The following is a 106,405-nucleotide window of genomic DNA, read 5'->3' on the forward strand; positions in this document are numbered from 1 at the left end:
AAGGTTTAGTTCAATGTTCTTGTTTTAGAACAATTACACTTCTAAGCTTAATGTCAAAATTTAATTAGTTCCCGCGCTTGAGATTTTCAAATTTTATGGGTAACTGTTGATTGAGCTCACTACTTCTAAACAGTGCAAGAAATATACCCAAACATGCCACAATTTCTGAATGAGGATCTATGACATTTCTTAAAACATGTTGTTATTGAAGATCTCCTTGTGTAACTCTTTCACAAATTAAGTGATAGTCGATCTCGATGGGTTTGGACTTGGCATGAAACACATGATTGGTTGATAGAGTTATGGCTGAGATGTTATCACAGTGATTCATTGGTGCTTGATAAAGGGGAATGTGTAAATCACAAAATAACTATCTTATCCAGGCTATTTAAGCAGCTGTGATAGCAAGAGCTCAATACTCAACTTCTATAGATGAGCTCGATACTCAGCTTCTGTGACAATTCTTCGATACACAATGTGCTTGATACTCAGCTTTTGTCTTATCACCGAAATTAAAAACAGGTTCGTCGTAGTTGGATGCGACACATGTGCTTTTTTTATCGGTCACCGTGTGAACAAAAGTACACAACCGGGTGCATGTCCATATGTGACAATCTTGACAACGCTATCGATCAGCTAGACACTTGCTCTGGCGTTGGATGTAGCCAAACTAAAATCCCTAGTGGGCTGAAAAATCAGACTCTAAATTTGAGAACCTTTAACAATCATACGGATATGTGGGACTTCAACCCATGCAGCTACGCCTTACTTGTGCAAGAAGGCGAGTTCAACTTCAACAGTACAAGTTTTCAAGAACTAAACGACACAACCCGGCTTTCGGCGATTCTTGATTAGGAAATTGGGGATGAGTAATGTGATATAGCAGCTAATAACGAGAGCACTTTTGCATGCAAGGCAAATACTCCTGCCATGATCGGTCTTCAGGTTACACATGCTGGTGCCTGCCAGGTTTCGAAGGGAACCCATACCTCCTAGGTGGTTGCGAAGGTAAATAAATCTAGACACCATTTGATTATTATCGTGTGCACTTTTGCATGCAAGGCGAATAAATCTAGACACCATTTGACCATTTGATTATTATGATGAACAATTTTGTGTTTATCAAAACATAGTAGGGTAAATCTTCAAAATGGTCCCTGAGATTTGCATAACTCATCACTTTGGTCCCTGAGATTCCAAATCAATAAAAGTGGTCCCTGAGATTGTCCACCATCCATCATTTTGGTCCTTCTATTAAAAACTTCGTTAAGTGTCCCAGAGTTCTTGGCCGAAAGTTTTGGCAATTTTCAAAGCTTCGTAACTCAATCGTTTCTTAAACAAATTCGACCCATAATATATCAAAATGAAGATAGGATAGTTTAGAATAAGATTATACCTCTTTCGAAGCCCAATGGTTGCCGGTGATTGCCAGAAAATAGCCTCAAAGTTGACTAGTCCGAGTGAAAACTTGAAAACTCGCCAAAAACTGGGTAAACTTTAAACGTTCATAACGTCTTCAATACTCAATGCAATTAAGTGATTCAAAAACAAATATCATACTTCTCGATGAGAAAAAGAGAATGGTACCTTTTTTTATGGCTAAAGCGCCGTGTTTTGGCCGGAAAACGGCTCAAAAGTGGCGAACTCAGCCACTTTTGAGCCTTTTTCGGCCAAACCACAACGATTTAGCTGTCAAAAAAGTACCACTCTCTTTGTCTCGTCGAGAAGTATGATTTTAGTTTTTAAATCACTTGATTTCGTTGAGTATTGAAGAAGTTATGAACGTTTAAAGTTTACCCAGTTTCCGGCGAGTTTTCAAGTTTTCACTTTGACCAGTCAACTTTAAGGCTATTTTCTGGCAATCTCTGGAAACCATTGGGCTTCGAAATAGGTATAATATTATTCTACACTTTTCTATCTTCATTTTGATATATTATGGGTCGAATTTGGTTAAGAAACGATTGAGTTCCGAAGCTTTGAAATTTGCCCAAACTTCCGGCCAAGAGCTCCGGGACACTTAACGGAGTTTTTAATGGAATGACCAAAATGATGGATGGTGGACAATCTCATGGACCACTTTTATCGATTTGGAATCTCAGGGACCAAAGTGATGAGTTATGCAAATCTCAGGGACCATTTTGGCGATTTACCCAACATAGTATACATGTGTGTTTGTAAATGTATGTATGTATGTATGTTTTGTCGGAAAATATTAGTATTTTGGTTTATTTGAATGTTTGGTTTTCTGGGCTTAGCCCGTTAGAATTAGGTTTTGTTAGAAATTAAGGTTAGGTTATTATAAATAGGATGCTTTGTTATTCATTAGAAATCAAGCTAGTCACAATGTAGTTTCTTAGGGTTTTGTAGCCGTTCCGGCATTCTCATTAGTTTAATAATATTCCTATTATTTTGTTAATCTCGTTCGTTGCGCACTCTGATATTCAACTTGGTATCAGAGCAGGTTAAATCCTTCGGGAATTAATCTATTTTGGGGGGGTTGATATCGATCTGTTTGTTCAGTATCAAACTATCAGTTTTGTTTTAGTTCGGGTTTTGTTGTTTGAAAACAAAGAAAAAAATTGAATCTGTTTGTTTGGGACTTGGGACGCACACCGCGCTGAACCCAGAACCCCAAACTCATTATGCCGTTCGTTATCTACCAGAACCCAAACCTGCACCGAAGCTGTCATTGGCATCCACTCCACTCCGTCATTGAGCCGCAAACCCGCCATCACACCCACCAAAATAACATCGCTACTTACTGCCTAACTAACCCTCTACCCTGTAGCCGCTTAATCCTCGTACCGAACCATCACCATCTCGCTGCCGCCTGGAACCACCTGCCTGCTGAACATATAAACTCGTCCGCTGACCCGCATGCTCGTTCTCACTCTCACCCAAACCCGTGAACCCAATCTGCACCATGCCGCTGCAACTAGAAACCTAGCACATCTGTCGTTCGTCTCCAACACCAGTCGCATCACCACTTCGTTCCCTGAACTGCTGCTGCGTCTAGACCCGCACCACCTCGCCACCCTACACCCAATCTAAAACACTCGATGACCCACACTTGAAGTTGTTGCCTGCGCGCCGCGTCGGATCGGATCTGATGAACCTCCCGCCGCCTTGGACCCAACTCTATCATGCTACTAAACCTGCATCTGCTGTGCTTGTTTTGCAGGTATGAAGAAAACCAAATCTTTGGAAAGGGAAGTAAGAAAAAAAAAGGAAAAAGAAAGAAAGGAAAATTGAAGCAAAAGGAAGTGAAGAAAAGAAAAAAGAAAAAATTGTTGCTATTTATTTTAGGCCCTCACGGGCAAGGTAAAAAAAAACATGGTTAAGTTTGTGTTTGGGCCACACAAGTGATAGTATTTGTGTTTGTTCGTTCATTCGTTGCTACAATTGGGATATGAAAATCTCGTTCGTTTAGTGACGGTTTATTTCCATACTCTCAACACTAGCCAGTTTGAATCAGATTTAGTTTGCCAGCAAGAATCAAGAATCAGTTAGCCAGTTCGCCAACCTGCCTGTCTATCTGTCCGCGCTGCGAAGCCTATCTGTCTGTCTGTCCGCACTGTGAAGCCTGCCTATCTATCTGTCCGCGCTGCGGAGCCTGCCTGCTTGCTTGTCTGTCCACGTTGCGGAGCCTGCCTATCTGTCCGCCTAACAGAGCCAGTCCGCATCTGCTTGTTTGCAAACCCATGTCGTATATCGTCATAAGTTTGACAGGGGGTGTTGGAAAATATTAGTATTTTGGTTTATTTGAATTTTTGGTTTTCTGGGCTTAGCTCGTTAGAATTAGGTTTTGTTAGAGATTAGGGTTAGGTTATTATAAATAGGATACTTTGTTATTCATTAGAAATCAAGCTAGTCACAATGTAGTTTCTTAGGGTTTTGTAGCCGTTCCGGCATTCTCGTTAGTTTAATAATATTCATATTATTTTGTTAATCTCGTTCGTTGCACACTCTGATATTCAACTGCCTACTTATTTGATTATGGTTAAATCACATTATTGGTAGCCTATTGTGAGGCTTAGCTCCTCACCCCCTTAGTGTAGATAATATCGTTTGTTCAAAAAAAAAAACAAATAAATTTTCAATTTGCTCGACTTTCTTGGTATATATGATTGTATTGTTAGGCTCATTGGAGTTGCGTTGAGGGATTCAGCATACATTGGATCCCTTTATATCTTATCATCTGTTGCGAAGTACTAGCAGAAAAAAACAGCAGTAGTAAGCAAATAATTGCCACTTTGGTTGGGGTGCGAATTGCTGTTAGCTAGAGACAAGAAAATTGGGTGATGACTACATTAGTAAAGCATGCACTATGCAGTAATAAGCTAAAGAACATTTCCTTCATTTTGTATATATTGATATAATGTGAGAATAATTATACCAATTAGCCACAAATGCTGTGGTTTTGTATATATTGATATATAGTACATGAACTGTGGCCTTTGGCATTTTTTAGCAGTGAGTTGTTGACAGAATGGCTCAAATTTGAGATTTTACCTTATATTGGATTTTAATTCATTCTTTTTCTTTTCAGATATTGATGTGCTAAGCTTCAAACTCCTGCAGTATTGGAACCTGCATAAATTCAGTGGGAAATTATTCTTGTGAATGTCCGAAAGGGTACAAAAATGACGACAAGGATGAAAAAAGTTGCATCAAGGACAATGGTCGAGCAAAGCTCAGCCTCCTGCTTATTATTTCACTAGGTATGCATATGTTAGTTTTATTTTACGTTTTTTGTGATTTTTTTGGGTAGTGCTATCCACATACTCGTTTTTACTTCTCACATATCCCTTTTAATTTCCAGGTGTCGGATCGAATGATTTGAAAAAGATCAATGAACAAAATTTAACAAGGGTACGTGAGAAGTAAAAATAGGTCTGTGAATAGCAATTCCCTTTTTTATACAAGGGATATTGGGGGAGGGAGGTCAAAGTTGGGCATTAATAAAGAATAACGGTGAATACTCTTAACCAATTAAACTACAAACCTCTTATTTTTCTTTAGGCATGCTTGTTTATTTACATATGTCGTAGCCTAAAATCATAAACCTATTATTTTCTTTTGAACAATTGACCTCAAATTTTATTTGCTCGACCCACTTATATTAGAATTCCTCTCTGCAACACGAATTTTTCAATAGATATTGTCGATAATGTATAGATCGTTATGTACATTTTCTTATTGAGATGATATCAAAATTGATTTCACGCCTTGTCATATACCATATGGACGGTTTGTCTTGCCCAGAGGATGACTAATATCTATGACTTAGAAAAGATCCATGTACAAAATGAATAAATAGTCTTCATTGTAGCTAGTATTATACGCACGTATGTCATTTTTTGTCCCAATATATCACCTTACTGTCGTAAACAAAACAACAAAACACTAGCCAGACAACAAAAACAAGATTAATACATTGATGATACGCTCTATATAATTTGTTTTTTAGCAATATATGTTATCTTTAACATCCTAATATTATATTTTTATAGACATGCATAAACAAACTATAAATAAGATTTTCTTGTTATTTTGCAATCTTTTTGCAGGTGCCACTGGAGGCTTCTTGCTTTTACTAGGTCGATTTTCATGGATATATTGGGGGATGCAGAGAAGAAAGTTCATCAAACTCAAAGAAAATGGTGTGGCTTATTGTTACAGCAACAAATCGCTAGTCAAGGAGCCTCCATAGAGACAACCTTAACAATCATACGTAGTTCTTTCAATTACTCATGAATTACCCATTCATATTTTGAAGGTTAGGTTTTCCTAATATATATTCTACTTGGAACCTCCAACATAGAACGTATATCTAACATACAACCCGTCCGGACGTTCGGATCAAATATGAACATGAAAGACTCATTAAGTTTCATGAACCATGCAACCCTTAAAACGTGGTGTTCATCTTAAGTGAAATTACAATTATTAATCACAAGAAGCCAGCGCCAATTCCAGGGAACGTAATATTCAAAATAAGCATGGGTAATTCATAAGTAATTGGAATAACTAAATAGGATTGTTAAGGTAACGGCGGAACCCTAATGTCTCTTTAAATTGGTTTCTAGTTGATTTATTCAATTATTTTTAATTTAAATTCATTTTTATTATTTTAAATCTCAAAATTAACATTTTCCAAACTTTGTTTTAAATAATTAATTAAGAGTTGGTTTTAAATATACAAATTATTCATTCAATTCTTGTGAAAAATGACCTTGCTTAATTGAGTCGTTTATATTACAACTACCTTGTTCTCTTGTAAGTATTTTTAAGTTTTTTATCCCTATTTGTGCAAGCGGTAAAAATCCTATCAGTGAGGTTATTGGGTTATTGTTTAGAGTCAGAAGTTCCTCTACTAGTTTACGGGTTTGTCACTCATGGCACTCTCTTTCAGCACATTCATGGTAAAAAGAGCAAAGAATCATCATTTTCATTGGAATTATGACTGAAGATAACAGCTGGAGCACTAGCATACTTACACTCCTCCGCTCTCATGCAAATTATGCATCGAGATGTGAAAGCGACAAATATACTATTAGATGTAAATTACACTACAAAAGTGTCAGACTTTGGAGCTTCACAATTGATTCCTCTAGACCAAGCTCAACTTGCAACTTTAGTGCAAGGAACATTCGGATACTTAGACCCTGAATACTTCCTCACGAATCAACTAACAGAAAAGAGTGATGTCTATAGCTTTGGAGTTGTCCTGATGGAGCTACTAACAAGCAAAGTGGCACTCGCTTTTGACGGGCCTGAGGAAGAGAGAAACCTAGCAAGCTTTTTTGTTTGTTAAAAGGAGGAGGATCGCTTGAATCAAATTCTCGATGATGATATGGTCAATGAGAGAAACATCGAGACACTAAAAACAGTGGCCAATCTCGCGAGAAGATGTGTAAGGTTAAAAGGGGAGGACAGGCCTAAGATGAAAGAAGTTGCCATGGAGCTGGAAGGAATGAGAATTACAGAAATGCATGCATGGGGAAAAGCTGAATTTATTCCAGAGGAGACTGAGTACTTACTTGGGGCAGCTAACTCAGATGTGTATCATGTGGATGTTAGGGCTGATTGTGGTCCTAGTACTGGTACAGCTAGTGAGTATGACAGCATGCAGATCCAAATGTTAATTTCATATGATGATGGACGATTGCTTGAAATAATCAACTCAACATTGTTTATCATTCTAGCCATAGTGAAGAACCTACAAACATCAAGTAGATGTCATTGTTAGTTGGTGTAGTCACATTGGCTAGAGCGGATGTGCTCTCTCTATGCACTCAAGTTTGAATTTTCCTAGATACAATTTAAATTTAGTAAAAAGTAAATATGGCCTGTATAAAAGATAACATTCTTCTTCATTCATTTTGAAAGTTTTTAGTTAGGGTGTGTAATGTGTATCAGAGCACTAGGTGGTGAAGATCCTTAAAAAAATTAAAAAAAATTAAAAAAAACCTTACAAAAAGGGATCTCAAACAAGCCTTGCATGTAAGAAGTGGCCCAACATCAAAAACTAATTTCTTCTTCAAAAGGATTTGCATGGAATTTAGGGTGTGTATCAGAGCATTTGGTGGGGGATGTATACCAATTGTTTGACTGGTTAAATGTTGTGTATTGGCATTTAATGTTTGGACGTTAGACTTTGATACTTTCTGAAGCTAAATAAAAAATGAGTTTGGAAGATCCTGAGTTGGTAAGGAATGTAAAATACAGTAGAACATTGATAATTAATATTTGTTAAATTAATAATTTTGGTCGATCCCAATTGGAAATAAATGTTAGATTAAGAAGTTGATGGGGTTTGAACCCACCTTGTGGTGCAACAGCAACAGCAACGCTTCTCTCTATTACTGTGGTACAAGGTCACTTGCAATTCTCTCTCATCTTTCACCCTTTCCAACTTCTCTCTCTATGGCCTCGTTTGGCAGCTCGGACTGTACTGACTATTTCTATCGGATAGGATAAATAGTCACCGGATAGTACTGACTAAATTAGTCGGGCATTTGGTGCAGTATCGGACTAATGACCGTATTATTTATATTGTGTTTGGTACTATACCGGATAGAAGGAATTTAAAGTATTATTATTTTAAGATAAACTGTAGAGATTAGTTTTAACCATAAAGTATTATCATGTCTCCCTGGGTGGTCCATTCTTAGCGGCCATAGCAGATGCTTTCTCTGCTTCTATGTCAACAACAATGGCATCAATTTCAGCTTCTTCAAGTTGCTTCAGACCATGATCCTTTGTCATCACAGCAACTTCTATGTGTTTTCCTCCACTCTCGACAACCTCAAGCAAAGCCCAGATTGCAAGCTTTACAGTTTCTTTCCCAGATCTCTTTGCCGCACCCCCCAAACTCCCTCCCTCTCTCTCCTTTCTTCTTCTTCCCCGACTGTTTGCAAGATCCAGTTGTAGAAGAAGCCCAGAGCCTTCGACGCGCAACGGCCAAACCTCGGGGATCTTGTAGCAGAGGAAGACATGGAGGCCGTAGGCGTTGACAGTGCCAGCAAGAATGACGACGGGGAGAACGACGTTAGAAAGAGGGACGACGGCGAGAGGAGATGTCGTGGAAACGAAGTGCGAGAGAGAGGGAAGTGAGCCAGACTAATAATCCATTCATTTTGGAAGGGTTTATTAAGCAGGTGTATACCCGACTAAATAGGCAGACTGACTAAATTAATCTGGCGGCTATTTTATACGGGAGGGCACCAAACAACCGGCTCCGTATAATTAGTCATATCCGATTCTTTATACGGTGTGCCAAACAACCGGGAGGGCACCAAACAACCGGCTCCGTATAATTAATATATATATATATATTTATTTATTTTTTTTAATTATTTTTCATGAAATTTTATTCATGAAAAACACTTAATTGTTTGTTCATTTTTTTTTAAAGTACAGTTTTGTAAATTATTTTGCAGAAATAGTGTCTTTTTCTAGAATAGTGTCACCGTTTTAAAAAAAGGTGTCACTGTTTATGAAAATAGTGATCACTATTTTTTAAAATTAATTCATTTTTAAGAAACAGTATTTCCTACTAATAAATTTTTATTAAACATTAAAAATTTATTAATAATAATTTTGTTCAATTTTTTTACGCGATTAATAATTCATATTATTATGTCTTAAAATATGACTAATTGTTAATTTTTATGCATTACCAAAAAAAGGAGGGGAGGAAGGAGTGATGTGAGAAAGAGAAAGAGAAGAGAGAGAAAAGAAAGAAAGAAATGTTGAGAGAAGAGAGAGATATGATGGTGAAGTCGGTGAAATAATAGCAGTGTTCTAAAACGCGGCCTAGGCGGCGCCTAGGCACTGGGCGGTGGTTCGCCGCTGCGATTAAACCAAAATCATCGAAGAAATCGGGAAGGGTATTAGGCGACGCTGGAGGGGGCTAGGCGGCCTCGGCGACCGCTAGGCGGCTTTGATGGTAAGTCGATTATAACGTCGTTCTTCCGCTGTGGTAATGAGGTTGGACGATTGGGCGACCATCCCAACGGGTTTCGATCTGTAATTGCAGAGAAAGAAAGAAGAGGGACAGGACGGGTTTCGATCTACAATTGCAGAGAAAGAAAGAAGAGGGACAAGACGGGTTTCTATAGGGACAGCTTGGCTGGGGAGGGAGGGAGGGAGGGATATGCAATTGCAGAGAAATGGGGCGGCTGCTTAGGTAATTAGAGTTAGGGTTTGGTAAAGAAGAAAGAAGAGGGACGGCTTGGCTTGGTGAAGAGAGAGAGAGAGAGAGAGAGAGGTAGATGTATCTGTAGAGAAATGGGGCGGTTGTGCTTTAGAAAATTAGAGCTAGGGTTTTTTTGGCTAGGAATTGCATTCCTTTAAAACATGGCCGAATTTGTTTTTAATGAAAAACAAAGGCCCAGTTCATTTTCAATGAAAAACAAAGGCCCAACAAATGATTAAAATAAATGGGATGACTAAATGTTACAAAATTAATATAAAAAGTTCTAAAATTTTACACATGTACTTAAATCCGTCTTGACCGCCTAGGCGCTAGGCGCTAGCTGGCCGCCCGACTAGCGCCTAGCGTTTTTTAGAATCTTGAATAATAGGCAAGTGCAAGCTGCGCAATAACAGTTTGATACCAAAAAAAATATTCTTCAAATGTCTTTTTAAGTGTTTTTACACTATGAAATGAAGTTCCGAGATGTTTGTAAAGAGTTTTTTATCCAAAAATTTTACAAAGCTCAGATATAGCAATGGAGAGTTGGATGTACCCAAGAATTTAACTGTCAATAATCCAATGGCGAAGATTCCAAGTAGAAATAAAAACTCCTTTTCCCCGTCTGTTTGGTTTCTTCATTTTTAACTCTCTTATATAAATGAAACCTACTGATTATTGGTCTATTATTTGTCTCGACTTTGTCACATAATTATTTGTCATCATTCTTTTGGTTTATAATCAGAGGACTATATGGTCCTCATCTGTCATCACCTTGCTTGGAATGTAAACCTGCAGATAAGAATTAGAGCCGGCTAAGACAACTTCAACCCGGACTGGAATATTAGAGCGTACAAATTAGTCCCGAGAAGGGAGATGTTGGCATGATTGCCATGGTACCTGGGATTCTTATCCAACTGGTCTCCTTCGTGGGATTGTTTGTATTTTTAGCTGCGGCAGCAGCAGCGCAAGCTTTGCCTGGCTGCCCAAACAAATGCGGGAATTTGTCAATCCCATACCCTTTTGGGATATCCGATGGCTGCCAGCTCAGTGATGAATTCCTCATCGTTTGCAACGAAACCTCACAACCCCCCACAGCATTTTTGACAGGAACTGCAATCCCGGTCTCCAACATATCCCTTGACGGCGAGCTACAAATAATGCAGTTTGTAGCAAGCGATTGTTACGTCGAGGGGGTTTATCAGATACCAAAAAAAGCAACACCCCAAGGCTAAAGCTCTTCCCTCCTTACACGATTTCCGGCACGAAAAACAAGTTCATTGCTGTTGGTTGTGACACTTACGCGATCTTTGAAGGAGTGCGTGGGAGCGAAAAGTACGTAACCGGTTGCATGACCTTCTGCGAGAGCTTAGGGAGCATTAGTGAGTCTTGCTCCGGCATTGGGTGCTGCCAGACTTCAATCCCAAGTGGGCTTCAAGTTCGTACCGTGATGATGAGTAGCTACTCCAATCATACGCTTATATGGGACTTTAATCCATGTAGCTATTCCTTCATTGTGGAAGAAGGCCAGTTCACATTTTCTAATAGAAGTTTCCAAGAGCTCGAAAACACAAGCCGGCTTCCGATGGTTCTCAATTGGGCAATTGGGGATGAAGAATGTGATGCAGCTCAAAAGAGGGAGGACTATGCATGCAAGGGAAATAGCACTTGTGTCAGCCCCGTCAATCTGTCCGGCTACTTTTGTCAGTGCTTGCCAGGTTACGAAGGAAATCCGTACCCCCCAGAGGGTTGTCATGGTACTGATCATCTTTTAGATACACCTAATTTATAACTATGTGCCTTAATTATGTGTTAGTGAGTAATCTGTACTCTTTTCAGATATCGACGAGTGTGAGATTTCAAACCGTTGCAGCGCAGGAGCGTGTATAAATTTACCTGGAAATTATTCTTGTGTCTGTCCAAAAGGGTTCAAAGGCGACGGAATGAAAACTGGAACTGGAACTGGTTGCAGCAAAGACAATGGAAGCAATCTTTCCAAAAGCATTCGCTTGCTTATTATTTCATTGGGTAAGTATTTGCATTGGTAGACTATGTAACGGGCGTCGATCAAACTGTGTCACTATGTCAGCAATAAAATGTCGATTCCATTACCGTAGGCAACACAATATGGATGTGTATTGATTCTTTAATCTATAAACGGATGTCCTGCACAAAAAAATTCGGATTAAATGCATGCTATTGCTATATTATCATGTAGATCGTAATAAATTGAAGTCTAATTTGGTGGTGAATTGCAGCTGTGACAGTAGCCTCCTTGATTTTCCTGGTGGGAGGTTCATGGACCTACTGGGGAATGAAGAAAAACAACTACATCAAACTCAGAGAAAAGTATTTCAAAGAGAATGGTGGCATGTTGTTACAACAACGACCCGCGAGTCGCCAAGGAGGATTGGTGGAGACAACAAAAATCTTTACAGCAGAAGAACTTGACAAGGCTACAGGCTACTACGATGACAGTAGAGTCCTCGGCGAAGGAGGCTACGGTACAGTTTACAAAGGAATACTACCAGATAATGAAGTGGTTGCCATAAAAAAGTCGAAAATCGGAGCTTCAATCCAAAGTGAGCAGTTTATAAACGAAGTTATTGTTCTTTCTCAAGTCAACCACAGAAATGTGGTGAAGCTACTGGGTTGCTGTTTGGAGACACAAGTGCCTTTACTAGTTTACGAGTTCATCACCAGGGGAACTCTTTTTTATCATCTTCATAACGTAAAGAGCAAAGAATCGTCGCTTTCGTGGGAGTTACGACTGAAGATCGCAGCTGAAACTGCCGGAGCACTAGCGTACTTGCACTCCTCCACTTCCATGCCAATCATACACCGAGATGTGAAAACAACAAATATATTATTAGACGAAAATTACACAGCAAAAGTGTCGGACTTCGGAGCTTCGCGATTGATTCCTCTAGATCAAGCTCAAATCACAACTCTAGTGCAAGGGACGCTAGGGTACTTGGACCCTGAATACTTCCATTCAAACCAGCTGACAGAAAAGAGTGACGTCTACAGTTTCGGAGTTGTTCTTGTGGAGCTGCTAACAAGAAAAGTGGCACTGTCATTTACTAGGCCTGAAGAAGAGAGAAACCCGGCAAACTTCTTCGTTTGTTCCGTGGAACAGGGTCGCTTGACTCAAATTCTCGATGACGACATAGTCACCGACAGAAATCTTGAGACACTGAAAAGAGTGGCTAATCTTGCAAGTAGATGCTTGAGGGTGAAAAGGGAGGAAAGGCCTAGCATGAAAAAGGTAGCAATGGAGCTAGAAGGATACAGACTCTGGCGAAGCATCCACGGAGAACTGCTGATTTCAGTCCAGAGGACACTGAATACTTGCTCGGGCCGCCTTCAATGGCTTATGCTAGAGGTGATAGTTGTTCCAGTACTAGCATAACCATTGGTGCAACTAGTGTGTACGAAGGCATGCAAATCGAAATGTTAATGCGCCAGGGTGATGGCCGATAATCCATCGTTTCTCAATAGTGTACATCTTCGAATACAATTAACAGAACGCTACTCAGGCACACAAGAAATGAAATACATTTCAAGCACTAACATATTCAAAATCCCCGGCAGATTGACATATCTCCGGTGGAATTCACAAACGAGTTCTAACACGAAAATGGTGTCTACAATATATGGAATTTCAAAGCTACAAATCTCAGGAAAAGCAAGTAATTTTGACAACTCAATCTAATTTGTTTATTCTCGGAAGTCACAAGAATCACCTAGACCAAAATGCTCAACCTGTTCATTACAGCGAAAATCATGATCACGAACCTTGCAATAAAATTTGAAATAGAAATACAAGAGAAGCACAACCTAATCAAATTGCGTTCTTTAAAATATAAACCCTGCTCAAGGAGACAAGAAAACTAACATAACCGTTGTCGTAGGTGAATGTTGAAACTGGAGATCATCTTATCTGGGTAGGAGAGCAGAGCAAACCAGATGCATCTGATCCAACCACTGCAAGATCACAAACAGAACAGATCTTCCCTTCATGGTCAGGAACAAACCGAGAGCTGCAGTACGGGCATGACACATCCTTCTGTCCACGGTAAATAGGCACGTATGTTCCCCCACAAACCACAAATGGGTTTCTGAAATCATAGTTTAGCTGGGTTGCATCAGTCATGTTCTTTTCGGCAGCTTGCAGGATTTGTCTTGCAGTCTTTGCATGGTTTTCAACGCTGGGATTGGTCTCCAAAAGTCGCCTGGCAAAGTTAGCTGCCGTGTTGAGATTACCAGCCTTATAGCAAACACTCATGGCATTTAGTAATGCTAGCCTCAAGTGAGGGATCTGAAGGTTGCAGTGGGTGAAGTAAGCTGCTAGCTCCTGTTGGCGAACCGGATCGCCTTTAAGTTCCTTCCTCTTAATCTCCATCTTCAAACCCAGAACATACTCCTTTACAATGATTATTAATTCTTTTACTTCATCAACCTCTCTCCTTGAATCAACTACAATCAGAGGAATAGTATGCAGAATACCAAGGAAAATACGTAAAGCATCAGCAAATTTCCCTTGGGTTGTGGCCTTGTAACCCACCTTAAGCTTCTCTTCTAGCTCAGAGAATTTAAATACAAGAGCAGGAGGACCCCTAACATTAGGAGTAGCTGATTCACTCCATCCCCTCTCAATGGCCACGGTAAGCACAGGAGCTGTCGAGAAGGCACGTAGATACGTATGACTGCCCATGTGTAAATCGAGAAATAATTGTCTTAAGGGATCAAAGTTCTTTATACCCAGCTGCCTGCTCAACAAACGCATTGCAATATCGAAATTCCCAGCTGCAGCATGTTCGGCAGCCAGAGATGATTTCTGGGACCAGATTTGACTTACAGGCATACCTGGAGTTGGGGCAACAAACACAGAAGAACGGGCATTGCTGGCAGTTTTTGGAGTATCAATCTCAGGTGGAAGTTCAAGATCTTCAAGATCCCATCCTTCCTCCTCATTTTCCTCGTGTGCTTCCTCATCATCCAGCACTGCACTGATGTCTCCATTTGGAATCTTGTCCACATCAACAATATCCAAATCCTCTCCCCAATCAGCATCTGTAGCCTCTTCATACTCTTCCTCAACATTCTTGCCCACATTATCAAGACCACCCTCAAATATTCCTCTCATGACCCTCAACAAGGGCCAATCTCCACCGCAGATGATTGGCGTAGGAGGTATCAAAAGAGAGGGAGATTTCCCCTTGGGTAAAACAGGAACATTATCTCCCAGTTCAGCTGCCAAACGTTCAGCAATATCATGGAGCCCATGGATTACAGCTGTGCTATAAGCAAGAGGTAAATGACCTGCATTCTCCAAGATCTTAACACGTTCTCTGATATCACCCAAATACAAAGCATTGTGGAACTGACCCATCACATCATTCTTGACTTCAGCAATTTTCAGCATTTTAGACAATTTATCCAAGTTTCCAGTCACAAGATATAGGAATGATAGCCTCTCAAAATTCTTTGTCCTCTGATACGCATATTCTACAATGCCTGCATTACCCTGACGTAGGGCCTCCACTCCCAATCGATACCAGTGATCTTTCTCATCAATTTCCTTGGCAGAAGCAACAGCAATCTGGATGTTCCCACTCCCTAGTGCCAAGTTGAAGCGAGTCCTCTCATCCTTCACAAAATGAAGAGCAACTTCAGGGAAACCTTTCTGCTGTAGATATGCAATCATGGCCTGGCCACAGAGCTCAGAACTCCTAATCATGCTCATAACCTGGTCATACCTTTTCTTCAGTAAGGATAACTTGAAAACATATTCTGTTGCATCAACAACAATGGCACAGTTCTTCCCATCTCGATCCAAGCAATGTATGGTGTTTCCATACACTTTTGTTATGTACACTGGAATGTCAAGGGTCCTGATGATTCCACTATCCCCATTAGGAAGGCAGTATTTGATGTGGTTCAAGGTTGTATATATGAAGACGCCATTGTCATCCCAAGCTCCACTCTTTACACGAATTGTCTCATGGAGAGTGCACTGATGCACAAGCTTCTTATTGGCTATCACAATTGAATGTTTGCTAAGTAAAGCAACGCTCTCCATGTCATTTGACCAAACAATATACCTTACAAAAGGAGTTTGAAGCTCTCCAACAATAATTCTCTGCTGCAGGTCAAAAATAATGACTCTGTCCTCTGCCCTGCAGAGCAAGTTTCCAGTTCCAGCATAAAATATTGCATCAGCAACAATAGGTAGGGCACTCTTCTTGACAATCTCATTTTTCAGATTTTTAACTATAACTTGGTTGGTGCTCTTTTCAAGCACTGCAAACCTATTGCGAGCCACGAACACAGCTGGGCCTCCGATTCCTCTTTTTGCCTCCTGCATAGTATCACCCCGACCAAAGCTATCTTTGGGTATAATGTATAGTTCATAAGAACCCCCTTCCGTATCTGAACCTATCAAAACAGCATTTTCGGTAGGGCTGTAAGATAGTGTTTTTGCCCCTTGATTCAAGTTGGAAGAACCAGGCCTTCGAATTGGGATAACCTGACTGTCTCTCTGGGTGGAGAACTCATAGAAGCGGAGAAAACGATCTTTAACATAGTACATTGAATCACCGCTAACAGAAAAAGCAGGACGCTCCCTCTCCAATTTAAAGACAATCATGCCACTATCATGCCCAGCAGCCAAGAGGTTCATTTCAGGATGTGCTGAAAGAATCCAGAACCTATCATGCTCCCTACGAAATGTCTGAAGACCAGTTCGTTTTGTTGCATCCCAGACTCGGATACTTCTATCCTCTGAATTGGACACAATAATATCCTGCCTTGAATGGAATAGAACACAGGATACATTGTTCATGTGCCCCCTTAGAGTGTCCACTTCCCAAGCCTTTGTATCTGAAATTGAAAAGATTTAACAGGTGACCATTTGCCAGTTCAACCAAACAGGATTTCATAACTCTATTTTTAGATTTCTAATGTGCACACACTACAAGAGTATTTACAAAAATTTGAATATATGCATACTATTTAGCAAGGAATATATAAGTACATATCCAAAAGCAATTGTGTGGCTTTTTTCAGTGCTAATGATATTACTTGTGACACAGTGACACTTGCCATGAATTAACTTTACGAAAGTTAGAATACCTAGTTTCTAGATGCTAATGAGGTGAAATGACACCCTATAAAGATTCCAGTTTCTTCCCTTTTTTTCTTTGGGTGAGGAAGGGGGAGAGATATGTTTTTTTCCCTCATGATAGGAAACAAGACTTAAATTAAAAAATCATGCACAGTACCAACGGATGTCTGGTATTTGACAGAATAATAATAGAAAAAAATTAAATGATAATTCAGGCTAACAAACTAATTCATTGCCCTCTCTTTAACAACGTGAAACAATTTACCCCTATGGCTTACCAAAGGAATGACAAAAGAACAAAAAAATGTTCAAAAAATTTTAGGTTACTATATCATGTGCTCGGTTGCTACAGAAAGGCAGATATTGAGAACGATGATGAAAGACTAAAAGATTGGTCTTTAAGATATATTCCTAACACATGTTGTGTTTGACATAATGAGAACTTGATCTATTATCTAAAGAGAAATAGAATTAAATGAATAATTCGATTTATATATTCCCAACTATTTAAATTTACAGAATTAAAGTTTAAACCAAATGTCATTCAAGGATTTTTCACCTGACTGTGGTACATGAAAGCAAGAAGTAGATGCATAAATATTTTTGTTTCTTGTTAAAACCAATTTAAGAGAGGTGCGTAGTAAAAAAAATTGTTTATTTCACAGGAAACCTGAAATAAAAGAAAAAAGACATACCATTCATCCGCCAAAGTTTCACTTGTCGATCGTCTGCTCCAGAGACGATCAGAGGGAGTGTAGGATGAAATGATGCCCAATTCACACCCCGATCATGACCTTCCAAAACATACTTCACAACAGCATCAACTCCACCAAAGAAATCTGCATTCATCTGACTCAAGCGCATGATGTCATCTGCTGGGGCAACCGTCTTTTTCCTGAGGGCACCAATATCCCAAACACGAACAGTTTGATCCAATGATGCTGAGACAACAAGATCCTCCTTTGGATGGAATAAGGCACACATGACGTAATGGTTGTGTCCAGTGAGCACAGAAATACAAGTTCGGGACTGCCAATTCCATATTCTAATTGTCTGGTCATCACTCGCACTAACAATCCACGGATACTCATGATGGAATTGAACAGTTCGGATGTAATCAAGGTGTCCAAGAAGTGTAAACAAACACCTATGCAACTTGTAATTCCATACCTTGATCTTGTAATCATCCCCTGCCATTTAAGCATAAACAATCAATTACCTCTCTCAAGACTCTTCCAAATCGGCAGCCGTCATAATAAAATAAGACTTTACAGACAAGTAAATGGTTGACAGATCCAGAAAAACACAGGTAACCCAATTTCAGATTAAGAATATAAGAGTGAATAGTTCAGATCTGATTGATTCTACAGGGCATCAAGAAGAAGCTAATGAACTACACTACCAATTATAACGGATGCATAGGGCGAGGTACAGCAAGATGACCACACATTACACAATGTGACCGAACTACCACGGCAGTATAACTTACATTATATCCATTTCATATCGAATCTATAACGTCAAGTGCCTGAAATTTGCAGATTTATACACAGAGCGAACGAACCGACAAAAATAAGATTGAATTGTGGCGTTATACCTCCGGAGACGAAAAGCGGCTGAGAGGAGTGGAAATGGACGCCACGTACAGGGCCATCGTGCTCGTCAAAACGGTCGATGAGAGTGCCCATTCGGTAATCCCAGAGCTGGATCACACCGCTGTGGAGACTGGCCAAGATCCATGGCCGCTTGGGGTGAAAGCTCAGCCCTTTCACCCGATTACTCTTGGTCTCGAATTTCGTCAGCATCTCAAATCCCAATTGAAACCCCCCCTAACTGAAATCAAAGATCAAACAACCAAGAACAATTCAATTGACTAAACTCAATTCAATAATACAAATCACCCCTCAAAGTCTCCCAATTGGCAATGCTTTCGATCTAATTATCCATTTTTTTCCTAATCAATTTCTCAGCAACCAATCAGGATGTGAATTCGCGATTAAAATCAGAAGTAGAGAGAGAGACATGTACCTCAGATCTGGGAATGCGGATTCTTGATTAGCAGTGTGGAAATACGAGACCACGGATTGGTTCGGCAAATCGTCTAATGATCAAATTTCTCGGCTTTTCTCGGAAACCAATCAGCAGGCGAAAGAAAATCGGCAAGAGAGAGAGAGAGATTCAGATCTGGGAATTCAGAGGTGAAATCATTTGAAGGCTGAACACATCCAAATGCAATGCACAGAGAGAGAGAGAGAGAGAGAGGAGAGAGAGAGGGAGGGTTCAGTACCAGCAGGCAGTGACCTTGTTGCAGATCTGCTTTTCGTTTCGGGATTCAAGCAGGAAGCTTTTTTATTTCTTTCTTTCTTTCTTTTCGTTCTCGGTTGTTTCCTGTTTACGTTTTAATTTTTTTTCCTTTTTATTTTTATTTTGTTTTTTGTTTTTTGGACAAGGTGTGACCTGTGGTCGCGTTTAATTCCTTTCGATACTGATTTTTAGGGTTTTTTTTTTTTCCTGTATGGGGGGAAATTATCTACAAAAATTGGAATTTCTCTCTCTCAAAAAAAAAAGCTTAAATTGGATCTTCTTTTAACTATTGGAGTAACCACAATAACCTGTAACTCAAGTTGTTTTATCCATATAATCAAGATCATGTAGTCAACTTCTCGCACCCTCAATCCTTCAATCGTTTGGATAAAAACAAAAAATGTTGAAGAAAGACGTCATTTCCTTGTTATTTGTGTCGTCTTATTCTTCGTCTTGTTTACCCAAAATCTTTCTAGAGTTAGAAGAGAAACCAACACGATTAATTGGAAATGATATGGAAAAAATTTTGTTGGCATTTTGTTGATACATGTTGTTTTAAAATATGGAATGTGATTTCTTTCAAAATAAAAATGTGCTTACTTCGTTTTTTTCTTGGTCAATTAATGTGCTTACTTCGTTTTCATCTACGGACATGTATGCATCAATAGATATTTTAATGATTGACAATGACTTTGAATCATGACTAAAATAGGTTAAGGGTTCGATTTACTCTAATGTAAGGGAAACAAAATTGAACGGCTTGCATTGCATCACATCAACAGCAACAAGCCTTGTAATACATCATTGCATTTATCAAAAGCTTTAGAGCTTATTTGAAAGTATTTTTAAAATGACTAAAAACGTTTTAGATAAAAAAGGTTTTGAGTTTCCAAAAACACTCAAACGTGCTTCTTGTAAGAAGCCCTTAAAGTGCTTTTTTAGAATTCACTTGCATTTTCATAAAGATTAGTTTCAAAAACACTTCCAAACGAACCCCAACGTTTATTGAAATTTGGGGAAAAAGAAGGAAAAAGGAATGCTTCAAAAGAAAGAAAACATTACCAACCTACAACAAAGTTTAATGGTATTCCACCCACCAGTTTTGCTCTATAGTACAACGATCAAAATTCACCCACCGCAGATTTTTCAATAGTAGCTGGTACATCCCCAAAAACGGCAATTTGCCCCAACGGGGAGAACAAATTTGGCAAATGCTCTTGCTGCGAAAATCACCTTATGTTAGGACCTGCCGGGCTTCGATATCCTTAAGTCTAAGGGTTACAGCTCTCTTGTGCGCCTCTAGTCCCTCAACTTCGGCCATGGTAGCCACATATGGGCCGAGCTTTTGCAAACCTTCCTCTGTCAAAGACTGCACTGTCATGTACTTGAGAAATGAGTCCAAAGACACGCCACCATACATCCTCGCATAACCATACGTTGGAAGGACGTGGTTCGTCCCACTTGCATAGTCTCCCACACTCTCTGGTGTCCACTGCCCTAAAAATACAGAACCTGCGCGCAAAAGATAACGAAATTTAGATATCTAATTATTTTATCTCAGCTGGAAACAAAATCCTAAGGCTGAAGCTAGTGAGTTTCATCTGTACAACTATAAGTCCAAATGAGAGATCACTAATCATGGCATGACAATCACGTAGACCAACGTTTGGAACCACCGGCAAAATGGAAGCAAAGATCAACATAGTGATACACAAATGAAAGACAAAAGGGAGGAAAACTATTGTTAAAAGAAAAATTAAAGGAATAAAAAGGACAAAACTGTCAAGTTGCAGGATAAGAGAAGTATACCTGCATTTTCAATGAAACTCTCCCACTTTTCTGCATCCTGGACATTGATGATCAGATGCTCGGGTGCATACAAGTTTGAAAAAGACACTGCCTGAAACAGCCATCATCATGTCTAATTTCGGGATCACACAGAACGTCTCAAACGACATACAGGTAAGCAAAGATGATGCATGTAGCCCAGAAGTTAACATAGTTATCATAAAAATACTAAAAAGAAACACTTTTTATCAAACGCACCAATTGAGATAATAAAAATTTGGACAAAAATAATGAGGATCTTTAATGTTGAGAGCCAAATGAACTGAACCAAGAGACAGCAACAATGCAATTAAAATTTTCCATGCAAGGGGAATGCTGAGACAAAAATTTCACTTTTGGACACAAATCACATAAAATTCAGCTCGAATAAGTAACTAATATAATGAGGCAACTTAAGGACGTAACCCTAGGCTGTAATCTCTCCTTTTAGGACCAACACTAAAACTCTTAAAGTGAGACTGTTCTAATCTTATATATAACAACCCAATATTACCTTCTTGCCACATTACTATCTCCTTACTAGTTCAAGACTTTAGAGTAGAAATCTATGATTATTTCATTTAACGGAACTTTGCTAGACTCTGCAACCTCTCCAAAGGTAATTTAACATTGGATGAGATGAAATGCATGCTACAAATACCCCTTCACTACTCACCATCCTTGACCGATTTCACAAGTGATTCCAGTGAAGTAAATACAGGGACTTCCTAAATTTACTGACAGTCATATCATATCAAGATGCAAGGACAAACCTCAACCATATCCCTAGCAAACACTGTGAAACTGTGGCTCAGTGCTTTTGAAGCAAACGCTCCCCTTGGTAGGCTTTGGCACTGCTTGCTGATTTCCTCTTCTATACCTTTAAGATCCACGCCATCCCCAGCAATTACAAGAACAACTTGACTATCAGGGCCGTGCTCAGCCTGAAATTGTATTAGTTACTCAGGTTGCCCACAAGCATCCCAAAATACTATATCAATCATTTAGATTTCATATAATGCAGTAAAAGATCTGTAACAAATAACAATGTGCTAGACATCTTATTATAAGAGGATTGAGAAATACAGCGGTCCTGCTTTAGCCACTTCAGTAGACTAAAGTTGAAACAAAGCCTAAATCTTTAAAACTGTAAGGGTGCAAATTGTATTGAGTTAAACATCCAGTATCTCTTATAAATGTTAAATTACAAAAGTGATCACCCACAAACTTAAAAAAAGCATTGCAGAACAAGGAAGCACCTGAGAAAGTAAATCAGCAGCTATATGAACAGGACTGGCATGTTTGTCAGCAATGACCAAAACTTCTGAAGGGCCCGCAGGCATGTCAATTGAAACCATGGCTTCGCTGTTCTGGTAAACACAATAATCTAACTTAACTCCCATGTTTCAGCTTCACTAAACGTTAAGCAAAGAACTTGGAATTGTAAGTATATGTACCTGGAGAATCATTTTTGCAGCAGTGACATATTGATTTCCAGGGCCAAAAATTTTTTCAACCTGAAAATTATTTGAATCAAATAATTAGATAAATAAGAGCAAAAGATTACATTTTCTTTAGATTGATCGCAAATGAATTTCAAAGAAAATTACAACATAATAGCTAAGCTAATTTTTGTCCTCTGCTTTTCTTATACGACTGATCCTCTATTTTATCAAAAGAAATCATGCTCAGAACATGAGCTAATAATTGGGTAACAAATACAAGGCATAGTGCAAATATATGGACAAGTTATGAACAACACAATAACAATATAAAAGGGAAAGTAACACCTTTGGGCAAGATTCCGTACCCCAAGCCATAGCAGAGATTGCCTGTAAAGCAAAAAGAATTATCAGATTACTGTATGTGATAAAACATAAATGTTGTATATTTGGTGTTTACAGACCTGTGCGCCACCAGCTTTAAGGATGTGAGTTACACCAGCCTTCTTAGCACAATATAGTACTTCCTGAGGAGCAAAACAAAAAATGATCAACTCTAAATTTGAATCCCCTCATAACACATTCCATCCAAAGTAAAGAATCACCTTGCATATGGTGCCATCCTGACTTGGGGGAGTGGCGAGAACAACAGTTTTACACCCAGCAATCTGTGCAGGCTGGTAAACATGATAAAAGCATTTGTCCATCAATCTTTATGATTTAAAATTTGAGAACCATGATAAAGATCAAAAGGATGACATGACCAAAAGCAAGTTTTACAACAAAAATCATCAACTTACAACAGAAAGCATCAGAGCTGTTGAAGGTAAAACTGCAGTTCCTCCTGGAACATAAACACCCACAGAACCAATGCTTCTTGCCACCCGTTTACATTTGACACCCTGAAAGGTTAAAGATGCTTAAAGACTCTGGGTATATACTATATAGAAAAAAGCAAGCTGCAATATAGGTTTACCTTCATGTTCTCGACAGTTTTCTCAGCTGATTTCTGAGCAAAATGAAATGCATATATATTGTCATATGCCACGTCAAATGCTTCTTTAATAACTGCATCGAGCTGCATAAGAAAAATATCAGAATTCAATATCATAAATGGGGCTAGCCTTACCCCCATTTATGGAGAGGCTGCTCCCAAGAAAAATATCAGAATTCAATACATAAAATTAATATCTTGTATCCAGAAAACACGTCTACATAGAGATACCTCAGGATCTGGAAGCTCGGATACTTCTACAACTATATTATCCAGTTCAACTTTGTCAAACTTTGCAGTATACCTGTGTGAGAGAAAAATAAATAAAGCATATTAAAACAACAAATTCTTTAGGGATTAAAGGTGTGCTAATAAATAAAAAGTAATAACAAATCAATAAAATGATAAAAAGGAATTAAAGAAGTACATACTCCTTAACCGCAGCATCGCCTCTTTTACGAACCTCATCAACTATAGGGTTGACCTGACCAAGTATAGCTACTTTATTGTATGAGTTACTTCATTATGAATATAAATACGAACAAAAAAGTTGCCCAAGTTCTTAAAGAACAGTCAGGATTTGAGAACAAAAGAAAGGCTCACAGTGCTGAAAATTGAAGAAAAATCAATTCGAGGACGAGCTTTCAAGCTTTCAACCTCAGGTGGGGCTAGTTCAGATAACCTATAAGACTTCATTGAGCAAGTTATCCCCTTACCAGCAAACCCTGAGCAAACAATCAACTTTAGTAAATCAAGAAATGAAATATTAATAAAGAAAAGCATTAAATTTACGGGTGAACACGTAACATCTACCACATTACTTCCATATATGATTATATGGTCACACAAACAGCATTTATACATAAATTCACCTCTTAACTATATAAATGTCTTACATTTCGTAAACTTTATTTGCATGTATGCACTCATAAACGGTTCAAATGAAACAAATTTAAACTCTTTAGTTTTTATACAACTGATTAACTTTTAATAGGATTCGTATTTTTCAATCTAACCTTCAAATATCCTCTAATCATGCAGGCAATTTTACCAAATTTCGAGTAAACTCAATATCAACAAGCACTATGCTAACACGAAATTCGTCACGCAAGGTGAAAATAACTACAGAGTTACATTCAATGTGAGTTAAAAAATCACTCCTTCAATTGACCATTACAGTTTGACTCCAAAATCAAAGGCATGAACTGCAATTCAGTGAAAGAAACCGAAGAAATGATGGATTCATACCTCGCCGGAGAAAAAGATTTCGGGCTTTCGGGGCGGCAATGAGCGAATGAAACTGTCGTTGGATAAAGCAGCTACTGATGCTGCGATTAAAACACAGAACCTGACTGGCCATCATCACCGCCTTCAATCAGACCAGCTAAATTAATACATCAATGTAAAGGGACAAGAAAATTTTCTCTTAATTTTCTGTTTGGCTGGCGAGAAAATGTCGGGAAAGAAAAAAAGAATTGACCTTTTTGCATTTACGCACGAAAATGGCAGAGGGGAGGAGGAATTTAAGATTTACCTGCAAAGTGGAAAGTAAGCGTGACGCGGTGACTGATGACTGTGAGCGTACGGGCAGCCACTAGACGGAGCCAACCCAAGTTGATGAAGGAGAAGATGACATGGACTTCGGAGAGAGTCGCCGGAAACGGGAGAAACGGAGATGAGGTCGTCGGAAACGGGAGATGAAGTCGCCGCCAAGATGAGAGAAAGATGAAGTCGCGAGAAAAAGATGAGGACTTTACTATCGGGGAAACTGGATTTGGATCGGATCCAAATTAGGATTCCTCACCGTCATTCGTTCATGGTGAAATTATTTGATTTTTTTATTTAAATTTATATATTACTTGACGAAAACCATGTTATACAAAATGAATTCAAAAAGAATCCTCTTTGAGAAAACTGAAGAAAACAAACAGTTGACTAGGAAGAGAATGAAATATACAATATTAATAATAACAATAAAATATATAATTATATACATAAATTAATAAGTACATATATAACATTAATAATATCAGTCTGGTACAGTATATTTTGGTACCGTACCTAATATGTATGATCGGTGTAAATATCATACTATTACCAATTGGTACAAATAAGTGACAAATTTGGTACAGGATGATTAGTAATTCTATTGATACGATAATTTGAAAAAAAAAAGCTCACCCCTAGTTATACTAGCCAATGCGAAGTTGGAGTGGCCAGGGTTGCAAATAGGGTTTGGATTCAAACTTTCCTCACTTGAGATTGGGTTAGGAGTTCAACCCAAACCAAACCAGAACCAAACTAAAATTAAGGAGAACGAGATATGTTATTTTATTGGACCGTCAATTTAATTCAAGGCGTCCCACATTAATATTCGGACAACATAACAGGAGAAAATAAGGGATGATTCGAGTAGAGGGAGGGAAAAGAGAGAGATTGAGGCGAACGTATAAAGCAAAGCTAAAAAGTTCGCCTTCAATTTTCAATTCTTGAATTTCATTTTGTGTATACATTTATACAGCATATCTCTCACATTGTTTCCAAGAAAAAATTGTAAACTAAAAACAAAAAACGAAATAATTATCTGTAGTTTTTCAATAGGGAAAAAGTTGATAACTCCAAAGTAATTGAAGAAGCAACAAGTTATTGATTCCTTCCTTCCTTAAGCTTTTTACCCATTGGAGGCTTGGAGCATCCAATAAGCAAAAAATAGTTGTAAACTTTGTATCAAAAAAACCCTTTTACGTATACAAATCTTGAAGTAAAAATGTCACACTGAGACGAAAACAAGAGAATAAAATCATACAGAAATTCTCCAACTACTGCAAATATAAGACTGATACTGATTCCTCATGGACTATCTTGACATTCAGTTATATCCTGGAAACTCTGCAACCTTTTTCTTCTGCCCACCTTCGGAACTGGGGATGATGAACTGATGTAATCCACTGATTCTCGCTCCTGCTGCTGATCAAAGCGCAAAGAACGGCGCACTGCAGAGTTCCTTGGTGAGCCAGCATTTCCGGATATAACATTTTTGTCTTTGAGATCAACTGATTCAAGCTTGGAGCCCAGACTTTTCACTTGAGTTTGCAGACAAGGACTTTCAGGGGGTATGTTACTATTCAGGTTTTCGTTGTTTTCAAAGTATTCAGAGCTAAGCAACTGTTGTTCTTCTTCTTCGACCATATCTGCCCAACTTTTCTTACCACAACTGTACATTGAAGAACTGACCACCGTGGCTTTGTCTTTCAGTTGGAAACAGTCATCATTCATCCGAGAGGTATGCTTCCAATTTCCACTTGCTATAGGTTGCAGAATGGATCGTACTGCTGCATCTCCTTGGGGCCTCCTCAAATCTCTGCTAATTGGTGAAGACAAACTAGAGACCGAGTTGTGAAGTGCGACTTCTGACTTTCCAACAGTTGAAGCTAGCAAACCTTCATTGAGACTTCGAGCAGCAGGAGCTCGCACATTTTCTGTTCTTGGACATCGGTCAAATGAGAGTTCTTCATTTGAACTTCCAACATTACATCCCCATATTTCCCTCCTGGGGTGTCCACCATTAAGTCCCCACGGAGATCTTCTTGGTTGAGAAAATTGAATTTCTGGATCCCATATAGCAGGAGCTGGAGAAAACAATGTCTTCACATTTGGAGTTGTTTCTGCTCCCGGTATACCACCCAGATTTTCCTTCATTATGCTGGAAAAACTAGACCTGCTCTCACACGGGTTTTTCAAATAACGATCTTTCTTCCATTGATCAACAGATACAGTCTCCTCTTCGCGACCATCTGCCTGCCTTCTGGAGAACATGTGAGATCTTCCATCCTGTTCAACTGGTCTTAAAACTGATTGTGCCTTTAGTTCGGTCAGCATTTGATAAGCACGCTCAAAAGACTTGGCATAAGATTCATCCATTGGTTTATTTCCAGATGAATCTCTTACAACTTGCAGCAGAGATTTTGCTTCTGTAAATCTGTTCATATGCATCAAGCAGATTGCTAAATTGCATTGCTTGTTCTTATCCGGCTCCAATGACAGAGCTTTCCTGAGATTTTTTTAAAGAACAAATCATATACAATTAGAAAAATATATCATTTCACATGTGGGTATATAAAGCAGGATGAACAGAAACTTACAAGTAGTATTCTTCGGCAGTTTTGTAATCACCTTTCAGCAAGTAAGCCCAGGCCAAGTTTCCTAGTATTCTGCATTGATAGATTACCCAAGTCATCTAATTATGCAGAACTTTGCAGTCGAATTAGTAAGAAGAATGAGAAAAGCAGTGAAATTCACCTTGCTCTCTCTTGTTCAACAGTAATTTGAACCTTCCTCCCCTGAGATCTTGCAGTCTTTGTCCTCCTTCCACAAAAAGCTACACCTTCGTCAATGTGTTTCAATTTGGACTGAAGCATTTCAATCTCTTCTTCAATCCTTCCCGACCGCTGCAAAACAGATAAATGTAAAGCAAAGTGAGCAACACATAAACATACATAGACACCGACAAAGAGAAGGATATGCAATTGCAATAACCTTACTGCAACATGTTGATATACCTTGAAATTATGATAGGAATATTCAGCAGTACCGTGTAGAAATAGATGTTAAGGAATACAAGCATTCGAGTAATAGATATTCAGAAACAATACCTTGTCGATAAACTCCCATAAATATATTCTACTGATGCATAACGAGAGAGAAATAAAAAAAAAAGGAAGGAAATAAAAGGCCACAGGAGAGGAACTCCTGATTTTTAATTTACACTGCAAGTCTGCCCAGAAAAGTTACAACAAGGCCTACTTTTAGCGGCTTAGTTGCCTCAACATATTACAACAAAGCCTTATCCCACTAAGTCGCCTCAACATAGGAAGAAAATATTGTGACCTAGTTCTAGACTTCTAGCAGTTCCTACCTTCGACTCACATTTGAGCACCAAACCTTCTTAAAGTCCTGAATATCATGTGTAGAATATTTTACAGCTCCTACCATGATGGAGTTAGAACCGGGTATTCAAACAAGAAGATAACAAAATAAAAGTAATTTGTCGTAGAAATGAAGGTGCTTTACCTTGTACAGTTCAACTAAAACATTGTTAAGAGATTCCTGAGAATCATGCGGGCAGAGATGACGAAAAGACTTGATAGCTTCAATAGCCTCCTCCGCTCGATCCAATTGTTTCATCACAATTGCCATGTCTTTCAAGGCACTATCAACTCGATCCCCAGCATTTATAGCAGCCCAGAAGAGGGATATGGCTTTGCCTGGATCCTTTTCTATCAACTGCATTTGAAGAACGCAAATCAATCAAACAATATAGCAGTGGAAACCAATTGCAAGAAAGATATCCCAGTGTCAATTCCATTAACTAAGGGAACAAAATTGGTCTCTAAATTCTTACCTTCCAGGAAAAAAAAATCATTAGGGGAAACCAATTAACAAGAAAGAAAAACAGTAGCTAATTTTGAAAAATAAGAACCGAAAGAAAGAAAAATCAGATAACCCATAAGAAAATTTATACCAAATTACGCATAAAAATTCAATCTTTCATACCTGCACCTGTTTGGCTCTGACGTAGGGAGACTCGCCGGCAGGCACTTTATGCACAATGTGAAAATGATCCTCTCTGTCAGAAGGCGACACTCTCTTCCTCTCTGACATCGGCACCACCGGAGGAGTTGGCGGCGCCGTCTTCCATGTCGCAGGCGGCGTCGAGAAGCCTCTTGTGCCAAAGTTCTTGTCTCGGGTCCACATTGGGCTATTACCACGAGAGAAAAATCTATGAAATTACCCAGGAAAAATGTCACTTTCTCAGGAAAATCTTGAGACCCTTTTGGTGAATCTCTCCAAGAAAGGGATTTTGGTTGCCGGAAGGACGCGTCACTTTCTAAGGAAAGTTTTCAGAAGCGTTTCTTGATAGAGCGAGAAAGCGTTGCAGAGAGAGAGGGAAGGAAAACAAGTTCGTTTGCCTTGCCGTGAATTGTTTATATAGTTATGGGTTTCTGGGGATCGATGGGAAAGTGAGAGAAGATCACATAGAAAGTGAAAGAAACATGCAGAAAGGTGAGCGAAGTCGAATTGAGAATTGAGAGAAAGTGAAAGAAAATTAGCCGTTTATTCGTTTCAAAAGAGAATAAAAAGAAAAATTAGCCGTTTAATTATAATAACTAGCCGTTGGGATTAGGGACGCTTCACACACGCAAAAAAAGTTGAACAATAGCGGTTTACATCGGATTAAATTTATATTTTCCATCTATTTGATCTATGTGTAGCAAATGTGTGATGTTTTTAAGCTTCATAGAAACTAAATTGTATGATTGGTTGTCGTTTTAAAATATGAAATATTGATTGTGGAGAAAATGAAGCATGATGACGATCATTTTTTACGCAAAGTGATTTTAACGTAAATTAAAAAAATACATAATACACTTGTTGTATCATCAATTTAACGAAAAAAATTTAACATAAGGCATAAAGATAAAATTTCAAATCCTGAAAGACCAAAATGAGAAATGTAAGTAATACTGAAATATACGTTGTGATAGTAAAATTACACGACATAAAAGAATAATTTAATAAAAATTGATATCCTCCAAATTGTTACATAATCACTTTTGGACATTATTTAGACCCAAATAATTGCATGCCTCTTGTTGGTCAAATATATTAGCTTTTATGACCTCAATCTCAGCCACCACCCCAAACACTTTAACGCCGGCAACCTCAGCTGCCTCCGCCACTTTCATCACGTACTTCTCTATCGCCGGCAACACACGCTCGCGCACCTGCGCATTGATGTCCAATATCGCAAACGCATTGCGGATGCAACGCTGGCAGAGTGCAGGCGAGGCTATAACGTGGGGAGGCATAACGTCGGATAGGGTTGGTGGTCAGCACCGGAGAGACCACGTCTTTGAGCACGGTGCGCGATGCGAGGTCGTTGTTGTAAGTTAGGAGCTGGAATTGGAGTCTTTGTCTGGTGCGAATTTCAAGCGTGGCGCAAGCAGTTTGTTGTGATGAGTTTTCGTTCTTGAACTCGGACATGTGCATACGGTAGGCCAACTTGAACCCCATTGCATTGGTGATCAATTTGTTTACCACAAAAAATCGTAGCCACAACCACGAGCAAGCCAATAGATTAATTAGATTGAGATCATGCCACTATTAGACCACAAATTTAGTTTTGAGTAATAATCAAAATTCCTTAATGTTGTGTAGAATTCCTTAATGATCGTGTCGTGTCAAACTTGTTAACTTAATGTATTTTAAACTTCAATCTCAAATCCAGCTTATTTTACTCATTAAGGACAATATATTACTTCAATAAATAATAAAAAAAACTCATATAAATTTATAAATTTCTTTTGATTCAACAATGCAACTATAATTATCTTGTTACGAACCACATCTACGTGCCCCATAAATTGAGAGAGGTACTAAGAGAGATAGGGATTTATTTTAATTAATTAACGAGTTGAAACGGGGAGAAGACCTTATTGAACCCGTTATTTAAAGAGTTGACCGATAAATAACCAAATCTCGACTCAAACTTTTTTTTTTTGTCAAATTAACTTGTCGTGCATAAAATTTCCAGGTCTCAATTCTAAATCCCTTAAAACCAAGAACATTGTAGATACCCTTTAAATTCTAGACAACATATTTTTCAATGGATTTGATTATTCATCCTATTGTGTATTCCTAAAAGAGAAATCAAGTTACATTAAATAATAAAAAACATTGAAAAACATTGGCACATATATACTTAATTTGTTAAAATTTACTATCTTGATCCTAATAGATGCAGAGTGAAGCCGGCAACTCGCACCAACTATCGCTAACAGTAACACGCCTCGTTGAGAAATAATCGTGGTATAATTGCTTGATAATGAGATTAAGAAATTAATGAAGTGCTTAATTTAATCACCCCTAACGAACTGCGCGCCTTGTGTTGATCGAAAATGTCAGCTTTTCTGCTTCAATCTCAGCCACCACCCCAAACCCTCCGAAACCGTAAACCTCAGCGGCTTCCACCATATACCTTTCTATCTGGGGCGCCTCACGCTCGCGCACAGTCCTATTAATTTCCAAACTCGAAAGTGCGTTGCGGATGCAGTACTGGCGCAGTTCCGGCAGTGCCACTTCGCGGGGAGGCACCGCGATGGGGTTGGTGGTCAGGTCCGGGGAGACCACGTCGTTGAGGACGCACGTAGCGAGTGATGGGACGTCAAGGCCGTTGGAAGTTAGGACTCGGAGCTGGAGCCGCTGTCTCTTGCGGATTTCTAAAGTTGGTGACGTAATTTGCTGGCAATGCGGTGGTGGGTTTTCGTATTTGATGGCGTGCATGTGAAGAACGTAGGTGATCAAGTCGAACTCCACTGATGGAAGAAAGAAGGCCGCAAGATTATTGCCGGTTCATATGAATAGGTAAGTCTGACAGGGGAAAGCTTGGGGAATAAGTAACTTGGTACGAAATTAGGAAAATTAATCCTATTTCAATTAGGAAACCCGCCCATGCATGGTTTAACTTGGGTACCAAGTAAATATCAAAATTTAGGAATTCTGGGAAAACGTTGACCAATAATATTTGATCGTTAGATTGGCCTGAGAATTCCTCCTTGCATTAGGATAAAGAGTGAGTAATTTTCGTAAAACAAATTTACAACTGTGGTCAGCCAATTAACGCAGTAACTATTTCCTTTCCTCTAGGCATCAAGACTCCTACTCAAAGAAGGTTTCCTAATTGAGCACTGTTGATCCGACTACCAAGGGCTATATATAAGTAGCACAAGTAAGCACTAAGGAACCAGAAGGATAAGCGTTTCTAAGAGTGCGATTCAGAATTCAGGAGAGAAATTTGTTGGGAGAAGTAAATTAAATGGGGAAGAGAAAGTCTACGGCAACAAAACCAGCAGCCAGGAAGCGATTTGCCGAGAAGCTTGCTACTGTTTTCTGTTGCCCCTTCTGCAACCATTCCAGCAGTGTTGAGTGCCGAATCGACATGAAGAACATGATTGGTGAGGCTATCTGTTGCGTTTGCCTAGAGAGTTTCAGCACAACTGTCACAGCTTTGACTGAACCGATCGACATTTACAGTGAATGGATTGATGAATGCGAGAAGGTCAACAGAACCCTTAACGATGAATGACGATGATGGTTTCCTGAAACCAGCTGATAGGATGTTTTTAAGTTCATCTTCTTGTTTTTGTTTTTCCTTGATAGTTCAGTCGTTTTAATGGAAACTTTTGTGCCCTAGAATACAATATAGTATTTCCGAACCTTATTCATGTGGTGGTTAAACGTACGTAGTTTTTAACCTACGAAGGGAATACTGTCATATATTTGTCTTATATATATATATAACAAACAAAAAGACTAGGATTGAGGAGTAGACCTATCTATTCTAATTCTTGCTAAGTGAAAGAGGCATTTTTGGTACTCTTATGTGAATTCTGTAGGCTGTACATCTTATGCATGAAAATCTCAAGGAAACTGGCACGGTGACTTCTCAATTTCACCTCACAAACATAATTATTTATGGAATACGGGATGTGCTGCATAAACAATGTAGATATACGAGGTCCACAACGGACACTACCAATGAATTCCATGTTCGATTCCAAGGAGATTTTAATACACACTTCTAACAAATCTAACTCATAAATTGCAAATCACAAGTGTAACTGGAGCTGTAATAATAACACAGAAATTTCAGAAACTAGTTTCCATGGAAAACATCTAAAATTTAGCTTGAATGCTACTAATTACTGATTTGTCAACCTGGAAAGATTTAGCCAGAACATCTTCTGAAATTGCGGGATTGGATCCAAACACAGCATTAGCAATGGTGTTGACTCCCGGGTTTTGGCTACTCAGAGAAGAGAGTGAAATGGCAATTCCATTCCCCACATTTTGCTGATAGTGAACTAGTCCAACAGGGAACACAAACACATCACCCTTGTTAAGGACCTTTGAAATGAGCTTGTTGTTGGGGTTTGATGTCACAAAGCCAACATTGAGGCTGCCTTCTAAGACGGTTAAAATCTCAGTGGCACGGGGATGAGTGTGGGGTGGGATAACACCCCATGGTGCGTAGTCGATGCGAGCGAGTGAGATGCCGAGGGTGTTGAGACCTGGAATTTGACCCACATTGACAGGGGTGACTTTTCCACCAACAGGGTTTGAGGTGTTGCCGGGGATGTGAAGTCCGCTGAAGAAGAAATGCTCAGCTGTTGCTAGCTTGGAGTCCAAGCAAGGAAACCCATTTACTATCGTTGCTGTGATATGTGCACACATACAATTCACAAAGAAAAAGTTAAAGTCAGCGGAGGACTAAGAGGATTAAGAAGTGTACACATTTTTAAATGCAAACTTAAAGCTTATCCTAGCACAAATAAAACTGAAAAAAACTTCGATATGAACCTGAGCTAGTTGTGTCAGCAACACAGAAATCTTGCAGTGGACTAGGCTCAAAAGCAATGACCAATGCACATGTCATAGCAAGGAAAGTAATCAATAGCAAAATTTGGTTTCCCATCTCAATTAATCTTTCACCTTCTTCTTTGAGATATTTAAGTTATTGCAATTGATAGATTGAAAGAACTGAGAGAGAGGTGGGGAATTGAAGTATGAAATTGGTTATTTATAGAAAAGGGTATGAATGAATTAAGAACAAGCAATTAAACGAAAAGAAAACGCTGCCGACCGCCGGCCGGCGCATCTTGCATTTAGACACTGGATAAGTCTTGAACGTTTCACTTAAGCTAAATTTTAACATAGGCACACCCGTTAAATCCAAAATCAGTTCAAATACCAAGTCCTTTACTAATTTTTTATACCTTCTGATGTGAGTAAAATATTGATCATGCATATTTTAAACGTATCAAGCCAATGCATTACGCTAAATTATGGGGGTCCAATCTTATGTATTGGATCCAAATAAACAAAGGAAGGTTCAGATATAGGCATTATATGTTTGTCCAAATGCAAACTCTGGGCAGATCCTCCCCAAGACGACCAAGTCAGTGAAAGAAGGGTGACTGTTAAGGAATGGAAATTTTGTCTTCTATATGATGAATTGAAAGCAAATTCAAGCCTCTTTTTTTTTTCTTTTGAAAATATAATATTCTAAACTAATAATCTATGTGGAGGGTGATATGAATTTGGTTGCAAAGGGGCTGACACATTGCCTTTACCAACTAGCACTTAAGCGATGTCTTCAAATTGAAACTAGAAACCACATTTCAATAGCTACTATTTTGGAAGATGGTAGAATAGGCAACTATTTCATATCCAAATCCTAATGGAAGTGGCTTGTATTTCAATTGATTAAGTGTATTTGTCCTTACACTCGAGGTCCCGTATTCGATCTCCCTCCTGTAGTTTAATGTAAATTATCTTATTGTTTGTCAAAAAATATATATATAGAAATTCTGATCCATTAATCCATTACAATTACTATACAAGTAACAAACTCATTTTTCATTCCATACATTTGTGATCGAGTCACAAAGGCCCGCATTATTTGCTACTCATGTGATTTTGATTTTGTATTTCTGATAATTTTGCACATCTGTCTGCTGCTAAATAAAAGACAAATAAAACGGTTACTTTTCTATGGCACAAAAATTTAGTTGGTACAACATATGTTTGTTTGGTTCATTTTTCCTATGTATTGGATAGTAAGGAAGGATATCTGTGATATACGACCATAGGAATGACCTGCAATATGTTTAGGGTTTTGTGCGATCAGTTTTGCTGCCCAAATATTTTATTCAAAAAATGGAATTTGGTCTGTAAATGGTAATTAAATTCACACCCAAAGCCAGTTTTTCAGGTGTATTGCATTGCCTTTTTTCTTTGTCCATTTGCAGACACTGGCCAGATTCTCCCCAACACTAAGGTTTCGTTTAAAAGCGTTTCTAAAATTGACCAAAATTATTTTCAATCATTTTAAAAATACTTTCAAACGAATTCTATGTCACTAAAAAGAAGGATATGAAAATTAACATACATTATTGTGTCGTAGACTTGAAAAAAAATCTCATTTGATAGAACAGATGTACTCTCCTCCGTAAGTTTGACCCTCTTCGTTGGATATAACAGATGTCTATAACATACAAATAAAGCCGAATAATGATTAATGACTAACCCAATATGGTGATCCATAATACAAACATATATATATATATATATGCTAATGTAAATCCATGTTCCTAACAAAATCCTATTCAGTCAATAGAATTTCCTGTCGGGTCTTAAAAGCCTTGCATTTTTTTTTGCTACTCATGTGATTTTGATATCCTGTTTCTGATTATTTTGCACCAATCTACTGCCACAAAAAATATAAAATATAAAATATAAAAAGAAAAAAACCTTTCTATAATGGACAAAAATTTAGTTAATAAAACTAAACAAATCAACAATTTTTTAATGCAGCGATATATTTACATTTAAGGTTGTCTTGTGACGTGCAAATAATGATGGTGGATGTAGCATGCATGATATTGATATAGCATGCCACTTTTATGGTCAAGAGACATCATATATTTTTTATGATAAAAAAAAAGATATTATATTTTGTTAATGATCAAAGAGATTGAATGTCTATTCCAATCCTAATCTGCGTAAAGAATGAGAGATTTCATATAAGGAACCGAAAGAAAGTTTTCAATTATCGTATGTTCTGAGGGAATGTTTCAAGGGATTGCATGCTTTTTTGACAATTGGATCATACGAGAGGTTGGAGAAATACCAAAAGTTACAGCTTTCTTTTCATTCTTGCATATCTTCGTACGTATCAGTTGAGAGTAGTTTGTAGCTAGGATTCTTAAAAGAAATCACAGACTGATCCAAAAAATTAAACACTTGCAAGTTACAAGCAGTTTTCCTTATCTCAGTTTTAATCCAGTCTTTCACTTTAGAATTAAGCATTTTGATACTGATTTTCATTTTGGATGAGAAAGAGTCCAAAACGTGATCTCAAAATGCAATATCTTAAAAACAATAGTCTATACTTTTGAGGCGTTGTTTCAATATTATTCTGGATATCCCAGTTAAGACTGAAGAAGCTAATTAACCGATACCGCCACATAGGGCTAACACATCAGCTATTTCTAAAGTCGGTTTAAGTGTCAGAGTCTATATAGGTTACTTCCTATGCTGTGGTATAAATAATATTTTGTCATTCATCTGTATAAACTGAAAAATCAGTTCATTTCATTTCTCCATGTTCAGCACTTTTCTTCCGTTCTTGTTAAGATGGTAAGTGTGGTATTGGAAAAGAACAACACCAATTGGGCCTAAAACAATCAAACATATAAACCAGCACCTATTTGCAGATGTATGCAGGCTAATTAAAATAGTTTTGAAAAAAAATTAACCGTACTATTTGTTTTTAGTGAAGCAATTTTCCAATCTATAAGTTCTGAAGCAGAATGACACAGGCTAATTAAAATATTTTAGAAAAATAATTAACCATATTATTTGGTTTAGTTAAGCTTCACTAAAAACAAATGAGATTTTCAAGTTTTATCCAAAATGTATTGTTTATTTCTTGGTAATATTAACATACAAAGGCTTAATTTTGTACAATATTTTGTTCTAACAAATTCTTTGGCCATCTCAAAATAACGCTAGTGTCACCATCTTACACTCTATGATGTGCTGCTTAATTAACATTTTAGTTTTTAGAATTAGCATACGAAAACATTCCTTTTCTTACTAAACATATAATGATAAAAAGTGGTGTAAATAAATTCAAGTATTTGATGGATTTGGGGCCCCATCTTTCCTTGATTCCGAGTTGGTAGACCCGGCAAGGCCTTTTCAGAGGTCACTCTCTTTTATTCTGCTATACTCTTGTCATGGTTCCTTATTCTTAATAATAGCATATCTTTTATTAAAAAAAAAAAGTTAACAATAATGATAAAAATTAAATAAAGCATGTATTTTCAATGTTCTTGTGTTGTCATAAGGGCACTCAGATATGAATCAAGATTGATATCAAAGAATTTCATACAAAACCCTAAAAGTATGTGTAAACTGGGGATGAATGATGATATTAAATAACAAGAACTAATTTAATTCGATGCATGGAAAACATCTAAAATTTGGCTTGAAGATCGCTAATTACGGATTTGTCCACCTGAAAAGACTTGGCTAGAACATCCTCAGAAATAGCAGGATTGGATCCAAACACAACGTTAGCAATGGTGTTGACTCCAGGGTTTTGGCTGCTCAAAGAAGATAGAGAGATGGCAGTTCCAGAACCCAGGTTTTGCTGATAGTGAACTAGTCCAACAGGGAACACAAACACATCACCCTTCTTAAGGACCTTCGAGAAGAGCTTGTTCTCGGGGTTTGAGGTCACAAACCCAACATTGAGCTTGCCTTTCAAGACCGTCAGAATCTCGGTGGCGCGGGGATGGGTGTGGGGAGGGATAACACCCATTGGCGCGTAGTCGATGCGAGCTAGCGAGATGCCGAGGGTGTTGAGTCCCGGAAGTTGAGCCACACTGACAGGGGTGACTTTTCCACCAACAGGGTTTGAGGTGTTGCCTGGGATGTGAAGTCCACTGAAGAAGAAATGGTCAGCTGTTGCAAGCTTCGAGTCCAAGCAAGGCAGACCATTTACTCTTGCAACTGTGATATATGAACAAATCCAATTCACAAACCAAAAGTTATAAGTCAGTACCAAATGCAAATTATAGTTTATGATTTTAACCTAATTAACCTATATCGACACAAACCTGTGCTAGTAGCGTCAGCAACACAAAAATCTTGCAATGGACTAGGCTCAAAAGCAACGACTAGAGAACATGTGACGGCTAGGAAAGTAGTTAATACCAAAAGTTGGGTTGCCATCTTAATTTTTCACCTTCTTCTATAAGATTATATGTGAAACTATTGCAAACGAGAAATTTAAAAGATTGAGAGAGAGAGAGAGGGGTGAAGGAATTGTTGGATGGACTTGGATATTTATAGAGAAGGTAGAACTAGTGATGGCTTTCAATGAAGAACAACGACACAGAAGAAAGCGCGGCCGACCGGCCGGCCTTGCATTCTGGACACCGGAAAAGTCTTAAAGCGTTCAGTTAAAGCCAAATGTAAACAGGTGCATCCACTGAATCCAAAATTTGTTCAAAGGATTGTAGTCATTTCTTAATTTTCTATTCCTCCTGAGTGTGATGTGCATTTAGAATTCTTCATGCATGCGTTAAACATATCAAGCCAACGTCTTGAGTTTTTTGTTTGGGCACCCGGCTGGGGCTGATATGGTCGGAGCATCAGTTATATATTGCTTCATGTCTTTGTCGACGTACTAATTTTGGTCTTTTTTTTTTCCCAATACCAAGTCTTAGGGGGAGGAGAATGATTGTAAACTATATTTATCGAATTTTTTTTTTTCTGTTGGCCCGACGGACAAGAGGAAATTGTGTAAAGATGCAGAAAGGGCTGTCTCACGGAGTTCGGCAAGCATAGCCGGAGGAAGGGGGATCGGAGCTGTTCAGTGAATTACTTGAAAGACAATTTGCGATGAAAATAAGCAATGCATTCTGCACCTGAACAGCCATAATATATGATTATATAAGAATCTCATACAATTCTGAAACTTTTAAGGCCACAGACAGAAGAAAATAAACCAGTGTGCCATGATGCTGCATATCATTAATTTTTCGGAGGATATCTTTTGACCTATTGAGGAAAATAGATTTTGCCCACCGCTGGTGGTGAGCATCACCACCACAGAATAAAAATCAAAATCATCAAATGGCACATATTATGGTGGTAATCTATTCTCCTAATGCTAGTTGACACCAATCCATTCCCATACAACTTTTTGTAGACGTTCTAAATCTGCAATAGGAAGATCATCTCCCGGAGGTAGGGATCCCCACCGTCTGAAACCTGGTTTTCTGTCACTAGATACCCCGAATCCAGTTCTAAGTCAAAATAAAAGCTCTGTTTCATGGGTTTGGAAAATCCTGCACGAATATCTCAGTTCATCAGAGAGCAGATCTTGGCCTATCGCTGCTATTCCATTCCCATATAACTTTGAAAGGTTGTTCCAGATCTGAAACCTCTGGAAAAGCAACTTCCTTTGTTACGTGTTCCTGTCTGAAGACAGCAATCTGGGAAGCAAAACCTGGTTCTGTATCACCGGAACCCCCAACTCCACTGAACTCAACACTGTAGTTGTGCTTTGCAGCCAATTCAGTCGCCCAGCAATTGAACTGCTCTCTCGTCCACTCGAACTTGTGGTCATGGTTACGAAATTTACATTGTGCTTGACTTTTGTCCTCCGGGTCATCTTCTTGGCTTGACAAATTGGATTTCTGGAGTATCACATTGTATTCGTAGTTTGGAGTGGAGACAATAAGAACCCTTGGACGAAATAAACTTAGCACCACGTTGCCAAACTCGGATGCTTGATCTTCCTCCATATGCTCTATTACCTATGATTTCCAATCAGAGTAAGCAACATTATAAACGAATTACAGTACAACGGGGACATCACGCTTGATATCTGTGAAAACAGGAATATTTACAGATTTTATGTGGCAGAACTTTCTAAGATGTGTTTAAAAGAAAAATAAGAGATTACCTCTAAGCAAGTGCCAATATCAAATCCACTCAACCGGGAATCAAAATTTGTAATTGAACCATCGTAAAGAATTGCTGAATTCATGGCTGACGTAATGGCATCTGAAGTTGAGTTTAATTTGGAATGAAGTATCTGCAATATTAACAGAAAACTAAGGTTCATGGCTAAGGCAAGTGTTTAACTAAATGAACTTTATGGAAAATCAAACAAAGAACAAATATCTAAAATCAGCACACTAATACAAATGGAGGAAACAATTCTATTTCATTTCTTGTACCCACCATGACCAAGCAAACACACGGATAAGGTCCATCCTAACAAGGGATCCTTTAAAATTAAGTAAAACCAGTATTAATTCTCTAAACCATAAATTAGAAAAGTCTAAACAAAGTGTATCACAGGTCTACGGCAAGGCAAGATGTCACCCATTCCCTAATAAATGTTTTGGCTCTCTAGTGACAAAATCACCAGCAACTATCTATATATGTAGGACCCAGCATATCTGTCACATTATTTATTCCCGTAAATGTTTAAATTAAAAGATAATAGCGGAAAAAAATAGAATAACCAGATATATACTCTAAATGCAAAAATCAGTGGTTAAATTATGATTCAGACCTTTGCCGCACGAGCAAGACTCTTTTGTGAAATGTCAACACCAGCAATTTTTTCCAGAGAAGTTGGATAGTTTAATAAAGAATCCAACAAACTACCAGAGCCACATCCAAAGTCAACCTGCAACAATTACAAAGGACATGAAACTTAATGTCATATAAACAGTGTAATAAAAATTTCAGCTTGATAAACGGTGTAAAGCCAAAAGATGATAAAAACTCATTTACCAAAGTAGTTGCACAAGATTCTTTGATGCTTTGCACTGCATATTCCACACGCTGTTTTGAAAGTGGAGGGCTGAAAAAAGCCTGCTCCATTCTATCCTCTAGTGGTTCGGTTACCCCCAACAAAGTTATAGTGTACTCCAAATAGCAGGTTTCTGAAGACAATAAGGAACGCATCCTAGCAGAATCGCCAGCTGCGGCTAAAACCAACTCTTGAGATGGCAAATCCATACTGAAAAAAGCCGACTGACCAACAGTCATTTGTGTAATAACTGACTCGAGATGTGGGATCACTGCTCCAGATGCTATCTCAAACTCAAAGTCATCACTACTTTCCAAAAGTTCTTTCGTATGTTTGCCTTCAGTCACCAAAGAAGTAGAATAGCTTACACATGCTAAGGACCCAATAGATGGACAAACACCAGAATCCGGTCCTTCTATACTTAAGGAACGAATTTCAATTCCAGGGAGAGCAAACAGTTCATTCACAGAGTTGGAAAATGATAATTTTCCTTCTTCAGTCTCTTTATGCCCAACAGTATGAATATGATGGCACAGCATAAATGTTTTAATAAAGTTTTGGGAATCAAATCTAATGTTGTGGCCATCAGCAGAAGCATTTAGTCTCTCTAAAGGCATAGTTGGATCCCCAAAATATGCATTCAACCATAACAGAACTTTCAAAGAAACATTCTGAATGGCATCACTCTGCTTCTTAAAAGTCTCTTTTGGTGAGCACTCTAAAATAAAATCCTGAAACTTCGAAATTATTTTTACTTCACATCTAAAGCTACCTCCGGATTCAACTATCTCCTTTACACCAGCATCAACAACACAGCCATTTGCATATTGTGTCTCTTTCCCAGCCAAGTCTGTCACCTTTAACTTCTTGTGTGATATTGGTGACTCGGATGATTCTTCTAGAGTGTTTCGAGGAGAAAAGATGGGCTCAAGCCGGTGCTGGCGGCAGAATGTACACAGTATCTCCCTTGGAATCGAACCCTTCCATTTTGCCTTGGCAGTAAATGCTAAAGGTAACTCAGCTGCAAGTATTGCTTCTCTGGACAACTTGTAAATTCCACTTGGTGTCTTGCCAATGACCATCCTGTAAAGTGTAGACTTAGATTTTAGGTATGATTGAATTATGCAATGTTGTACACTTTTATTACTGAATGATGCAGCAAAGAAACAGGTGGAGCGTTCCTCTTTTCTATATACTTTTCAAATTTGGATTTTGGAAAACAGTAAGTACCGTGCGGTTTTGAAGGATATGTCCTAGTGGTCTAGGTTAAACAGTATTCGGGTCTTTAGTATGAGAGTTGGAAGCATTTTCTTCCTAGCAGGGATTAATATTTCATCATTTTCCAACCAAATGTATTATATTTTTATAACTAATAAAGCCAGAAATTTCTAAGAGTTTTATGAGTCCTATTCCTTCTCATTTATTTGAGAGGGATGATGCTACAGAACCAAAGTATTTTTCCAACTATCACACATACAGTGGGTCCAACAATATGCATATGAAGGTTGGGAGAAGAGTTTGGTTATGAAGCACTTTTTCCATTGGCACAAAAGCAAGGTAAAAGAAGAAAAATGTTTTTAAAAGGTGAACAGTACAGCAAAGTCAGAAAAAACCTGTGATATGATTGCAGGGATACATCTTCGTAGAAAAGGTCTTTGGACCTCCATGTGTATCCAATGGATGCCAAAACAGCGTCACCATATATATCTTGGCCCGACAAGTAACTTGCTCTTGCATTGAAAGATCCTTCAGAGTTACAAGCTCCTTTGGCATTTAGAAGATCTGAAGAGATATCCAACAGAGATTTCTTAGGAGCAGCAAAGTACAGTCTTGTCTCAGAGGAAGCTTTACCTATAGGCCTGTCAAAGAATTTGTATCGCAAGTTAAGCACAGATGGTTACAGAGTCAACAAACTGTCCTCCCAGTTTTTCCACATTATCCTTTTAACATACCTTGAGATCAGAATGTCAGCAGCGTTCAATAACCCAAGTTGTTTTGCTATAACATCCAGGAAATATTCAGAAGATGAGAGATTAAGGATTACTCTTTCAACACTCTTCTCTAATGAACATGGTACATTTATGGCTTCAATCGGAAATATTTCTTTGGAGTCCGATTGCTCAACAGATGATGACTCTATTAATTCAGGAGTGTATGGATTCTTCCTCCTAATCCAGAGCTCTTCCTCAGAAGTAGCAAGAAGTCCAGATAATTTACCAGCAGCCCTCATAACATACAATATAGCCAAGAAAGGATTTGACTCCACCTTGGGATCAATGGATTTACACATATTAAAAAGGGTTGCATCAAAGACGGCAATGACTGCAGCAGGAATTTGACCAGAAAGATCACCTTCTCTTTGCAATGCTGCTCTGAAGTGACCACTCAGAGGATGAAGAGCTGGAAGAAACTATAACAGTGAAACATAAGAGAAAATGTCAAAATAATAACTCAAATCAGTGCTTCAAGAATATCTCAGAAACTTATTTCCTAAAGCAATCCAGGTCAAGAAATATCAGACAATTCACTTCCATCTCCAAATAGTCAAAGCAAACTGAGTCCTTGAAAAAGATTTACAAGTTGAGAAGAAAGTGAAAGATAGAGAGGTAAAGAGTACTTGACAGAATAAGCAAAAGAATTTATCGATTTAAGCATGTGTTATTACGGATAGGTTTTGGAACAAACTTAGGAACAAAGTTTCAACAGACATATATGTTTATGCATACAATAGGAGCACGACCGTGATATAAATAAGCAGTAAGCGCTTCCAAAGCTCTCAAATTCAAAGACATAACAGGGATGCTAGGTCAAAGAAAAAGTTAATACTCTTGTCCAATTAAAAGCAATTAGGTAATCAATACATAAATTAAGAAAGGTGATCATCATATGCTTTTGTAAAAACTAATGTAGACATTTAGAACATGTATTAACTGTTTACCAACCTCGTCTGAAAATAAAAAATTGACACGGGAGACTAACTCATCCCATGCTTCCTGCAGAGTAGGGACTTTTGTTGAGGGATTAATGCCTAGCTGCAGGAAACAGAAACAACATTTACTAACCATAATCATAAAATAAGAAAGAAAAACAATCTTGCAAAGTTTTTAAAGAGGCAGTAAGCTAATATAACCTTCGCAAGTGTAACAGCACACAACTACTAAAGTAAATATTCTTAGAAGAAAAAAAACTACATAAAAAATTATACATACAAAGAATAATTCTATAAAAATGAGCAAACACGTATATCAACATTTTTTATACTGTAGGGCAAGAAAATAATTTGCTTCCTAATTCCAACCATTTAGGTCCACTATCCCTCGTCCAGGTGTCTAGATGAGAAAATTTCTTTCCACCGACACCAGATCCCCTTGGCTCATACACCCACACAATGGAAGAAAGGTTTTACGGTAGCAAAAACACAAATACTTTTAAGTAAGAAATTTATCTTCCATATCTAGCTGTCCAAAACAGGACAATTGCTCATGCTCCTCATTATTCATTAAAGCATCAATATGTAACTGATCAAACGTCCAGATTGAGATGGGTGATGTCCAAACAACAACCATAAGAGGATCAGACAAATCAATGTGGGAATCTCAATTCTAATTATAATTGTTGAACACTGAGAAGAATTTCCATTAACTTTATTGGGGTAGTTAAACAAATAATAGATTACAAAAAGGAGAACAATCCAACCTTTTCTAAGGCCAATTCAGCAGCAGACTGCTCTGCATCCTTCTTCTTTTTAAAGGTTCCAGATACGACAGTAACTTCTGGAAGTTGCAAGGTACAGCGATAAAGGCAAGGGCCCTTCTGCATAATGGCCAACCCTGGACATCCATTTTGAGGAGACTCGTGCACTTCCTCCACTTCATAGCAGGCTGTGCTACCGAACTTTTTGTGTATAATAGCCTTAGGTGTAAAGGTAGTGTTTCGCACTGCAACAGTTGCGGCTCCTTCAGTTTCCATCTGTACCCAAGAGGTCTTCAACTATAAGTTTTTATATACATTAGATAGGATGTCCTTTATGTAATTAAAAGTTACGGTTATAATCCAATAATGAAATCAGATGAAAAAACTTTTCTATCCAGCTACCAAACGACTACTACTTATGTGATTACATTGCAAGATAGCTAAACGGACAAATCTCAAGGAACAAAAACCAATGGCACATTCCATACATTGGAGTAAACAATAGGCCATAATACCCAAAAACACGACACCAGTACGAAAATAAAACATAGGCCGCAAGACAATGTCCGTATAACCACAACTTAAGATTCAATGTCTCTCGTTCGACAGTTTCTAAACAATCATCCTGAATAAATGCTTTAGATTAACCGAAAAAGAGAAGGAAAAAACCCTGTGGATATCCTCAACCCAAGTGACCAGTAGCCAAAAACAACTGGAGAAATTAAACACAAATTATACATTTGAGTAAGCATAAAAATGATAATGTCGTCATTTCGAATGACTATCATATCAAAACCAACAGATTGACAATGAAAAACAGAATGCATTATATAAAGACAATATTTGTATTAAATGGTAAAGAAAGCAAACATATTTCATCCCAAGAACATATATCAAATGAAAATAAAAATAAGAACCCAAAATTCCTAATTCTTTTCGTCAGTAAAGTCTCGAAACAACAAGACAATAAACCAACTTTTGATCCCCCAAAAGTCCATTTAATTATGATAACATTTAGTCGCTGGGTGATCATAAACGAAAGATCATAAATTCAAGATAAAAATACAAAATAAATTTAAAAAACTAAACTTTTAGCTAATAACACAGCAATGCGCTAAGTAATCGTAACAAAGGTGGCTGAAAATTACTGGGTTCCTTAGAAATTGACAAACGGAGCTAATTGAACAGAAAATTTGCACAGAAAAGTTAGGGGAATACTGGAATTTGTTGGAAAATTGGAGATAGAAAAGCAAACCCAGTTCAAAAAATCAACGGAATATTTGCAAAAAGGCATCAAAAGGTGGTGAAGATATAAAGCAATGGCAGGCAAGAGAGGGTATACGATCAAAGAAAAGAGCAAAGGCCGTACCTTTTTGCATTCACAACCGCAATGGCCGAGCCTGAGAGAGGAGGGAGAGAGGCACAGAGCAGAGAGAGAGAGTGAATAACGTGTGCGTTGGTGGGGTTTTAGTGGGCAGCAGAAACGATATAGAGAGAGAGAGAGAGGAGGGAGAGGTTTTGGAGGAAGGAAAGCAAAGAATATCAACATGAAACTTGTACATATGCTTAAACTTGGAAAAAGGATAGTCATCTCCTATGATCGTAACTGTTTATCGTATATCGTACGGTTAAAAATTATTTTAAATTTTAAAATTTAAAATTAAACATAAATAGTACCTAATAAAAATTGACTGTATAATGTATGATGAACGATCATAATCACAGAATCCTTAAAATCATCGAGAAAAAATCCAACGAGAATCCTTTCCCTTAAACTTGTACATGCGGTTGGGGTTGGGGGGACCCCGGCACTCGGTCTTCTTTTTAGTCCTTGCCTTGCTTGCTAAGGAGTAAGCCCCCTCCTTTTCCTTTCCCAAATTAAAATTTTCTTTTACACAAATTGAAATGAAACTATGAAAGCGTCTAATAAAAATTGAAATGAAACTATTGAAAATTTAAAATTAAATATAAATAGTACCTAATAAAAATTAACTATTGAAAATTTAAAATTAAATATAAATAGTACCTAATAAAAATTAACTGTATGATGTATGATGAACGATCACGATCACAGAATCCTTAAGATAATCGAGAAAAAATCCAGCGAATCATTTCCGTTAAACTTGTACTTGGGGTTGGGGGGACCCCGGCACTCGGTCTTCTTTTTAGTCCTTGCCTTGCTTACTAAGGAGTAAGCCCCCTCCTTTTCCTTTCCCAAATTAAAATTTTCTTTTACACAAATTGAAATGAAACTATGAAAGCGTCTATGAAGATATTTTTACGGTGAAGCGTCAATTTATGTTTAACAATTCCTTGTAGCTAACAAGTTAGGCCATCACCAATCGAGAGCTGGTCAAATGGTTTGTTTTAGTTCTCTGATCCTCCAAGATATTAATATTTTAATCAACAGTACAGGGTTATATTTGCCTTCGTCTCCAACCGAAGGCCAAAGGGTCATAGGGCTCGTTTTAGCTCTGTCACAAAAATCCGTCTCCAACCAAGAGCCAAACATAATTTATTATTTAAAAACTACCACTTAAATTCAAATCTAACGACCAAGTGACGTCAGCATGACGTCAACTAGCCGTTGGTAGCTGACGTTAGCTAGTCATTGAATTTGATTTTTTTTTTTTTTTTGCTATAAATAGGGTGGATTTTGGGCTATAATTCAACTTTGAATTCAATCTATTTCAATTCAATCTCTTTCAATTCAAGTTTGCAATGAATTCCAACTTTGGATCATCTTTGGATTCCAACTAGGGGTCCTCATCCAATTCCAAATTGGAAGAAAAATGGGTGCAAATGAGACGAGAATATGAGGACTCTGATGAAACAAATTTTGTAAAATAGAAGTTATAGGAAGTTATAAAAAAAAATAGAAGTTATAAAAAAAAATTTGTAAAAAATAAATAAATAAATAAAACTGTAAAAAAATTCAGAAATAACGGCTAGTTGACGTCAGCTAGCTGTTGGATTCAATTTTTTCTTTAAGCAATCTTGTCGGTTATAACCGACGGGAATATATTTATATTAAATATATTAAATATAATTTTTTCGGTTATAACCGACATGATTGCTATGAATTTCTGGCCAGCCCTGGCTAGCTGCTTGTGGTTAGCCCTTTGGCCCTTTCAGATTCCGTGAGGCCCACGAGTCCTCTGGGATAGCTCTCGGTTGGAGACGATTTTTTGACTATTTTTGACATTCTGATCCTCTGAACCCTTCTGTTGAAGATGACCTTAATCAAACTTATTACAAAGATAAAAGTCGAGTTAAAATCTACTTTAACCAAGTAAAGATCGGAAATCACGATGCCAACTGGTCATGTAGCCAACTCACATTTATTATCATTGTATTTTAAATTTTAATCAATTTCCATTGAACATTGTGCCATTCCAAGTTTAATTGCTTTCCTTTATTTAGGAATTGACTTCAAAATCTTTTCAAATTTGCATTTTTCTTCTTCTTTTGTTTGAAATTGTCTTGTGTCTAAATGGTAAAACTTCAAAGCACATATTTTTGTACTTAATGTCATGCGTTCGATTTTTTACTTCCTGAAAATCGTTTGTAGTTTGATTGGCCGACGTAGATACCCAAACACAAAAGGCCCCCTTCCCTCAACCTACAAATAAAGACGCCACTTCTCCATTCTCTTGGGTACTGTTTGGCACGTGGAATGGGACGAGGCATTCCGTCCCATGTTTGATGCGTTTAAAACAGGTGGAACATATTGTTCCACGGGACGAGTTTTTGGTGAATTTTCGTTCCACCTCACCTCTCTGGAACGACTCGTTCCACATCCGTAGAACACAAAATTATAACATCTCCGTCTCCTTCTTCTTCCTCCTTTTTTTCATCCGAAGATATCTTTGCTCCCTTTCCGTTCCGTCCCGTCTGCATACCAAACGATACCTTAAGATTGTCTCGCTTTCCAACATGATATTTCAGTTCGTCATTTCTTCATCTGAATAACACTATTCGTACCACCTTTCAATTCTTCAAATTGAAAGTTTACTAACCACCTCTAACTTAAGTGGACCACACTTGTGTACATGAGACTCACTTGAATTAGAGAATCAGCAATAAAGGCGGTTCAAATAATAGTACTTTTTCTATCGATGGAATATACTCTCCCTTTCTCTCTGGCCTAAATATAAAGAGGAACACATAAGCATCATAAAAAGGGAGGCAGATTCTCTGCCCTCCCACTTTTCGTGCCCTCTTGTTTGTGTGATCACGGTTAAACCACGTCAACATTTTATATATATATAATGTTGACACAGCTTAAGCGAGACCACACAAAACAGAAGAGCATGGGACAGCACGGGAAGTGGAAGGGCAGAGAATCTGCCTCCCATAAAAAGCTGGGGGTAGATTTACAAAGAAACAAAACGCTATCAACATATAGACAAGATAAATTGTATTCGTTTAAGGCCATGAAGTTGCAACTTTGTATAGAAATTGAGTGCCACAAAATGCTTTTTCAGGTTTCCAATATTTGGACCTGCTATTATCACTACTCAGTGATGAAGTCAAACTAACTCTCGTTCTTGCCGGAGTAATAATGCTGGAAAACACAGGAGAAGTCCTCGGTTTCGTGACCATTCTCGCAGAGCTCTGTGTATCTGCACAACAAAACAGTGCATCAGCTTAAGGTGACCGAAAATAGTATATGCAGCGGAGATTGTTGTGCTTTACTAGTTATCAATTTCAGAATTTGAATTGGATGTTGACGCAAAGCTTAAATCAAGTTTCGGTTAAACTTCAAAGTAACCCAACATTAAGCATTGACAGCTTAAATCAAGTTTCGATATATGCACACAGAGATCGATGCATATGTGTTTTGTACTTCCTCGACTGTCTTCTGTTATGGTCAGCATGTCACCTTACTTCTATTATCGAGTTTAGATGGATGCTTGTTACTTCTAGACCGCTAACAGAAGGAGTGCAAGTAGTTTTCGGAGTGGGACTAGCATCGCTAACAGAAGGAGTGCAAGTAGTTTTCGGAAGAGTGGGACTAGCATTACCCTACCTTATTCATCTATGATATAATTAGATATGAAAAATATGCGAGGACACCGACGTAGGCTCAAAAAAGGCAAAGGGATTTACATCTTTTGTGCTTGGGATGTCAACGGGCATCTAACACCAACCTCTTCGGCTGATGTTGCACCAAGGTTTAGATCCTTAGCCTGCCATTTACCAAATACAATCATCAGTATCCGAACAACATATTAACATTACAGGACTCAAGATTGACCGTTAGGAAAGCATCAGCAATATGTTAAGGCCCGCAGAGACCGAAGATACTAGATGACCAAAATTTGTTGAACAGTTTATGCCTAATATTTGTTGAACAATATCAAAAATAAATTTCAGACGAACAGGATTAAACTAACTTACCATAAGTTTGGATGCAAACCCGCCATCATAGTTCCTTGAAGAGGGCACTCCTTCCATCACTCCAGGAACCGGATTATAACTATCACTGTCATGCATTCCATGTCCTAGGTGTTAAGTACTAACAAACCATTTGGAAACACATAATCTACTCAAATATAAGCCCAAACCTGAAGATATTCCCCATAAGTGTGTGCAGGTATGTGTAGTGTAGGGGCAAGATCCAATCGGCAGCGAAGCAAAAATTGCCTTAAGCTACAATGTAGAAGGTATTCCTATATTACCTACTCCAACAGCGACCACTTGAAGAGTTGAGTACTCTTGTCAGAATACTGGCGGAAAGTCCGAGAGCCTGGCCAAGAGCAAGGGATTCAGAGACACCAATCATACTAATAGACATTGCCAAATTATTGCAGATCTTTGCTGCCTACATACAAAACCATTTTAGATGTCAAACAATCTGCAACAAGTTCAGGTAGTGGCATGAAAATTCTCAAAAAGCGGAAGGAGTTGTATTTTTGGCTCGTGAAGATGTAAGAACTTACTGAACCATTTCCTGATCCACCACAATAAATCATGTTCTTGCCCATCGCAAGGAATAAGGACTTTGCTGCCAGATAAGATTCCTCAGAGCCACCCACCTGCAGACATGCTATCTTTTGATCATGACTCAGAAATTAGATATCACCAACCTAGGTACAATCCTCACCCTCTAAAATCATATATCCCGTCTTGTGCATATACTAACTAGGATGACAAGAACAACACCTAGGACATATACTAAACAGTTAATTAGAGTATCTGGGAGAATGGAAACTGAAAATCTAGATCGTAAAATCAGCTTGTTTACTTCCATAATCTGAAATTCTTCATCAACTGATATTATGATCAAAATGTCAGTCCGCATTTCCGGCCATATATCAAATCAAAGTCATACAATGAAGTACAAGTGGTATATAGTACATGAGAAATAATACTGAAGAACAACCGCCCCTTAGGAATGCATATTCTTCTCTCTTCAATATAACTCCAGCATTCAGACTTAAATTACTGACTTCGGATGCCAAAACCAGAACTATACCATGAAAGTAAGAGTCCCCGCTTCTGCAGCAAGAACACCTCCAGATACAGGGGCATCCAACATGGCAGGCTTCTTCGGATAATCTACACAATATGCAACACATTAGTCAGTAAAAAGGCAAAGTTAAATGTCCCCCATCAGCCATCTTACAAAATAAAGTCAGTAAAAAGACAAATGAAGGAAGAAACTGCATTTTTTCACAACCTCAGCCATTTGATATTTTAAATCAATATAATGGATGATTGAGCAAGCACTGACGCACAAACAAATTAAATCAGTCTGCTATTGTACCTTTTTTCTCCTTTAAAGTACAGTCAGATACAGCAATAGAAAGCTTTCTCGACGTTTGTGGATCAATAGTGGATGAATCTATTAATAACCATGGTCGTAATTCCCCTCCACGAAGTAAACCATTAGGTCCAGTATAAACATCATATACCTGCATTTGAAATAAAAAAACAGTGTCACATTTTGCTGTTCTTGTGGAACTTGAACACCTCAAATTTGCAAATTAATGAATTTTAAGCAACACTTGAAATGTAACTTCCCATAAGTAGAGTTTAACGAATGAATGAGTTAAGGCACTCACGTGAGATGAGGAAGGCAGCATTGTGATTACAACATCACTAGCTTCAGCAACTTTTAAAGGTGTTTCTTTGGTTGCAGCTCCCATGTCAGAGAACTTCGTCACAGCATTGCTGTTTCTGAACAATAAAAACAATAACACATAGACATTATAAACCGCCATAGAACACATGGTGATCCCGCCTTATCCTAAGTATGACGGGGATAGTTAAACCTTGAGATTAATCAGTACAAAACGTAGCTGACTGAATGTGATCCAAACAAACAGTTTGTAGAAAAGATATAAATACATTACATGTCATGAACAGCGACTCGGTATCCAGCCCTAATTAGATTATTTGCCATCCTTGATCCCATATTTCCCAGCCCTATAAACCCAACACTCTGCAATCCATTCAGATAATGTTACAAATATACAGCACCCAAAAAATCTACTTAAACAGTAGCATTCTCCATATAATTACTCTGTTCTCAAAGAACTGATATATAAATATTTCATAAAACAATCTTATGCTTGGAGTCTGTTTCAGTAAAAGCGCTGCTGTCAGTCAAAATCACTTCCCAAAGAAGCACCTGCCAGATGTTTCTTCAAGAAGTGCTTTTCCAGGAAGCACTTGAATTTTCAATAAAAACCTCAACGTGTTCATAGTCAAAAGACTTCTAACAAAAGCACTTTCGAACATAAGTGCAATCCCAAACGAGCAAATCAATTTTCCCACATACCCAGATGAGAATTAGCATGAAATAACTCAGAGCAACCAGAATTAGCATCAAAATCAGAGCTTTACCTCAAAACCGGACGAGACTTGCTCTGAATAAAATCTGCGTGTTGAAGATGGCAGAAGAGAAAGTGGGTCGATTGAGGAAATGCATTTGGAAAGATGATTCAGTGATCTCACCCTACAGAAAATTGCCATGCTCTCTCTCTCTCTCTCTCTAGAGGCAAAGTTCAAATAATGGCAGTGCTAATTTACAGAAGAAAAACAGGAAATCATTGTCTCCAATCTATCATTTGGTTGTCTTATCTTAAAGTCCACGTCATTGTATTTGTATTTCATGTTACATCTTTATCTATTTGGCTTTTTTGTCCAACAAATTATTCCCTCACTTGGAATTAAAAGATGAGCACTTTGTTGCGGGATAGTTGGTTATAATAGCGTTTTCCGTGAGGGGTTTTATATAGAGCTGAAAAAGTGATGGATATAGTCTATTTTAGTGCTCTGAAGAATTGTTGGTGCTTTATAAAAGAATCTCTCATAATGAGATGCAGGCTCTATATGGAGCTATATATATTTATTTATGTAGTAATTTGATTAAGCGATGATTTTTTTTTTTTTTGTGTTTAGCTTTTCTTAATTTGGGGTGTGATATCCACATACTTCATTTTACTTCTCACATATTTTTTTAATTTTCGGCCGTCGGATCGGATGAATTGAAGAAGATCAACAGATAAAAATTATCAAGGGGTGTGTAAGAAGTAAAATGGGATGTGTGGATAGCACACCCCTAATTTTATTTTTGGACGTGCTGTCTTATTATATTTTTTTATGAACCCTTCAACCTAAAAAGTTCAAATTGTAACAAAGTTAGATTTCATCACTTAAGAATCGTTCGTTGGTTTAGATTCTTTTATCTCAAACTCATCCATTGAAAGAAACAAACACACACTTCGCCTTTTGAAATAATTTGATTTTTACGTATAACACAACAATTTACCTAGTACCAATTGGTAAATTAGTGGCATACAATTTTGAAAAAATTATTTGAAAATTTCATCCATCAATGCCCATGAACGTTAAATCAATTTGAAATTTTAATTCTTATGGAATATAAAAAAAATCATTGATTAGCCAAATTGTAAGAAAAATAAGAAAAGAAGTTGCTAACCCCAATGGTATATCTAACCCTATTTTCCGGCTCATTGGAGATGAAATTTCTCGCTAAGGCTGAAAATGTGATAGCCTCATGAAGGATAAAGCTCCCTTTGGGGATGCTCTTAGGACCGTATGATCTTTATTTTAAACAGTTTTTCGTGATTTAGAATAGAACATCGCTCAGAATTGTTACAATTTTTCAGAAATACGAGCTGCCCCTTCAAATAGGTTAGTTGGCAGTAAAGCGTTCCACCTCTTGCACCGAAATTTAAATTCCTCTCCAATTCGATTTGAGTAGTTTAGAATATCGTATTCTTAATAAACGATGTTAATAACATAGGGCAAGGTACGTAAACTTGGAAACGGCCGGCGCGGATCGTCATGAAACGACACAAAGCTAAACAAAAAACATTGCATCCCTTGAAATCTAGTCCATTTCCAATTCTCCACAATGGTTAATTCAATCAGCTGATCACACTAGAAAAACCAAACCAGATACAAAAAGGGAGCCCAATGAGATATTAAAACTTCCCTCCTACAGAAAAGGAATAACTTAAAACTATATGGAGGAGAGATCCTCATATATGTTCTTAATACCTGGCCTCTCCCCAACACTTCTTAGACATCGTAACGCTATTCCAAGGACCTCCTTCGTTCCCTTCTCCGCTGCTGGCATTCCCATTTCCGGCACCAATGCAGCGTCAAAACATTCAGAGCCGCGCCCTTCTGCCACCCTCAGCCGAACCCAATCTGTCAAATCAACCCCACTTCCTTCACCTGAAATCACATCGCCCGCGCACCTTCCAGTTAGGAGTTCCAGCATTATCACTCCAAAGGCGTAAATATCTGACTTGAAGGAGGGAAGAGGCTTCTTGGAAGCAGCCAACTCTGGTGCACGGTAACCCAACACACCAGCATCAAGAATCTGTTCGATGGTGCCAGCTTGTGTCATGAGGCGGTGTAGGCAGTAATCAGCAACACGGGCATTCAGGTCTGGCCCGTCCAACAAAATATTTGATGCTTTGAGGTTACCGTGTGGAACAGCACGGTCAAAATGGAGATAGTTCAGGCCACGTGCGACGTCAACTGCAATTTTGAGCCTTTGGGCCCAGGTCAATGGTGGACCTTTTCTTCCTGGCCGATCTGAAATAATTTAGGCTCATCAGAAATGCCAATGGAAGGTTACCTAAATACAAATACGCGCACAGATAGGATACATATATGCACACGCACACATGTACATGCAGAGAGAAAGAGATCGGTGAAGTAGCAAGAACAATTTTTCTTCAAAAATCAAGAGAGAAGTGGGCTAAAGATACAAGTCATGCATTCTATAGCAAAAGAAACTGTTTGATCAACGCAAGATAAATAGGTCGAAGAGGCTAACAAAAAACAGCTTACCATAAAGGAAGCTTGCAAGACTTCCCGGTGAGATATAATCGGAGAGAATGAGCTTCTCATGCTGTGTGGGACCCCAATAGTACCCTCTCAAACCTACAACATTTGGATGCCTCATGTTCGCGAACTTTTTAGCCTCCTTGGCAAACTCCTTTTTCTGTTTCGCCACCCCTTCTCTCAACCACTTAACCGTCAAGAACAACCCATTATCAAGTGTTGCCCTGTAAGAAGTCCCATGGCTACTTCTTCCTAGAACTTCAGCAGGAGCCCTTGACAGCTCCTCCGGGGTTAATGCAATTGTATCATCAAGAAAATGCAGCTCCCCAAACAATTTATCCGGTGACCTCACGTCCAGTCTTGCAAGGTTTTCAGTAGTGACCGACTCTCCAGAGTCTGGCGACCAAGAGAAATGGTTGTGCTTTGAAGGGGAGAAACCAGCTACAGCTGCAACCTTTTTATCGGGGCTGACAGTTTCGGATGATGATCCTTTTTGTGAAGCCATGAGATCCTCAGCTGAAACAACCAAAGCACCACCCGTGCCTGTTCCACGATCACCAGATTGGTTTGGTTGAGTGCGCCTGTGGATGTCTTTTTTGCTTGTGGTATGCTCTGATGGGATTCTTCTTGACATACGGATGTAGTGTACGAAGATAGCAAGCAGAAGAAGAATGAAGACAGCAACCACACATGAAACTATAATGATTACTTTGACCATTGCACTGATTGGTCTCCTCTTTGAATTTTCATTTCCAGAACTGTTTGATCCCGGAGGACCATTTGGAAAAAGCAAACGTGCATTCCCTGGATAGAAGGAAGATTTTGGAAACTTTCTCAGATTTTCTGGGACATCCCCGGAAAGATCATTGTATGAAGCATTAAAGCTTTCAAGACTAGTAGGCAAGTTGTTTGGCAAAGGACCTGTAAAATGATTCTGGGATATGTCTAAAGAGCTTAAAGTGCTGATGTTGGTGAAGGAAGTTGGAAGAGAGCCAGAAAAATTATTTCTAGCAATATTGAACATTTTAAGCCCCTTCAATGAACCAAAATGATCAGGAAAATAGCCACTAAGATGGTTCTGGGAAAGATCAACAACTTGAAGATTTGACTCACTGGGCAAAGGAGATGAGATGTTAATCGAGCCGGTGAGTAAATTATCACGAAGGTGCAGTTCTTGCAAAGTGGGCATTGTTAGCAATTCAGCTAGAACCGTTCCATTGAGCTGATTGGAACTGAGATCAAAGACGCTAATCTTTGGATATTGTGTTATAACACTTGCTATAGAACTACTAAGAGTGTTATGGGAGAGGTTAAGATAATTTAAACGCAAAAACTGTGGGGTTACATCAGGGATGGGTCCTGCCAAATGATTTTGACTCAGATCGAGATATTCGATGTTCCCCCATTTCACCATCCTGGTTAAGTTTCCTTCGAATTTGTTATTCGATAGATCAAGCACGGCACAACTTCCGGTCAGCAATGGTAACTCACCAGTAAGCCCATTTGAGGACAGATTGAGGAAGCACAGATTGGTCGATGTGATCATATCTATTGGTCCTGAGAGATGAACTTCAATGTGAGAGGCATGCTAAAACACACTAAGCATAAATGAGTAAAGTAGAACAACACAAAAGGACGCATTTGCAAGTGAATGTAAACGAAGGCAAAAGGAAGTACATATTAGTACCTGTGAGATTGTTGCCACTCAAATCTAGTTCAGTTACGACAAGAGAATCTCCTTTTAACAGACCATTAGGAATATCTCCGGTAAATCTGTTGTTGCTGAGTTTGAGGACTTGGAGATCATAGGCAAAATTAAAGCCAGGCAATTCCCCTGACAGCTGGTTGTAGCTGAGATCCAACACCTTCAGGTTTTCAAACATCTGTAGCTCACCACCGCTTACCAGTGACCCAGTGAGCTGGTTGTGGCTAAGATTCAAGTACTTAATAGTCTCAGAAAGGCGGGGTAGAAACTTCTGCTGTTGTGAACTGGAACTCACAAACATATTGCCACTCAAATCAACATGAGTGACCTCAGATAGCATCAAAAATTCCGGATCGATATGCCCATCGAGCATGTTCCCATGCAAGTCAAGCACATCGAGACTTGAAATTAACTCAAACCCCTTGGGTATTTTCTTGGTAAAGCCATTTAAAGACAAATTTAGATGTACCAGTTTAGGCAGCTCTGTCAATGATGCCGGCAGGGGCCCGGACAAGGAGTTTCGACTCAAGTCCAATAACTGGACTGAGGAAAGCCCTGAAATTGAATCTGGAATAGAACCGGAGAAGTTGTTGCCACCTAGTGAGAGATTCCTTAAGCTCCCTAACCTACCAATCCCAGGTAGTAAAGGTGAAGAAAATAAATTGTTGGACAGGTCAAGGAACTCAAGGCTTTTGAAGTCAGCTATGTTGTCGGGAAACTTCCCCATTATCGAGTTGTTGGCCATGGAAAGTCTCACAAGCTTCGTTAGATTCGCAAACACACTCAAGTCCACATCCGCAGAGAGACTCAAGTTATCAAGGACAACCCCAGCAACATTTCCGCCATTACACACAACACCGTTCCAAGAAGATGGGCAGCCATCAAAGTCAATGGACTCATCATTCCAAGAATTAAGGACATAGCCAGTGGGGTCATGCTTGACACCCTTCTTGAACTCGAGCAGCGCCAAAATATCCTGCGAAGGGAGCTGCCCCATGGCAGAAATAAACAGAAGGGACACCACAAAAAGCCGACGGAGCATACTTGCCCTATATTAATGGCTTCACCCAGTTGAAATAAAAGCTCAATGTTAGAACAAGCAGTAAACTTTACGCCTCTACAACCAACAAATTCAAGCAGGAAGACCAAACCAATATTCCAACACCAACTACAGCACAACACAGGACCCTCACTTTCGATTTCGAATATAACGAGAAATAGCTATCAATGTTGGGAAGAAGTGGAGGGCTTTTGAGCTCTCAAATCCACAGAGTGATAGAAACTCAACTAATATTCGGACTTGTTCCAACCACAGTTGGAATCAAACATGCATCCAGAACCCCCCTTTTTTCCCTAACAAAAAGGCCAAACCTTTGAACTTTGAAGAACTTCAAAGGACCAGATTCTCCTCCTCAAAGGACAACACAAGTCATTTTACCAACTTCATACTACACAGCTCAAAGCAGTAAATCACACAAATAAGCAGCAAAAACTGTCACTATTAGAGACCTAACAAATTTTACTACCAAAAGATTCCATTTTTAGCAACAATGTGGCTCTGTAAAAACTATCCCAATACAAAGATTCAATCTTTGAAGCAAAACCCAGAATTTGAAACTGCTGAAAAATTACAAATGGGACTGTAAAGGCATTACCTTTTCCACATTGCTTCTTCACAAAGCTCACAGAACAACCAGCTACAGAAAACCCATGAACAAAAACTAGAAGTGGGTCTTCAAATTTACAAGCCAAACTGATCAAGGGACCCAGAAGAAATTTAACCAGAAACAAAAAACCCCTAAAAGAAAAGTACTTTCGGGCCTTTCTCTAGTTATTAACAGTCCAAAAACCTTTGCTCTTTCTTTAATGAAAGTAAATACAAAAAATCTCAGAAAGGCAGTGTCTTTAAGAGGGGCATGTGGAGGCACCAAAGAAAAAGCCAAAGGGGTTCTGTGGCATTAGGGTATTAAACAAAAACCCTAACAACCCTAGCTTTTGTGCCTTTGGGGGATTAACGTCTTTTAATGGTGGAATTGGGAAAGTAAGCGGGAAAATGTGGGGTTTTTTGGGAGTAATATTTAGGGGATTACCCGCCAAAAGAGGGGACAGAATCTCTTTCACTTTCCTTGTGGACGTCAAAGAATTTATTAAATCCAGTTTAAAATTTTGGGGTTTCACTTTTTGGGGGACTTAAAAGATAATTGCATGGAGGATTGTGAGGTCAGTGCCAAGTAGGACTGATGTGGGCTCCACCCCCACCACCGCCCCTTTAACCAGGTGCTTTCACTCCTTTGAAGGGAAAATGATCATCGCCGATTTTTTTTCTAAGAATTTCATGATTTTACTTATTTATCATGGTTAAAAATTATTTTAAAATTTAAAATTAAATATAAATAATATTTAATAAAAACTAACAGTACAATATACGATGAACGGATAAAATCACGTATCTATAATCCGCCGGATCCTTTTCCCCTTTCAAGTTCCAATAGGGCCAAAGAGGTGGAGTAGGTGTATACATAATGATATGGTGTGACAGTAAGACCCACAAGCAAACCAGCAGGACCATTGTGATAATGACACGTGGGAAAGTACACTCAAACATGAGAGATCTTCCTATTCGACGGCCGAGATATATTTACAGACCACGGCGGTATTCCAATTTTTAATCAACCACACAAAGCTATGCACCACATGACCTGCCTGATAGACGTGGAATATTGACATCCTTAACGTCTCGGCTGTACGTAACTCTTTCCTGACAATCATGCTACAATGCAATCTTACTAAACGTATATTATAACACGTGTATGCATATATTGGTATTATATGCTAAGTTAGAATCCAATTATATATTGTAAATTTATCTTATAACACGTAGATTAAAAACAATGCAAGACGACACACCAAAGCATTTGTCCACTTTGACCAAAGTAAGAATAAATAAAAATAAAAGATTTGTCGAGGGATATAAATTGACATTACGTGAAATCCAGAGTCCCCATCTTGTGAGTCCCAAATCGAGAAGAGATTTTTTAGTGTGACCGGCATACGAGATGGTACATCATGTGTCATTACATAAATAGTAGGATATGTGTGTTACAAATTAATAACTTAAAAAATAAAAATTTCGACCACTTAGATAAAAACACGTAATGTACCAGTCATGTTTCCGTCACAATTAGAGAGGTTACATGACTTGTTGGTTTTGAGATCTGGAGGACCACAGATAATTGCAACTACAAAACAGCGGATGGAATGGATGGGGACAAAGGTGGTCCAAGCCTGAGGATTGCATTTATACATTGTCCTCTGTCCTCTGTCCTCTATCTTCTGTCCTCTCTGGTTGGGTGTTTTGGATAAAAGTATAAAACCAACTAATGTTAGTAGAATAGTAGGATTTACAAATGAAACTTATTGTGTTTTCTTCACTCTTGATATCAAATTATATGAAAAGTAAATAATAATCGTCTTTCAATTAATCTAACTTCCTCTGTTCCGTTGGACCAACAAGGAAGTAATACATGGATGTTCACATGTTATCTCCATTGACTACGCCTTTCGACCTGATCTTAGGTCTTGACTCACCATTCGTAAGTGAACATTGCATTCATTAGTCAGCTGATGACCAAGATTTCAAATCCCTTACTAAGTAAAACTCTTAGGTCATGTTTGGTGACATAGGACTAGATTGGATAAGGGAGCATAATTAGGTTGCATTGGATTACATTTATTTAGTTTTTTATTTTATGTTTTTGTTTGATGGGTTGCATTGGATGGCATTGGAGGGGAGAATGGAGAGGGTAACATTAACTATCCCGGGTTTTGGGTCTTGGGTCTTGGGTCATGGGGTCGGAGTGGGTACGAGGGATCAGGTCGTATCCAATTCAAATTCACATGCGACTTAGTACTACGGAATAATGGTATTTTTCTTCACTTATAAGTGATAGGTCTTATGTTCAATTCATATCAAAGGCGAATTTGAACCACATTATTGCTAGTCCATTGTGAGGCTCTAAGTCCATCCCTTCACCTTAGTGTAGATAATCACTTGTTAAAAAAAAAAAACAAAAAATTCAAATTCAGATTTTTCTATAATATTTTTACTATAAGGAGAGAGGAGAATTCGAAATTGTTATAATAATTTACGAGAGGGAGCGGGAGTTTGGAACCCAAAGCGCACGAGTAAACACCTAATACTATATCTATTAGAATATTGAATCATATCCGGATTCAAATTTACATTTGATCACCAAAGATAGGATTAGATTAAGCCAATACAATTAACTACTAATTCGAACGAGACCTTAGATTAACACGAATGGCCAAAGAAGAACCCTTTACCAAAAGGGCGAATAAGGAGCAGAAGAAGCCCAAATGGGATAGTATTGTGAGGAGCCACAAAAATCCACTGGCTAAAGTGTTTGGAAAGCTCAGTGCTCAACTAAAAACCTTACTTTTTTATGTTGGAGTTGGAGACTCGGGAGTGGTAAGTTAGGAACCATCACCTCCTTTCTATGGTAGCAACTTTAACATTTTGAATTTAATTATTTTATTACTTTAGTCTAAAGAAGGCTTTTCAATTGCACTGTACAAATGAATAGTCTTTGGAATCGAATTTCACTTTATTTACGAGGCTGCCATTGAGTCTCTCTGCCGCTCATTTTCATGCCGGTGTTGATGATCGTGGAAAGGCAGGGGTGCGATGGTCATTGTAGTCTGTAGGGTTTCGAACGGGTTGGGTGGGTTAAGAGACTTTCATTTCCTTTCTTTGTGAGCTGCAGTGGTGCCGTCGGGAGAGAGAGCGAGCGAGCAGAGAGAGAATAGAGACAGGGAGGGAGAGAGAGAGATTTGGTGAGAGGAAGGCATGCGGCTTGCAGGCAGACAGAGTCACAGGGGGTGTACGATTGGAGGGAGAGAAAGGGGTTGGTTTCGAAAGCTCTACCTAGGGTTGTTCCTGCAAGATTTCAACAGCGTTTTCCCTCTTCTCCACTATTTTCCTTCATTCCCTTTTCTCTGAACCAGAAACCTAGATTCCTCTTCTCGAGTCCCTCCCAGTGTGGAACCCCCGCCACCACCAGGTGCCACAGCTGCGTCAAAGGTTTGCGTGTTGAATTTCACATCAACGGCATCTCCCTATAACCTAGGAGCTTGGTTCCGATCGGGCGATTCCGGAGGACCTGCCATCGAGGTTAGTCTGAAGCGATTCCTATCTTATTGGCTTATTGCATGTCAAAATCTGCTTCAAATTTGTGATTTAATATAACTGGGCTTTAGAAATTTTTTTTATGATTTTGTCTAATCCAATTGAATGATTAGAAAAATTTTCATTAAATTTCTGGGTTCCTGGGGGGTTCTGAATCGTGATGTTGAGAGAGCTTGGTTGCTTTAATTGCTAATGAAATTAGCTTCTAAACGTTCATAATTTGCCTTTTTATGTTCATTCTATATTTTCTTTGAGTTCAGATATATTTGTGTTTTTTTTTTTGGTGATATATTGCCGATGCCAAAATATCATATTTACAAGGACGAAGATAGCAAGGTTCTAAATCAAAATTTTATCCTGGTTCTGCTGCTGGGTTCACTATTAGTAAAAGGCACATGAAATATGGTATTGATTTCAGAGCCTTTGATTTCTCAGAATGTCATCTGAATTTAGTTGTAGTTAATTTGTCAAAGTTTGTTGTTGTTTAGCTTTTTCAAATGGCAGCCTTAGTATTTGCCCAGTATTTTTTGTGAATTCCAAACTTTGCTTATAATTGTAGGTATGCAAAAGCTGCCAATTGGATTTGTTCCCCGGATGATAATGGCATACTAATGTAATGGTTGTTCTTTTGCTTTGATGTACGAGTAAGAAGATTGTTTTGCCCCTTATGTATCCTGCTTCTTTCTGTTCCACGAAGTTGCCAAGAAAAAAAGTACTTTGTGATCGTTTTATGGTGATGTGTAGATACAATTTGTCTTTTTTTTCTTTGTATTAGCAACCTATTACCCCTTCATGAGCACGTTCAGTTAAGAAACTTTTGATTTTTCTTCTGTTTAATTCTCATCTGATAGGTTCAATATTAATAGAGTCCAATTAACATCCATATTGGAATGACAATCGAGAAATACAATGACATACTTCTAATTCCATCCTCATTAAGTGTCTTGGTAACAATCAAGAATTGAATGACATGTTTCTCATTGTTTGTTTCTGTTACAGATCTATAGAGGATGATGAAAGCTTTTCGTCATTGATCTTTGGAGAAACAGAGGCATGCATATAAAAGATGTAATTACCTAGAACCTTTGTTTCAGTTGAAGCATGTCATCAAAGAGAGTGGTCAATTAACAGTTGCCAATTGTTATTAGGTCTTAAATATAATTTTAGCTTTCATTTTTTTTTTATAAATTAAAATTTTTTACGGAGTTTTATTTTTATGTAGATGGGTGAATATATATATATATATATATATATATTGTAATATTACTTTGATTTGCAGATATGCCATTGCAGCAATAGTACATATATTTTCAATTTAAACAACATCCTATATATTTTCATACTGCATGTCGTCTGGGTAACCTCAAACAGATATGTCAAACATTTTTTTTCTAATTTGTTGTAGTGTTTCCATTTTTTGGTGCAGAGCTCCACGATTGGCTAACATGAATCTTGGTATCTTCATATGCATGCAATGTTCAGGGATCCACAGTAGTCTTGGGGTACATATATCAAAGGTATAATTTTCGGTTATGCAAAAACTTCAAATTCCTTTTTTTATTTGTATGGTACTCAATTCCATATTTTATGCGTTATGCTAATGAGTTTCGGTTCTATTTTTCCCTGCATTATTCTGATGATTTGGATGCTTTTGTAGGTGAGATCTGCCACTTTGGATACATGGCTCCCAGAGCAGGTTGCATATATCCAATGTAAGTACCAATGCTGTTTTACCGGCTTCTTTCCATTTTGGTAGTAAGGTCATATCTCTGTCAAGCAAGGTTGCACTGAGAGTGAGAACACCGAGGGCACACTCTCTTGCCCTCACTGACCCACATTAAAAAAGAGGCACATTATGTTTGCACCCTATTTTTGCATATCTCTGTAAATTTAGCTATTTTTTATCCGGTTTTTTTGTTTGTTTGTTTGTTAAGCTTTCATCTTGCTGTTAATTTAGGCGTTTTCTATCTGTGTTGGTCCATCTGCTTATACCTTTCAAATGTTGGTTCATCCTATGTTACTTATGAAATGATATGGATTTCCTTATCAATTATCGGGTTTAGACTTCTGAATCTATGGATTTCCTTATCAATTATCGTTTCAAAGGGTGAAAACGAGTGAGGAATGACATGGGAAGAGGGGAGAAAGAGGACAAAAGAATGGTTTCTGCTACTTTCAATGCTTTGGGTTAAAAAAATAAAAAGGTTGATTTCACTCACTTTGATTGAACTTTTTGTTTCTTAAGTTTCTCTTGCTATATCTATAGTGTGTATATTTCTTATTTATGTGTTTCTGATTCTGAGATTGTCTCTTTTACAGAGTATGCGGTGTGGAAGCACACCAGCGAGGCCTTACTTACGATGTCGAACTCAAATGTGGCTGTAATCTAACCCCTCAAATTCCAACATAGCATGTAGGAATGCTAACGTTTCCTGTGTGATCTTCATACAAAGGTACAAAGAACTATGTTTAGTTTAATGGCTTTTTATAAATTTTAGCCAAGTCCCCACATGAGGTTGATGTTATAAATTTTTGGACTCCATTCTTAGAAAATTTTGGCATTTTCATCAAATGAGGTTCTTTCTGTTTTGGACTGTGTGGGTTAGAAGTATTAAGACACTAACGCTTGAGTGTTTGAAAATTAGGTGCAAGACATATGAGCTTTTAATCAAGAAGGACATGATACGACTACTGTATTATTTTACTTATTGTATAGTGCTTCAGAGAGAAGAGTAGAGACAATTAGTTCTCATTAGAGTAAGACTCTGTCACCGATTCAATGGATCATGTACAATTCTTTCAGTCTGTTTAACTATTCATATTCTTTTTCCTTTTGATTACACAATTATAGATTCAATATGATGTCATGTACTAAATTTATAAGACCTATGACTTATCATTTCCAGAATAATGTGATTTCACTCAATTAGACCAAATTGATTTGTTGTTTCCCAATTTGAAGTTGAGGAGTCAGATTGGTGGGAAGCAAATAAGAGGCACGTCGTCCTCTAATTGGGTTGTTGTCTTCTTTCTCCACTTCTGAATTTTTCGGGTCGAAGGAGTCATCTACTTCTTCTGGGATTTTCAGGGCCATATTTTTTTTTATTTATTTTTCTTAAGTTTGTGATGGATTTTTCTTATGTCCAACTACAGGTAATCTAGCGCACTCAATTTTTCATGTGCCTTCAATTTCAGTTTTTCCTGAGTCTGAAATTATTGTCCTAAACTTTCTAAGCTTCTCCTCTTTTTGAGTTCCCGTATTGGGAAGATCGTCTCTGTACAAATCCCACGTGAATGTATTGTTACGTATTCGTCGAACATAACTCAACATTCTCCCTTTTTTAATTTTTTTTTAAATATTTGCTTTAGCTTTATTTGAGAAATCATTGTTGTGTACTATAGTTGATGGAATTGATCTGTCTGGTTCTGTGCAGGTTCTCATTTGTAGATCGATTGGTAGGCCTTTGTATCCAACTATTTTTAGCGGCTTCTACCATGAAACTCAGATACTCTCTTGGGTACGTTCCATATGAGTTTCAACGGCATATATGTATGTGGCTTTAGATTTGTTAGTTCAATAAATTGTAAGCCTTCATTTTAAAATCACTTTAGTCTAAAAAGAGTGAGAAATGAAGTTGGTCATATAGTATGTGTCGTAGTGTCATAAAAATCTGCCACAATAGTGATACTGAGTAAATATTATATTTATGAAACAATGCGGGATTTGTTGGATTTCTTTTCTTTTTTGTTTAGTGTGGATTCTCTTAGTCTTCTTTTGTAATTTTTGGTGCTTTGACAGACCATATGTGAACTGCATGCCGCTTATGTTTCTTATATGCAAACAGACTATTTTTTTGAGATTACAACTTTTGTGAATAAAAACTTTTAAGTTCATCCTTTTGATTGTAAAGCGGCTCATGATGTCAGATGAATTGAATATAAGTGAAAATCAAACTTCTTTGATTCGTTCACCCATCTCTTGGTTATTTAAATTCTTTATAGATGCCTATATTGATTTGTGATTTTATTGGATTTACTCTGGTGAAATGTGTGTTATCTGCATTGTATTGATTAGCATTTGTTTTCTTATAATTTGGAGTGTGAACTATGAGTTACTTTACAGTGGTCTGTCTCATTGAGTTGCAGTTTCTTCCTTATGCACACGAGGTAATTCCACGAGGTTATTCTGAGCAGAGAGTACTCAAGGAGGGCATGTTTGAGGACCTGAGCTTGGCCAACAAGCAGCTCCGGTTTGTTTTGAGATTTTTAATGGTGTGCTTTCTCTTGAATCGGCGAGAGATGGTCTGGCAGCTGCTCAATCAGCTCAGAGTCTTGGTTGATGAGTGCAAGAGGACCTTCCAGGTTTGTGATTTTCCATTGTTTTGTTATTAGGGTGCTTTGATTTGTTAGAAAACATAAGTTCAGTGTTCACGTTCTTGCTTTGTGTATTTTTAATCTTTTCTGACTACTATGTTCTGATTCATTATCATGTTAGTTAACTCTATGTACTTTTGTGCAGCCATGGGTAATGAAAAGGGAAACAGTTATTGGAAAAAAGAATTGCCACCAAATTTTGACAGAAGTGGGACAGAGGAATTTATTCGTGCCAAGTAAGTTATTTTCTAAAATTAATTATGAGCTTTATGTAGAACATGGAGAATGTTCAGTTATTATTTCCTTCCGCTCTTTTAACTCTCTTGGGAACTTTCAGATATGAGGGAAAACTGTGGGTTGCGAAGAATGCAAAGCAACCAGTTCCTCTCTTAATTCTGATTTGTGAAGGAGCCCGTGCTTTTCCTCAAATCGACGTTGTCTTACTTGATAAACGGCGGCACGATCGAAGTCCCTCACCCTCTGTTATCGTTGGACCATGAGGTGGCGGTGATCATCTCTCAGAAAGCTCGCAATGTTCCGCAATCCACCGCCATGGATTACGTTGCGGGTAAATTTGTAATTTTTGTTACTGTTATTTGTTAATTAATCACTTTTTATTTTATTTTTTGAAGGTCAGTTAATTAATCGGTTAATAGTGTTGCTGTTAATGATTTAGTTTTATTAATCAGTTAATAATGCTGCTGCTAATTATTTAGTTTTAATATAATGATGCTGTTAATGATTTGGTTTTAAGTTTAAATCTGATTAGCGAAAATCGGATGGTGTAAGGTTATGCACTTGCTTTGGATATGACTGCCAGAGAAATTCAAGCTTCTGCTAAGGTAATTATCGATAATCGGATTGTTTTGATGCGATCAAACACGGTAGTGAAATGTTCAATTTTATGGCTACAAATTTCTAATTAGAATGCTAATGCTGCAGTTCATGATAATCATATGTTCTGATTTAAACAGTTACTGCAAATGTATTGTTGCTTTGTGATGAATGAGTTATCGTTTGCATATAAGAATCTTCGTTTCTCGATACTAAGTCTAAAATAGAGATTTCAGAGCAAAACATTCATCCAGTATAAGTGAGTTGTGATTTTGCAGTTTATTTATGTTTCCAGATAAAATCTACAGAGATTAGAAAGAGAAAAAGGGCAAAGGAAAGCTACGGTGACTCTCGGAAGATGGTTCAAGTCTCTGTTGGAGGTACATTGGATTTATGTTTATTATGTGTTTAGTACATTGTTTGGACTAAAGATTTGGATTGAACTCAATGTTGTCCGTGTATATAAATATACGTGCGTAAATATATTTTTGTGTGAATATATGTGTGCATATAGATTTATACGTTGTTAGGGCTAATAATGTTTGTGCTGTTGGGATTTTCGATTGGGATTGGGAGCTAACAAGGACTAGGGATGTTGGATAGCATCTTAATTTACATGGGAGTTTATCTTTTCTTCTCTGTGAATCAGGATTGACAATTTCATTTTGCACAGGCCATACCGATTAAAGATGCCATGGTGTTGTCAAAGATAAACCTGACATATAAAGTTGGATATTTCAAAGTTGCATGTTTTCTGTTTAGCCATTTTGTTTTTCCTACTTCTTCAGTTTCAATTCTTACTTTCGACTACTACTTTTAAGATGTTTTGGCTAGACTTTTGGATGAGGCCACAGTCCTGCAAATATATAATTTTCTCTTCTTTTAAGTAAGATATTGATTTTTTTTGTCATTCATCGCTTTGAAGAATGCATTTGATCTGCTTGAGCATAATATTCTGATCTCAAACCACTTTCACAAAGCTGATTTATTATCTACACGTGTGCTATTTTCATTTCAAATTGTGACTGCTATTTTGCTTTTCCCATTCTCATATTCCTAACAAGTGACCTCTGAAATTTATTGCCTGTATCTTTTCAAAGCGCTTCAGGTATAAATTCACCTCACACTTCCTTGACAGGGGAGAATCAGACCATTGAGTGGGCTATACAACTAACAGTTGCTCTGAACATTGCCAAAGCATTAGATCACTGCAGCAGCGAATGCCGCCCATTGTACCATGACTTAAATGCATACATGGATCACTTTGATAAGGTGTTGTCTCAAATTTCCTTTCCCAAATGATAATTAATAAAATAGAACACCAATTAAGTCTTTGAAAAACAAATTTCTTTGTCTATGTTGCTCAGTATTTGGAGCTTGCAACTTTCATTGGTTATTATATTTGATTGAGTTAAAGTTGGATTTCTGGATTTTGACTTTTCCATTTGTTTCTCTGTTACAGAGTTGGCTTCATTTCAGTCCAGTAACTCTCTAAATAGGTCCAATAACTCACTAAATAGGCAAGTCGAGAAGAATTCAGCGTTGCACGCCTTTTTTGGTATGCTGTTTAAATCTGTCTGTCATTTTATTCATTCTTCATGTTTAACTTTGTTCTGCAGGCTTCCTATGGCTAACTTAAGCATTTAAGTTATTCATTTGTTAAAGATGTTAGCTATTTTGGAACAGTTTGAAAGTTAATGCATGACTCGATGATGACTTTTAGCTTGCCCCACTTATCTTTCACGCTCTCACTTCATTCATGTGCTGAGTCATGGTTTAACTGTCTAAATTCAAGAACTAAAAATGACCAGCAGGCTAAAAAGTGATTAGATTTTGAGATGCATATTTTGGTTTCTCATTATTTCTTTGTTTTGTAATTTTCATTTATTAATGTTCTTTTGGCAGCTTATTTGATTGTATTTGTGGTTTCCTGGGGACGAACAAATCCTCTCCTTAAACGTTGATTCTCAGACGAATCACATTTCTGATGACCTCTGGGAGAGAATGATTAGTTGGAGGTTTAAGCTTTTGATAAGATACAAATTGAAACATTAATTTGTGTTTGTGTGTTTATCTCTATATATATACATATGTGTAATCATTTGCTGCTCTACTTAATCATCATATTTTTTATTTGGGTTTCTGAAGTTCCGGGACGAGTTCACCGCGACCAAAATTGATGCCTTACTTCGATTCCAAACTCTCCAAAGCCGCCTTCTTTATAGATCATCAAAGCAGTGCTGAAATTCTGAGAAGGTATATTTAGAAACAACTAGAAAATAAGCCCGCGCGTTGCGGCGGGAACCACTGTTTCAACGTAACTACATGAATAAAACACATTAAACTTGAATAAATTCAACACAATCATAAATGAACAAAGGGGCACATAAGTGAATGAGGTTGATAAGATAAGCAACTTGACTTTTATATACATTCAACTAAGCTAACATGTAAAGACATTGCACAATTAGTAGGAAGAAACTGAGTTAAGACTTGCTAATCCATCACCTTGTCTTACAGAAACCCACTTAATACTCTCATAACCAGTTTGCTTGTACACCGCAAAGTCCATCAGTTGTTCGCATAAAGAGGTATGCAGAGGAGAAATACAATAACTATTGATGCCACTTTAGTGGGAAAAAGAAAAGCATGATGCAAAAACATATATGCTTCCAATGATTCATCCTCAAAGACAAAAATATGAACAAAGAGAAAGAAAAGGTAATAATAATGAGATACGTAACAGTAACACCAATAATAGCAGTAATACTTTGTAGTATAGAACTATGCTTTTTTCTTAATTATTAATGTTGGATTGCTTTCTTTTCTCATGGAAAAGTCAGGATTATGGAACTTTCATTTTGTTGAAGTTCATTCTCTGGACAAACTCTTGATAGAGCATTTCATTTTCTTTCTTTGAGATTTCACAATGAACTTCATCCAAATCTCCGGTGGTACCGTCCCAACCCTCTGCCATAACCTTGAAATCAGGTTTGTAGGTAAGGGATACCACGTGGAATTCGCGGTCATGAGAATTAAAAAATCTGAAAAAGGAAAGGAGTTATGCACTATGAGAAATAAAATCTGGCTATTAGATCAGCCAAGCACCACTAAGCTTATAAATTTGCGACTACAATTAACGCAGCAGGAAACCTTTACCATCAGTATGAAGTATGCACAGAATATTGATATCATTACAAAATTATTAGAACTACAGGACCCATTGTATATAATAGAAGTAATGCTTGTGAATTGATATCTTACTCTGAGCAGGTGTCAAGCAGGAGCTCAACAGAATCATCTAAAGGATGACCAAGCTTTTTCCCCTCTTCCTCCTCAAGCTCTTTAAGCCAAAGAATAGCATGCACTCTCTGCCTCATAATCCTATAATCCTTAGCCAGCCTCTCAACAGTATAAACCTCAGGGATTTCCTTGTGCTTCTTATACTTCTCAGCCTTCTCTGAGTCTTTGAGATAAGACCCTCTCGCACCAGGCTCACTTCCAGTTCTCTTATCCTATCCTCAATTTCTTGCAAACCAGATACCACTGATGATTGAGATAAAGAAACATAGATTATGAGATTAAAACAAAACTGACCAAAAAGGATACAGAGCCGACGACTTAAAATGTAACTATTTACTGTGTTATGAAATACGAATTTAAAATGTAACTATTTACTCTGTTATCAAGCAACCAAGTTATGAAATACGAATTTAAAATGTACTATTTACTATGTCTGTAATGAATCTGTGAAATCAAATAGTTAAACCCTAAAAAGCACCACTGCAAATAGCATAAGAAAATTGAATTAACCCTAAAGAAATTGGGAGAGAAGAATATGAAAAGGAAATACCTTTCGGCCCTTGTTATTGGAAAAAAACCCAACAGAGCAAAAGCCTCCAACTCCAAACACTGTTGTGGGATTTTGAAGAGAGCAAGAGAGAGAATATATCGGAAGAAATAAAGCAAGAGAGGGGGAACCAAAAGGGGGAAGAAGAAGAAGCAGCAAAAGCGAAGTAGAGGAAGAGGAAATAAGGGAAAAAAAGGACAACTGAAATTAAGTACGCAACCATATACTTAAAATAACAACTAATCAAATAGAACTAAAAAAATATGGGGGAATCATATCAGTCACACTTACCAAGTATTGAAAGATGTGTTCTCATGCTAAGCCCGAGCCAGCAAGCCCTCGGCAGCCATCCAAGATGACTTTTTCAACGCCAAAACCTTCCATCTCCTCCTTAATTCCTTCTGAGTCGCCTCTGCATTTCATTAAAGAAACCAATTTTGATAAGGATTAAAATATATATATATATATATATATATATATATATATATACACACATACACATAACTGATTCAAATTAGCATAAACAAAAATGGGAAGAAAGGGATTCTAACCAATGTCCCAATTGCTATCAATGAGAACAGCCTTAACGTCTTTGGTTGGCTCACTGGTTCTCTACATTAATATGATTCATCACATGAAAATGAGAAGAAAACTGGAACTTTACACACAAAAATTAAAAGAGCCATGTTCAAAAGAGTTTTCTAGTTATCTAGAGGAGAGGTCACCCAACATGACCAAAAGTAATATTTCTTTTACTACAGCTGTTAAACGTCAATTTCCATCTGATAACAAAGCTTAAATTACATGGATAATATTTATGGTTATAAACTGAAAACACAACTTTACGTGATCCATTCGTTGATAATGCACCATTTTTAAGAAAGTTGAACCCAGAAATATCTAAAAAATTATTCCAGTTTCCCGGACACCTAAATGATTAGCTATAGTTCGAATTAAAAGTTAAACGAACAGACCTTGTGAACATGATCAGCTCTTTGGGAGGTTTCCCAATCCTTTAGATGCTTAATAGTAGCATGTGAATTTGAATCAATATGAACCAAGAAGAATGGCACGTCTGAATCAGACAAATTAGGTTAGAAGAAACATTCAAAATTTACATCCGAGCGTATGTAACATAAGGAGAAGTTTCTGCAGACAGTTGACAAAATAGAAAATGAAACATATGTATACCTGCTGTTAGGCTTGAGTTATGCCACTCGTTAAATGCTGCTGAAACAGATTCTGCCATGTCAGGTTCGTAATTTCATATTTTAAACGCTTGTTCTCTGTGTCATGACAGTGGCACCCAAAGGCTACAACGTACGTAACCTATTCCAAATATAACTTATGTTTTCACAGTTTCTAATGAAATCAAATCAAAATTAAATTCTTTGTTTGATTTGCAGGGAAGGTCACCTGCCTTGCCGGCAAGTAGTCGATCTTCCTGATCTTGATCTTCTCCCTCATCATTTTCTCCAATTCTTCCTACCCATTTCATAAACAATAATTCAAGTAAAATAAAATAAACAAACCAAGCAAACAATTAGCATCTAAACAAAAATATTTGCAAAGTTGAAGGGAAAGAAGCATACCAGAAGATGAAGAGGAAGAAGAAGAGCATGTTACAGAAACCTTTCTCATTTTTCAGAAACCCAACTCTGGGTCGACTTGAGCTTCTCCGCCGTCGTTCTCACCGGCTCTGATTTACATGTCAGTCTGAGCAGCCGACCCGTCAAAATCTCCATCTTTATCTTCGATCCTAGCTGATTTCGACATTCTCTTTCGAATTTTGCTCTCCCATTCTCTGAAACAAATTCTGATCATAATTCATTCCTTAAGTAGAACTAATAGATTTAAACGAAGAAGAAAAATAAAATAAAAAATAAAAAAGAAGCTGGGTTTTTACCTCTAAACAATCTCCCAGCAACAAAAGGCTTCAATCACTACCTTTGCACATTCGATTGGTCAGTAAAATATACAGAATAAGAGTTACATCACATAGCAATAAAGTAGAGAGAATTGGAAGACAAAAGGAGATTTAAAATGTGTAAACCTCACTAACGTCACAAACCCTAGAATTCTTGCTGACCAAAATCACAATTTCAAATCTGAAGCTGCATGATATGAATAGAGTTTGTAAACCTAATCCTAAAGCACAAAAGATTTGAAAACAACTCCTCACCTTTTCAATCAGCTGAGGCTGTCATGGGCTTCAAATCTCAGTCATTCTGTGCAACCATGGCCTTTGTCCTCAATCTCAGGCCTTCCTGCCTGAGGAGTGCAGGTAGTGAGAGTGATGCAACCACTCAATCTCCTCTCTCTCTCTCTTGAATCGTACACCCCTATGACTTTGTCTACCTGCAAGCCGTATGCCTTCCCCTCACCAAATCCATATCGCTCTCTCTACCTTCCTCCCCCTTTCTCCTCTCTGCAAGCCGCATGCCTTCCCCTCACCAAATCCCTATCCCTATCTCTATCCCTCCCGCTCTCTCTCCAGACGGCATGCTCTCACCAAGTCCCTCTGCAGTTCATAGAAAGAAAGGAAATGAAAGTCTTCCTAACCCACCCAATCCGTTCGAAACCCTACAGACTAAAACGACCATCGCACCCCTACCTTTCCATGATTATTAACACGCGGCATCAACAATTAATGAAATAAGTTTAACCATATATTCAAACAACAATGATATAAACAACAAAGAAATAAAATTGCAAAAAAATCTAAGGTTTAGATGAGAGAAGAATTAAAAGCATCCATTCAATTCAGGTGCTTGAAATTCATATGTTTACAATTCATCTACTGAATGGAGCGTGTAGAAATTGACTAAATTCATACATATGTTTAGGATTCATCCTTCTTCCTCATAAAAATTGCTCCGAACTGCAATTTTCAATACAATTTGAGCCAAAATTTAATTTAGTATCTGTCATCATCAAAATCTTCTTTCGAGTCAAAACTCATGATTGGGGGAGTTCAATAAGCAACAGATAATTACCTAAAGGTTTCATCCACCAACAACAATCCCTTCCTCAACAGCCGAATGAAAAAAAAAAAAAGTTTAAATTTTGATGGTGCTTTCTGTGCCAAAGATAAGATGAAAGAAAACTTAACATGTGTACCTGTTCAGGTAGAGTGAACAAAGATTTTATACGAAACAGAAAAATTAGCAATTTGTGAATTTATTTTGTCATGCCATAAAGTTTTTAAGAATCGAGTAACATATATTTTTCGACATACTGGTTCTTTGCACGAATAAACTGAAGGTGTAACCCCGCCTTCTTCTGTGGAATGCTTCTCTAACTGCAATAGCAGACAAACTGATGATGATGGGGACTATTAAATTCCTGAAAAAAGCATGAAATTTTGAAGCTTTACAAAGTGTAACAATAAAACTGCACCCCGTGGAGAAACCACATAATTCACTAACCTTGATAAAGTCAGAAGTATCCGCATCCTGTCTGAATTCCTGAAAAAAGCATGAAATTTTGAAGCATTACAAAGTGTGCTTTTTAAAACTTGGACACAGGGCCTTCTTCTTCTTCCGGAAATGATCAAAACTAATCAAATTGTGGAATTCCAATCGTTAAAATGACATACCAGACTGAAGAAATATTGTCGTATGCCTCTCACTCTTTCAATGGAGCTATAGCTCCTTATACCAAGAACTGCAACAATTCAATCAAAAGTGAGACCAAGTTTACGCAAAGTAAATACATACACAATAACATTATATTTGACAATATAAGACATTGAAGTCCCCCCATTCAGAAGCTGCATATAAAAGGTACCTTCTTTAATTCCTCTGGAAGACAACCATTAATAAGACCAATTGTCTTTATGGCCATTTTGTGTCAAATTATCAATTCAAACAGAGCATTTCCTGCATATCAAAGTGTTCTATTAGCTTCTATCTTATTGAATTCCAGCATGCTAATCTTATGTTCTTAATTGCAATTGTCTAATCATATCAAAGTCGACGAATTCAGAATATTAACCATCACAACTGATGGCATTAGAAAAAATTGTTGAGCAAGAAAAATAAACACACCCAAGAATCAAACAGTAAAATTCAATGAGAAAAAAAGCTCAAAGCTGCAATCTTTAATAATAATATCTAACTGAAATGCTCTATAAACTTCAGCAGTTAGAAGATCACACCAGCAAATGCATCAAAAGAACAAAAAACTATATGAAAATTACAGAACCTAGATGAAAGGAAAACAAAAAAGCATCAATAAAATGAGAAAAAGAAGAACTCACCTAAGAATTAGAGTCCCAAGAATGCTGCAGGTTGATTTGATATGCCAAACTGCACTGCCTTTATATATCAATGTTTGAAACAATCTTTCAAATTTCTAAAAAAAAATTAATAATACTTTGAAATAATGAACAGAATCTCCCTTTTGGTCCAAAAGAGAAACAAATAATAAAAGAATAGAACCCAGAACCCTTTAAAGCCAATTATATGTGGGGGTGGGGTTGTGGGATCACAAAAAGTCCAAAATTTTTTTGCACCGCCCATGAAAATTAAACATTGACATTGATTCACAGAGAAGAATATGGGCAATGACAAAGATGGGATGCGGGAGGGGAGGATGAGAATAGAGGGAATAGACACAGACCAAAAATATAAACTTAAAACAAAATCATACGAAGATATTGTTTAATAACTAATGGCATATATATATCAAGGACACAAATAGTTGCAGAGGCGTGGATTATACCTTTTCATCTTGGATTTGAGAACTTCGTGGCCTCCGCCTTATTTTTGAACACCAGATTTGAGCTCTGTGTGCTCAAATTAAATGAGTTCATCCAGGCATGGGCTTCAGATCTCACTAACTCTCTGCAAGCATGGGCTTCCTCCTCAATTTCCGTCATATTCTCTCTGCGCTCTATCCCTCCTCCCTCACTCAATCAGGTCAGAGAGCAGACAAATCTGATGTGGACTTCAATGTATACGAATCCATAGTTGAACTCATTTCGTGACAAACTGAGTGAAAGAAATGAATCATCAAATTAAGATCCACATAATTAGTTGCATTTGTCACTCTTAGATATCTACAAATTAAGATCCACATAATTAGTTGCATTTGACACCAAAATACCAATCATTCCAAAACACCATTGAAGCACTGACAAATCACAAATTTCACCAAATTCAAAAGCACCCAACACCCACCAATAAAATTTGGAAAAAGTCCGATTAAAAGGATGAGATTGCTTGAAACAAAACCCCCAAAATCACAAAAATGAAATTTTAACAGAAAACCCATTTCTAAGCCCAAACTTAACACTTCTAACACATAATTTTCAAACCACAAAATTACCCACCCTAAAAAGTGAACCTGTTCGTAATGGTAGAGAAGGGTTGAGTAGTGAAACCCATATGATCAAACTCACCGAATACTGAAGAAAAAAAATTAATAATTACCTCAACAACTAACAGAGCCAAACCCAAACCCCAGAGCTTCGAATGGCAGAAATGATAACAGAAACATGAATGGTCCTTCTTCCTTCCCCACTACTGCTGCCACTTTCTCTCTCTAAATGAGTTACCATTACACCAAACCATTAGCATGCAAGTTTTTAACTACAATGTTTAGTGCTTTGCAACTGAGTCATGATACTGAATCAAAAGAATAAAAAATCATATATTCTTGGACATTTTATAATGAGATCAATGTTTAGTGCTTTGCAACTGAGTTATGATACTGAATCAAAAGAATAAAAAATCATATATTCTTGGACATTTTATCATGAGATCATACCACCACAATGCTCAAAATCCTAAATTAGTATACATTTGCTTACGCAAAATCTATGCTCGTCAATTCAGACCAACCCTCATACATTTGCAGCTCAAATCAGCACAGGAAAAAAGTGCTAGGCATGTTCCCCCAAAAGTGAATTTATCAGTCTTTGAGATGGGCAATAAAAACCCATCAACATTGTGCTTTCAAGAATCATTTTTCTTTAAAAATAAATAAATAAATAAATATAATAAAAAATCAGCTTTTTCGATAATGAATCCAATTAAACAGTTCAGAACTCAACAGAGCAAAAAACAAAAATCAAGTCACTTTTTATATACATTTTAAATCAATTAGATCAATGAGATAACAGATAGAAGATGGAATTCCACAAAAACTGTAACAAAAGTCAGCTCATTTAGGTACAATTACTACGAAGATTGAAGTTGAAAACATAAAAGGAAGTAAATTTAAATCATTTTGCCCACACTTTCCCAGCAGCCAAGAAGAGAATTAAGAAATTGAAAGCAAATGAACTGATTGGCGCAATCAATTTAACCAAAGAAATCCGATTTTACTACGATGGGGGTAAATATGAAGAAAAGGGTGAGAAATTACTTACAGAGAGAGCTTCGACAACTTGGCCCAGAAAGCCAGAGAGGAGATCCTTTCTTATGAGAGAATCAAATCAGTGTTATGAACCTCATGAAATTCGCATTACAGAAACCCATCTGAAACATTTTCATTCAGAAGAATCATTAGTTTCTCTCGTTCTAAATTGAGAATATGTTGAAGAACTGACCAACTGCATACCGCATAATAAAACCTAAAACTAAAGCCAACCCAGTTCAACAAATGAACATACTATTAGCTAAAGGGATACAAATTTTGTGATTGAATCAGATAACACATATCTACTTGCAAATTGCAATCATATGAGAAATTGGTATCTCTATAACAATGTAATATTTGAACTCCAATTATCGAAATCCAATTAACAAATACACTAATATCTGTACACAAATATAATAACCCAATAATTTAGCAAGAATGAAAAGGAAATAATATGAACAGAGAGATATGTATAATGACCTGGAGGTATACCTTACAGACAGAGTGATTCGTTCGCTTCTTCCCTCTTGACGCTGCACATAATTTCATACCAACAGTAAGAACAATGCAGATTATATACACTTTCAAATTGCAAGAGAAGTTAATAAAACAGGATATATTTTCAGTACCTAACCTCTTGGCATCCTAATTCAAGAACCGTATTCAAGTTGTGATCATAAATGAAGAATGCATGTTGGTAAATTAGTTAACTACATTGTTACTTTTTCAGTATCCCATATCCATTATATTTACCCCTATGAAGGGTATGACCGTTAAACCTCAAAGCTCGCCCAAAAATAGGATGGTTCATGTCACATGCCAGAATTACACACCCTACATCTAACATTCAAGAATAAATCCAAATTTCATGATTGGGCAACAACAAAAGAAATGTTGAAAGATGATAAACCCAACCATGATAACTTCTTAGTTTAGTATGTGTTGTGTGTATTAGCTTTGCATTCTTGTCTGTTCTCTGTTTCTGGTTGAGGTACTCATGCTTCTTCTGAGAGAAAAAAAAGAGAGAAAAGGTCAATAAGATAAATGAAATCAAAAGTTTCAAGAGATATTAACCACTGAAAGCTTAAGCATTAGCCTTCATCTCCGATAAACCTCCGTCATCAGAATCAATTACAATATAATGGTCTCATAATAACATCTGATGTGGTCTAATAAACTAAGGTGAAAGGACCACTTAAACTGAAGCGAGATGGCAAATGATAACCGTAAAATAAAAAAGAACATACAAACTGAAGTAGGGCATGGCGCACCAATTAAATGAGAAATGTAAAACATTTTGAATAAAAGAAATAGAAGAACGATCACAGTAAGAGCTCCAAGAGGACATTTTAGAAACGAAATGAGCTCAAAAGTTCAGAACACGCAGGTCAAATACTTTAGTAAAATGCAATGATTTACCAATCTCACTACCACAATGGAACATACAACACAATCTGAGAATTAGGAACTTCTGGATTGAATCCAAAATCACCTGGTCAATGAATTTAATAAGCTTAATGATTAGGTTGCTGAAAGATAATTGAAATGATAAAGAAACGAAAAAGGGGTAAAATTATACACATGGAAAGACAGTGAACCCCAAACCCTTATTTTCAAACTCAATATATTAGCCATTTTTATCATGCGAACACATGAAAAGCCAAAGTTGCTGATAATGTTTACAACAACGTACACATCACAACTTGGTGTTCTAACGCAAAACACATGCAAAAGTCAATACATTTGGTTGTTTTTATTAAAGAACCAGGCTCAACTTAAGACATAATGATTGCACATTCCACCATAACAACCGCAAATAAATATACCTCAAAAGCCAAAGGGCCAAGTTCTCTGTCCAATGATCCAAGTTCCTGACAGCAAAGCCATTAACACTAACTCACAGAACAGCAACGAAAATAACAGCTAAGAAATAACAATGAAAATCTATTTGCGCCAATCAAACACCGCTGGAACAGGGATCATAGCAAAGGCACAACAATTAAACGATTAAAAACCACTAACTCAACCATTTTCTATTGCAAACAAAATTGTCATCTGCATCCACTTTAAAACCATGCTTGTTCAACGATATAATCATACCAAACAGAAAGACTCAATCCATTGTTAACATCACCAACCATAATTCCCCACCAAAAAGAACACAGCTCCATACATTTGTTAGGAAATGATCACAGTCGCTGCGAACCACAGAAAGGGGAAACAAATAATAGGGTAATGAACAAAAAGGGGCAAATTGGATACAGTTTGATTTCTGCAGAGAAGCTATAACACTGAAAGACCAACACAACAGGAAGAATAAGAGAAATGAAGAGGAAGTGGTATTATCAGACAGTGAAGAAAGCAGCACAAAATATCTGTTTTTCTGTCCCAATTTAATAATTTAAAAACATATCTTGCACTCCCAACTAAAAGTTGAATAACCGAACCAGAACCAAACAGAAAAAAAAAAGCAGGAAAAAAAAAACAGGTTCCTAAGCAGGTTCAAACCAAAAGCAGTGAAATAAGGGAAAATTCAGTTCAAAAGGGACACCTAGCTTTGAAAGGAATTGAAGCTGCCAGCTGGGAGAAATCCTCATCAATGCTTGCAGAGATAGCTTCCAGCTGGAACCAAATCTCTGAAACCAACCCTCGGTTTAGGCGTCCCTTCATGCCTCACCGCTTCTCTAAGCATACCTCATCGAGAAAAAACAAAACCCAAATTCCGGGCAGCCCTACCTATTGCATTGCTCATCCTACCCCTCCCTCTCTCTTCCAATTTTTCCTTCCAAGAGTCCTGCTCTCTCTTCTCTCTGGCATCGCACGACCCCTCTCTCTTCTCTACCATCGGACGACTCCTCCTCTCTCTCTTCTCTCTTGCATCACACGACACCTCCCATCTCTTCTCGCTGGCATCGTTGCAGGCTAGGCCTGCCCGTGTCGCCATCCATCCGAAAAACCCAACCACAAACAAAACCCACCAACCCAGTCACAGCCCAAACCCGCAAAAGCCCATACAACTAAATCTGAAAAGAAAAAAGCCCAGCCGAAATCCTTAGTGAATGGTAAGTCCGTAAATAGAGTGAAACCAGAAAAACAAAATATTATCAAATAAGTAATAATTGGAAAAACATAAACAACTTACAGCCTCCAGCTGTATGAAAATGCTTGTTTAATTTTCTTATGCTGCTTTTAGGAGATGGAAATGGAGGCTTATTCTTGTCCTGTGCTCAATGGTATCAATTTCAGCTTGCTCCCAAACGTACTGCAAAAGCTAAAAGAAAGTTACAGACTTTGCAAGTAAATAATAGCCGGTAATTTTTCTCCAAAATTTTCAGATACCTCATTCCCAACCATACACACAAATAAAATAAAAGTAAAAACTCCACAGTACCAATACACAACCAAAATTTGAACCTGAAAATCCATCTTCAAAGTTCTATCAAATGCGAGCATTTACTCAATTTTAAGAAGTTGTATTGTTAAAACTTAAATCCCATGATGAACCCACCTTCCTTAATCTTTTCTAAAGAAGCAATAATTCACATAATGTATCCAAATTAGAAAATAACATATGATTCATGATATCTTATACTTTCATATCCAAGTTATGTTTATGCAAATCATGAGAGGCACACATTTAAATCTCATCCCACACGCCCTAAGTAAAAAAGAAACCAGCTCCTCCATCATTCAATGTCCAAGCAGATTTAGCATGTGGAGTAATAGAATATCAAAACGCAAGTTACAATTTTTAATGTACTTTAATAATTATTTCTTCAACATTACCTCCAAGTAGTTCTTCCGATGGAAATAATTGATTTCAAGTGCCTAACCAGTGAGGCACCCTTTCTTTCCCACACTCTGCTTAACAATCCATGAACCTGAAGAGAGAAGAATCAGTTATAAGTTAATTGATCTTTAGTTGGTTCCATAACTTGCTAATACGAAAAGAGAACAAAACAAAAAAAGTTAATCAAAGGATTTTACAAAAGCTACAAAAATTAACTAAATCTCACATCATAAGAACCCCGAAATTTAATGAAGAATTCTCCAAAACCCACAAATTAAAACGTAAAATTCTACAAAATCATGAAAAAATTAATACAATCTAATTATATTAATCACCAAATTGAATTAGATCTTCACATCCAATAAGTAACAGAGTTTGAAAACATTATACCCCAAGAAACCCCAAATTTACAGAAATTGGGAGCAAAGATCGAAGAGATCTCACGAAGCCGACATCGAAATCGTCAATCGAAGAAGCAGCAGCACTGCAGATATATCAACATACATTCATCGTTAGGTGCAACCATAGAAGCTTTGCACTCCAAAACACTACTCATAGAATAATCATTGACCTTCTGTATGAAGCAAAGTTGATAAAGACATCAGCAATAGGATGTGCGGCGTATGATGCTTCAATGCTGCACCAATGAACAGTGTTTTGCACCACATTTCAGTTATCAACCTAAAGGTTAGACAATCTCGAAACAACAGATCACAAATAGTAATCTGACTAATAACATGATTTGAATATATTGGATATGGAAAATTAAGATTAACCAAGCATACATGCATATAGATAACTATACAAAACTTGGCTTGCAGCCACGAAAGACGAAATCTAGGAAGAGGATGAGATTCGGCGACTTACTTTGAGTGCACCGGTATGGCGATTTCCTCGACGGAAAAATAGCTTTTGAAATCCCTCAGAACCGGGGTTAATGAATCCAGCAACTGATGGTGTCCGCACACGCACAACACCCTACCTAGAGAAGGGAGACGGCGGCGACTGGAGGATAGGATGGAGGCGAGACCGTCGTTCTCACAGGGTCTGCGATACCGTCGTTCTCGCAGGGTCTGCGAGACGGAAGAGGCAATGAGGGTTTGAGAAGGAAATGGAAAAGGCCAGCTTTACCATCGTTCTACCCTTCCCATGATTATCAACACGTTTGCATCAAGATTAGCGGCAGAGAGAGCTTGGCAGAGCACCTACCTAAATATCTCTCTCACTCAGTCCAAACCCGTAGCTCCCATCTCTCTCCAATCTGTCAGGCTCTGTGTCTCCCTCCTCTGTAGTCGCTCTATCCCCCTATCTCCGCTCGCCAGAGGCACACCCAGCTGTCTCCGAGTCAAAAATGGGAGCGATTGTCTCTCTCCAATTTGTCAGGCGTGATGTTCCCCTCCCCTCTCTCTCGCCGAGTCAAACGTGAAATGCAGCCAACGGCTGAAAATAGGTTTTTAAGCCTGAGTGGCAATTTTGTAAATTAAATGAAAGGTGGTTAATAGCATCCGAGTGGTAATCTTGTAAATAAACTGAAATGTGGTGCAAAACACTGTTCATTGGTACAGTGCAATTGAAAAGCCTTCTTTAGACTAAAGTAATTATTGAGTTTTACCAAAAATTTTGCTCATGTTTTTTTTCTTCATTTTCTTATGAATTTAGGTTTTTGAGTAGTGGGTTAGGAATTAATTCTTAATCAATAATAGGTATTGTAGTTGAGTTGCAAATAGTGTTGAAAGTATTAGATGATCTTAGTTGCGTGAGATTACAGTGTTTCTAATCCACCAAATTCATTTCAAATATAGTGGCGATTCTTGGTGTACCTGAATAAGCCATACTAAGTTAAATGTATATAAAAGCCAAGCTGCTTATCTTATCTACGTCATTCATTCACGTGTCCCTATGTTCATACATGACAGTTGGTTCCCGCCGCAACGCGCGGGCTTATTATCTAGTACTATCTATCTTCAACTTCTTTTAATAAAGAAAGGAAAGGAATAGATTCCACATTCTAGGTTAAATCTTATTCTAAAACGAAACAGAAAACAAAAAAAAAAAGGTAAATAAGAAGCGTAACCCATAATATACCATACTTATTCTTTCCTGCCCATAATCAACTATCCCCTATTTCTCGATCTTATGATCGAAAAAGAGGGGGTACGAGACAAAAAAGTTAGGTTGGGGGTGTTGGGCACTACCCTCAATAACAATAGTTTTACCCTCCCCAATGATACGATTTACTCAACAATATACAACTCTTGTGATATTTCGATTTACCTCCACAGGATTTTCTACGGTGTCCAGAGTATGGGATACTCTGTGTTTTAACGGTTGGATTTTTGTTTAAAAATATAAAAATTAGAATATAACGGTTAAAACATCCAGAGTATCCTAAAATTTTTGAATGGCGAGTTAAAAAGAAATCCAATTTAGAATCCGGATACATAGGAGATTTCAGATACATCTTGTATTATCTATTTGCTCTTCACAAGTCTACAATCAACTTCCAACATATATCAAAGCAGTGGCAACTGAACTAGCAGAACAAAAATCTAGCCCGAAGATACAGAACACGCGACCAGTTGTTTATCATTTTTAACGATGCAGGTATACAATCATATGAATGACATCGAAATGCACTCACTGAATCAGCATATTAAGATAGACGCTGTGCTGGAGTGGAGATGCTGCTCACTTCTTCCCGCCCCCAGAAACATTAAACTTGAAGAATATGACATCTGCATCTTGGACCACGTATGTCTTCCCCTCCTGTCTGTACTTACCAGCAGCCTGAAACAACGAAGACATGTGAAATTAATTAGCAAGTTAAAACATATGATAATTCCTCGCGTAGCACAACACATAGGTGTGCCGAAACAGCAGAGGATCCTCTTTGTAAACCAGTATTAATTCCTTCTATAATTCAAAGCTATGGACGCTAAAAGCCTTTGGGTGAGTGCTGACAACCGACTGGATGGCAGCTTTGGGCTATCTAGGGACTGTAAATCATGGGAACACGATCCTACTATTTATATGTCACGAAAGCAATGATATGATCGAGAATTAGATTTAAAGCCCACAAGACATTGTTCAGAACGTATCTCATACCTTAACAGCTGGCTCACTTCCGAGTTCCTTCAGATCATCAAATTTCATGACCTGTAAATGAAGAAAGAAACCCAGTCAATGAACTTGATAGATCTAGTACATCCTCTAATCCAAACAGGCAGGGGCACTTTGGTGATGATAGCAGAGAAGCAGTAATATAACGGTGACAGCAGACAGTAATATAGCGTTTTTTCTTCAATTTCTTTTTCTTGCATAAGTTTGAACAGAAAAGACATTTTTACTGAACATGGAGTGGGCCAAGCAATCTCTTGTATTCGTATATCGTATATTGGAACTAGAGCTGGTAAAAATATTATTAAAGAATTATTGCCAGATAAGATTTAATATATGCAAGAAATAACCTCAGCACAAATGAACCCTCTCTCGAAATCAGTATGGATGGCCCCTGCAGCTTGAGGAGCTTTCGTCTGCCGCCTAATTTGCCAGCACTTCACCTGCCAAATGTGATAGTAGTTGATAGACTCAGATCAAGTACAAGCAAAAAAACAGTAACCCTAGACAAGTGGCATTAAGTTTAACTTCAAAAGAATGGTAAAGAGAGCAAGTGTTAATATTTTACCTCATCAGGTCCAGCGGTGAAAAAGTATATCAGATTAATCGCTGAAAATCCAGTTTTTATGATCTTGGTAAGGGCACTGTAGAAGATTTGATCCAGTCAGCATACAAATTACATACTAAATATCCACTCTGTTCCTCCACTGCAAGACCCCGTGAACATATTGCCAATAGAGAGATACTAAGGGACTCTAATGACAAATAATCATACTGATATCCGAAAATTACTCAGGGAGGTTACTCAGGAATCAGAGTAGAAGTAGCCAAACTATGACTTGACTTAACCCAAGATAAAAGATTGTAAAGGTCCTTCGAACACGGACGGTATACATAAAATTGCAAAACAAGATCAATTAAGGATGGCACAAATAAGAAAAGGTAGCAGCGTGTGCCAGTGTTTCTTTTCTTCCAAGAAATAAAACAAATTAGCTACTAGTGAAAGATATAAACCATATGCCAGCATTCATAAACTCCATTAACTCAACACAACAAGGGTTGAACTAACCTTTGCACGTTGTTCTGCTCACAATACTTTGCTGCTTCTTCAGGTGGCAAATCAGCGAGATTCCTTTCTAATGCACAGCTGAATGGAATAATTGGTTCAGCTCCATGTTCCTGCACCCTATAACATGGAAAATGGCAGTTTTACTGTTATCTTCACCACATGATTTGTTTCAAGATGTAACATATTTAGGAACATTCTGCAGGAAAATGGTAGAATAAAGCCTAAGAAAGCTAATGCATGCAAACACTTTAAATCAATCTATGAAGCATAACTACGTGTTTTAAGCTTTTCATGGCAAAAAACCTGTTTAGGTAACCAACAGTATGAATCCTATAGTAAAATGTGTGAAAGCTATAAAGAGAACTGAAACGCACAAAAAAGTTGCCATATGTGAACACAACTACTTGCATACACAGATAGACTCAGACATGCACAATGATAAAAAAAAAAATGCAAGCAGAAGCATGCAAACACACAGAGCAAGAGAGAGTGGATAGAGAATAAATATCAGAAGGTTTGGCCATACCACGCATGGATCTTTGGCAAGAACTTGTTCTTTTTCCTCTGGTAATCTTTCTCATTCATGTTAACCTGTGGAAATAATATAGTTACAGATATGACAAATCCTCATATGCACATAGCTAAAAGTGAGATCCTAAGGCTTTGAAGGCCAGCTAAACAAACATAAGTGGCCAAAAAGGCTTGTAGCAAAACAATTTGTACAACTTGACAAACAATTACATTTTAGAAGAAAAAAATGTAGGAAATTAGAATGGTCCTTTGCACATTTTATACATGTTTCAGAAAATTTTCTTTCGAGGGGTATAAACAAGAAAAATACAACAAAACTCTTTTGTCTAAGTATTTTTTATAAATGTCCCACTAAAGACTCTTCATATGATTCCTTTCGAATACATTTTTTAAAGAAAACATGATATGCTCATAAAAAGAACAAAAAATAAAAGATTTCCATAGATTTGTCGAGGAGGTCAACATGCGAAAGATATACCAACACTTCCATTTGTTTACAAGAAAAAAAAATTATCGTTTACATATGCTGATTTTAGGAAAAACTATGAAGTAGAAGATACCAAACATAGAAGATAGATATAGTGTGCAACATGTACAGAAAAATTACGAAGTCGCCATGGTAAGGAAAAGTTACCAAGTAAACAACAGGCTTGGCTGTTAGCAATTGAAAGGGATTCAGGATCTCAACTTCAGCAGCTTTCCACTCCCCTAGACGGACATCTTTCCCATCCTCAAGCCATGCCTTGATCTTTAGATCCACAATCAATGTTCAAAATCAGTAGGTAATTGTAAATAGATATAAATTAGTAAAATGCACGCTAGATCATTTAGAGATGAAAGCATCAGAAAAATGCAAGCATCATGAAAAGACAATAAATACAGATGGGAAAACATGCTATGAAACCAAGGAAGATGGGAAAACATTCCAGTTGTGAAATGTAACATAGGAAACAACCTCTTTTTTCACATGATTTATTTCCCATCCCCCTTGTACATTGTTGTGACTATCTTTTCTTAATACATTATGTCATCCCAGCCATCATACCCATGCAAAATAAAGGGGTAGAAATTAGACGTATCACTTTGAACACCAATATGGTTAATGCTTTTAGTTAAGTGTCTAGCTTGTCATATCAGTTCAAACACTAATACAGTATTTTCCCAGGCATTCAGAGGAAATTCTAAATTCTAAAACCACAAGTATGAAAAACCTCCAATACTAGATAAACCATGAGTAACAAACATTCTCTATTACTTACAATAATACAGGTACATTATTGGCAAAAGTTAAGTGATTGAAATTGGAATCTCAATAGATTCAATACAAGACTATGATATACATAAAGAAAGGTTGCACATGAAAATAAAAAATATTAGACACTATCTCATGGATCAAACCTTTTGGCACAACTCATGCTCAATCTTTAATGCCTTCTCATTGCTCCTCTTCATGCTCTTTTCAAGATCTTCTGTCCTCCTCTCAATGAATTCAATGTCCTGCAAAACATAACATATAACTCTCTTAAAATTCAATATGGATGGATAAGTTTAACTGCAAAAAGAAAAAAGAAAAACGCTAAATGAGATCATAAGCAAATCACAAATTATAGTTTTAATTATAGATCGTAAGCAGAAATCAAGAATCAGTCATAGTTAGAGAATCATTGACTATCAAGTGCACCTTTAGGCGCAATTCTGCACTGATAATCTCCAAATCCCTCACAGGATCCACAGTATCATCAACATGGATGATATCCGGATCTTCAAATGCACCTGTATACATGGTTAAAGAGAACAGTAAATTTCATAGTGGCATTACACTCATATAAGACCATTTAAAAAATGAAAAACAACATGAGAAGAAAGAGAAGAAAAAAAAGGAAGCAAGAGGGCGAAAGAGACCTCTCCAGATAATTACCAATGAAATTGCAACACTCAATAACGTAAATCAGGGTTTATGTATTGGTTGTAAGATAGAGGGAAATTTCTTGTTCCTAAGAACTAAAAGCGAAGATGGGCAACTTATGGGAAAAATATGTGATTTTGGATGTTACAGAAGTACTATAACCTCTAAGATAACAGTATTCAAGAATGAAGTGCAGCAAAGTTATGAACATCTTACGCAGAACGTGAAAAATGCCATCAACTGCACGGATATGGGATAAGAAACTGTTGCCCAACCCTTGTCCTTCATGGGCACCCCGAACAAGTCCGGCAATATCATGGATTTCCAGAAAAGCTGAGACCTGCATGTCAAGAAAAAGTTCAAGAAAACATAAGAACCTTAGATGCATGAATAATAAGCTCAGAAAGCCAATGGCCTTGCGGAAAATAATATCACAATTCATATTTCCGAACGGTAGATCAAGTGAGAGGACAAACCTCGCTTTTCGGCTTGTATAACTGGCAAAGCCAGTCAAATCGCTCATCGGGAACATTAACACGGGCTTCATTGGGTTCAATTGTGCAGAAAGGGAAGTTCTCGGCAGGTATGGACAACTTTGTGAGAGTGTTAAACAGAGTAGATTTTCCAACATTCGGCAATCCAACCTAACCAGAAACAATAAACAAATAAATTCATAAAATTGGATTAATTTCAAGTCTTAAACTTCCATGGAAAGCAAATTAACTACGACTCAACCCAAAAATAAATACATGGAGTCGGAAAATGACCAAATTCGATGAAAGATTGCTTACAAATGCACCGAAATTACTAATAATCCCAGAGCACATGGATTCACTCCGACTTTGTTCAATCTTTTTCCAGCCCAGTTCCTAATTTTCTCGGGAAACAAACAGAAAATAACAAAGTGGAGAATCAGAGATTGTGAGCTTACAATGCCAATCTTGAGGTGAGAAGAGAATCGGCCGAGGATGGGTCGCTCGGCAGGTGCTTCCTTGGATTTTGCAGATTTCGGAGGCATTTTTGGATTCCGAGAGAAAGACGCAGACGACGGAGTGAGGGTTCTGAGAGCTTCTGGGGTTTTTGTACGGAGGGAGTGGGAGGATGAGGAGGAGGGGAGTGAGAAAGGTTTCAGCTACTAGCTCTCTGTGCTTCTTTATACCCAACGGTTCGAACCCTAGTCCGGGCAGTTGACACGCACTCGCGACACCCAAACGCACTGAAATATTCTAATTATAACAATTAGGGTACGTTTGTTGCACCGGACTATCTCGGACTGGACTAGCTTCAGGGACTAAGCTGGACTGGCTTAGATTAGACTAAGCTGGACTAATTTAGTGAAGCGTTTGGTGCAGTGTCGGATTAAAAAGCAGGACTAATATATTTTATTATTAAATTTATATTTACATTATTTTATCATTAATTTAATCTATATATATTAATATTTTATTATTAAATTATCATTTTCCTTTTATCTTCTTTTGTCCGCCAGCCCTCCCCTCTCCTTTTCTCTGCCATTTCATCTCCTTCCCAGAACATCTTCCTCTCTCTCTTTTTTTCCGCTCGTTGCATCCCTCCCCTCTCCTCTTTCTCTACCATTTCATCTTCCTCTCTCTTTTTTTTGTCCACCCAAATCTGCCTTGCCGCACCAGCAACTCCACCTGCTGCTGGCAGAGAATTCAGCGACTTGAGGTTCTGGAGCTTCTCGGATGGCTCGTCCATAGCGATTGTGGCAGCAGGAAATATGGGATTGGGGATTTTTTGTGGGTGATGGTTGGTGGTGGGAAATATGAGATGGGGGATTTTTTGTGGTTGATGTTGGTGGTGGAAGAACCCTTGCAGGGAGGAGGAAGAAGCCCAGAACTCACAGAAGGGCTCGCAGGGAGGTGAATCAAGCAGGACGAAGAGAGATGTCGTCGAAATCGAGGTCGATGAGGTGAATCAAGCAGAACGAAGCGAAGTTCCTAGCTAATCCCGTGGTTTTTGGGGGGACTGGTGAAGACCGGCTAGCACGCCTCGCAGGGACTCGTAGTCGAGGCGAGTCCCATTTATTTTAGTCCCACAACCTACCAAACGTAGGATTATAGTCCTACTTAAGGTAGTCCAAGCCAATCCCTCCTAAGGAGGTGTAACAAACGTGCCCTTAATGTACCGAATCATATTTGTACTGAAAAATTTCTCCTCTTCTTTCACTTCTACATATTTTTTTACTTGTTATTGTTTTTTTAACAGGAAGTACGATATTCGTTGATAGTAGTTGAAAAACGTACAAAAGTGAAGAATGGCGCATAACATGGGAAAATGATCTTCTTTGGATCCATCAATCACGGCCGTTCATTGTGCGGTCAGAAATCATTTAAAATTTAAAAGTGAATATAAATAGTATCTAATGAAAACTAACCGCACGATCTATGATGAACGGTCATGATTGATCTATCCCCGGATCCCCACAAAGAGAATCCAAAGAGGATCATTTTCCCATAACATGGGCCTCGATAAAAATATTGCCAGGATCAAACCGGTCTAAAGAAAAAAAGAGCATCCCACACCACCATAAACATAAATTAAATTTTATCTTCAAGTTTTCGGTACAATTTTATGCGAATGTTACAGATAACATTCAGAGGATCATCAAACCAAACAAAATCCGACTCATGAATTAAAGTTAACCTGGCTGATCTGTGTGCCTCGACATTTGCACTACGTCGAGCATGTAAAATACATAAATAAATAAGTTGTTAACAAAAAAAAATTAGCCTTAGTTGCGCAATAGTCCTGAACTTTACTATGAAATTATATATAGACTTATTAATAAAATTGATGTTGTCAATCAGTACTGTGATTTAATAGTATTTTTCTTTACTTGAAAGTGAGAGATTTTAAGCTTAAATCTCGTAAATGACGAATTTAATACCAAATTAGATTATCTATTATCCAAGATCAAGCGTATGGACGTTGTCAGATAAATGGAATATGCGTTGTCATATCCGTTTTGGGGCCGATGGCCCCCTCTCTCTACCCAAAAAACCATAAAATCGATCGGACCGAATATCCAAAATTAAAAAATAAGAGAAAATTTTCATTATGATTGAAACACGAAGATTACACCGCATATTTTTATATAAATACTAAAAAAAATTATTTTTCAAAGTTATTAACATTTTAAAGACACATATTTCACTATTTGTATAATAACATATACTGTACTATTCTGTGTACCGACCAGATTGAAAAACCTCTCTCTAAAAACAGTACGTAATATCTTTAACATGAACGGCTGAGATCGGTCAAAAGACTCAGAACCATAACTCACGTGTTGACTCCCATTCGTCAAAATAGCAGCCGGTAGATTTCGAACTTTATGCTATTCATACTAGGTGGCACAGAGATGGAAATCACAAGACGTGACGAGATAGAAGAACACAGAGAGAGAAAAATATCAAACGAAGAAACAGAGTTAGATACAGATTTTTCCGATCGCGATTCTCGACAGTCTCGACCAATTTCAAGACTCGGAATCGCTGGTCCGGCGAGGGCTGGCTTCGTGGATGCAATCACGGCTCTAATCAAAGCAATCATTAGGATTAAGATTTCGAGAGGCAGCAGAGAATGCATGAGAGCCTTCCCTAATTCGCTGCTTGCATGCCCTTCGTTTCACGGCGGTCGCGGCGCCCTACCCTCGGCCGGTGGGCATCCCTCCGATCTCACCTTCCTTGCCGGCGGTGGTTGCTGCTGAAAACGACGACCGCCTGTGTTTCCCCTTCTGGGTTTTTCGTCATTTTTCAGAATACTTCGTTTTTTATTAAGCAGTAGGAAATGGTTACGGTTAAGCAGCTTCAAGATGGTGACTTTTTATCACAATGCTCTCCATTTTCTGTGCAAGGTTTGTGATTTTTCTTGCTTTTGATTTGATGGGTTTGAATATTTCTGGTTGAATTTTATTGAGTAGTATCTGTTTTTTTATTTATTTTCTTGTTATATTTGTATTGATCGTGTTGTTTTCGATCGATTTATACTATCAGAAGGACTTCAAATTTTGTTGCTTTTATCGTTCCCATGGATTTTTTTCGTGTATTAATGAAGGAATGTTTACAGGTATAAAAATCCCCTTGTACCGCTTCGGTAGCAATTCGATATTGGATGATGGTTGTGCTGGACGCATTTCGTGCGTGCTAGAAGGAGAAGAAGAAGAGAGTGTATTAGATTCTATTGTTCTTGCTCAGGTATTGAGCATTGTGAATTATAATGTTGCTACTTGTAGATTCATATAGCCGACCCCACTTAGTGGGAAAAGGTTTTGTTGTTGTTGTTGTTGTATGCAGTGGGAAGATCGAATGTGGAAAGGTCTATTCAGATACGATGTGACAGCATCTGAAATTAAGGTCTTTGTTATCCTATAGCCTGATTTTTCTTTTAACATTGATGATTTAAATAAAGGCACTTATAGTTGGAGATGGTTTGTGGCTTGTGCAGGTCGTTCGTGGCAGGAAGAAGTTCATTGCTCAGTTTAACGAAGGATGGAGTAGGGATTTTATGCCAAGGATGGGCAAGAACATAAGTTTCTGCCAAGAAGATATGTTCAAGTTTAGTTGGATGGAACGGCAGGAGGAGTTACTCTTTTCTGTTGCAAGTGGTGAAAAGTCGAACGCTGAGCTTGTTCTTTCAGCTGCTGTGCCTGATTGTGCCTTACTTATTGCTATCAATGTAAGGCACTGCTTATCTATTTATAGTACCATGAATAGTCATAGAATCAATAATTGTCTGTATGAAATTGTCATGAATATTGTCATGTAAGGCACTGCTTATCTATTTATAGTACCATGAATAGTCATATAATCAAACTCGTGATAGCCCGACCAAATAATCATGCAAAGTGGAGATGTATATGCATATTTTTGCTGATTTTCTTGACAAGTTGCCACAGAGGCTTTATAGGTTCATAGTATTTGAATAAATTGTTTTGAGGACTTGAGTCTTGTAGATATCCTGATAACATGTATTGAGGTAAGAACCAATCAATTCATTGCTTATTTTTCAGGCATCCCCTGTGGAATATGGTCATGTCTTCTTGGTACCACATGGCTCTAAAATTATTCACCAGTTCCTGGATAAAAGATCATTGGAACTTATACTGCACGTTGCTGTTGAAATAAATAATTGCTCTTTTCGCCTATTCTATGACTATTCACCTAGTGCTCCTCGTATGTATTTCCAGGTATAGGATGGCTTATATTCGTTGCTTTTCTTTTTCTTTATGAAATTCAGATCAAAACTTTATTTCTGTTCATGCAATAATTAAAAAATACATTTGCATGCAGGCCTGCTACCTTCAAATCCCTTTACCTGTCGAGTTCATGCGTTTTGATACAATTTTTGGTGCTGGGAAAGAGGGAATGTCTATCTCTTCTGTTGCAGATTACCCCATTAAGACCCTTGTATTAGAGAGCAACCACTTCAAGACAATGATGGAGGTTCTTGCTGAGATCTGTTTGTGTTTACAGGAAAAGCTCATTCCATATAATCTGCTGATATCTGACCATGGCAAAAGGATATTCTTATTTTTTCAGGTAAATGGCATATGGTTTTGTTTTCATCCGTAAACTCCATCCATGCTATATATGTGTGAAGGTGCTTTTACGTCTATATTATTTTATTAGCTTGCTTGATAAAATATGTCCAATTTCCAACTGTATGCCCACCATTCTAAATTTGATGACTGATTTTCTTGTGACTCCTCTTCTGGCTACGCTTTTGATTTGCGTACTTATTAGGAATTTATTTTATGCAGCTACAAACATCAACGAACTCTATCCTTTCTGCTTGGGAGTGTGGGGGATACTTCTTGTTTAAATCAAGATCTGAATTTGATCAAGCTACTGAGGAAGCTCTGCTAAAACAGCTAGGTACAGTCTCCCCTGACGACGAAGGTTTCCAAGCAGTGAAGCTGCTCTGTTGCAGCATTGCGAGCAAGTTTGCTTCTTGAATTTGGGAGCTGTGATGTGATTTGGCGTACCAATAGTCAGTACAAAAGAGTATAGTTCTTTACCCTTTAAACCGCTTACCTTGGTTACGAAATAAAGATAAAACAGACCCAATGAAGTTATATTCGGATGAATGTGTGTGAATCTGTAACCTAGATGAAAGTGTATATTCTTGTTATTGAAGTAAAATCAATTGATGGAGCCGAAAAATAATTTATTTGCTTCGGAACCTATCTCTCTCTCTCTCTCTCTCTCTCTCTCACTGGTTTTCCTTTTCATTTTTGGGAAAAGGTAGGTCTTTCGGAGATGGAACAGAAAATGGCATTCCATTGGACGACTGCAACGGTCAACGGTGTCCTGAATGTGAGTTAGGTTAGTTAGTTGGGTCAATATGCCTACCTTCTTACGTCCAAGTTTGAAGGCCCATCTCCGTAGACAACCAAAACCTCATAAAGCAATTACATGATTGGTTTTTATGTATATATGATCTACAAATATATTACAACAGAACAAACCAAAAGTTGATGTAGAAATAAATACAATTATGAAGGAATTATAGTGCAATAATATAATGAACACAATCACTTCCTCAGTTGTCATGCCTCTCATCTCCTTCTGCAGATTCAGTGGATTTTCTAGCGGTCGACTTTCCGCTGCAACCTGTCTCTTCGTCTAAACTCGGAGGTCCTTCGCCCTCTTCTGCTTCTCCCCCAAAAGCCTGACTACTTGTAAAAGAATTGTGTCCAGCATTGCTACTCATCCAAGCTTCGTGGAGTTGCAAGATATACTCCAAGTGCCACAGAACTTCCCCCATTGTTGGCCGGCTCTTCCCCTCGTCAGCGAGACATTTCTCCGCTATCTCCCCAAACTTCTTCAGTGCCTCGGGACAATAGTTTCCTTCAAGACGACGGTCAATGATGGACTCGAGTGATCTCTTTCGTTGCCACTTCATTGCCCATTCTGCGAGATTGATCTGATCTTTTGGCAAGGTTGGGTTTATGACTGGCCTAGCACAAACAGCTTCAAACAGCACCACGCCAAACGAGTAGACATCAGATTTCTCTGTCAACTGCTGTCGTCGATAATATTCAGGGTCCAGATATCCGAAGCTTCCTTTAACTGCAGTACTAACATGGGTGTGGTCCAAAGCTGGGCCAGTTTTAGACAATCCAAAGTCGGACATTTTCGCAACAAAATTTTCATCTAGCAGTATGTTGGTTGTCTTGACATCCCTGTGGATTATCCCCCTATCTGCTCCAGTATGAAGGTAATGGAGTCCTCGAGCAGCACCAATGCACCCTTCTACTCGTTGCTTAAAAGTTAGCGGTGGGAGATCACTCCCAAAGAGATGGCTTCTAAGGGTCCCATTTCCCATGTATTCGTAAACCAAGATCATCTCATTTTTTTCTTCACAGAATCCAATCAATGACACCAAGTGTCTATGCCTGAGCTTGGAGAGCATCTCAATCTCCGTCTCAAACTCAGCCAGTCCTTGCTGAGATTGGGGGTTGGCTCGCTTGATTGCTACGAAAGTGCCAACATCAGTCTCCCCTTTGTACACCTTACCAAAGCCTCCAAGTCCAATTACTAAACTTTCATCAAAATTATTCGTTGCTGCACGAATCTCTGGTAGCATGAACCGCTTGCCAGCTCTGATAGAGGCCACAGAACCATATGGATTCTGGCTTCCTGCTCCCTTGGCATTGACACTGCTGTTTAAAATGGAGCCATTAAGGAATAACGGCCTCCACCCAGCGGGGGTGTTTTTCGTGTCACGTGATTTTCCTCTCCGTCTATTGCAGAAACAGAAAAGGACAATGGCAAGAATGGCAACAGAAGCTATACCTGCTCCAACTCCCACCCAAAGAATTCGAGTTTTTGAACCCCGTGGTGAAGTAACACCTGAATCATACTTCTCAACATAACCGAGATTCCCATTTCTACTGAGCTTGAAAATCTCCAAGCCATTCAAGAGAGCATCAGTTCCTGCTGCCCCAGCTGCTGTGTCAGGACCCAATTGAATCCATAGTGTGTCAACTTTCGGAGACACCACATCGAAAAAGTCCTGATGATACGCTTTGTTCTTGCCCCCCGCACGGGCAAAAACATTGAAATTATCTGCTGCAGTCCTGTTGTTTATGTAGATTCTGAAGATCCTCTGGTTTGCTTTGTCAAAAGTCAGCTCACAGAAATGCAGTCGAACTAAATAATCGAAATCAGGATCCACCTCAAACTTCCACGACATGTTGAACCTTTTCTCCAATACTTCAGTGTTGGACATAGTTCTTGCGGTTTCATACACAAGAATTGGAGCCACCGAGGTATCATTCGCAGACGAATAGGTAATGTTGGAACTGTTACTTATTTCCAACCCGGCATTTGCTGTGATCATGTAGCTAAAATCCAGTTCCCATGTTCTCCAAAGATCTGCATCCTGACCGGGATCAATTTCCGAACCCCCAACATTCAACCTATACATAGTCTCAATCCCTTGCCAACTTATATTCTGATTTGCACCATTTCCACCCACTTTACTAACTGATCCTGCAAAGAGTGTATCCATAGCCGGAACAATTTCAATCGCATTTACGAATCCAAATGAACCCTTTACCGGGATGAACTCAAAAACAAGCACATCCTCTTTGATGGCCAAAATGTACTCCTTAACCAAGAAAGAAGTTACATTGCTCCCTGAACTCAACAAGTACGCATTTTTCCGCGATATCTCACCCAAAACGCTGAATTCCGACATCAACTTAAGACCATTTGCCACAACTCCAAATCTAGATTCATTCACATTGTAATTATCAAATGGAAAAGGACAGAAATGGAGCCTAACAAAGTAGTTCCCTCTACTACCTGGGAACGTGTAGTTCAAGCCACCATCGAAAATTCGAGCGGTCGCATACAGCGGCGCGGATGCTGTTGAATCAACACTTGAGGGAGCTGTGGATGCAGCATTGGCAGGGGAGCTGAGAGTGATGCTGTTGTTGGGGGCCAAGTCACCAACCCATTTCCTACCACTCACAGTAATGCTTGAATTCGTGCCACAATTTATCAGAAGAGATTTAGACTGAGCAAATGCACAGAAAATCACCGGAAAAAGCAGCCCAAAAATCTCCCTGCCCAGAAGAGCCATCACCAATTTTCTAAGAGTGGTATCTTTTAGTGAAAAGAGAGGTCCCAATGGAAAAAGCAAGAACAGCCCAGTTTCCACCAGAGCTCAAATCATACTAAAACCATTAAAAATCCTAACATTTAATTTCTCAAATTCCATCAAAATATTGAAAAAACCCATCAAATTTTACCTTCATCACTCATGTTTTTGCATTTGAATTTCCTTGTTTAGAAACATGGCTGCTATGAAAAAAGACTGGTTCTTTTGAAATCCCAACTGCAATTTTTATTGCACTCTCAGAAATCAGCAAATCCAATTTCCTTGCAGATCTAAAGTAAGAAGAAATCAAAGATGTGGGCGGGGAAGCAAAGGACTGTGACAAAAGGTGGCAAGGTTGACAAACTTCTTCAACAGTGAGACTAAAAGCAATGAGAAAAACAGAAGATAAGAACATGCAAAAGGATTACAGCAAAGAAGATTGTCACAAAAGGTGGCAAAGATGACAGATTTTGACAGATTTCTTCTCCACCAACGAGACTGAAAAATTCAATAGAACAGGAAAAAAAGGCTTGAAGAAAAAAAATTTTGCTGCAGCAATGGGATTGTATCAGAAAAACAAGAAAAAAAAAGAGGAACACGGGTTGCTGATGGAAACAGATTGGAAAAGGTCATTTTCTGGTCAAATTTGTTTTATTGTTTTTAATTTTTGTTCAAAATATTTTTATTTATTTATTTAATGAGTGAAAATTTGCAGCAGTTGGGTGCCTGAGATGGGGTTCCATTATTTACGAAGTGGGTCACATGCTCATGTCTGGAAGATGATAACAGATAACTGGTGCAATAATATATATTGTATATGTTTATTTGTAAAGTGACCGATGAGGACTTTAAAGATAATAATAGGTTGGACGCGAAAGGATAACAGGAGTTTTAGATTTATATTGGTTGTGAAAAGAATGAACAAAATGTAAGCCGAATTTACAAAAAAGGCATAAGGGATATAAAGAATTCTTGAACGAAAAAGTGTGGATGCCATTTTCAATTAAATGGTAAGAGCTAGCAACTGATGATTATTCATAGTAGTTATTGGAGTGCATAATCACACAGTAGTACAACATTTGAAGAGTCATTCATTTGCTGGTAGATTGGGCACAAAAAATTATTAGGGCGGTATATTTATATATGTTTTTATAAGAGTATAAATTTATAAAATTTGGTTTAATGACAAAGAAATTTAACTAGAATAGGTGGTTTTGTTGTTTAAAATGAATGAGGAGGTCTTAGGTTCAAAACACCATGTGTGCTTATTTACATTCCAATTTTTACAAATTTCTTTTCATAACAGTATAAATTTATAAAATTTGGCTAAATGATTAAGAAGTTTAATTAGAAGCAATGGTTTTTGTTGTTTAAAATTAACTAGAGGTCCTAAGTAGGCCAGGCATTTTTAACCCGACCCGACCCGACCAGTTAAAATTAGTATTCGGGTGGGTGGTTAACGGGTCGGGTGGTTAACGGGTCAACCCGTTAATCACCCATTAAATAACGGGTCAGTTTGGGTGAACCCGCGAAACCCATTAACCACCCGTTAGTAAGGATTTTTGTGTAATTTCAATAGATTTCAAAACCCTCAGGTTCCTACTAGGTCTCTCACTGGTAGCTTGTCGCTGCCTCCCTTGCACGCCGTTCGTTGCTCTCTGAGACTGAGAGTTGCTCGTCACTACCTCGCTCGCGCGCCGTTCGTTGCTCTCTGAGATTGAGAGATCGCACGCCGTTCGCTGCCTCATCTTCTTACCTCAAAAATCTTACTGAACTCCACCACTCTCTCTCTGGTAAGCTTCGATTCCCTTCCACCTTTTCTTTCATTTCGATTACTTTTCGTTTCTGCATATTACATTCATCTATTTTTTCTCAGATTAGATTCGATTTTAGGTGGACTCTGCATATTAGATTCGACCCTTTTCAGGGTTTTTTTTTTGTTGTGTTTTGGATATTGGGTTTTGCTTTTTGTTCATGGGTTTTGTGTAAAATTTGTTCATTTGTATATTCTCCATATAAAATTTCCATTTTTGGGTAAATTGGAGCTGTTAATTCACCCCCATTAAGTTAAAAGTATTGAGTTTGGTTTATTTTGGTTGGTTTTTGGATTGGAATTGGGTTGTTGGAGTATTATCACTCTGGCTACCGGTCAGTCTAACCAATCTGAAATTGGAACGTCATGCCCTGAGCAGAGATTATTTCCTCATCCAGTTCCCGTGAAAGGCATAAGGTTTAACAATTTAGAACCATTGCTACTAGCAATTTGCTAGATTGAAATGATTGCCAACTTTTGTGTAACTCGTCATTACATATGAAAGCAGAGGGAAACTACATTAGACTTGAATGTTCCAATGTAATCCCCTCACAAGTTCGCTAATTCTTGTTAACCCTTTTAGAGTTAAGTTTAGGTGTCTCGTTTCGTTTTTTTTGTATGTATACTGTATAATGTGTAGGGATCTGTCCATAAGAGCTCTGTTGGTTTCTATAGGTTTCGTTTTTCTTCTGCATTGCGTCTTTGCTTCCTTAAGATTTAGAGTTAGTGTCCGTATAAATAGTCTAACATTGATTAGTCTCTTTGTTCCGTAGTTCAGCATTGTCCCAATAGCTTATTAGGTAATCTTCTTTCATTAAACTCTCTGCTTTTGCTGTTATAGCCTTGTTTGCCTTCACATTGTTTGAATCCTGTTTAGATTGAAATGTGATCAATCTACTAACAGCATATGAATCCTGGTCAAACTTCCGAGAAGGCTCTTCCCTTCAGTATATATATAGTAGTTAGTTTTAGTTTGTTGCATTTGATTCTTCGGGTTATTATCCCGGTTTCAAGATGTTTTTAGTTCTAAATTTTGGGAGATTTTGGTTCAAACATGGTATTGGATTGCAGATATAGCAGTAACTTAGCAAGTATATGGATTATAGAGTGTAGTCCCCAGAAATAAAGATTTCACAGACAAACCATATATCAAAGCATAAATAAGTTTGGAGACAACAGCGGCTAAGTTCCCTTATTTAGCAATCTTGTTATAGTTCTCGCCGTGGGGATTAAAGCTCTACAATATACTTCAGGTCATTTCAACCCAAGATCCCGAGTTTCAATGGAACATAACAATATCCAACTGAACTGTATTTGTTTTGCTCTATGAAATTTAACAAATACGTGTGAGTTGTAACACGGCTCATGATTCATGATTGCCTAACTGACCTACTTTCCTCCCCAGCCTAAGTAAACTTTCTTCTGATTTGTTATGTAATTTTGGGTCTGAATTCTGACAATTTATCCCGATCTATTATAGAAAACATTTATCATCTTATAGTAAATGTTTTCTATAATTGTTGAGGCCTCCAGAAGCACTTTTAATTGTAATCTGCCATTCCATGTTGGCTCATGAATTGCATTGCATCATCTGCTGCATTTTTGCATTGATTTGGATGAAATGTGTAAAAAAACACAAAAAAACCAAAAAAAACAGTAACGGGTGAAACGGGTGAAATGGGTGACCCGTTAAGACCCGTTAACTTAACGGGTTGGGTTTGGGTGACCCGTTAGCTTAACGGGTTGGGTTTGGGTGACCCGTTAGCTTAACGGGTCGGGTTAAACCCGACTCAAACCCAATAAACTCGACCCGTTTACAGGTCTAGTCCTAAGTTCGAAATGCTATGTGCATGTTTATTTTTTTCAATTTTTACAAATTTTTGTTTGGTTGTTAATTTATTTATTAGCTAGTAGCTATGTGGGTTGCTATTTTTAAATATTCATTCCAATTCAAGTCTAATATTTAGCAAAGAGTAATGTGTAGACTAAATTTTTAGACCAAATTTGCAAATAATATTACGTGTCATCAAAATGTTTAATTTAGTGTTCATTCATTACTTATACATATCTTTAAAGACTCAAAAACATTAATATTTTTTTAGTCTTATATTGACGAGGTTAGTAAATAAGAAAAAATAATTGACAATTTATACAAAAACACTTTAAAAGTTCAGATGGAAAACAAAACTCATAATCTATCTACTTGTAAGCCCGAAGTTTTTTAGTTTTCTTCTCTTGATACAAAATAAATTAATTATTCTGTGTTTCTAAATTATTGAGTTTGAAGTGTTTTTCTAAATATAATTTTATCGATGTCTTACGTGTGAAAACAAATTATATTTTTTTATATGAAATGAGGGCACATTTTTTTACATCGCCTCGAGCCACAAAAATATATGGACCAGCCCTGGTGGGTGGGGAATAGGATGCCGAGATGGGTACACCTTGTTTTCGAGAAGTTTTGGAATGTATCAATCACGACGTCATGTGATATTATTGATTTATAAATCACAATATGAGTCGAAATTAAAGTATATTATTAATAAATAGATATTCGTGTTATAAACTTAAATATGACAAAAAAAAGTGCATTTTAACCAAAAAACAAAAGTTCAAAAATTTTGTTAATATCACATGACTGTCACAGTGGCACTGAAAACTTATCTTTGTTCTGTGTTTATGAAAAAGGCTATGGATTTGTACTGCTCCGTACTTAGGGAGAGTACCCTACCATTTAGAGGGCACTTGGAAATCTGTGAATTTTGGTCGGGAAAAGAAAACAAAGAAGACAAGAAAATTAATTTTGTTTGCCAATTATTCAGCTGAGCCATGTTTCTATGTTTTGCTGTGTCTCTGGCTTTTTCTTTCTGATTTCATGAACCTTTCCATGTTACGCTTGTAAAGTAAATCCGCACAAACCTTGGCTTTGTCTAAGTTTTCAGTTTTTGAAATGGGACAGGATGACTAGTTTTCAGAATTGTATATGAATCTAGTAGTATAAATCGAGTCGAGATCTTCTTCGGATCTCTGTGTCCAGAGTTAAAAATTCAAAGATTCGGACTGTTGAAGAGAAAAAAATAGAGAACCAGACTCTTAGTTTGTGTTAAGTGAACCATTGAAATGGACTGATGAGGACTGCATCCGCATGATTTAAAATAAACGGTTCGAATCTCTGGATCTGTTGGCTCCGGATACAAAAATCCGGATATGATCTCAATTTGTAAAAACTCATGCTCTCTCTCCTTATTATTATTTGTGGGGGTTGCAATTCGTAATGGTTGAAATGGTCATGTTTGTGTTTATATTTTTTCACCCGTTAGTTTGACAAGTCATGTTCATGTTAGCTCGTTAAGAAAACAAACCATGCCCAACACAGCTCGTTTGCTAGTTTTGTTTTTAAGATGAGTTTTAAGTAAGTTTGACGCATTTTTTTAGGTATACATTAACTTAAAAAAGTTAAAATAGTAATTTTACTTTTCTTTTTTCTAAACTTCGTTTGTTCCCATCTATATTTTGCATAGGTAGGAAGTTTTGAAACAATTTAATTAACAACTAATCAATTGATAAACAAAGCCACCAAAACAGTGGTTTGGAAGGACATAGACTTATAGGTGTAAGTTGCCATCCAAATTTAATATTCTTTATAATTTTTATCCTAGATGGGTAAATTCTTATTAAGTAAGATTTTACTTGTTTTGTCTTTTAAACTCCCGTTGGTAGGGGAAGAACCAAATCAAAAAGGAAAACGGAAACGGAATTTAAACTCAGTTTATAAAAACGAGCATATTAACTTGACCAATTGATTTAACAAATAACTGCAGTTCACAATAATGTTTACAAACACTAGGATTTAAGTTAATGCAAACCCGCACCAACTTCATGATTCCACTCCACATCAAGAGTTGGGGAATAATGTTTGGCTACTCAATGATGAATAGAAACTCCTACTCAAAACTCTTTTTGTTCAAATCACAAAGTTTTGCGCTTATAATCAGAACCTTCGTATTATGAATCACTTTGTAAAAATCATATCTGAAAAAAAAATTAAAACTAAGGTTGTTTAATCAATCTATTATAGCAAAGTACATAGACGGTTTGTAATACTTTTATCAATTCCATTAATTTGTTTTATACAATTCGATAACTAAACGACCCTAGTTTTATTTGATTCTTTGTAGAGATGATCTTTATAGAGTGATTTATAATATGAACGGTTTAGACCATTAACATGAAGTTCTATGAATCGGCAACGAAAGTTTTAAGTAAGAACTCCTACACATCCTTTAAGTAGCAAAATATTATTCATATTTGTGTTCATATATAACTTACAATTTGCTAAAATTTCATTTTCCATTGAAATCAATCATTGTCTAAGTTATGGTACATGTATGGAGTCTATTAAATTGAAGAAAACAAATTTTGGTAAAATAATCTAGTCCAATCCAATTGATGAATTGACTTTCAGAAGAGATCCACAAAAAAGTGTATAATTTAGGATTTGATACACTAACAACCTTTATTATTTTTATCATAATTTGATTGCATGTTTTTGTGTATAATTTAGGATTTGATACAGTAACAACCTTTATTATTTTTATCATAATTTAATTGCATGGTGATCTTATCAATCTTTTTGTCTTTCAATTGGTGGAAGCAATTGTATATTATTACAGAGGTGGTTGGCAAATCTAAAGCCATATGGATTCTTGTTTTGATTTCTTGTTGATTCTAAATAAAATACAGTGTACTAGGAATACAGTTCGGATACTAAGTGTTACAAAATAATTGATTGAATTTCTCTTTTCAAGTATCCAACCAGTTGTTTTGTGAAACTTAGTGTACCGAACCCTATTCCTGGTACACTGAAAAATCTTTCGTTGATTATGATCCAAATTCATAATTTTTTTGCTAATTCTAATTAATTTTTTTTTTGGTAGATGATAATTATTGAATTGACCCAAAATAATTTGGTACAAAAGGGTAAAGGCATAAAAAAATACAATGTAATCTTCTTTTTCTTTCGAGCTCATACCTCGTTGTTAACCAAAAAAAAACTCAGCAGAACCAACCAAACCATGAAGGCAACCACCCGACCTGAAACATTTATAAATTGTTGGCCAAATTGGTGATTGGAAAATGATTCCGGGCACTATTTTCTTCTTTACACACTTAAGTTTGTTTTTGTTTATTGATTTTGTCTTAATTTATTTAATTCAATGATAGAGGCGTGTGTGCAAAGAAAATTGACGTATAGAAAGCGAAGTTCCTATAGTTTCAATTTCACGATTTTAGATATGAAGTTCACTAATTGTTGCAATTAAGAAACAATAACTTAATTTTATAGACAAAATTAACATACGAAGGACACATGTGATGGTAAACTAAACTTCCTATAATGACCAAATCATAATTTTCATAAACTTTGCAATGCATATATCAAGAGAAAGCGAACGTTCCAAAAAGGACCGGCTCTTAGCAGGGACTAAACCCATAACCATTAAATCCTTGATCAAGTATCAAATCATTATAAATTTTGATTCATGTTAAGAAGAGATGTTTCAATGTGCTGAAAACACAGCCCGATACACAGCTGTTATAATACTAGATAAACTAGGGCGTGTTTTCAGTGTACTAAAAAAAATTCTCTATGTTATGGGTCGGTCTATATTAGATAAACGCTTGAGAAAGAGCCCAAAAGAGCTAACTTGACATTCAGATGCTCCCAAGTCCAACTCATACTGTAAAACTCATGTTCCGCCAACAAAAGCCCAATCATCCCAAAACTCAAGGCTTCACATGCAAAAATACCAAGTCCAGGAGTGAAGCTTTTTATCGGGCTCATAAATCTCTAAGCTGCTTCCAAGTGCCAAATTCCAAGCATCCAAAGAAAAGAAATACTGTCATGGGAGTCAAGACTCCAGAGCGTTGCACCGAGATCTCGTGTTCGATTTACCCATTTTCCAGCTTGATATTGCATTGGCGGTCAAAAGAGATGATGTAACTTTTGGTGCCAATGGAATACTATGTTTTGAATTTTATGGGTCCTTTGGAATGGATTTGGATCCTCTCCTAAGCTAATGGAGAGGATCCTCCTGATCAAGTGTTGTGAACCGTTGGATTTTTATCCAATAGCTACAAATAGGTGGGTCCTTTTAAAATTATAATAATTATAACCGTTGGATGAAAATTCAACGGCCCATAACACTTGGTCAGGAGGATCCTCTCCATTAGCTCAGGAGAGGATCCAAATCCCTTTGGAATTGGAATTGTGGAACGAGGGGCGGTGACTGAAGAGAAGATGCCCACAAAAAATTCAAAAGTAATAGGACCCAATTGCTTTTGAATTTGCTGGATACAACTAACAAGCAGTCATTTGTCCAAACATATTACGTCTTTTAGTTAAAATGGTTTTTGAAATTAGTATAAGTTCTCATTTTGGTCATTGAGATTGAAAACCGATACAAATGGTTTCGAATTTGTCTAACATCAATCATTATAGTGATTATGTGAAAAAATCTTAGTTAAATGGAGTGTATTTTTGTCCAATCAACCCGTCAACTTACTTTTCCATTTAACGAATATTTTTCACGAAATGACCAGAATGATTGATGGTGAACAAACTACAGACCATTTATATTGATTTTCAATATCAATGATTAAAATGAGGAGTTGTGCCAATTTCAGAGATAATTTGAACTAGAACACCAACATATTAAATGCAGAAAATTAGATGAAGTTCATCTGAATATGTAAACCAATCAATTAGACAATTTTTTATATGATCAATGATACTTTATCGGTCTGGTGTGCTAGATTTTGTACCGGATTTAAGCCTAGATGTTGTTTTACTTATATGCCTCTGTTCTATTATTTCATGTTATTAGCATTAATTGATCATTTTGTTGAGATGTGAGTTTTAGAGTGCTCTCAAAATAGCACAAGCGCTTTTAATCATATTTGACAAAAAAATTAAAAAGTGATTATGGGTTTAAAATAGAACTTGAAAAATGTTTTTTAGAAGCACTTTAAGTGTTTTTTTCAGAGTTTACCTGCATTTGTATTAAAATCCAAGGATCCAACAGCTAGGGCTCATTTGCAAATGCTTCTAAAATGATTTCTAAAATGATTAAAAGCGCTTTGATTTTGGATTCCAAAAACACTTTCAAAATAGAACTTGAAAAAGTAGGTTCAAAATAGAACTTGAAAATTGCTTTTTAAAAGCACTTTAAGTGTTTTTTTTAAGAGTTTATATGCCTTTTTATAAAAATCCAAGGATCCAACAGTTGTGGCTCGTTTGCAAGTGCTTTTAAAATGATTAAAAGCGCTTTTGACAAAATTGATTTTGGATTCCAAAAGCACTTAAATTTTTTTTAAGAGCCACTTAGATTTTTATCAAAGATTGATTTCAAAAACATTTTCTTCAAAAGCGTTTTTAAACATTTTAAAAACAATTTCAAACGAGCAAAATCTAAACTATTAGTCATACTATATAATTCCTTAATCAAGAAGTATGGGGTCTCATCCAAAAGTCGAAAAGAAATATGGACTAATGATAAAAGAAGAGAGAAAAGTAGAGTTGGAGAGGTCCAAAAGTAATAGGACCCAATTACTTTTGAGTTTGTTGGATACAACTAAAAACAGTCACCTGTCCAAACATATTACGTTTTTTAGTTAAAATGGTTTTTGAAATTAGTATAAGTTCTCATGTTAGTAATTGAGATTGAAAATCGCTATAAATGATCATCGAATTTGTCTACCATCAATCATTATGATAATTCCGTGAAAAAGTTTCAGTTAAATTGAGCGTATATTTGTCCAATC

At 37.5% G+C, this 106,405-nt stretch overlaps 14 protein-coding genes, 1 long non-coding RNA gene and 1 pseudogene across 111 annotated transcripts; 4 read left to right on the forward strand and 12 right to left on the reverse strand.

The window, feature by feature from the left end:
- The first annotated feature begins 10,916 nt into the window (after positions 1 to 10,916).
- On the forward strand, positions 10,917 to 14,469 carry LOC114824997 (putative wall-associated receptor kinase-like 16; annotated as a pseudogene).
- Positions 13,328 to 19,328, reverse strand: LOC103435644 (coatomer subunit alpha-1-like). 4 transcript variants are annotated; one of them, XM_029103040.2, is made up of 5 exons: positions 19,117 to 19,328; positions 18,858 to 19,013; positions 18,427 to 18,662; positions 17,525 to 18,019; positions 13,328 to 16,585 (listed from the first exon to the last, which is right to left on the reverse strand). In XM_029103040.2, exons 3-5 carry the CDS (start codon positions 18,632 to 18,634, stop codon positions 13,635 to 13,637), a joined length of 3,654 nt encoding a protein of 1,217 aa, XP_028958873.1. In that variant the 5' UTR covers positions 18,635 to 18,662; positions 18,858 to 19,013; positions 19,117 to 19,328; the 3' UTR covers positions 13,328 to 13,634. The 4 variants fall into 4 exon arrangements, with proteins under 4 accessions (XP_028958873.1, XP_070677506.1, XP_028958875.1 ...); XM_070821405.1 differs by having other exon boundaries at positions 18,427 to 18,658; positions 19,117 to 19,256; XM_029103042.2 differs by having other exon boundaries at positions 18,858 to 18,950; positions 19,117 to 19,255.
- An 872-nt stretch (positions 19,329 to 20,200) lies between these two features.
- LOC103435636 (histidinol dehydrogenase, chloroplastic) lies at positions 20,201 to 25,555 on the reverse strand. Of its 5 annotated transcripts, none has more exons than XM_008374029.3 (15): positions 24,931 to 25,376; positions 24,645 to 24,765; positions 24,000 to 24,121; positions 23,828 to 23,880; positions 23,628 to 23,700; positions 23,379 to 23,480; positions 23,203 to 23,304; positions 23,008 to 23,079; positions 22,867 to 22,929; positions 22,751 to 22,792; positions 22,418 to 22,477; positions 22,220 to 22,330; positions 21,734 to 21,904; positions 20,943 to 21,033; positions 20,201 to 20,645 (listed from the first exon to the last, which is right to left on the reverse strand). In XM_008374029.3, exons 2-15 carry the CDS (start codon positions 24,757 to 24,759, stop codon positions 20,368 to 20,370), a joined length of 1,455 nt encoding a protein of 484 aa, XP_008372251.1. In that variant the 5' UTR covers positions 24,760 to 24,765; positions 24,931 to 25,376; the 3' UTR covers positions 20,201 to 20,367. The 5 variants fall into 5 exon arrangements, with proteins under 5 accessions (XP_008372251.1, XP_028958879.1, XP_028958877.1 ...); XM_029103046.2 differs by having other exon boundaries at positions 24,645 to 24,724; positions 24,931 to 25,351; XM_029103044.2 differs by having other exon boundaries at positions 24,645 to 24,748; positions 24,931 to 25,303.
- A 597-nt stretch (positions 25,556 to 26,152) lies between these two features.
- LOC103435635 (uncharacterized) lies at positions 26,153 to 29,504 on the reverse strand. The gene is made up of 5 exons (XM_008374028.4): positions 28,950 to 29,504; positions 28,467 to 28,679; positions 27,696 to 27,844; positions 27,539 to 27,607; positions 26,153 to 27,447 (listed from the first exon to the last, which is right to left on the reverse strand). The coding sequence occupies exons 1-5, from the start codon at positions 29,148 to 29,150 to the stop codon at positions 26,247 to 26,249; spliced, it is 1,833 nt and encodes a 610-aa protein (XP_008372250.1). The 5' UTR covers positions 29,151 to 29,504; the 3' UTR covers positions 26,153 to 26,246.
- A 3,627-nt stretch (positions 29,505 to 33,131) lies between these two features.
- LOC103435633 (putative germin-like protein 2-1) lies at positions 33,132 to 33,930 on the reverse strand. Of its 2 annotated transcripts, none has more exons than XM_008374027.3 (2): positions 33,816 to 33,930; positions 33,132 to 33,670 (listed from the first exon to the last, which is right to left on the reverse strand). In XM_008374027.3, exons 1-2 carry the CDS (start codon positions 33,928 to 33,930, stop codon positions 33,132 to 33,134), a joined length of 654 nt encoding a protein of 217 aa, XP_008372249.1. The 2 variants fall into 2 exon arrangements, with proteins under 2 accessions (XP_008372249.1, XP_070677754.1); XM_070821653.1 differs by having other exon boundaries at positions 33,132 to 33,661; positions 33,804 to 33,930.
- Positions 33,931 to 37,497: 3,567 nt separating this feature from the next.
- LOC103435632 (putative germin-like protein 2-1) lies at positions 37,498 to 38,258 on the reverse strand. Of its 2 annotated transcripts, none has more exons than XM_070821655.1 (2): positions 38,140 to 38,258; positions 37,498 to 38,029 (listed from the first exon to the last, which is right to left on the reverse strand). In XM_070821655.1, the coding sequence occupies exons 1-2, from the start codon at positions 38,256 to 38,258 to the stop codon at positions 37,498 to 37,500; spliced, it is 651 nt and encodes a 216-aa protein (XP_070677756.1). The 2 variants fall into 2 exon arrangements, with proteins under 2 accessions (XP_070677756.1, XP_070677755.1); XM_070821654.1 differs by having other exon boundaries at positions 37,498 to 38,036; positions 38,138 to 38,258.
- A 690-nt stretch (positions 38,259 to 38,948) lies between these two features.
- Positions 38,949 to 46,097, reverse strand: LOC103435631 (small RNA 2'-O-methyltransferase-like). Of its 3 annotated transcripts, none has more exons than XM_008374020.4 (9): positions 45,923 to 46,097; positions 44,557 to 44,829; positions 43,803 to 43,892; positions 42,813 to 43,270; positions 42,474 to 42,719; positions 40,842 to 41,943; positions 40,618 to 40,734; positions 40,000 to 40,131; positions 38,949 to 39,850 (listed from the first exon to the last, which is right to left on the reverse strand). In XM_008374020.4, the coding sequence occupies exons 2-9, from the start codon at positions 44,827 to 44,829 to the stop codon at positions 39,401 to 39,403; spliced, it is 2,868 nt and encodes a 955-aa protein (XP_008372242.2). In that variant the 5' UTR covers positions 45,923 to 46,097; the 3' UTR covers positions 38,949 to 39,400. The 3 variants fall into 3 exon arrangements, with proteins under 3 accessions (XP_008372242.2, XP_008372243.2, XP_008372245.2); XM_008374021.4 differs by having other exon boundaries at positions 44,557 to 44,850; positions 45,923 to 46,093; XM_008374023.4 differs by lacking the exon at positions 45,923 to 46,097 and adding an exon at positions 45,702 to 45,920.
- Positions 46,098 to 48,958: 2,861 nt separating this feature from the next.
- LOC103435630 (probable 3-hydroxyisobutyrate dehydrogenase, mitochondrial) lies at positions 48,959 to 52,637 on the reverse strand. 2 transcript variants are annotated; one of them, XM_008374019.4, is made up of 10 exons: positions 52,408 to 52,637; positions 51,915 to 52,003; positions 51,624 to 51,738; positions 51,326 to 51,473; positions 51,035 to 51,117; positions 50,499 to 50,594; positions 50,238 to 50,380; positions 49,957 to 50,041; positions 49,666 to 49,745; positions 48,959 to 49,178 (listed from the first exon to the last, which is right to left on the reverse strand). In XM_008374019.4, exons 1-10 carry the CDS (start codon positions 52,534 to 52,536, stop codon positions 49,091 to 49,093), a joined length of 1,056 nt encoding a protein of 351 aa, XP_008372241.1. In that variant the 5' UTR covers positions 52,537 to 52,637; the 3' UTR covers positions 48,959 to 49,090. The 2 variants fall into 2 exon arrangements, with proteins under 2 accessions (XP_008372241.1, XP_028958881.1); XM_029103048.2 differs by lacking the exon at positions 51,915 to 52,003 and having other exon boundaries at positions 52,408 to 52,612.
- Positions 52,638 to 53,891: 1,254 nt separating this feature from the next.
- On the reverse strand, positions 53,892 to 58,651 carry LOC103435628 (LRR receptor-like serine/threonine-protein kinase GHR1). Of its 2 annotated transcripts, XM_008374018.4 has the most exons (4): positions 58,249 to 58,583; positions 56,576 to 57,654; positions 54,895 to 56,445; positions 53,892 to 54,636 (listed from the first exon to the last, which is right to left on the reverse strand). In XM_008374018.4, exons 2-4 carry the CDS (start codon positions 57,633 to 57,635, stop codon positions 54,053 to 54,055), a joined length of 3,195 nt encoding a protein of 1,064 aa, XP_008372240.1. In that variant the 5' UTR covers positions 57,636 to 57,654; positions 58,249 to 58,583; the 3' UTR covers positions 53,892 to 54,052. The 2 variants fall into 2 exon arrangements, with proteins under 2 accessions (XP_008372240.1, XP_008372239.1); XM_008374017.4 differs by having other exon boundaries at positions 56,576 to 58,651.
- A 2,329-nt stretch (positions 58,652 to 60,980) lies between these two features.
- On the forward strand, positions 60,981 to 69,287 carry LOC103435627 (serine/threonine-protein kinase BSK11-like). 38 transcript variants are annotated; one of them, XR_011580756.1, is made up of 18 exons: positions 61,188 to 61,784; positions 62,359 to 62,443; positions 62,799 to 62,867; positions 63,226 to 63,316; positions 63,457 to 63,511; positions 63,906 to 64,003; positions 64,119 to 64,252; positions 64,445 to 64,556; positions 65,234 to 65,317; positions 65,946 to 66,161; positions 66,319 to 66,409; positions 66,511 to 66,741; positions 66,963 to 67,015; positions 67,303 to 67,387; positions 68,116 to 68,279; positions 68,470 to 68,565; positions 68,913 to 69,025; positions 69,156 to 69,225. XR_011580756.1 is itself a non-coding variant. In XM_070821412.1 (16 exons), exons 13-16 carry the CDS (start codon positions 66,983 to 66,985, stop codon positions 68,500 to 68,502), a joined length of 285 nt encoding a protein of 94 aa, XP_070677513.1. In that variant the 5' UTR covers positions 61,188 to 61,784; positions 62,359 to 62,443; positions 62,799 to 62,867; positions 63,226 to 63,316; positions 63,457 to 63,511; positions 63,906 to 64,003; positions 64,119 to 64,252; positions 64,445 to 64,556; positions 65,234 to 65,317; positions 65,946 to 66,161; positions 66,319 to 66,409; positions 66,511 to 66,741; positions 66,943 to 66,982; the 3' UTR covers positions 68,503 to 68,729. The 38 variants fall into 38 exon arrangements, 6 of the variants coding, with proteins under 6 accessions (XP_070677513.1, XP_070677508.1, XP_070677509.1 ...); XR_011580755.1 differs by lacking the exon at positions 69,156 to 69,225 and adding an exon at positions 62,121 to 62,204 and having other exon boundaries at positions 61,645 to 61,784; positions 68,913 to 69,140; XR_011580760.1 differs by lacking the exon at positions 69,156 to 69,225 and adding an exon at positions 62,121 to 62,204 and having other exon boundaries at positions 61,645 to 61,784; positions 62,359 to 62,437; positions 68,913 to 69,140.
- Positions 69,020 to 82,442, reverse strand: LOC139195787 (elongation factor Ts, mitochondrial-like). Of its 38 annotated transcripts, none has more exons than XR_011580795.1 (28): positions 81,881 to 82,442; positions 81,585 to 81,650; positions 81,404 to 81,497; positions 81,010 to 81,104; positions 80,366 to 80,485; positions 79,775 to 80,246; positions 79,050 to 79,094; positions 78,139 to 78,229; positions 77,716 to 77,756; positions 77,234 to 77,342; positions 76,293 to 76,404; positions 75,583 to 75,851; positions 75,119 to 75,176; positions 74,647 to 74,738; positions 74,456 to 74,523; positions 74,286 to 74,324; positions 74,096 to 74,158; positions 73,040 to 73,378; positions 72,764 to 72,804; positions 72,450 to 72,661; positions 72,278 to 72,342; positions 72,049 to 72,186; positions 71,832 to 71,932; positions 71,409 to 71,469; positions 71,149 to 71,269; positions 70,861 to 70,919; positions 70,272 to 70,553; positions 69,020 to 69,255 (listed from the first exon to the last, which is right to left on the reverse strand). XR_011580795.1 is itself a non-coding variant. In XM_070821413.1 (25 exons), the coding sequence occupies exons 21-24, from the start codon at positions 72,104 to 72,106 to the stop codon at positions 71,175 to 71,177; spliced, it is 315 nt and encodes a 104-aa protein (XP_070677514.1). In that variant the 5' UTR covers positions 72,107 to 72,186; positions 72,278 to 72,342; positions 72,450 to 72,661; positions 72,764 to 72,804; positions 73,040 to 74,158; positions 74,286 to 74,324; positions 74,456 to 74,523; positions 74,647 to 74,738; positions 75,119 to 75,176; positions 75,583 to 75,851; positions 76,293 to 76,404; positions 77,234 to 77,342; positions 77,716 to 77,756; positions 78,139 to 78,229; positions 79,050 to 79,094; positions 79,775 to 80,246; positions 80,366 to 80,485; positions 81,010 to 81,104; positions 81,404 to 81,497; positions 81,585 to 81,650; positions 81,881 to 82,442; the 3' UTR covers positions 70,086 to 70,553; positions 71,149 to 71,174. The 38 variants fall into 38 exon arrangements, 6 of the variants coding, with proteins under 6 accessions (XP_070677514.1, XP_070677516.1, XP_070677515.1 ...); XR_011580790.1 differs by lacking the exon at positions 69,020 to 69,255 and adding an exon at positions 69,475 to 70,051 and having other exon boundaries at positions 72,764 to 72,800; positions 75,119 to 75,167; XR_011580792.1 differs by lacking the exon at positions 69,020 to 69,255 and adding an exon at positions 69,475 to 70,051 and having other exon boundaries at positions 72,274 to 72,342; positions 73,040 to 73,471; positions 75,119 to 75,172.
- Positions 69,853 to 70,387, reverse strand: LOC139196263 (protein GAMETE CELL DEFECTIVE 1, mitochondrial-like). Its single transcript, XM_070821941.1, has 2 exons — positions 70,272 to 70,387; positions 69,853 to 70,051 (listed from the first exon to the last, which is right to left on the reverse strand). Exons 1-2 carry the CDS (start codon positions 70,385 to 70,387, stop codon positions 69,853 to 69,855), a joined length of 315 nt encoding a protein of 104 aa, XP_070678042.1.
- On the forward strand, positions 80,485 to 82,608 carry LOC114824998 (uncharacterized). The gene is made up of 2 exons (XR_003773684.2): positions 80,485 to 81,700; positions 81,835 to 82,608. It is a non-coding gene; the product is annotated as an uncharacterized lncRNA (long non-coding RNA).
- An 854-nt stretch (positions 82,609 to 83,462) lies between these two features.
- On the reverse strand, positions 83,463 to 88,992 carry LOC103435624 (obg-like ATPase 1). Its single transcript, XM_008374014.4, has 12 exons — positions 88,568 to 88,992; positions 88,113 to 88,280; positions 87,853 to 87,976; positions 87,412 to 87,503; positions 87,129 to 87,227; positions 86,365 to 86,478; positions 85,726 to 85,790; positions 85,200 to 85,316; positions 84,699 to 84,774; positions 84,481 to 84,573; positions 84,119 to 84,169; positions 83,463 to 83,800 (listed from the first exon to the last, which is right to left on the reverse strand). The coding sequence occupies exons 1-12, from the start codon at positions 88,652 to 88,654 to the stop codon at positions 83,702 to 83,704; spliced, it is 1,185 nt and encodes a 394-aa protein (XP_008372236.1). The 5' UTR covers positions 88,655 to 88,992; the 3' UTR covers positions 83,463 to 83,701.
- A 2,002-nt stretch (positions 88,993 to 90,994) lies between these two features.
- On the forward strand, positions 90,995 to 97,755 carry LOC103435625 (GDP-L-galactose phosphorylase 2-like). Of its 9 annotated transcripts, XR_011580815.1 has the most exons (11): positions 90,995 to 91,516; positions 91,729 to 91,856; positions 91,956 to 92,015; positions 92,107 to 92,337; positions 92,672 to 92,848; positions 92,952 to 93,200; positions 93,422 to 93,665; positions 93,910 to 93,986; positions 94,236 to 95,956; positions 97,060 to 97,399; positions 97,490 to 97,755. XR_011580815.1 is itself a non-coding variant. In XM_070821424.1 (8 exons), the coding sequence occupies exons 1-7, from the start codon at positions 91,450 to 91,452 to the stop codon at positions 93,614 to 93,616; spliced, it is 1,107 nt and encodes a 368-aa protein (XP_070677525.1). In that variant the 5' UTR covers positions 90,995 to 91,449; the 3' UTR covers positions 93,617 to 93,665; positions 97,060 to 97,192. The 9 variants fall into 9 exon arrangements, 7 of the variants coding, with proteins under 7 accessions (XP_070677525.1, XP_070677522.1, XP_070677524.1 ...); XR_011580816.1 differs by lacking the exons at positions 97,060 to 97,399; positions 97,490 to 97,755 and having other exon boundaries at positions 93,910 to 93,977; positions 94,236 to 95,049; XM_070821424.1 differs by lacking the exons at positions 93,910 to 93,986; positions 94,236 to 95,956; positions 97,490 to 97,755 and having other exon boundaries at positions 97,060 to 97,192.
- Positions 94,065 to 97,349, reverse strand: LOC103435626 (probable receptor-like protein kinase At1g30570). Of its 2 annotated transcripts, XM_070821419.1 has the most exons (2): positions 96,923 to 97,349; positions 94,065 to 96,736 (listed from the first exon to the last, which is right to left on the reverse strand). In XM_070821419.1, the coding sequence occupies exon 2, from the start codon at positions 96,364 to 96,366 to the stop codon at positions 94,204 to 94,206; it is 2,163 nt and encodes a 720-aa protein (XP_070677520.1). In that variant the 5' UTR covers positions 96,367 to 96,736; positions 96,923 to 97,349; the 3' UTR covers positions 94,065 to 94,203. The 2 variants fall into 2 exon arrangements, with proteins under 2 accessions (XP_070677520.1, XP_008372238.3); XM_008374016.3 differs by having other exon boundaries at positions 94,065 to 97,061.
- Positions 97,756 to 106,405: the final 8,650 nt, after the last annotated feature.

Source organism: Malus domestica, chromosome 05, assembly GCF_042453785.1.
Source record: "Malus domestica chromosome 05, GDT2T_hap1".
Classification (NCBI taxonomy): Eukaryota; Viridiplantae; Streptophyta; class Magnoliopsida; order Rosales; family Rosaceae; genus Malus; species Malus domestica.

Excerpts from the sequence above, each read along its gene's own strand:
- LOC103435644 (XM_029103040.2), bottom strand. The coding sequence starts at position 18,634 with ATGCTGACGAAATTCGAGACCAAGAGTAATCGGGTGAAAGGGCTGAGC. Across the intron at positions 18,020-18,426 it reads GCCGCTTTTCGTCTCCGGAG|GGGATGATTACAAGATCAAG; the intron begins GTATAACGCCAC and ends CTTAAATGGCAG. Across the intron at positions 16,586-17,524 it reads GAAACTTTGGCGGATGAATG|ATACAAAGGCTTGGGAAGTG; the intron begins GTATGTCTTTTT and ends TTTCAATTTCAG.
- LOC103435636 (XM_008374029.3), bottom strand. The coding sequence starts at position 24,759 with ATGATGGCCAGTCAGGTTCTGTGTTTTAATCGCAGCATCAGTAGCTGC. Across the intron at positions 23,881-23,999 it reads TTTCTTCAATTTTCAGCACT|GTCAACCCTATAGTTGATGA; the intron begins GTGAGCCTTTCT and ends ATACTTGGTCAG. Across the intron at positions 23,481-23,627 it reads CCGAGCTTCCAGATCCTGAG|CTCGATGCAGTTATTAAAGA; the intron begins GTATCTCTATGT and ends TTTCTTATGCAG.
- LOC103435635 (XM_008374028.4), bottom strand. The coding sequence starts at position 29,150 with ATGTGGACCCGAGACAAGAACTTTGGCACAAGAGGCTTCTCGACGCCG. Across the intron at positions 27,845-28,466 it reads TTTTAGTTGAACTGTACAAG|CGGTCGGGAAGGATTGAAGA; the intron begins GTAAAGCACCTT and ends TCTGTTTTGCAG. Across the intron at positions 27,608-27,695 it reads GTTGAACAAGAGAGAGCAAG|AATACTAGGAAACTTGGCCT; the intron begins GTGAATTTCACT and ends CTATCAATGCAG.
- LOC103435633 (XM_070821653.1), bottom strand. The coding sequence starts at position 33,930 with ATGGGAAACCAAATTTTGCTATTGATTACTTTCCTTGCTATGACATGT. Across the intron at positions 33,662-33,803 it reads TAGCTCAGGTTCATATCGAA|TAAATGGGTTTCCTTGCTTG; the intron begins GTTTTTTTCAGT and ends CAGCAACGATAG.
- LOC103435632 (XM_070821654.1), bottom strand. The coding sequence starts at position 38,258 with ATGGCAACCCAACTTTTGGTATTAACTACTTTCCTAGCCGTCACATGT. Across the intron at positions 38,037-38,137 it reads CGCTACTAGCACAGGTTTGT|TTGCAAGAGTAAATGGTCTG; the intron begins GTCGATATAGGT and ends CATATATCACAG.
- LOC103435631 (XM_008374020.4), bottom strand. The coding sequence starts at position 44,829 with ATGGAAACTGAAGGAGCCGCAACTGTTGCAGTGCGAAACACTACCTTT. Across the intron at positions 41,944-42,473 it reads TCCCTGCAATCATATCACAG|GATGGTCATTGGCAAGACAC; the intron begins GTTTTTTCTGAC and ends TACACTTTACAG. Across the intron at positions 39,851-39,999 it reads ATATTGGCACTTGCTTAGAG|GTAATAGAGCATATGGAGGA; the intron begins GTAATCTCTTAT and ends TGGAAATCATAG.
- LOC103435630 (XM_008374019.4), bottom strand. The coding sequence starts at position 52,536 with ATGGCAATTTTCTGTAGGGTGAGATCACTGAATCATCTTTCCAAATGC. Across the intron at positions 52,004-52,407 it reads AAGTCTCGTCCGGTTTTGAG|AGTGTTGGGTTTATAGGGCT; the intron begins GTAAAGCTCTGA and ends AATGGATTGCAG. Across the intron at positions 51,118-51,325 it reads TACTTTAAAGGAGAAAAAAG|ATTATCCGAAGAAGCCTGCC; the intron begins GTACAATAGCAG and ends CATATTGTGTAG.
- LOC103435628 (XM_008374017.4), bottom strand. The coding sequence starts at position 57,635 with ATGCTCCGTCGGCTTTTTGTGGTGTCCCTTCTGTTTATTTCTGCCATG. Across the intron at positions 56,446-56,575 it reads GAGTGGCAACAATCTCACAG|GACCAATAGATATGATCACA; the intron begins GTACTAATATGT and ends TTCATCTCTCAG. Across the intron at positions 54,637-54,894 it reads TCTTGCAAGCTTCCTTTATG|ATCGGCCAGGAAGAAAAGGT; the intron begins GTAAGCTGTTTT and ends AAATTATTTCAG.
- LOC103435627 (XM_070821407.1), top strand. Across the intron at positions 67,016-67,302 it reads AAATTCAAGCTTCTGCTAAG|ATAAAATCTACAGAGATTAG; the intron begins GTAATTATCGAT and ends TTATGTTTCCAG. Across the intron at positions 68,280-68,469 it reads ACATGGATCACTTTGATAAG|AGTTGGCTTCATTTCAGTCC; the intron begins GTGTTGTCTCAA and ends TCTCTGTTACAG.
- LOC139196263 (XM_070821941.1), bottom strand. The coding sequence starts at position 70,387 with ATGAGGCAGAGAGTGCATGCTATTCTTTGGCTTAAAGAGCTTGAGGAG. Across the intron at positions 70,052-70,271 it reads CTGCTTGACACCTGCTCAGA|ATTTTTTAATTCTCATGACC; the intron begins GTAAGATATCAA and ends TTCCTTTTTCAG.
- LOC139195787 (XM_070821413.1), bottom strand. The coding sequence starts at position 72,106 with ATGGCAGAATCTGTTTCAGCAGCATTTAACGAGTGGCATAACTCAAGC. Across the intron at positions 71,470-71,831 it reads GAGCTGATCATGTTCACAAG|AGAACCAGTGAGCCAACCAA; the intron begins GTCTGTTCGTTT and ends ATATTAATGTAG. Across the intron at positions 71,270-71,408 it reads TGATAGCAATTGGGACATTG|AGGCGACTCAGAAGGAATTA; the intron begins GTTAGAATCCCT and ends AATGAAATGCAG.
- LOC103435624 (XM_008374014.4), bottom strand. The coding sequence starts at position 88,654 with ATGCCTCCGAAATCTGCAAAATCCAAGGAAGCACCTGCCGAGCGACCC. Across the intron at positions 84,574-84,698 it reads TCACCGCTGGACCTGATGAG|GTGAAGTGCTGGCAAATTAG; the intron begins GTAAAATATTAA and ends CACATTTGGCAG. Across the intron at positions 84,170-84,480 it reads GAGGGTTCATTTGTGCTGAG|GTCATGAAATTTGATGATCT; the intron begins GTTATTTCTTGC and ends CTTCATTTACAG.
- LOC103435625 (XM_070821424.1), top strand. The coding sequence starts at position 91,450 with ATGGTTACGGTTAAGCAGCTTCAAGATGGTGACTTTTTATCACAATGC. Across the intron at positions 91,517-91,728 it reads CTCTCCATTTTCTGTGCAAG|GTATAAAAATCCCCTTGTAC; the intron begins GTTTGTGATTTT and ends GAATGTTTACAG. Across the intron at positions 92,849-92,951 it reads CTCCTCGTATGTATTTCCAG|GCCTGCTACCTTCAAATCCC; the intron begins GTATAGGATGGC and ends ATTTGCATGCAG.
- LOC103435626 (XM_008374016.3), bottom strand. The coding sequence starts at position 96,753 with ATGGCTCTTCTGGGCAGGGAGATTTTTGGGCTGCTTTTTCCGGTGATT.